This window comes from Equus asinus, chromosome 27, assembly GCF_041296235.1.
Source record: "Equus asinus isolate D_3611 breed Donkey chromosome 27, EquAss-T2T_v2, whole genome shotgun sequence".
Lineage (NCBI taxonomy): Eukaryota > Metazoa > Chordata > Mammalia > Perissodactyla > Equidae > Equus > Equus asinus.
Genome location: NC_091816.1, coordinates 30503036 through 30647214, shown reverse-complemented (window position 1 = coordinate 30647214; position 144179 = coordinate 30503036). Strand labels below are relative to the sequence as shown.

The following is a 144179-nucleotide window of genomic DNA, read 5'->3' as shown; positions in this document are numbered from 1 at the left end:
GAACTACAATAATAACTCCTATTTAATGAGCACTTACCCTGTGCAAGGCAGTGTACTGAGCACTTTTTATTCTTTTCTGTAAGAAACTCTAAGAAAGGGGCAGAGTTGGATCTTGATGCTAGCCTGGCTGACAGTGACATCTGTACTATTAGAATCCCTGGGGCAATGTCAGCCGTCCCTGTCCTGCCCCTATCTTGGGAAGAGGATGCCTAGTGTGGCCATAAGGAGTTCTAATGAATATTTACCACTTCCTTCTTTTTTTTTTTTGCTACCTGACATCTAACCTTTGTTTCTATGCTTGGGATATCCCTCTAGTATGTGTCTTGATTGGAGGCCCAGACAGTCTAAGGCCCCCACCAGACTTGGAATCCAGAGCTAAGGAAGCAGAGAAGCAGAAGCAGGAGAGATGCTGTTCTGGCTGCAGAGCAGGTAGCACATGGAGTTTTAAGGGATCTCAGGGTTGCAGGTATGCTGTTCATCCAAGGACTAATGCCAGCTGTTGCCACAGGTGGCATAATTCCGCTCACCAAGTTCCCTAGCATGGCTTTGATACAGCCTTACTTTATTCCTGTTCATTTTCTGACTCTGGCTCCCCAGCCTTGCCACGATGCTGTGAGTTAACCAAGAGTCTTTCAATAAAGTCTTTTCTTGCTTCTGTCATAACGCTGACCAACACAAGCATCATGGTCAACATAACTCAAGCAATCTCTGTAGGGATAGTTGAATGGAGCTGTCTTTGCCTCATCCATTAAAGACTTACTCATATAATTCCCTCTCCTTGTTTTCTCACCAAACTTTTCATCATGATTTGGTTTCAGTCAATTGAAAAAGAATGAACTAGTCATGCTGATGTGAGAATTCTCATTCACCGGAATGGTCCTGCTTCTTATGTTAAGTTAATACATTGATCTTCTGGCTTTTTAACAGTGTCAAGAGTTTTGTGAATGTGAATCTACTTTTGAAAGCCAGATTCACTCTAATATGCCAAGAACTCACGTGCCTGAGGACCAAAAGGAAAGGATTTTTGTGAATTCACCAAATGTCTACCAAATGTCCCACCTTATTGGGAAAATATGCCCATATCTCAACATTGCTACTGGCTCAGTCTTGCCTTTCTCCAAACTTTTCCATCATGGAGATAAATGCAAACAGACTAGTATAGAAAAAATATCTGGTAATCTAACTGTCAAAAAAGGATGACAATTGAAAGTTTCAGAATGCATAATTTGCATATTACCCAAGTGTTAGAAATTTACCAAACTGTTAACAGTATCAGAAAATTCCAAGATCAAAACTCAATTTCAAACAACCGAGGTCAAATAAAATGGAGAGGTAACCTCCAAATTCCATCTGAAAGTATAGCAAGCCAGAGGTAGAATATAAAATCCTGTTCGAGAGTGACCACAGTTAGAACTTGAGAGGACTCCCTTAGATTACAAGGCAAGGAGGATCTGAGTTGAGATATTGGGAGACAGAGCTCAGCCTGAAGTTTTCAAAGAGCCATAAATAAAGAGAGGAAGGAACTTCAGCTCACACCAGTGGATAAGGAAGATAATCCAGGGCAAATATCACAGCTAAGCTTTTATCAGTTCCTGGAAATATGTCATGTAGGTGCACAAAATCCAGTGAATGGACCTGACAGTGAGTGGACAGCTGAAATGGAAATTGTGCAGCAGGGCACACTGGAGATGGGGTGCCAGGCTTGGAGCTTTGGACCAAAATTATGAGGCAATGGGTGTTAATTGAAGAGCAAAGAAGGTGAGTTTTATAGCCTCCACCAATCTCAATCACAGTGTTTGTAAAATTTGAATCTGTTTCCTATCATGTGTAGTCCGAGCACCTCAAGTCACTCTTAGAAACGTGTTTTAAAATCCTCCAGTCAGGAATAAGCCCCTTGACATTGGTCTTGGCAATGATTTTACGGATATGACACCAAACAGTACAAGCAACAAAAGCAAAAACAAAAAAGTGGGACTACATCAAATTAAAGAGCTTCTGCACAGCAAGAGAAACGATCAAGAAAATGAAAAGGCAACCTACTGAATAGAGAAAATATTTGTAAAGCACATATCTGACAAGGAATTAACAGCCAAAATATATGAGGAATCCACACAACTCTAAAGCAGAAAAAGCAAATAATTCAATTTTAAAATGGGCAAAGGACCTGAATAGACATTTTCCCAAAAAAGATATACAAATGGTCAACAGGTTCATGAAAAGGTGCTCAGCATCACTAACCATGAGGAAATGCACATCAAAACCACAATGAGATATCACCTCACACATGTCAGAATGGCTATCATCAAAAAGACAAGCGATAACAAGTGTTGAAGAGGATGTGGCAAAAACGGAACCCTTGTACGTTGTTGGTGGGAATGCAAACTGGTACAGTCACCATGGAAAATATTGTGGAGGTTCCTCAAAAAAATTAAAAATAGAACTACCATATGATCCAGCAATTCCACTTCTGGGTATATCTCTGAAGGAAATGAAATCAGTATCCCAAAGAGATATCTGCACCTCCAAGTTCATAGCAGCAGTATTTACAATAGCCAAGACATAGAAACAACCTAAGTGTCCATTGGTGAATGAATAGATACAGAAAATGTGGTGTATATATAAATATATGCTACCATGGATGGACCTTGAGGGCATTATGCTAAGTGAGATAAGTTAGACAGAGAAAAACAAAACTGTATGATCTCACTTATAGGTGGAATCTGAAAAAACTGAACTCATAGAAACAGAGAGCAGACTGGTGGTTGCTAGGGACAGTGAGTAGCCAGGAGAGGGAGAGGTGAAGATAGTCAATGGGTACAAACTTCCAGTCGTAAGATGAATAAATTCTGAGGATGTAATTTACAGCATGGTGACTATAATTAACAATACTGTATTGTATATTTGAAAGTTCCTAAGAGAGTAGATCTTAAGAGTTCTTAACACACACAAAAAAATTGTAACTATGTGAGGTGATGGATGTGTTAACTAACCTTATGGTGACAATCAATTACATATATCAAATAATTACATTGTACACCTTAAACTTACACAATGCTTATACAACAATTATATCTCAATGTTGAAATGCAACAACAAAATAAAGAAATAGAATCTCCCAATATTTTTTTATTCAAATTTACTGAAAAATACATGATATTTTCACTATTTCTGTTTAAACCAGTCTTGAAATTTGAGGTTCATTAAATAATTTCATATATTCATTGCTCAATCTCTAAATGAAAGCAATCGAACTGCACTGTAAATTCTCAGGTCCCCAAATAAAATTTTATGCATTCAACTGTCCAACTGTAAATGCTGATTTAAAACCATTTTTTATAGCTTATCTTTTTTCCATGTTAAAAAGATATCAAGGACTTTAATTTTTGACTGAATTTCTGCTGAGAAATTAGTTATTTTTACCCACCTCAGAATCAGAAAAACTCTTAGATTCAGCCCAAGGCTTACAGTGTCTGTTGTGTTTTGTTATTTAAAACAGTCCACCAAGACAGCCCAATATTTTATATCAATCCCTTTAAAAATGTATGAAGATGTGCTCATATAGTATTGTCACACAATTTTAAGACATCATCCATCTTTAAGAATGATTCTCCTAAATCTGCGCCAATGCTCTCAGGTCATTGTAAAACATACATTCTCAGATTCACAGCATCTTGAAAGCCTCCAATAGTTTAAGCTTTGAAAGCTTTTAAAATGGTTTATTGATCTAAAGTGCCTGTTGGGAAGGTCTAATTTATGTTTCCCAGTTACGACCGCATTGTCTGCAGTAATCTATATTTTTCTGTCTGTAGTAAATCTATATTCTTCTGAAGTCTGACAACTTTATTTTCCACCATACTTAGTATCTTCACTTATTCCATCATTTCAAACATATTCTATCATAGCTAAAAACAAAATAAACAAATAAATAGGGGGGAAGAGGTACATTATATACAAAAGTACAATTATTTCTTTCATTCATTATTTTAACTGAACAAGGTGATATAAATTTCCTATTCAAATATGGAGTCCACAAGAGACTTCTCTGACTACAACTAAACAAGTTTTTCTAAAATCTCAACAGCTAATTGACACTGAGTTTAGCTTCAGATAAAGAACTGAACTAAGTTTGAATAGGTTATTTTATTTCCAAAAAACCCAACAAATGAAAACTAATTGCACTCCATCACTCCTAGGAAGTAAAGAACTGTTGTCAAGATACAACTTAGTGTCAATGAATTCTATCCCAAGGGTAATGTTAGCCCTTATGGTTTTTACTTCACAATGTTTTAATTACACTATACATTATATATGCATTTGAAAATTTATATACATTTTTATGTCACTTAAACAAAACATAACAACACCACATAATACTTCTGGAACTAACTATCCCATCTACATAAGTTAGCTAAAGATAGAAATCTGTGAATACACAGATCTTGCAACACAATAATAAATACGACTTCAAAATTAATTGTTTCTTTATCCAGACTATATTTGTTAGATATTCACTAGAACACTATTTTAGAACCTCTTTCTCACAGTTCTATAACTTAAATAGCATTACGAACTTTATCTTTAAGAGATTTCTTATTTATAACACATACCACAATTTACATTTATTTTATTTATGTTTTTGCAGTGGTTGTTTGTCTTTCATTTCACTGTTAACTTCATGAGGTCACAATTATTTTGCTCACTATTACGGCTCATAATGCCACGTGGTAGCTGACACACAGTGGGCTCCCATTAATACCTTTTGAATGAATAGTAAACAGGAGCAGATGTTTGTCAGACATGTTTCTCATGGGTCTGCTGCAAGGCCAGCCCATTAGAACTTTAACCTCTCTGGGATATAGCAACAAAGAGAAAGTATGAGAAAACAAAGGATTTAGGTTTATTATTTTGTGATGTTACACAGCTCTATGGTAATTTCACTATAAAATTCCTTCAGACCAATGGGTACTATCTCTGCCATTATCACATACAAAGGTGGGGCTCAACAATGGGGATACATTCTAAGAGACGCGCCATTAGGCAATTTCGTCTTTGTACAAACATCATAGTGCACTTACACCAACCTAGATGGTACAGCCTACTACATACCTAGGCCATATGGTGCTAATCTTATGGGACCACCATCGTACATGCGGTTTGTTGTTGACCCAAATGCTGTTATGCGGCTCATGACTGTACCCAAAAAATAAGTAGAGATGGAGATGCTACAAGAGTCACTCCATTATTGATACCAACAATAAAATGAGAAATAGTGACTAGATTACATCCAGAACATGGTCAAGTGGTTTGTTTGATGATAAAAGTGAGTCATTATGTTAAGAAAATGAATTGTTTATCATGCTAACGTCCTCCCCCGAATTAGATTTTAACTACTGTTATTTATCAAAATACTAATTGTTGGCTAGTAATTTCCAATTAAACTCGATGACATTATATCATGCCTGCAGAGCACTATCCCTCTAATGTGGATGTGGCTTCCAAACAATCTTGACCAAAGAAATCCCAGTTGCCACTATTTGACACAGTTAGCACTGCAGTTGAAATCTACTTTTCTTCCGTGTACTGGTCACTCTCCATTTTACTATGTTACTGTCAGAGTTGGGGGGACACGTTCTTCCTACTAAAGTAAAACAGCTGGAGTGATTCACAGATACAATGCAGCAATAAACTAGCATGCATTCAAAACTGTTGGAAAGCATATAGAAAGTGTCAGGAATTTTACAAAAGCAAATTTTAGAACATTTTCATAAAGTGGAAATTGGATCAAAGTGTCAAAGTTTATCATATTTCTAGGCTAATGTATAATGTCTATTAATCCTGAAATGCATAAAGAAATATTTTGGGGAATCATAAAGAAAAGATGCAACAGAAAAGATGTATCTTAGTGGTAATGACTCTTTAGTAAACTAATCTTTTAGGGGAAAAAAATCTAAGTGTGATCACTAAGGAGGTGATTTGTTTACCTGAAATTTTAATAGGATTCCAGGTTAAGTATACAGAAAAAGCACCACAGATGAAATTCATTCATGGCCCAATTCAAAAGAAAGCAACTACAGTCAATTATCTAAAACCCAGAATTTTGGGGATGTCATCCACAGATTATAAGAATATACATTTTCTTATAGGACTGCATAAAACTTTTTAATTTGAGGACAGAAAATACATTCTATAAATTTTTGTTTTTCCTGAGTTAGCACTTATTTTTCAAAAAGTTGCTCAAAATCTAGCCCCCAGTTCTTGGCTTCTAAGTACCGTTCTCCAATAAAAGGAACCAGAACTACCTGGAGAAGTGGTGGATTCCATAGCTGAACAGGGAAAAATACCAGATGAACCTAAACTGTCTTCTGGTATCAGAAGTAAGAAAGTGGGAGGCCTGCCTGGTTGCACAGTGGTTAAGTGTGCACATTCTGCTTCTCGGGGGCCCGGGGTTCACCAGTTTGGATGCCGAATGCAGACCTGGCACCACGTGGCAAGCCATGCTGCAGTAGGTGTCCCACATATAAAGTAGAGGAAGATGGGCACGGATGTTAGCTTAGGGCCAGTCTTCCTCAGCAAAAAGAGGAGGATTGGCAGACGTTAGCTCAGGGCTAACCTTCTTTGAGGAAAAAAAAAGTAAGAAAGTGTTAAAAAAGTATAGAGGCCTGTCAAAAGGAAGAGGAACCCATCAGAAGAAGCTCCCAATGGCCAAGGAAGTAACAATTTGAGTAACAAATAAATGATAGTATTAGATTATTACTTGTAGAATAAAATACATATTCATGAGTCCATATTGAATTAAAAACAAAATTGAGGAAATAAATAAGTGGGGAAAAGGACAACTCCCTCACAGAAAAAAATTCAGTTAATGCATGCAGAAGGAATGAGGGAAGTACAGACTCACCATTAGGCAAACATGACAGTAATAATTGTTGGAGGCAAAATCCACTAATATATGCTAAAAATTAGTCTGAAATTTTCAGGAGAAACTGGATATTACTATAGTTTCAAAGAATCTTTCCCCAAATATTGATCAAGTATGAAGGGAAAATAGCAACTTTATACCGGAGAAACCAGCAGACACTATGTTATTCATGTTATTCATGTAAGCATAGCTAATATCACCACTAATAAACCATATCAAGACCATGAACCCCTGAGAAGGGCCCAGAATCAATTCTGTGTTGTTTTTGGTACAGCAAAAATCTGGTCATGAGAAAACATCAGACAAACCCAAACTGAGAGACATTCCAGAAAAGAACAGATTAGTTCTTATCAAAAGTATCAAAGACATGAAAGACAAGAAAAGAATGAGGGACTATCACAGATCAGAGGAGACAAAGGAAATTTCACGACTAAATGCAAGATAGGATCCTGGATTAAATTCTAGAATAGAAAAAAGAACATTGGGGGGAAACTGGTAAAATTCTAGGGAGATGTGTAGTTTAACAATGCTGTATCCCAGTCAATGTCTTGGTTTTTGATCATCGTACTATGATTTTGTCAGTTGTCAACGTCGTGGGAAGCTGAGTGCGGGGTAGGTGAGAACTCTGAACAATTTGCGATTTTTTGGTAAGTTTAAAACTGTTTCAAGATAAAAAGTTTGAAAAGCACCGTTTTAAAAACAGGTGCTCATCTCTTTAACATTTATAGCTGATCTATATGAAGAGAATCTAGAGTAATGAAAATCAACTTTATTAAGTACCGTGGAGAGAATAGATAAATAAAGATCGTTTCAAACAATGATTGAGCATTGCATTGAATAATGCAAATTGTATATAGAAGCTGACAGCTGAAGTGCTTCTAGAATGATCTCAATAGAAAAATAAATTTTGACCATTTCACTGGAACAGTAGACATGAAACCATCCGTGTGTACGCAAAAATGAAAATAATTAATAAAGATAGTTAATGTTTTATTGAATCTTATTTGCCAGGCACATTAAGTCTCCCAGCAGGCTGATGAGTTAAATATCCCATCCGACCTCTTGAAGCAGTCAAATTGCTTCCACAAGGTTACACAGCTGAGAGGCTAAGCTGTGCTTTTAACGCAGGCTGATGAAGCTCCAAGTCAGTGCACTTGACTACTAGGCTGCTTGAAACACCTTTAATCTCTGAGCTTTGAGTTTAGTCTGTGGCAGAACTGCTATGTTTGCATTTTACCACTTTCTACAACTGCTAATGAAGGGCAGCAGGCATCCATGGCTGGAGAAGGGCCTTCCGTTTATGGTGGCGGAGTTTTTCTCTTAGAGAAGCAGGGAATGATCACAACCTTGAGTTTATGGTCATTATATGCTAATCCACTCAGCTAAATTGGTCAGAGGACTCTGATGTCACAGGTGTGCTATGACATCAACTCAACCATGTGAGCAATGGGATTTCTCCAGAAGTCATCGACTCAATCTCATACTAGAGGGGGCCTTGTTGAACCACATTAATACAAGCAGAGGCTTTTAGTAGCCATTCAGCCAACCGTGTTTTGAGTTTCATGATTGGGTTATTTGGAGCTTTGTTCTATGTATAGAAAAACCTCAACAGCCCTAATTTCCAGGCCCTAGAATTTCTAAAATAGTATGTGAAAGTTTCCATAAATGCAGCCTATAATTGCAGCCTTAGTGTTGTGTTTCAACACAAACTCATTATTCATTAATAAGGGATTTGAGAAAAAGAAATACCTGGTTCTCATCACTACAGGAAACAACATATAAAAATAGAAAAAAAAAGAACAAAGTTTAATATGAAATAATTCTATCTTGTTCTGCTCCTATTAGCTACATTAGCTTTCTTATAGGTAAACTTTGCTGAATAGACCACAACTGGGTTGAATAATCATAGCTTTTTAAATCTAAAATTCTGACATTTGTTTCAAATTGTTTAAAATGAAAAGTGAGAGGGAGTTTCCAGGCCATAAAATCACGGGGGAGGAAGAAATTAACATGAGTACTTAGCCAAAAGCCATCTGAACATTCCTAACCCACTGGACTAGAAAATCTTAAAAGAGCTAACTTCTAAGACAGGCAGTACCTAGTGGTGACGGCCAGCCTGGAGAAGTCATGAGAATATTAAGCCAAATGTTAATTCCCCAATATTCCCGCTATTTAAATCTCTGACTGAGGGAGTGAAAAGGGTCATTTCTGACTATTGAGGGACTTTTTTGGTAGCAGTTTCTGCCAAAGCTTGAAATAACAGTCGCATGATTTCTGGTCAACATAATGAACTTGTGTGAACCTCCAAAAAACGCTGCAAGTTCACTTCAGTTTGGTGATCTAACTGAAAGTGATTTTTAAAAAAGAAAATATTTCAAATTAGTCTGTGGAAATGCACTATACTCATCATCGTTTCCTTTGCTTATCTGAAAAGTATGATACATGAAGAACCGAGAGTCTGAGGTAAGTGGACAATAGCATATTTTCTTCAGCTTTTATTTGATCAGTTCTAAAGGTCACCACCCCCAGGACTCCAGAATCTCTGATTCAATGCTAATTAGCTCAGTGCCTGTGGGCAAGTCATTTAACATCTTTGGCCTTTGGTTTGTTCTCTGCAGAATGAGAGTTTGTGAGTAGATAAATTCTAATGCACAATTCAGTTTGGGGAAAAAAATGATTCAAAATTTAAATTTCATATTTACAGAAAACAGATACTGACATCTTAGAGTTGATGGGAGTGTAGTCTCTTACAATGTTATGTAAATTTTGAACCACAGCTTTGTTTCTCTTTTATCAGAAGTGGTTAAAAAAGAATTCTGCAGATAACTTGAGACTGGTGTTAATCAGTTTACCCACACCAATAATTGCTGAAGAGAAAAATAAGTAGTATCAAGCTGAAAATTGGCAGCTCCAGGTCCTATTGGCTGCTTTATTTGTCTCTGGCTGCTCAGTTTGGTACCATTCTTTATGTACAAAAAGACCTTTTCCTAAAGGTCTTTCTTGGGCACTAGACGTGATTAATGAAGCTTTGTCATAAGACTAACAAGAAAACAGGAGCAGAGGAAGTATTTTAATTGAATCACAAAGTCCTATTCATTAGATATGCCGTCTAAAATTCTGTTTCGCTAACAAGATTTCATCAAACTAGTCCATATATAAACTTGTTACCCTTCCTCCTTATCTAGCTCCGTTGTTTCTACAACCCCCTATTCTAACTGACTATGAAAACACAACCATGTGACTGGGAATAAATCTCAAAATAAAAAGCAATGTCACTGAAACAAGAATGGAGGTTGATGGAGAGCGTATTGGGTTTCCTTTTTGTGACGGCTCCAGCAAGCTTTCCTTTTCCTCCTTTTTTTACAGTGAAGGGTTGGGTCAGGATTCTGAAGTGATTTGGTAAATGTTGTGTCCAGCATACTTAACGCAGGTTTAGATTTCAAGTTTTGTAAGGCGTGTCCATGACCTGATTTATGTGTCTAGGGTTTTCTTTGTCCCGAGCGGTTTTCCCAGTCAGAGTCTCCTGAACAATGGAATCACAGAGCACCACTAAGGCTCAGTCAACACTCTTCACATTTCCTTATGTGAAGCATTCAGGAAACTTCTTGATATTTTTAGCATCGTGTATTTCGATAGAGAGCGGAACTTCACATTCACTGATAGCAATTCTCTTACTTTTAAGTGAGAATGAAGGACTGACTCTGATGAGGATTATTTTAGGCTGGTTACTTTTCAAAACTGCAGACAGGAAGGAGGCTCTGAGGAGTAGAATTTACTTACCCTTTGTTAAGAGACGTTTACATTGTAAAGGAAATCTCCATCTGTAAAGGTCTCTCCCTCTCTGTACCAGAAAGAAGAGGGGATGACCTTATCTCTAGAAACTCTTAATCAATGCCAAAGGAAAGGACTTAAATCTGCATCTTGTTTACTTTACTTGTGTGGTAATCTCCCACGATCCACTCCCCCTCCACCCCCAACATCCTCCTTTGTCTTTAGCTAAAAATAATATTTAAGGTGGTGGCTTCAGCCATTTACTTAATCCGGTTTGATTTTTATCTAAAAGTTATAGGACCACTCAATAACCATACCCCCACCTGCACTGGTACCATTTTAACAACTTTTTTTACATATTCTTTCCTTTGTCTTGCAAAGAGATAACTCACATACCTATGCCTTAAATTTAGCCCTACCCTCAACCCATGTTTGCAGCAGCTCTTTACTGCCCATGGGTCCTGTCCCCATGCTATTCCACACTATTCTCTAAATAAAAGAGCACTACTGCCAGACGTTGAGAGTCCAAGAAATCTTTCTTTCAACTCCTCAGCTTGCCGAGCCTGCATCAATTCCACTATCTGTGAACAGGTGAATAGATCCTGCCAGGGTGGCAGCCACATCAAGGTTCACTGTAGTCATTTTTGGTTCTGCAAATTCTATCAGTGTGATGGCCTTTCCTACTTCAATATCTAAATGGACTCTCAAACTTGATCTATGTAAAACTAAATTTATATTTTCCCTACAAGATAACTCCTGTCTTTTGACTCTCCTAATGACATTGATTCCACTAGTACTCTTGAATCAGTCAGGTGGTTAAGCATGGAGACATCTTTTATGTCCACCTTCTGTAACAGTTTATACTATTGTTCATCAGTCCCTGATGACTTCCTCAAGATGCCTTCAGTTCTTTTCCAGATTTCTCTTCCAGCCACCATGCGTATTCAAAAAGAAATTGCACTGAGATCCTGGCACACCAACTTATTCATCTATCTGTGAAATAGTGCTAGTAAAATTTAACAGAGCTAAGGAGAGGAAAAGGTAAAGAATAAGTCATTTGGCGAGATGTAAAGAGAAAGAAAGAAAAAGATGGAGATAGACATAAAAATAGAGTTAAGGAGAGATTAGAGACACAGGTTTGGTCTAGAAACAGGTCCAGGTAGAGGGTTTTTCGACAACTTGGTACCTAAAAAGTTGTAGCAGTATATCTGATAAAAGAGATCTTTATTCTTTTGAGGAAAGCATTCATAATTAAAGTTTGAAAGTTATTGAGAAAGGTTACTGATAGATTTGAATATGACCCCAAAGCCTTCTGGAAGGGAAGACATGGAAGCTCAACATCGCCTCCCAAAGAGAATTTTTATGTAAGTTGGCATGGACAGAGGAGCCCTCTCCAAGACCTAGCAGTAAAGAAGCAAGAACAGTGAAGGGCAGCATGTTCCTAAGATAAAATCCCAGTGAGAATCAGAGTCAGGACAAGAGTGATGGCCCCTGAACCTAGAATGGGGTCGTGACAGAGGCTGTCTTTCTGGGTTTGTGCTGCAACTGACTTTGACCCCAACTCAGACCTCTGAGCTGTAGCTTTTGAACCACAGAAAGCGGTTGTGCTTGTGAGCAACTCCAATCGCAGTGTGATAAAAAGTGAACACTGGGAACCCCAGTCTACTTGGCATGAAGGGACGACAGCAGCAAATTAACACTGGGAAAGAGGCATCTTTCTTCCTCTGACCCATAGCCACGCCTTCAGTAGAAGAAAGCTCCACTGTCTGCCAGAACATTCAGTTCAGTGGCTATATGAGCCTCACTTGCCACAGGGTCCACATCAGACCGGAGTCCCGGCAGCAGTAACAGGAGCAACAGCATTGAGAGTAAGCCTACTCAGTAGATGGAAATCCTTCCTTCCCTCCTTCCTTCCTTCCTTCCTCCCTCCCTTCCTTCCTCCCTCCCTTCCTTCCTTCCCTCCTCTCTTCCTTCCTTCCTTCCTTTTTCATATGACAATAGTAGTCAGGACTGATTGCTCAAGCACAGAAGAAGCTTTAGGATGGGAAGTTGACAGATTCCCTGTCAATAAAGAGTATGAGATCAGAGAGAACCTCAGCTTTACATTTTAGGATCCCACCTGAGCCCATTTTCAGACTTGGACTGTTAAAATGGGTCATTTTACCTACAAAGAAAATGCTAAAACCTTGCTGGGAAAAACTGTCTCCTGAAACAATTGGCACATTGCAAATACTCTGATTTTTTAAAACTGTAGGAGGGAAAATGTTTATCTAATGGGAGGATCTCATTCTCTTCTTACACAGGACAAACTCTAACAATGGATGGCCTGAAAGTTTTCATCTGAAAGGGAGGGATTTAACCTGTGGCTCTGATTTTTTTTTTTTTAAGTCACTACCAGATAATAAAGAAGACTTTCCTTGTTTTACATCTGCCTGATCAAGAAGAGCTAGATGTTTTCACTGTCTTTGAAACCTCCGAAGAAAAAAGATATTCCCAGCAGTTTACTTGAACAAATGGCTTCTGTTTAGCAAAATGATTTCTTAAACATCACTTTTAAATCCTGTGTTAAACAGAGCAAGTCAGCTTCATTCAAACTTTTCCCGAGCTGTATGGGGCTCCGTTCCTGCTGTTTAAACAAATTCAGAGGCCAGTGTAATTAGTCTGCTGGCACTGTAGGCCACGCAGAGCAATGAACTTGGCAGGCGAAGTTCGCAGGCCAAAAATATTTTCCTCCTTTTTGTACTTTAAAAAAAGTCTGTGTAAAAAATGTTTGGCTCATAATTCTCTCCTGTCCACTTACAATAAACATTTATGATTTTAAATATCTCTTTAAAAAAATTGTAACATTTATTCTATAGATTAATCAAATATGAAATTGAAGCCAACACAGTTCATAGGAGAAACAGCAAGTCAAGCTTTGTAAGTCATGAAAGGAATAAACTAGAGCTAAAAACATTTATCATTTTTGGAAGGATGGAGCGGGAAACAAGAACATCATGCACTCCTCTGAGGGGCACTTCTTTTTCATTACTGTATTTTCTGTGCACAGTTCTTTCTCAGTGTGAATAATGGCAATACCTATTATATGATCATGAAATTGAAGTTATCTCTTTTATAAAATAAAGTCACAAATTGCAACCTCAAAGTTGAATGTGTCACAGGGTGTGTGACAAAATGCATTCAGCAATAACCCGTAAAGCTGGAAACTCCAAAGGATGTGAGTCGTGTTACATGGCACTGAGTCTGGGATTTTGGGGGTTATTTTGTAATTGTTTGTGGTTGGTCTCTGGAGTGTAGATTTCATGTATTTCTTCCTTTTTACCCAGAATGTAATTTTGCTTGGGTGGTGACCATGTGAGAATAATGGCACTGTGGGAAGAGTGCTTTGCAGTTTTCACTGTAATTTGATCAATCTCAGTAAACAGTTTGTCTGAAAGATATTCATATAAAAATAAATGACTATTTAGTAACTGTTCTTCCAATGCTCAGAGAAGTGAACAATTTACACACAAGGAAGAAAGTGTATTGACTACCAAAAGAAAACACATAGACTAATAGCAAATTTTCTCCTAAGAAATTGTCTTTCCAGGATCCCATCACTACCACCACTATATTAAAGCATCAGAAAAAAACTGACAGTGAATCAATTATCCTCAATGGTTTAAATAAAAATAAACACTTGGGTTCATCATGTGGAAAAATGAGGTAAAAATTAAACTAGGACTACACTTGGCTTTAAATTGGCAGATGATCCAGGATGTGATTACCTATCAGTTGTCGATAAGTAGTCCTGTGGTTCTCACTCTGTGCCTGTCCCCTAGATCTTGTTTGTCCCTGGATTCACTTTATCCTTCTCTGTTCTTGATATTAGAAACTGGGAGATCATGTTTGACTCTTGTTTTTTTCTCTTTCCACCTCATTCAGTCATCAGTTCTAACTTTGCTCCCAACTACTTCTCACTTATATTTCTTTTTTTCTGTATCTCCTAGCGCTTTACTGGTTTAGGCCCCCTCATCACTTACCTGAACAACTTCAGTGGTCTTTTTACTTCTATTTCTATCTAGAATCTTGTCCCCCTCCAATTCATCTTCCAAACAGATATCAAATGCCAAATAGAATGCACATGCCACAATGTCTGAGTCCCCTTGCTGAAGACGGTGGAATGGCACATGGTCTATAAAAATGTCCGTGAACTGGCCCAGATCTCTGTCTGTTGCTAATTTGTGACTCATACATCAATCAATTTAAAAATATTTATCACCTACGTGCCAGGCAATGTGCCATTCACTATGGTACCTCCAGAACTTGGCATAGTGCCTTCAACAGAAGAAGAACTTAATAAAAATTTTACCTCCTAAATATTTCTTGAACAGACTGACCTCACTCCATGCCCACTGACACTGTTCAGCCCAAGTCAGGATCTTGCCTGGATGCTGTAACAGCTTCCTACCTCTCCTTCCAATACCCAGCTCGAATCTAATCTCCACCTCCTGCAGCCAGAAGGATCTTTCAAAAATACAAATCTGACCATGTTATTTCCAAATTTAAAATTTAGCAAAGATTTCCCGAAGAATCTAGGATAAAGGGAAAAACTCCTAACCTGCTTCCTAAGGCCTTGCACTCAGGCGGTCCCTTGCTCCCTCTCCACATTCCTGCCGTACAGGATATTCCACTGCTGCACTCATCCCTTCCTCCTTTACTCTGTTAAATGATACTTATCCGTCAGGTCTCAATTTAAACATCACTTTCTTAGTGTAGCAGTCCCTTGCCCTCTTGACTAGGTTAAATTATTTCTCCCTGCATTGCCATGGCATTGCTCCACGGCACTCATCACACTTGTAATTACTTGTTAAATGTCTGGAACTTCCTCAGAGAAACTCTGCCTCATCCCCCTGACAAGGGGAAGTATCGGAGTTAAACATTCTCATAGGTCATCGTACTTTTTAGCATGCAACACGGTTCAATAATTATTTGTTCGAGTTGAATTGAAAATGGATCTCTAGTCCTCAAGGAACTTCAAGGTTTGGCTCTAGCAGTACCCAAATACTCCTAGCCAACTCTTTCTCATTTTTTAAGTCTCAGCTCACCTGTCAGCAACTCTAGGCACCCTCGCTAATCAAGCTTTCCCGTACTCCCAGGCTAGACTAGACCTCCGAGTCCTTACATGATGCCTAGTGCACATTGCCCTCATTGTACTTACTGGAATGTAGTACAGTTACCTATTGATGGGTCTGTCTTATTAGATAGCAGTTTCTTTGAGACTAGGGATGATGCTTTTATATTCCAAGGGTACAGGGACCAACTCACATAAACACTCAATGAATATTTATTGAACGAATGGATGTGTCAGTACTTGTAAAATAGGAATTAGATGACTGCTTCCAAGTAATACACCTTCCCTAATAGGAAGGAGGGACATCTCAGTGGCAAACCTGCAGGGACTCAAGAACTAGGGCTCTCTTGGGCACCCCTCCCATGCACCCTAGTATGGACACAACTCTGACTTGACTGAAATTGCTCTCGAGACCCTTAGAAAATCAATGATCAAAAGATAAGTTAAACTGAATTGTAAAAAATAAATAAAATTATATTTATTTTAATCTTAAATTTGTACACTGAGAGTTATATCCATTAGCTGTATACAGACACACTGTGGCAGGTACGGTAATGGTCTCCCAGGACGTCTGCATCCCAATTTCCCATGAGCATGTTACTTTATATAGCAAAAGAGACTTTGCAGGTATGATTAAGGTAAGGATCTTGAGATGACAAGATGATCCTGGATTATCTGGGCAGGCCCAACGTAATCACAAGGATCCTTATGAAAGAGAGGCAAGAGTGTCAGAATCAGAGAGAGATTTGAAGATAAAGGAAGGGGCCAGGAGCCAAGGAAGGCAAGTGGCCTCTATAAACTTGAAAAGACAAGGAAATAAATTCTTCCTGAGAGCTTCCAGAATGAACATAGCCTTGCTAACATCTTGACTTTAGCCCAGTGAGACTTCTGACCTATAGAAGGCAAATCTGTGTTGTTTTAAGCAGGTAAATTTGTGATAATTAGTTACAGCAGCAATGAGAAATGTACATGTACATGATATGTATTTGTACACATATGGTGAGTATTTGCTGGCACTCCAACACTATTGCCTTTACATTGCTTAAGAGCCGAGAGGAAGAGACAGACAGTAACAGAGAATATGCAAAGCATCACATATTTGCAACTGGGGTAGGTGCTGAGGAGAGGTACAGCCACTGATGCTCTAACACCCATGCTTCCCTCATCAAGAGGACCAGGGCCTGTATTTACACACACACACTTTTCCCGATGGCCCAAAGTTAAAGATACAGAGTTGGTCATCTGTTTATATTTCAAGAGGACTTGAGTTTGTATCTTATACATAAATAGCTGTCTAGAAAAGAAGTAAGTGTGTGAGAATTTTTGAATATGTCACTTTATTTGTAACTATACTTAGGTATGTCTGTATTGTCAATGTAGAACTGGAGAAGATTCAAACTTTTTTTTTTTTTGAGGAAGATTAGCCCTGAGCTAACATCCACTGCCAATCCTCCTCTTTTTGCTGAGGAAGACTGGCCCTGAGCTAACATCCCTGCCCATCTTTCTCTACTTTATATGTGGGACGCCTGCCACAGCATGGCTTGATAAGCAGTGCACAGGTCCACACCCGGGATCAGAACCAGCAAACTCCAGGCCACTGAAGCAGAGTGCACAAACTCAATCACTACACCAACGGGCCAGCCCCTTGAATATGCTTTTTAAAAAATTACTAATAGAGATTTTAAAAGTAAATTTTCTGGATCTGGTAGAATCTTATGAGATTTTAGCAATTTGGAATATTTCAATATCTAATGTGAAACATCCCCCAAATCCCCATATATTGCCCCCTAAGTCAGAATACTATGCTAATGAATATCATCCAGCTCCTTTCCATTTACAATATTTTATTTTAAAATAGTCAAAATATTTGTGATCATATCTTTTATAACACTGAAAAATAGACTTCTTTACCACCGTCACTCATTTTAAGCTAGCATTGCTTCAAAAACAACAATAATTACATTTGTAGGTATTTCCCCACTATATCTAAACTATCATGATTGTCGTTCTTGTCAGAAAAAAGACCATCCCTCTCACTGACAGCCAGGCACATTCTTCCAGGAAAAGATTATCCCGAATTCTTCATAATTACATAGTGCATATTAAGGATAACAAAGATAATTAACTCAGAATATTTTCATAGTAGTTAGCTGGCATGCTCAAATAAAAACTAAACTATACTTAAAATCACAAACAATCTGCACAACTTAATCATGGGTTGTAGGTTATTGTCATTTTTACTGGCATAATTGATTCATTGTTGTGTAACAAGAAATGTGCAGAAAATTTCTATGAACCATTTTTCATAACTTGCACCACATATTAGTTTTTGATATGCTCTTTCAGGAGGAATGTGGTGAAGGCCACAGAAAACAAATACTAGAAGTGGGTTTTTTCTTAGTTTGCTCAAAAATGAAATTAGTATTTGAAATATTAGTCGCTTGAAATATGTTAGTATTTTAGGTCAGAAAGTGTAGTTTATCTTATTTTTTCCCCAAGAGTTTATGATAAAAAGAGAGATAACTATCTCAGTAATTTTTCTGGTTTTACAAGAATTGGATTTATATTCCCAAGTTATATTAAGGAAAAAACAGCCTTTAAAGTATTTAATCTAGAGAAATGAGTGAAAGAACTGAAATTCAGCTTAAATAGTTGATTTAATTTGAGATATCTAGGTCTAATCTTCTTTCTAGTGTGAGTCTCTTAAGGACAGGACCACATAAATAATTCTCAGATGTTATACAATATTCTTTTGTAATGACTATGTTCAGTAAGATTATTAAGATTTAAGATAACCCTGTGGTATTCTAAGCAAATTATAAAAAATATTCCATAGATGAAAAATATATCAGCATTCCCTAAAAGTGTTATAGCCTATTAAATAGTTTCATTAAATATTAATAGATAATATGAAATGTATTCTGTCAAATATGCCTGAGAAATTCTCGATATAACATATTGATTAGGTATTTTTACTACAGGACTTACCAGAGCCTTAAAATGTTAATGAGTGTAGTGAATTTCCAAAAAGAGAAAAGACAGAATATGCAGTGTTTCATCAGCTAGGAAAAGCAGTCCTAGTTCTTTTCACTATAATCCTGACCTTCTGCCTCAGGTAAGTGGTTCTAAGTTGACAGGATATTACTCCCAAGTCTATCCAAATTCTCTAGGAAGATCTGTTAGCTTTGTTTTCTCTTCTGTTCAGGAGTTCTAGGTGTAGAGAATATCCATTGCGTTGAATTGTGGATCTAAATTGAAATCAACTTTAGTGATTTACGGCTCTACTAGCATTCATTCATCCTTCTGTGGAATTAACCCCTGATTTTTAGAGGTATCCTCCTGTTTTAATTGCCTCTTATTCACCCCACTGGTGAGGGAGGATTCCCACCCTCAAGTTATGAGGATGGTCAAACACAAGACAATGAAACTGACAGAAGAGATGGACAACAGTTTCACAGTCACACATACTCACAGCCGGTGGAAGAGGACACTGCACGCCACACAGGCCACATGGAGGTGGCACCTGGGGACAGAGTGAACACCAGGGACTATGGGAGGCAGGCTTTGTAGTATCAGGAGGATACTCGTTCCCACAGGAGGATGTGATTAGTTTGAATAATTCCGCAGGCTGGAAGGGAACTGAAATCCATTACTCAAGGATAAACAGGAACTGTACCTGGTCTCTTGACAAGGAGGGTTATTTGGCTGAGGGACCTTATCCACGGGGCAGAGTGGGGATGGGGCTTTGTGGTTCAGCTGTCCAACGCCTGGGTGGTTTCTGATGTGATGTCAAGGCAACACATAACATTGGGTATAATTTAGCCCTTGCACCACACCCCTTTCATCCACACTCATTGCATACGGTTTAGGTAAGGCCTATCTGACCCCTCGCACCAGACAAGGGTATGCGACCCAGGTTTAAACTGATCACAGCCCCCATCCATAGAAATTAATTCAGGAATGAGTTTACCAGACAATTGGGGCCAATGAAAGTCAAGCTAAGGATTTTTAATGGGACTTTGAGGATAGAGAAGTGCTATTTTTAATGCAAATGATAGCAGTAAGAGTGATGGGAGCCTGGCGCTCCCAGGGACCATGACGCAAAGCCTGTGAATGAAGCCAACACAGACAAAGCAGGGCCTAGAAATGGAAATAGAATCGTATGCTGACCTCACCTGATCTGCGTCCAGTCACGCCTGGCGCCGGTCCACCTCTGGACTTCGTAGGCATGTGAAGCATTCCTTTTCCATTTTTGATTAAGCTGATTAGAGCTGAATTTTGTCACTTATAATTGCAATAGTTCTGTTTGATATATGAACTAAATTGAATTAATGCCTGTACAGCCATACTGGATGGTTTTGATAAGGACCGCTTCGCTGTTACCTCTGGCGATATTTTAGAACTTTGCAGTCTCCTCATTTATGACCTCAACTAAATTATGGCTCCCTTTCAAAGTCACCTCCTTGGATAGCTCTTCATGCAATGTTATGCTTATACAAGATTGATCAGCATTTCCACTACTACACAACAAATGATCTTCATGGCCACACGCACAAAAATAAGAACACAATGAAAAAGAAGTGGAGGATAATTATTAGCATGGCATGAGTCTATTTTAGAAAACAGAAATTGATTTGGCCAACTCAGAGTCAATTAATACATCTCAATCTATTTATAATTCGAACAAACATTACAAAACCTTTTTAAAAAACCCTCATCTCAATAATATGAAATTAGCAATTAATTTTTAAACTCTGAGCAAACAGTTGGCACTTTTTGTTAATTAAGAAGAAGGACCTGTAAAAGTGGAAAGCAAGTAAATGTGAATGCTATTATTGCTCAGCGAATAACTTTGAAACATAAGTATATCAAATGTGAGAAGTTGTGGTTCTAACTCTTAATATCTTCTTAAAGAAAACATTAGGGGAAATATCAACAACATTTACACACTCTTTGATATTTTCAACCAGATGAATCCTGCAACTCAGAGCCACTCAGCAGTGATTGAAGAAGCAGAGCTGCTCTTAACATTTACACTGGCTTGATGAGAAATGTTGAAATACTCACAAGTACACTTATTAAGTAAAAGAAATGGCAGGGCACACTGGCTGTCTCCAAATGTTGACAAGACACACAAAGGTAAAGGAGGCAAACGCTTTCAAAATGTGAAGTCGCGCAGGAAAAGAAAATGAAGCCAGTTTCTAGTGTTTCTTGATACATCCTAACCTACATTTGTTTATCTATCACAAAGATATTTTATAAATATGAAAGGAAAAACCTGCTATCAGAAAGCAATTGAGATTAATTTCACTTTAGAGATCACACTATCCGTTTTTGTGGGAGACGAGAAGCTGCACAGCAGGAATTAGTCATTCTTGACCATTTGCTTCTGATGACTACAGGCAGTAAATGTGTAATGTATTTATCTGCTAATTTAGTCGTTTACTTGATGGCTATGAGAGAATTTCAAAGGAAGGTTATAAAGGTACTCGCATATACTTTTTCGATGTACCAGAAGATTTGCAATAAATACAGCATACAAAAATTTTTAAATACATTTAAAGAATTAGAAGCCTAGTTCATTAATAGCGTTATAAAAGTGTATCAAGCAGGAGAGAAGTGCAATTTCTGGAAAATGCTAGCTGTAGGTGCAAGTAGTGTACTTAATGGAATCCCAAGAGCTGTTGCGAAGGAGAGATGGCTGTGAAATATTCAGAATGTGCTTCTCTGGGGCCTCCATCTCCACTCCCTTTACCTCATGCATTTGAGCCCCAGAAAGGAGGTTAAACAGGCTGAGAATGAAAAGCTGCAATGGTTGGAATTCCTTGCTGATACCCTATAAAATCCATTTACAATCAACCAATCTTTGAACAGTTTTTTCTTCCTCTACAGAATGAGAGTTTCATAAAACATACAAGCCCTTTTCTTCTTTTTCTTTAAATAAAAATGTTAGCCTACAGTGTAATACTCACTAGGCATGTTTTTAAAAATCTTTTGGTTTCATGAGCTTTTAAACCAGTATTTATAAGATAATATGCAAGTAAAGATGCACCTGCTGTATGAAGGTTAACTGGATTGTCTCAAGGACAGAGCTGATGGGAAGGTCCTGTTTATTGGTTGGGTTGCTATATTTTATTAAAACACGTATACAGTGTAAAACAGTCAGCCTTTTAATAGCAACACTGCATTTCTTCAATTGCTCTGAAAACAATTTAACTTTATATTTTTGTTATGGATAAGATTTGCACATAAAATTTTTTATGTCAGCATTTCTCTTGGATTAACTATTATATTTTTCTCAAGTAAGACTATTGTCAATCTGAAATCAGAGCCAAGAGTCTTTCTGTATTTAAACGTAGAACAGTGCTGCTAGGGTACAAATGATGGCTTCTACTCAGCTTAATTATGTTCAAGCTGCAAATAAATGCATATGCTGTGTCTACGGATTTGCAAATGCAAAGCAGGGGCTCCCTCTGCATAGCCATCTGTGCATTGCTTTTGTCCTTTAGATTTTATAATACAGATAATAAAGCCAAATTCTCTTTAAAATAAAAAGTAGATAATTGGAACATGAGGCTAATTACACGTAATACCGTATTTCCTAACCACTCAATAAATTTGAAATAATAGTGGTATTGGAAGTGGTGAATATATTTTTAAGAAGATAATCTAGTTAGGCCACAAGAAAAAGTTATATGACAATTTTAAATATTGTAATTGTAAATGAAAAAATACAGCAAAGTTACTAAGCTGAAGACGCATTAAAAATATCACTAGTTTTTCCTTCCTCAAAATCTTCATGATACATTTTGGGTCATCAAAGAGATAAAACGCAAAAAGATTCTGAATGTGTTCTAAGAATGAGAAAGTTACATTTATTACATCACATACCTAGTGTCACCACCAAATGGGTGACTGTGGATGAATCCCAACAGTGTAGCTCTCCACGTGCTCATCGTCAACTCCAAAGGAAGATTTTTTTTTTTCCACTTCTACAATCTATCTCTGAATTCTGTTTCTAGACTACAGCATCCTGTCCTGCTTGAGCTTCTAGCCTGCCTCCCTGCCCTATGGATTTCAAACTTAAAACTGTGACATCAACTCTTGCCTTAGTTTCTAGTCTGCTTGCCTGCCCTACATAGTTCAGACTTTCAAGACCCCACCATCAAATGAACCAATTCCTTAATCTCTCCTTCTCTCTTCTGGGGCCACCATAACAAAACACCATAGACTGGGAGGTTTAAATGACAGATGTTTATTTCTCACAGTTCTGGAGGCTGGGAAGTCCAAGATGGAGGTTCTAGCAGGGTTGGGTTCCCAGTGAAGACTCTTCCTGGCTTATTCACTGTGCCCTCACACGTGGAGAGGAAGAGAGCAAGTGCTCTGTGTCTCCTCTTCTGAAGGCATGAATCCCATCGTGAGGAGCCTACCATCATGACCTCATCCAACCTAATTACCTTCCAAAAGCCCAGTCTCCAAATATCATCACATTGAGGGTTAGTGCTTCAACGTATGAATTTAGCGGGGGGACAGAATTAAGTCCATAGTGTTTTCTCTCTTCCTCTCTCTCTTTCTTTGTCCACTGATATATACCCTATTGGTTATGTTTCTCTGGAGAACACTGACTAATACATCTTATCATCCCTGAAATCTAAATCCCAAAATGGTTCCCTCTGACCAAATCGTATTTCCAGATCACTCATTTTCTAACTGCTTGCTGTTCTTCATCTACACTGATATTTCCAATCCCTGGGCCACTTGATTCTTGCAAAACATCAACTGCCTTCTAGCTTCAGTTTTAACTCTCATCTGAGCACTCAATGCTGCCACAGTAATTTCCTCAGAAGTTATTGATTTCACCTCATTCATTAAATCACAAACGTTATCAATGGCTTTCATTTCACCCAACCAATCAACACTTTAGTGTTCTCACTTTACTTAAGATCTTTGTATTTTTGACACTATTGAGTCTATTGATTGCTCTGTGTCCCTAGACATTGTTTGCTGCAATATAATGTAAAGCTTTGTGAGGATTACGTTTAGTACAAGATGTATTCTATGTGACAGTCATGGATCTCTCCATTTTATTTTATTTGGTACTCCAGTGCCTAGAACAGTTTCTAGTCCGTAGAAGAGGCTTAATAAAATCTCACTGAATGAATAGGCCCTCTCATGAAGAAAAAGTCTGGGGCTGGCCCAGTGGCATCGTGGTTAAGTTCGTTTGTTCTGCTTTAGCAGCCTGGGGTTCGCAGGTTCCCATCCTGGGCACAACCTACACACCACTCATCAAGCCATGTTGAGGTGGCATCCCACATACAAAATAGAGGAAGATTGGCACAGATGTTAGCTCAGCAACAGTCTTCCTCAAGCAAAAGAGGAGGATTGGCAACATACGGTTAGCTCAGGGCCAATCTTCCAAACCAAAAAAAAAGAAAAGGAAGACAAATTCTACACTAGGTGATGATCACATTTGAATGATAGAGAGAAACGGGTTATTATCATTAAAGTAGAAAAGTGGGGGAAATGTTGAGGCCAAGGTATTTAGTTAATGATAATACTTCCTTCTTTTATCTTTGATAAGTGGCAGTAAAGAGTTCATTTAGCCCACATAAATGATGACGCAGAGATGCTGGATCTCCATTCTATCCTACAAATTAAGTAAAAGATACATGAACTCTCCTGTAGATTGAAGCTTGTAGTAAAAGTACCATCTCATATTCTTTAAAATACATTCTTGCAAAACGTGATGTCTATAGACACAGCCCAGGTTGGAGGAAAGCATATGTGACAGGGAACAGCAGACCTCAATTGTAGTTCTGATTCTGGCTAATTTGCTGTGTTTTCTAAGAGAAGTTAGTTAACTTCCTTAAGATTCAGTGTCATTAGTTTGAAGAGATTAGATTTGATTATTTCTAAGGTCTCTTTGAGCTCTAAACTTCTATTCTAGTCTAACAGGATTTAAATTTTTAAAGCCTTTACTTCCTGCTCACTTTTTAAATAATGTAAAAATTACCATGCAACACTTTTCCTTCCCAAGAAAAAGTTTCTTTGTCAGCATTTCAGGATGCTTAGGCGTAACCTTTATACACTCTAACACAAAAAATGCTAGTTTTTCAGTCATTTTCATGTTTTTAGTCTTCATAAAGTCTATGTCATGTTATTCATTATTTTAGTGGAACTAGTAATGAATAATATAAACTAAATCTTAAGAGTTGGAATGTATTTTGCCTGTTTTTTCCTCTTAAATTGGATGTTATAGTATTTTACATCAGTTTATCATATCAAACTAAAACAATGCAAGTGCAGCTATATAACATCTATTAATACCTGTGTTTACAAGAGCACTTTAAACTTAGTTTAAGAATGATATCCAGTCTATTTTAATATTCTTAAATAAGGATTAACATATTACTACCATTAATATATGGTACATTTCAGCACTTCCTTTCAGTTTTACAGAATAGCATCCTATAAAAAAATTCTCAATACCAAAGAGAATATTTCTAATCCTTAATCAACAGCCAGTTATTACAAGCAATATTTAATGTAGCCGTATTATACAAGTATGTTGAAATTAACTTTTTAAAAGTCAGTAACCAGGACAGAATATGAAATGTCACATAAAACTAATTAAATTTAATAATCCTGACTTAGCTCTTAGTCTCTTTTTCCCCATCTGTCAAATAAAGGGCTTAGATTAGATTATTTGAGATAGAATATTTTGTGACTCCATGAAGAAAGGAGGGTAATTAATGAATGATAATAGGGTTTAAGGTAGACCCTAAAACATGTAGGATTGTCATAGGAGAAGAGAGAGACAGGACTCCCAGGCAGAAAGTACAGCTTAAATATATTCTGACTCACCTCTTGTTTAAATGATAGAAAATGAAAATTAAAACTCTACCTGCACAGTCCTGTATTTTAGCTACTAACCAAATGTGGCTATTAAAATTTAATTTTAAATTAATTTAAATTAAATTAAATTAAAAATTAATTTCCTCAGTTGCACTAAACACATTTCAAGTGCTCAGTAGCCATATGTGGCTACCACACTGGATACAGAACATTTCTATCATAATAGAAAGTGTTATTGGTCAGTAATGAGTCTAGATAATAATAAAAAATTGAGGACAAGGGAATTAAATGCCTATTTGACTATAATATAGTCTATATCTTGCTTAAGAGAAGAGAGAAATAACTTTAGACTTTAGTTTAAAATATATAATTATGTTTGCTGAACAAATAAGAATAAGATCTATATTTTTCTCCATGCCTGCAGAGAAAAAGAAGGGAGGATAGAAAATTATCAATGCAACAGAAGTCACAGAGGAAAAGTTATGGGGGGAAAGGTGTATTTGTTAAGACTAGATTCAGCTACAAGAAACACACACACATATTGATTTAAATAAAGAAGGTGTTTGCTTTGTGCTCACATTAATCACATACAGGTTAAGCTAAGAAGTCCAGAGCTGATATGGTCACTCAGTTCAATGCTATCCTGAGACACTATCCAACTCATCATTCAGCCATCCCTGGGGTGTGGTCCTTGTCCTCATAGTCTAAGGAAGCATCCATAGACCAGGCACAATAATGCTGGAAGAGAGAAAGAAGAAGGAAGAAATGGCATCCCGCATTGTCTCCTAATGAAGCCCCTGGAAGGCTGGTATTATATCCCATTAACCAAAATTTAGTCACATACTCACACTGAACTACAGGATGGGTGGGACATGTAATAGTTATTGCAGTAGGCTATGTGCCCAGCTAAGAAGTCTGTTCATTCAGAAGAAAGGGAAAATATATATTAAAGAATACTGCTGTAGATAATAAAAACTAGATAAAATATTTTTGAAAAAGCTAAGATGTATCAGTAATTATAATAAATATTAATGGATTAAACTTTTACATGAAAAGATAAAAATCATGACTGTATTTTCTATTCCATCTTTACGATCCTTGCAAGAAATACATGTAAAACAAAAACATACAGAAGGGGAGAAAACAAAAGAATGGAATAGGTACACTGTGCAAATAATAATTAAAAGAAAGATATCATGGTAATTCTAAAGTTAGACAAAATAACCTTAAAAGCAAAAGGCTTTAATAGGGATAAAAGGAATCCTCCAAGAAATAGAAAAACAATGAGCTTGTATGCACCTAACCACACAGCTTCAAAATATATAAAGCAAAAACAGAAAGAATTATTAATAGAAACTGAATAACTCCACAATCATAGTGGAAAATTTTAATATGACTGTAACAGAAACTGACTAAACCAAATAATTAAAGATTTAATATTCAAAAATAAATGTCCTAGTACATATATGGAAATTCTGCATACAAGGAACATAAACCATGTGTTCTTTTTGCTAAATTTTCATCTTCAAATAACTTTAAACTTACAGAAATATTGCAGAAATAGCACAAAAATTTCCATATACCCTCCACCAAGCTTCCTTTTATGTTAACATCTTACATAAACCTAGTAGTATTACAACTATACGTAATTATAATTATTACACTAAGGAAGTGGCATTGGTACAACGCAATTAAAGACTTTATTTGGGTTTCACCAGTTTTCCTACTAATGTCCTTTTTTCTGCTTCAGGATCGAATCCAGGATTCCACACTGCATTCCAGTCATCGTGTCTCCTTAGTCTTTTCCTATCTGTGACAGTTTCTTGGAGAGTACTGCTTAGTTACTTCATAGAATGTCTCTCAATTGGGGTTTGTCTTATGTTTTCTCATGCTTAGATATGCATTTTTGGCAAGAATACCAGTTATTCTGTGTCCCTTTCAGTACATCCTATCATGGAGTACATAATACTCATATGTCTTATTACTGGGGATGTTAACTCTAACTACTTGCTTAAGCTGGTGTTTGCCAGGTTTTTTCACTATAAAGTTTTAATTTTCTCCTTTTTAGTCAAATATCTTCAGGGAGATATTTTGAGACTAGGCAAATATCCTGTTTCTCCTCAAATTTTTTGCCTAGTAATTTAAGCATGCACTGGTGAATCTCCTAATGGTGATCTGCTATTTCCTTCTCTTATGTATTTATTAATTGGAATTTTTCTGTAAGAGAGACCCGTTCTTTCTCCCCCACACACCTATTTATCTATTTGTTTGTATTAGTATGGACTCATGGATATTTCTTTATTCTGTAGGTTAAATTGCAACACGATCATTATTTATTTTGTTTCTCAAATTGCTACACCTTTGGTCATTGGGACCTCTTCAGGTTGTGTCCTTTGCCCTTTCAACATGCCCTATCTTTTTCTTGAAAACTTCCCTACCTTTTGACTACAAACTATGCTCCAGGCTCATCTTTTATCCCTGCTCCAGCTCTGGAATCAACCACTTCTCCAAGAGACCCTGAGAATGGTTTTAAGAAAATTCTTTCCAAGTATACATGTAATGTTTGATCTCATAAGGTCACAAAAAAGTCTCAACAGATTTCAAAGAATCAATGTCAAAGAGAAAATTTTCTCTGATGACAATCAATAAAGCCAATATCAGGACTTTTGAAAGATTAAAAAGTTTTTTCTAGCACCACTTATTACAGAAGGAGAGAGAAACTGAATTATTATTAGGAATAAAAGGAAATATAACTACAGATACATTAGGATTTTTTTAATTGTAAGGAAATACTAGGAGCTTTATGGGAATAGATTTGAAAACAAATAATAGCAATAATTTTCTTATATATTGATCATTTTTTTCTATATGAAATTGAAGAGGTGAATGAACAATAGTCACTAACAACACTGAAAGTAACCAAAAATTTTGCTTTGTCCCCCATAAAAAACACAAGCAAAAGAAAAAATCTAGACAATTTTACAGGAAACTTTTCCCAGGCCTTCAAAAGACGAATAACTTGTAATTATACCTACTGCTTCAGGGAATCAAAAAAGTGAAAGATCTTCTACAAATGCAGTTAGGCCAATATTAACTTGACATTCAAAGTGGACAAAGCCAATACAAAAATAGGGAATGTTTTAGACAAAGCCCCTTCATGAACATAGATGGAGAAATTCTAAATAAAATATTATTCAACTGAATTCAGTACAGTATGTATTTTTAACACATGATCACTAATAAGCTATTTCTAAAAATTTCAACATAAAACAATAAGTTAATTGAATAAACCATCTTAATCAATTAAAGGAGAGATCTATCTGCTTCAGTGGATACTCAAAAAGCATTCACTAAAATCAACACTCATTCGTGACAAATACAAACAAAAATTTAGCAAACTAGGAATAGAAGAATAGTCTACCTAAGCTGATAAAAGGCATTATCTCAAAACTGCACAGTAAACATCCTATTTTGTGGGCAAAAAAATTTTAAATTCTCATAAGGATAGGAACAAGGTGAAGATGTCCTCTACTGCCATTTCTACAATTAGATATGGAAAATAAGCCACGTATATAAGACCTAAAAAGAAAGACACAAATCAGTCTTCAATTGTAGGCAATGTTATTTTTCACACAAAAAAATCAAGAGAATCTTTATACTATTTCAATTAATAAGTTCCGCAAATTTTCTAGATAAAAGATCAAATGACTCCATAATAGCCTAATAATAAACTATTAGAAATGAAATTGAGAGAAATAAGATTATATTAACCATTCCAGTCCATACATCTAGTATCTAGCAGCTACTGCTACACACTATTTCTAGGATGTTGCAGAGGCTCATTAAATGCATATTTTGGTTAAAGACCAAGTGCTCTAATGTTAATATCAATATATGACCCCAGATGAGATAAAGCCAGATATGACTACCATAAATGAACTTCTAGAATACAAGAATAAATTTGAAACTTCATAAGAAAATATAAATTCTATTATTTTAAAGATTTGTTGTCAAAATTATTTTTTAAATTTCATGATGCAGAAAATATTATTTCTGCATAATTTCAGCTGCTAGGCTGTTTGCACAGACCCTGCACAGGATGTTCATACCATTAAATGGGCATTCATTTTCAATTATGGTTGTTTAAGGAGACAAACTTCTTAAAGGAAGTTAAATATCTAAAAATTAGCGTTCTTAGTTTCTTTTATTTGAATCTTTGGATACCATACACTGAACAATTTCACAAAGATCAGAATTATCACATAAGCTCTAATATACTGCCTTCTATTATTTAAATTGTATAAACGTTTATTGTTTCAAAGAGTACTGAGTATTTTTTCTGAAGTAGCTAATGCATTTGTTAATATTCTAATTTCATTCTCAAATTCAAATTTAATCCTCAAAATTGTTGTCCCACATATTTAACTATTTGAAAGTTTATAATAATTTTTTCATAATGTTAACATTTTACAGTCATTGTTAGTTACTACGACATTGTGGCTTTGCAATAACAAACATTTTTATTTCAAAATAACAGCTTTTCACCACAAAAACAACACAAGGAGAATTTTCGCTCTGAGTAATATCTAATATATTTACATGTATTTTTAAATGAACATTCAAATATTCACAATAAATCCAAATAACGTCTTGTTTGTAATACTGATGTTGTAACTGTTTAAATATGAAATAAACCTTTGAGATCACAGAATTATTGATCACACTCAAGTTCAGGAATGCCAGAAATTATATTGAAGTTGGCTTGCAGCCATTTCATCTTGTAAATACCAAGATTGAAGCCACACTGAATAGCTGGTTTTGGCCAAATATCAAAGCCAAACAAAATCTCCATGCAGCTCTAATAATTATGAATACATCTAACAGAAATTATAATACCGTGTTGAATAATATGAATAAGGACTTGCATAAATGGAAATAAATCATGCTCATGGTTGAAAAGTCACAATACCATAAAAAAATAATTCTCTCCAAATTAATTATTAATTTCAACTCAATTCCAAGCAAAATTCCAGTGGGGCTTTTCATAGAACTTGACAATCTTATCCTAAAACTCACATGGGAGAGCGAGACGAAATAAGTTAAAAAGAAATAAGAGGGGCTGGCCCCATGGCTGGGTGGTTAGGTTCGCCTGCTCCACTTCAGTGGCCCAGGGTTTCTCTGGTTTGGATCCTGGGCACAGACATGGCACTACTCATAAAGCCGTGCTGAGGCTGTGTCCCACATAGCCCAACTAGAAGGACCTACAACTAGAATGTACAACTATGTACTGGGGGCTTTGGGGAGAAGAAGGGAAAAAAAAGAAGAAGAAGATTGGCAACAGACATTAGCTCAGGTGCCAATCTTTAAAAAAAAGAAAAAAAAGGAAGAAGAAAGAATAAGGTGGGGAGTCTCCATGGCCATCTTGAGGAAGAGGAACCATTTCTAATTTGAACAATGGTGCTTCATGAGTTTGCCATGGCTTGTCCTAACGAATACCAAGCCTCAGTATAAAGATATAAATTAGGTCAGTGCAATAGAATTGAGAGGACAAAAACAGAGCTATGAACATTTAGAAATGTGATACATAACAGAAGGGCATTAAAAATAAGTGAAGCATGTGTTTTTCAATAAACATTACTGTGAGAACAGATTTTGTTATACCCAAAAAAAATAAAATTAGAAATACACCTTACAATCCATTCTAAGTGAATGAAAGACCTAATCTGCAAAGAAAGAAAGAAAACATAGTAGAATATCTTTACGGCTACAAGGTAGAGAAACATTTCTTAAATGTGATTTAAAAGCTCAAAACATAAAAGAGAAGATTGATGAATTTGAATATATTAAATTTTTAACTCTTCAACTAGAGACCATGCACAAGTGAAAAGACCAGCTATCAATTGGGAAAGGCTATTTGCAATTCATGTAACTGACAAAGGAATAGTTATAAGAATATATAAAGAGCTCCTACTAATTAATAAGAAAATAAACAAAAAGTGAGACAAGGATATAAATAGGTAATCCAATGCCAAACCAATGTCCAATAAATGTATGAAATGATACTCAAGCTCATTTCTAAATAGTGAAAAAAATAGTAAAATATTATTTCATATCCATCAGATTGACAATATTGAAAATATTTTATATGAACCATTGATAAGGTTGTGGAAAAATAGGGAACTTTTATAAAATGCCAAAAGTGTAAGGTTATGCAAATACCCTGGAGGGCAATTGGTACTATCCTGGCAAAGTTGTAGAAATGCTCAACATTGAACTTTTAAGTATATGATCTTCTAGAGAAACTCTAGCACGTGGCAAGCAGACATATGGTGGGACATTCATGTTTATTATAGTGAAAAATTAGACACAAGCCTAACTCCTCATTGAGTAAATTGTGGTGTGCTTCATCAATAGCATCATATAGAGTACTAAAAATGAATCAACCAGACAGATATGCATTAAAATGGTCAAAACTCAAAAACAGAATACTGATAAATAAAGGCAAGTTAAATAATGATATTCATAGTTTAGACTATTTGCATAAAGACTGAAAATATACAAAACACTGCATGCTGTTTATGGATAAATCCATGAATGCATCCCTGAAACTTATAAGCGTTCTAATGAACAGGACATGAATGGGGGGGAGGGGGCAGTCTGGCAAGAGAAGCTCAGTATTGCAATTCTTTCTGTATTCTTTTAAAAAAAATCTGAATCTACCAAACTGTTAAAGATTTGATAATGCTTAGTAGTGTTTTCCTGTGTCATGATTATATTGTTTCCATACTTTTCTGTAGGCTTGAAAAAATATGCTGATAAAAATGGAGGTTTCACCATGTTTGTTGAATAAAGAATGATAATAGAAGCAGAGCTAACGTAACTATGATAGTAAGGACAAAATACTTGTCAAAGAAATCAAATAAAAGGAGTTACAGCAAGCACTGCACAACTTTCCTCCTATATATCTGTAAAATGCCACCTTTGATTAATAAGGAAAGATACATAGGAATGACGTACAGCTGCTTTATCAAGAATCAGATAAAGAAAGTCGTTTCCGTTGTGTGATCAGGAAAGAACTTTCCTATAAAAAATAAAAGCCTCTTGTCCCAAATTAAAATAACATGGGCATAATATGGCTGATGACTTAATGAATCTAACAGCAAAGATGAGACACACCTTCCTTCGAAATTTATAAATTACCAAATTTATGTATGATGATGTAAAGTTACATTTAGGTAGGAAACATAGCCCTTATTTTTTGAGTGAAAATTGAAAGTTAAAAATGAGTTACTATAAGGACCACGATATTTTAAGTAAATAATCTTGAGTCCTCTAAATAGCTAATCACAATGATTTTAATTTACTCAAGTCATTTATTTTACAGGTAACTGTGATTATTTTCCCTAGACTTCCAATTACATTTTCAACTAGATAAGTTCTGACATTAGCTAGTGCCAACATTTTATCTATTTATAAAATCTCATGTACCCTGTTGCCATTTAGCATAGTGAATACCCATTTGTAAACAAAATGGAGATAGATTAGGATAGCCAAAGGGCAGAGCTTACCTGGCCAGAGATTCATCATTTTTTAATGCATCACAGCTTGGTGCTTGTGCTATCATCAAGCACTCTGAAAGGTCCTTGCCAGAGATTGATGACCTAAACAATTACTGAAACTTAATAATAGCATCCACATCTGCAGGTCGATATTGCACACAACAGAAATATTACTTTCACCCTTGTCCATGCTTATTGTTGACCAAGTTGTACCAATGTTTTGACCAGAGGAAATGTTAGAGAAAATTGCAATCTTATATTTTTTATATTAGTATTATGGTATTTTGGTATGGTATGAGCAAGTACTGTATCAAAATAATTCACTTGCATATATACCCAGAAGTGGGATGGCTGGATTGTATGATAGTTATATTTTAAATTTTTGAGGAACCTCCATACTGTTTTTCATAGCAGCTGCAGCATTTTACATTCCCACCAACAGTGCACAAGGGTTCCAATTTCTCTACATCCTCAAATTGAAATCAGGATCTGGAAGCAATATCTGCACTCCCACGTTCATTGCAGCTTTAACAATAGCCAGGATATGTAAACAATCTAAATGTCCATTGACAGATAAATGGATAAAGAAAATGTGGTATAAATGTATACTAGAATATTATTCAGTCTTTAAAAGAAGGAAATCCTGCCATATGCATTCATGCAACATGCATGAACCTGGGGGATATTATGCTAAGTGAATTAAGCCAGTCACAGAGGGACAAATACTGTATGATTCTAATTGTAAGAAATATCTAAAAGAGTCAAACTCATAGAAGCAGAGAGTATTATGGTGGTTGCCAGGGGCTGGCGGGAGGAGGAAGTGGAGAGCTGCTGTGCAACAAGTATGAAGTTTCATTTATGTAAGATAAATAAGTTCTAGAGATCCGCTGTACAACATGTTGCCTATAGTTAACAATACTGTGTTGTACACTTAAAAATTCGTTAAGAGGATAGATCTCATGTTAAGTGTTCTTACCACAATTGAAAAAATTAATTCACTTGCAAATCAATTGTAAAACATTATGCAACAATATATAAATGTGCTTATCAAGATACTATTTTATTGGCTATACGACACATGGGAAGCACCAAGTGGAAATATAGAAAGAAAATAACATGATCCTGGTTATATATGTATCTAATGTCAAACATATCCCAAAACATTCATGATATATTTTATTTATGCCACCAGCAATATATATCAATGAGACAAATGTGTCAAAGAAGATGATTTTCTGGTTTTATTTGTTTCTTTTCCCCAGAAAGTGCTTTATTTCCTATTATATATTTGATAGTTTGATGAAAGTATATTTTGGTGGAAGGTGCCTTCATTTGGACTAAAAAAGATTTTTCTATTTATATACTTTAGCCAATTTCGATAATTTCGCCGAGACGTATTAGAAATGAGGGCTTGATTACTATGAACAAAGCATTATAAGGTAAAGACACAGCTTCTTTAGTCCTCCACAAGTAGCTGAGCTATAACTGTAAACACCATAGTTCCTTCCCACTCATTTCATAACTTGCTACTTATATCCTTTTTAGAGCTCTTCGCACATATATAAAACTTGAGAATACAATTGAATAAGGTACAAATCATGGAATGATTTTTTAATTTAAATTTTGTTGTGAGCATTATCAACAAAGGCAGCCCATCAAGAAGGTTATGTCTTTACTAGTGAATTAATGATAGAAGGACAACCAGGGTAAACGACTGTGCAGACGGGCCAATAATGAAAACACAGTCAAAGCAGCAAAGCCTGCCAACTGCTGATGAGACTCAGGAGAAATTCCTTAACAGATGTTTCCCTGAGCAAATATATACTTTGCCTGCTCTGATTATGATGGTCTGGAGAATTCGTGATTTGATTCAACTTTCAGTTACTCTTCAGCAGGCTCATAAAAATACGATTCTTACAAAGAGTATATTCTAAATTTTCCTCTCTTAAGAACCAATAGAGAACATATTTATGGTACTCAGTCCCATATGGTGAAGCAGTGGTCCAACAGCACTGTTTATAACACTATAATTGAGGTTGTGTCAGCATTTTATTATGAACGAAAGGAGGCAAAGCCTTTGTGTTGTTTTGTTTCTTTCATTTTATAAGCTTCCTTCAGTTGAGTGCCCACCGGCTGCAATAATCTGCTCTGACCTCCCATTTGCCTCCCACCAAGAATTTCTGATGTCTTGCTCTTGGCTGTATGATTTGTGTACAAACAGTTTAAAAGAGCTTTTTTTGAAAACCAGGAGATTGTTCCGGACAGACAGTTCAACCTTTCAGGTTCGTGTCTAATCATTATAATATTCTGAAGACTTCTTTCTGGAATAAGTGTTAGCAGGAAAAAGTTGGTGGTCTATAGCAGCAATTATACAATCTACAGAGAGCAGCGAGGGTCACAGTTATTGAGGGCCATTATGCTGCCTATCACTGGCATCTCTGTGGTTTGCTAATATTTATTTGTGTGTTAAAACCCTACTTATTTTAATTATTTCTTTCTAAAAAATCTTCTATTTTCTAGTTATTTTATTGGGTGAGGAATATCAAAACATGCGCTTACTAGTTGTGTGACCTTGGGAAATTGATTTAATTACACCTCAACCTCCAATCCTTGAGTACTGAATGTGGATAATAAGAATATTTACTTCAACAGTCTTTGTGAGGATCCAACTGGATACTCTATGCCAGTGTTAAACACACACACATCATCTCCACCCTTACTTAGCATGGCGCCATCTAGTTGTTACCACAGGCTCCCTCATTCTGCAGTTGCCTGAAGTAAACTACAAAGATTTAACTTTCTACTCAAAGACAATGCTTTTTAAACATTCTAAACTTTTTTTTTCCTTTGAACACAAGAAACAAATTAACCAAATCAATGGCTGTCTTAAGATTAATAAATTATCCTCTAGGCTCCATGAAGGGGAAAGTCCACATCCACTTTATTAACATAGTGTCTCATTCCTGGCATACAAGCACATGCTCCATAAAATATCAGTCTTTAGAGCTATTAAAAAGTCGTGATACTATGTGCAGTTACACAACTACTTAAGTGAAAATAATTCATTTTTGAGGCTGTGAATTCAATTTCTGATATGGTTGGTAAGTGAAAAAGACTAACTTGCTCTTTCAACAGTTTTTACAGGAATTTGGTATTAGAATATTAACTCTCACTTCCAACAAGAGGTTTTAAGCTAAAACCAGAAAACATGCCATGTTGCTCTCAAGGTACACTAAGCAAGTTGCCCAACACAGCAAGTGGCCAGGAACCAAAAACCCACAGAAATCCTGAGGAAGCAAGGAAGAGTTCAGCACACCCCTTTACATCTCCTTGCCACGGCCTGAAAATATTAATTACTATTCAATGCCTCTTATTGATAAAGCACAATCGTCCCCAACACTCCTAATTTACATTTCCAGAATTTCCAGTAGTTCAAGAGCATCTGTTATCCAACTCCATCTAAAAGAATAATTGCATCTGTGCATAACTAGAAAGATGAGGTATCTGACTAATAATATTTCCCACTTATTTTTTGACTATTACATATTTTCAGGTGATCTTAAAATATGAATGAACAACCTCCTGTACAATTTGGTGAAAGCCCAGTGACAATTTGGCTGTGTCAAAAATTTATCAATGGTATGAGAAGAGGGTGTCAAGATGATGGCAGAGGCAGACTGAGAACTCACCTCCTCTCACAGACACAATGAACTTACAGCTACTCTTTGAACAATTACCCCAAGAAAGAACTGAAAACTAGATGAAAAGGACCTCCACAATAAGGGACAGTGCTGACTGAGGTGGAAGAAGCAGAAATTCCTTTTTGGAGAGGAGAAAAAAGCCATCTTTGAGCTGTGACACCTCACGGCCAGCTGGGAGCAACCTTAAGGTATGAAGCCATCTCTGGAAGAGCAGAAGATCTGGGCAGGGGAGCATTATCAGAATAAGCAGCATTTGGACTCAGCACAACTGAGACAAGCGTCATAATATCTGGCTTTGCTGGCTATTAACTACAACAGGGAATATCTCCAGAAAAGCTATCAGACATAAGGGGGAAAAAACATGCCCTTAAAGGACCCATGAACAAATTCATCTGTTTTGGAAAGCAATCTAAAACCACCAGAAAGAAATGCGTATAGTCCTTTGGTGAAGAGACTCCCCTGATAGGCTCTGGGTGCATCTCAGTGAAAGGTGAGGCAACTCCAGGGAATGAGACATTAGTGGTAGCCACTATTGTGACCTAGTACAGGTGTGCTGACACAGACACTGGCACACACCATTGGAGTTCTTCCCCTGGGCTGTTAGCCAAGGGGTCTGCCCCACCTACTAGAGCACTGATAGAGCAGCTCAACCAGGACAGGCAGTCCACCTAGAGACAGGCCCCACCCAACAGCAAGCCCTCAGGCAACTTGTGAACCAACATAGGTGGGGTGCCTGGAACCTCTGCAACCAGGCAAGTGGGTCTGCCTCAGTGGGGCCTGCATCACTGGAGCATGTGGGGCCTCTGCAGTGGGGTGACTGGGTCCACTTCAGTGGGTCAGGGCACACGCATGGGGCAGGACTGTGTTGATAGGGTGTGTGGCCCTGCAGGTAGTGGGACCTGTCAGCTTCAGGAGACTTGTACTTCTCAAACAGCCACACAGGGGATCAGCCCCACCTTCCAAAGCCTGAAACAATTGGGTACACCCATGCCTAGGGATGGCCCCACTCAGCTGTAACCCTGAGAAAGCTGGCAACAGCTTTGCAGGCAAGAGGCCAACAGTAATTGTAAGCCGCTGAGCCTAGCAACCAGCCGTGCTCGGGACTTGCTCCTTTAACAGAAAAACTGCAACAGGAATGTGCTATTAGACCTTGCAGCCAACTGTACTGGGGCTACCCCATGCCAGATAAAATGACTGAAGGGTCCATAGCAACCACATGCAGCTGAGTATTACAACCAGCTTGCCAGGGTAAAAGCCTAGACTCCCTGGGCACCTACAGTAAGAGCAACCCTGCCATAACAGAAGGACGCACATAGCTCACACAGGAGACACTCCTGGAACATTTGGAATTGGTGACGAGAAGGGAACCACACTGCTGGGCCTCATAAGGTATCTCTTACATAAGGCCAGCTCTCCAAGATTGGGAGATGTAGTTGACTTACCTAATACATAGACATAAACACAGAAAATGAGGAGACAAAGGAATACATTCCAAGTAAGGGAACAGGACAAAACCCCAGAAAAAGAACTAAACAAAAGAGAAATAAAAGAATCTGCCTGACAAAGAGTTCAAATTAAATATCACAAGGATGTTCACTGATCTTGGGAGAAGAATGGGTGAATCCAGTGAGAACTTCAACAAAGACTTGGAAAACATAAAAAAGAACCAATAGAAATGAAGAATACAATACTGGAAATGAAAAATTCACTAGAGGGATTCAATAGCAGAGTAGATGATACAGAAGGATGGATCAGTGAACTGGATGAAAGACTAGAGCAAATCACCCAAGCTGAACAGATAAAAGAAAAAAGAATTAAAAGGAATGAGGACAGTCTAACAACACCAAGCACACTAACAGTTGTGTTATAGGTGTCCCAGAAGAAGAAGAGAGAGACAAAGGGGCAGAGAATCTATTTGAAGAAATAATAGCTGAGAACTTTCCTAACCTAAGAAAGGAAACAGACATCTATGTACAGGAGGCACAGAGAGCACCAAACAAGATAAACCTAAAGAGGCCCATGCCAAGACACATTGTAATTAAAATATCAAGAATTAAAGATCGAGAGAGAATCCTAAAAGTCACAAGAGAAAGGCAACAAGCTACTTGCCAAGGAAACCCCATAGGGCTATCAGCTGACTTCTCAACATAAACCTTACAGGCTATAAGGGAGTGGCACAATATATTTAAAGTGCTGAAAGGAAAAAAGCTACAGTCAAGAATACTCTATCCAGCAAGGTTATCATTCAGAATGGAAGGAAAGATAAAGAGTTTCCCAGACAAGCAAAAGCTAAAGGAGTTTATCACCAAGAAACCAGCTTTACAAGAAATGCTAAAAGGACTTTTACTTAAGTGGAAAAGAGAAGACCACAAATAGGAAAAAGAAAACCATCCAAAAAAAAAAAGGAATAAAATCACTATTAAGGGCAAAGATACAATAAAGGTAGGAAATCAACCACTTATGAAGCTAATATGAAGGTCAAAAGACAAAAAAGTACTAAAATTATCTATTTCCATGGTAAGAGGGTAACAGATACACCTGCACAAAAAAAGAGGTTAGATATGATATCAAAAACATAAAATGCGGGAGGAGGGGGGTAAAAGAGTAAATCTTTTAGCAAGAGGTCAAACTAAAGAGACCATCAACTTAATATAGATTGCTATATATGTAGGTTATTATATATGAACGTCATGGTAATCACAAACCAGAAACCTACAATAAATATACAAAAACCAAGAGTAAGGAACCCAAACATAATACTAAAGACAGTTGTCAAGCCACAAGGGAAGAGAGCAAGAGAAGAAAAGGAACAGAGAACTACTAAAACACCCAGGAAAAAAGTAACAAAATAGCAAAAAGTACATCAATAGCTACTTTAAATGTCAGTGGATGGCTTATTGGATTCAAAAACAAGACCCATACATATGTGGCATACAAGAGACACACTTCAGACCTAAAGACACTCACAAACTGAAAGTGAAGGAATGGAAAAAGATACTCCATGCAAACGGCAATGAAAATAAAGCTTGAGTAGCAATACTTATATCGGACATAGTAGATTTTAGAACAAAAGCTGTAACAAGAGACAAAGAAGGGCACTACATAATGATAAAGGGAACAATCCAACAAGAGCATATAGCCGTTGTAAATATCTATGCACCCAACACAGGAGCACCTAAATATATAAAGCAATTATTAACAGACATAGGAGGAGAAATAGACCACAACACAATAACAATAGAGGACTTTAACACTCCACTTATGCCAATGGATAGACCATCCAAACAGAAGATCAATAAGGAAACACTGGCCTTAAATGACACATTAGACATGTCGGACTCAGTAGTTATATACAGAACATTTCATCCAAAGACTGCAGAATACACATTCTTTTCCAATGCACATGGAACATTCTCCAGGATAGATGACATATTAGGCCACAAAACAAGTCTCAATAAATTTAAGAAAACTGAAATAATACCAAGCACCTTTTCTGACCACAATGGTATGAAACTACAAATCAACTCCAGGAATAAAATCAGAAAAGGCACAAATACGTGGAGTTTAAACAAAATGCTACTGAACAATGATTGGGTCAATGAAGAAATCAAAGGGGAAAGCAAAAAATACCTGGAGACAAATGAAAGTGAAAATCTGACATGCCAAAATTTATGGAATACAGCAAAAGCAGTTCTAGGAGGGAAGTTGATAGTAATATAGGCCTACCTCAACAAAGAAGAAAAATCTCAAATAAACAATCTAACAATGCATCTAAAGGAACTGGAAAAAGAAGAACAAATAAAGCCCAAAATCAGTAGAAGGAAGGAAATAATAAAGATCAGAGCAGAAATAAAAGAAATAGAGACTAAAAAGACAATAGAAAAAATCAGTGAAATGAAGAGCTGGTTCTTTGAAAAGATAAACAAAATTGACAAACCTTTAGCTAGACTAACCGAGAAAAAAGAGAGAAGGCTCAAATAAATAAAATCAGAAATGAAAGAGCAGAAATTACAACAGACACCTCAGAAATACAAAAGATTGTAAAAGAATACTACAAAAAGCTATATGCCCACAAATTAGATAATCTAGAAGAAATGGATACATTCTTAGAATCATGCAACCTTCCAAAACTGAATCAAGAAGAAATAAAGAATTTGAATAGACCAATCACCAGTAAGGAGATCGAAACAATAATCAAAAACCTCCCAAAAAATAAAAGTCCAGGACCAGACAGCTTCCCTGGTGAAGTCCTCCAAACATTCAAAGAAAACTTAATACCCATCCTTCTCAAACTCTTCCAAAAAATTGAAAAGGAAGGGAGGCTTCCTAACTCATTCTATGAAGCCAACATTACCCTGATACCAAAACCAGACATGGACAACACAAAATAAGAAAATTACAGGCCAATATCACTGATGAATATCAATACAAAAATCCTCAACAAAATACTAGCAAGTCAAATATAACAATACATTGGAAAGATCAGTCACCATGATCAAGTGGGATTTATTCTAGGGATGCAGGGACAGTTCAACATCTGCAAATCAATCAATGTGATACAACACATTAACAAAACGAAGAATAAAAATCACACGATCATCTCAATAGATGCAGAAAAAGCATTTGACAAGATACAACATCCATTTATGATAAAAACTCTGAATAAAATGGGTATAGAAGGAAAGTACCTCCACACAATAAAGGCCATTTTTGACAAATCCTCAGCTAATATCACACTCAGTGAAGAAAAACTGAAAGCTATCCCTCTAAGAACAGGAAGCAGACAAGGATGCCCACTTTCACCATATTTATTTAACATAGTATTGGAAGTCCTAGCCAAAGCAATCAGGAAAGAAAAAGAAATGAAACTGTCACTATTTGCAGATGACATGATTTTATATATAGAAAGCCCTAAAGAATCCACCAAAAAAACTTTTAGAAATAATAAATGAATACAGTAAATTTGCAAGATACAAAATCAACATGCAATAATCAGTTGTGTTTATATACACTAACAACAAGGCAGCAGAAAGAGAAAGTAAGAATATAACCCCATTTACAATTGCAACAAAAAGAATGAACTACCTAGGAATAAACTTGACCAAAGAGGTGAAAGACCTGTATACTGAAACCTATGAAACATTGTCAAAAGAAATAGAAGACACAAAGAAATAGAAAAATATTCTGTGCTCTTGGATTTGAAGAATTAACATAATTAAAATGCCCATACTCCCTAAAGCAGTCTACAGATTCAATGCAATCCCTATCAAAGTTCCAACAACATTTTTCACAGAAATAGAACAAAGAATCTTAAAATTTATATGGAACAACAAAAGACCCCGAATAGCCAAAGGAATCCTGAGAAAAAAGAACAAAGCTGGAGGTATTACACTCCCTTACTTCAAAATATACTACTATATTAATCAAAACAGCATGGTCCTGGCACAAAAACAGACACACAGATCAATGGAACAGAACTGATGAGGCCAGAAATAAACCCACACATCTATGGACATCTAATTTTCAACATAGGAGCCAAGAACATACAATGCAGAAAGGAAAGCCTTTTCAATAAATGGTGTTGGAAAAACTGGACAGTCACACGCAAAAGAATGAAAGTATATCATTATCTTACACCATACACAAAAATTAACACAAATGAATTAGACCTGAAACCATGAAACTTCTAGAATAAAACATAGGCAGCAACCTCTTCAACATCAGTTTTAGCAGTATATTTTCAAGCACCATGTCTGAGTAAGCAAGGGAAACAATAGAAAAAATAAGCAAATGGGACTACATCAAACTAAAAAGCTTCTGCACAGCAAAGGAAACCATCAACAAAACCAAAAGACAAGGGGCTAGCCCCATGGCTGAGTGGTTAAGTTCACATGCTCTACTTTGGCGGCCTGGGGTTTGCCAGTTTGGATCCTGGGCACAGACCTATGCACTGCTCATCAAGTAATGCTGTGGCAGCGTTCTGCACAGAAGAACTAGAATGACCTACAACTAGGATATACAATTACGTACTGGGGTTTTGAGGAGGGGGAAAAAAACCCCAAAAATACAACCTGACAATTGAGTGAAGACATTTGCAAACCATATATCTGATAAGGGGTTAATATCCAAAATATATAAGGAATTCATTCATCTCAACAACAAAAAAAACTAACAACCCAATTAAAAGATGGGCAAAAGATCTGAACAGACATTTCTCCAAAGATATACAGATGACCAACCAGTATATGAAAAGATGTTCAACATCACTATTAGGGAAATGCAAATCAAAACTACAATGAGATATCACCTCACACCCATCAGAATGGCTATAATTAACAAGACAAGAAATAATAAGTATTGGAGAGGATGTGGAGAAAAGGAACTCTCAAACACTGCTGGTGAGAGTGCAAACTGGTGCAGTCACTATGGAAAACAGCATGGAGATTACCCCCAAAATTAAGAATAGAACCACCATACGATCTGGCTATTCCAAAGAACATGAAAACAGAAATGCATAAAGATATATGCACCCCTATGTTCATCACAGCATTATTCACATTAGCCATGACTTGGAAACAACCTAGGTGCCCATCAAAGGACAAATGGATAAAGATGTGGTATACATACACAATGGAATACTACTCAGCCCTAAAAAAAGATGAAATCTGGCCAGTGGTGACAACATGGATGGATCTTGAGGGTATTATGCCAAGCGAAATAAATCAGAGGGAGAAAGTCAAATACCGCATGATCTGACTCATAAATAGAAGACAAAAAGAACAACAAACAATCACATAGAGACAGAAATTGGATTGGTGGTTACCAGAGGGGAAGGGGGGGCGGTGAAAAGGGTGATTAGGCACCTGTGTGTGGTGATGGATTGTGATTAGTTTTGGGTGGTGAACATGACGTAATCTAAACAGAAATCAAAATATAATGATGTAAACCTGAAATTCACATAATGTTATAAACCAATGATACTGCAATAAAAAAAATGAAAAGAAAATAAAAAGAAAAACTTATCCATTGTAAATTAACCAAAGGACAGTCTTTCGCCATAACAATGGAAACACTAGCAAGTATTCTAGGCTCTAGTCATAGGCTTCTTTATATTTGCATTCTCACATTTGACAGGTGGCAGATTCAATAACATAGCTTTAAAAAAACTGCATCACTGCTTTATTCTCACAATCTAAATATTTCCGAGAGTCCTGATAGGCAAGAACATTCAAATCTTTGAAGGATTTCCCTGTTATCAAGAGATAATTCACACATGCCACCTTCCCTTACCAATTGTAACATTCTCAGCGGCTGAAAGCTGCTAGAATCATTAACCGACTCTGCATTACGCCATTTCTCTTGCTGTCTAACCTGTCACCTCCACGCGCTCCGCAGTCTTTCCTTGCCTGTGCGACGCCTCAGAAACACGTTTCCTTATAGCTGGTCCCCGGCTTTCCTCCTGCGGCCTGACAGGCTGCTATTTTGCCATCGCCCTCCAGGGAGCGCTGCTGGACCGTGCGCCTGCTCTGGATGTTCAGAGCCGGGTTCCGGCCAATCTCCAGCCCGGGAAGAGAAACATTCTTTGTTAGAGCAGCAGCGCCTGCTTTTAACCAGGGCTACAGACCATGGTTTTTACTCCTGATTCCAGAAGACGCTTGTTTGCATGAATGAGATACAAACATCCAGCACCCTAAAGGTAGCCAAGATTTTCTTCTAGGTGGTGTGTTTGCAAAGAATATGCACTATCAGTGCAAACCTGTTAATCTTAGTAGTTCTTCACAACACAGGCCAGTAGAAGCGTTGTTTTTACTGACTTTCACTAAAATGCTGGCATTTTTTGCCTTTTAATTCATTATATTTAAAATACGAATGAAATAGTAAACCCAAACCAGTTTTGTTAATTCTATTTAGAATTATATATTAATAATTATAATAGTTTACATTATATTTATAACTATATTATTATAATTGCATTATAATTGTATATTGCTGCATCAGTACTCTTTACAGCAAATATTGTCTAAATATCCAAATACACTAACGTTATTTAACATGTACATAAACTACAATGAGCATTATATAGCTTTGGAAAAGTTAGTTAGATGCACTTAGTATCTCTGCTACATATCTTCTCCTTTATTTAATTCATAGTAACGTGCAGGTCTTCCAAATTTGCTTTTTATACATATCATAATTATTTACATAAAAACATCTTAATTCGAAAATAGTTTTAAATATGATGTCTGTATTCAAAAGCATTTTCCACACATGGTAGCTGTATAGAATATATGTGAATATACAATATACAAGTGAACTAGCTGAAATAGTGAAGAAAAACATGTTAAAAGGAATATTCCATTGAAAATGTGCTATTAATCATCATGACTCTTTATTGCTCTAGAAGTATAAAAAGCAGAATGAGTGATATTTATAAAACACAAATAGGATCGTGTCACACCCCTGCTAAAATCTTACAATGCCTTCCCACTGAAATAAAACTGGTGTGCAGAACTTTGTAGAGTCTGCAAGGCCCAATGTGATCTGGCGCCTTCCTCTCCAGCCTGTTCTTCATATGTCCTACCTTCTTTTTCCCTCCCCTGCTCTCAGCTCCTAAACTCACATGGCAAGGCCCTTCTCTCAGCTCTTTAAACAGGAAACAACGTGCTGCCCTGCCTGGGCCCTCGCACGCAGTTCCCCTTAGCTAGACACCTCCCTACTCTGTGCCTGGCTCCCTGCTACTCTCCTCCCAGATATCAGCTTAAATGTCATTTCCTCAGAGTCCTACCCTGACTCTCCCTCCGTTATACTCTCTCATAACACCCTCTGCTGTTCTTCACAGCATTCATCACATTTGTAATTTTTGATAGACTTTGTGTGATTATGTGTCTTTCATTTCCACTAAAGTTGGAGTAGGAAACATAGCTTATTGATTAATAACATGGCTTCTAAAAAATGGCTAATTACCTTTATGATCCCAGTTCTGCCAATTACTGGCTTTGTGGCCTTTGTTTTCTCATATGTAAAATGTGGTGAAGATCCAATAAGTATATATATGCAGCCTTGTAAAAGGCCCATAGTAATTACTGTATAAATGCTTATACAGTATTTTCTTCATTACTATATATCCAATGGCTGCCACACAATAAGCCCTAAAAAAGTATTCACCATCTGAATTAATGAATGAAAATCTTTTCCTTGTCTTCACAGAAAACTGGATACCAAACGAAGGAACTCTTCCAGTTATTGGGACATGGATCTTAATTTTCTTGAGTGTTATGGAATAAGAACGAGGATGAGAAATAAGAGGGACAGGGGACACATATGACAGATCTCTGAAATCACTTTCCATTCTACTTTACCAGTCTCTTCTCCTGTACTCTAGAGTTTAGCAGAAATATGGGATATATTAAGGTTACTATCCATGACAGCTATTTAATTCATTTATTCATCAAGTATGTTGTGAGCACCTACTATGTTCTAGGCATTATTCTAACTGCCAGGGATGTTGGTGAGAACAACACAAACAAAAATTCCTGCCTTTCTGGAACATGCCCTCAGTCACATCGGGAAACCTTTGGCTGAGTTTCAACTCTGTGGATTTCTAAAGTACATGCGATGAAATCTCTTGCCAGAAAATTTCAGACCTATTTGCTCAAGGTTCCCTAAGCAAGTCTGGAACTTCACGGCTGATCTGGGGTCTGGAAGTACAGCCAAAGAGAATGTAACTAAATGAATGAAGCATTTCCCAACGTGTACACTGTAGTAACAGACGTTACTCAAAATGCACAATCCACAGACAAATGTGTATGAAGAACAATGGTTTAAAAAAGTCTTTTTTAATTATCATGACTGTGGCTTTTCTTGCTTTGTTCTGTTTCATCTTATGTCAACTCTGGGACTTTCTCACTAACATATCCATTTAAATACCAGTTTAGACTTTTCCTACTGTGCTCACTGGGCAAATTACTAAACCTTTCTGTGCTTCAGTTTCCAAATCTGTAAAATGGGGAAAATAACAGTTATGGCCTCATAAAATTAGTGAGGATTAAACGGGTCAATACATGTAATTGTATAGTTCAGAACTTGACACATGGGGAGTACTCAATTAATGTTAATTTTATTATAGTTATTCTTATTATATGCCTCCTGATGAACCAACAAAGTCTTTATTATGGGAATTGATTTCTATAGAACACATTTGGGAGATACTGAACTTCATCAGGACATTAAACACGCTGAAAATGCCAATTAAGTTCATTCCAGCAACTTCAAAAGAAGCCCCGGGTCAACAGGCACAGTCAATCAGCTTTTGTAAGGAAGGCAAGTAGGGGGGCCTGCCTGGTGGTGTAGTGGTTAAGTTCACACACTCTGCTTTGGCAGCCCGGGGTTCACAGGTTCGGATCCCGGGTGCAGACCTACACACAGCTCATCAAGCCTTTCTGTGGCAGCATCCCACATACAAGATAGAGGAAAATTGGCACAGATGTTAGCTCAGCGACAATCTTCCTCAAGCAAAAAAGAGGAAGATTGGCAACAGATGTTAGCTCAGGGACAATCTTCCTCACCAAAAAAAAAGACAGGCAAATAGATCAGAATCAGCCATCTACGTTACAAGGGAAATGCGAGGGCCTCGACAGTGACAGGAAAATCCTCCAAATGAACCACCAAATATCATAGTATAAAAACAATCTTGCAGACAGAAACTATGTAAAGTTTTATGTCTTTCACCTTCTTATCATCTCTACCAAATCATCACACTAAGCTGATAGCCAGCACTTATAGAAAAAAGTCAAGGGAGTAAATGAATTTGAGAATAGAAGTCAGATGAGGAAAAAGACAGATATTTGGGGAATCAAGACAAGTAAGAATTCAAAAATGGCCAGGTGGGCACTTGGTTATGTATGTTTATAGAGTTTGCAAAGCTGGCACAGATTCATAGTTTGTACCTGGTTTAACTGGTTTTCCAGCCTGGCTTTACCTGTAGGAAGTGGGATTATAAAAGTCCCCTGGTAAAGTTGAGCTTGGACTCCCCTGACACTGACATACCTCATACCTATCTTGGTAGTTCCTATCCAAAGATGAAGTACATCCTATGTGACTGAGGAAGGACAACAAAGGACTGTGTCTGGAAATATTCGGAGTCTCTATGATTGATGGTTGCCTGTGATTTCTCTCTCCTGCTCTGCCACACCCTCTACGTTTATTAAAGCCGTATATGAGTATATCCTCTGGATACTTGTCGTCCTTTCAAATATGCAACCCGACATGATCATTGCATAACTTAGCTGATGGGTTTCTTTTCATTGCTAATTTCAGGAGTCAGATATGATTTTAGTTCTGTTAGTCCTCTAGCTCTTTCACACTAGAAATGCAATTTATAGTGTGTACTCTGTAGATCTAAATTCTACCATGACAGAAACTAGATACCTCTTCTGGTTCATTATAATGGTGTTTTGTATATGTCTTATTCTGATTTGGGGGATCTTGCTCAAAATACTTTCAGTAAATTAGAAAATGCATGTGAAATAATGTTTAAAATTTTTTACCATATATCTATTAAGGTTATTTCTTCCAAAGGTTAATCTATAGCATGCAGAGAGATTTGGAGAATGGAGTGAATCTTCTAGACGTTCAATCAGAAGTAAAGATGTTTTTCCCTGTGATACCATTGGTATTCGCAACCAATGTGGACTGATTGTTTAAAAGCAGTCAGAGGAACTTGCCTTCGAAAGGTGTTCTTAAGTGTCAATTACTGCTGTACAAAAGGCTGGAAAATAATTGAAAACTTGACTCTAATAGGTAGCCACCTTATTTTCTTTATTATCCTAATAGAGGAGATTCTTCTTTCATCAAAGCTTAGGGAATAAATATTCTTAGGCAAGAATTACAAAGGTTAATGTATTAACTAGTAAAAGTTTGCAGGTATAAGTTAAAATGTAAAATGCCATAAAATAATTTACCACGAAATAAAAACTTTCAAATAAGATGTCGGAAAGATACTTTTTAAAAAGAGTTTCTTCTCTTGTCTTAGTCTTGTCTCCCTTTCTTTGAACTCTTTTCAAATAATGAGTAAGTCCTTGCTTAGAAGAGAGAAACAAGTATAAATAAAACAAACACAATGGAAGTTATTTTATGTACGTGCACCTCTGCATCAGACAGCATTGTGAGCCAATTGAGCTTTCTCCTGTGGTTTCCATGTGGTCAATACCTTTCATGCTGTGTATGCGCATTTATCTTTCAGTTGAATCTTCCATAATAAAATAAATTCCCCAAAGCTTCAAAGCCAATTAGCCTACAGTTATATTTTTCATTTTTTCCTATGAATTTCTACTTCAGTTAAAAACACAGTTACCATAAAAACAACATCAACAACATAAAAGATATGCTTACATTAGACCTATATCAACAAATATATCAATTAGCCATCCTATTAGTTAGCGTTCGAGAGTAAGTCACATGGTCAGCACGCTCAGTTTCGCCCAATTGCCTCAGTGAAAAGATAAGACTCTTCCTTATTCTAGGGTGGATTGGGTGTTCCACCATAATTATTAAAAGATCAGCTTGGTCTTGCTGTGTCTGAAATGCAAACATATTAATGCATAATATGCAATTATTGGCTAACTGACTTTAATACATCAAGGCTTTATTACAAAAGAAAGATGAATTACCTTTAAGTATTAAACTAAACATAAGAATCACTTTAGTCATACTGGATGCCATTTATTTCATGATTTAAGAATACTAAACAAAAGGGAAAAATAGACTAGTCATAGACTTCAGTCTTGGGAAGTCGGAATCATTCATTTTATGAGGTGATAAAGTATGGTTTATAAATACGCACCATGAGAATTGAGTCAAGTATTTGCTGCTTACAACTCTCAGTAAAAACAGATAAATAGGTTTGATAGACTCTGAGTCTAGGTATGGCAATTCTCACTGGTGGACCATGTTAAATATTGCGAATGGCTTGTTTCAACCTAGATTCTCCCCTATCTCTGAGATTTAGGAAAACTGAAAACAACATTTATCCACTGCAACTAGGGTTCTTGATACAAAACAGGTCCCTCAGATTAAAGGCACTTGAATGACATTTGGAAAGTGAAAATGAGCCTGAAACCACGCTCTTGTCCCTTTTGATGTCTTCCTGGCTAACAAGATCATGGAAATGTGAAAATTTTCTGCCTCGTTAATTGTCCTTTTTCCTGCTTCTTTTGTTTGATAGGCAGTTGTATCAGAGGCAGTAGTGGCATTAGCCTCCTGATACGGGATCCCTGATTCCTACACCATAGCCACTCTGAGTTCCAGTAGTTGTCTCAGTACATAGGTCCCCTGCAGATCTGTTCTTGATTGTGGAAGCCATTTCTGGTGGCTCAACTAGAATCCATCCTTCCAGTCTACCTCAGTGTAAGGCTATAATTCTCTATGTTTAATCTTTTCTCTTTAAAATATGTAGAGTAGATCCTGCTTTTACAGTGAGTTCTGACTGATACAGTATCTAGTACTAGAAGTAGTTGACAGCAAACATCCTCAACAATGGAAATTTGGGGGTAATGGTGAGACTTGTTTGGGTGTGAAGCAAGGATGATTCCCAATACCATAAAAAAATGGAAAACACACAGCCATAGCATGCAGTTACTCCTATGGCCACATTCAGTCACCTGAAATAGAATGCCTACTGAAGGGAACATTTTGGTAGACCAGGTAGATGACTGCTGTGATAGACACTTACAGAGGGAATGAGGAATACAGAAGTCTAGCTATTTCTCATCACACTGGAGAGTTTAAAGAAGGAAAAAATAAAACAAGCTCTGGGTTTTAAATTCTCAGCTCAAGACATGGTTAGAAGCTCAAGGAACATCTATCATGATCTCTTGCAGCCACAAAACTAACAGCAGAAATCAGACACAGAGTCAGTTCCTATAATTTGCTAAGTCATAACATAAATTGAATGCAAAACCTAGCCACGCCTCTTATGTCAAAGCTTGAGAATTATTAAGAGAAAGTCGAATCCTGATGGAGGACCTTTTGGTGGATTCGGATGAACCTCACCACTCTGCATCCCTGAAGACTGGTCATATCCTTTTGCCGGTGGAAATAGTTCTTCCTGCCCTCTCTGATGAAACAAGCCCTGACTTGTTTGGAGACCTTATCATGGCTTCACCTTTCAGGGGGATGACAATACCCCTCGCCAACTCTGCCTCTACTGCACCTCAGACACTACACCTGTGGCAAGAGCTGGATCCCAGCTTGTCCCAGGGAGACAAATACAGAGTCGAACATGGAAGGAGTTATATTATATATCAAAATAGAGCCGTGATTTGGCCAATATATGGTAGGAGAAAGCTGAGGAATATGTGTGAGAATGGGTTCTAAAAGGGCTAAACAAGGGAAAAAGAAATATCACTATACATCAAGCCCAATATATCAGTATGGGTGTCCCTACCAGAGAGTATGTACTCAGTGTGCCAACTCCAGCTTCCCCGTGTTTTATTCAATGTTGGCTTGATTAGTTGACTAGAATCCAGACTTAGTGGGTGGCCTACAATGGATGAAGGTGAGATGCCTAAAATTATTCATTTAATATGGAAGAAAGAATTTTAAAACTTAGAAAGATAAGAACGGAAAGGATTTATTTGATGAGCCCTTAAGTCACTCAATTTATAAGAATTTCTCCTGAGGGGTTTTAGAGGATGTTCAGTTTACCTAGGCATCTAGACATAAGTTGGAAACAAAATAATTAAACCAGAAACATGTTACAAACCACCGGGGGAAAGAAAAGGGAAACTGTGAGTCCACCATAAAATATATAAATAAATTGTATATATATATTCACCTTCATATATGTATATGTATATATATACTTATTTTTTTTTACTATGGATTTATAGTTACTTAGAAAATATATATAGTTATGTGTATATATATATATATCATGTACTTATATATACAAAATACAGAAAGAAGAGGACAGGGGCTCTTGCTTTAGGAGAATGCCAAGTGTTGACTGGTAAATGCAAGAGGAGTACCAGAGTTGGAAAAAATTATCATTTTGCAATCATTATAGTAAACATTGGTACAGGCAAGAATCATCAACTGATGCTAAAACTAGGGGGATAAATTTTGATAAAGAGCAAATATTTGTATGATCTTAACTTGTCCTTCTATAGACTGTTTATTAATTGCAAGGCAAAAATTAGTAATTACACGGTGGAGAAATCAGACAACACCTTTCCAGGGTGATAAAGATGTAGATGGGCACCGTGTGCCTCTTGATTTGATACCCTGAGAGGGATACAAAATCACAGTATCCTTTATGCAGTGTTCTGGCTGGGAATTCATAACCTAAACCTAATCATGAGCAAACAACAAACAAATTTAAAATGAGGAACATTCTATCCTATTGTGTGGAAGGCGGGGATTGTATTCTGCGTAAATGCTAATGTAATAAAAGACAAAGAAAAGCTTTAGAAGTATTCCAAATTAAATGAGTCTAGAAACACATGACAACTAAGTGCAATGCCTAACCCTAGACTGCACTTTATACTGGAGGATGAATAAATTCAACAAAGGACATTACTGGGTCAATTGAAAAAATTGGAATATAGACGATAGGTAAAAAACAAAGGTGTTGAATTACTGTTAAATTTACAGAATATGATAACTGCACAGCTGTTACATGAGAATATATCTTTTTTCTTAGGAAATAAGTATTTAGTGGTAAAGGACCAAGAGGTATGCAACTGACACCCAAATATTGAAAGAGAGTCCAAATGATAAAGGAAATGGAGCAAACCATTAAGAATAAATGAACCTGGGTAAAGGGTGTATTGTTGTTCTTTGTAGATGCTTATTTTTGCAACTTTGCTGTAAGTTTGAAATTATTTCCAAATTTAAAAATTTTTTTAATTCATTTTTGAAAAAAGATACTCACAACACCTTGAAAGTTCCCTGGTAGGCCAAGTAGGAAGGCGGAAAATGCTGCCGTTGACATAGGCTCACTGATGTCAGTGAGCATGACTGGATCCCAGGGTGGAAAAGACTAAGTAGCAGCACTTAACTGCTAGAAACAAGGTGCTCATGACTGCAAAAGTAGGCAGCAGTGACGGAAAGATAATCAGGATAATTTACCCCATAGGGCTCTCTCATAGTTGCTAATTAACCATGGCATCTCTTAGACTAAAATACTTGGGCAGACTACTAGGGTCCAACATGATCTGAATAAACAAACAAACAAAATTCTAGTGTTGTAAGCAGAAGCCTGACTTTGACATCATAAAGGAGTAGAAGACCAGCTCATCTAATTCTCAGATATAAATCGCTTCTCAAGACCAAGAGTGTCTTAAATAAAGAGTTAGACAGACCCCCTTAAGAAAGGACCCTGTGACACTGCTAAATCTTCTTTCCAGTCTTTCCCAAAAGGACATAGGGCCACTTACTGTGGGACTGAAATAGGAAATTCCCAGACCTTTCAAGTCTGAGTTTAGAGTAATTACTGAGCTTGGACTAACATATGGGGTTTTAAGGACACCAACATCCTGCACCTCTATCTTCCCTAGCTGGGTTCAGAATCATTTGAGATTTAAACAAAGGAGATTAAAATATATTTTTAATACTGATAAATATATTGGAGAATTTTTGTCAGATATGATCACATAGATTTGGTAATACGTCAGTCACCTCAGGTCCCTAACCACGGACCTAATCAGTTCCCTATTTTGGAGTACAACCTAACCTCCACTCTAACACATAGGTCATGACATTACAGTGGTCTAATTAAGAGCCTCATTGGAGGCTATTGTACTTCCATTGTCTAAAAGTTTGAGACTAAACTGAATTGACTATTTTTTGACCTCCTTGGCCATTGGACCCTTTGTCTAGGAATCACTGAGCGGATAAATTGTCAAGACATGGAACATTAAACATTTGAATAGTTCAGTGAATTAAAAAACAAACAACAGAATTGATATTAAGGCAACAACTAAGCAACCTTTACCTATGGAAGTTTTCAAATTCTATTTCATTTTTAGACCAGGGAATATATGAGCCACTATGAATCATGTCAAAGATATAAATGGATTACTGATAATACAAAATTATTTTCAACCTAACAGCTGTGCAGAAAAATTTTCATAATAATGATTGCATTTAATTACACGAAGAGTGGTAAAGTCTCTTTCATTTTATCTCAATAATGAAGCCTTGATTTTTAAGATAATCCTCGCCTTTCTCTGTCAAAGCCAGCATGCAAGTAACACTGAATGCAATTCCCAGTACTTGCTATCCTTGGAGGATAAAACAAGAGTAATTTTTCACATACCCTGTGAAGATGAAAAATATTACCTTAGGGCATATTTTCTTTAATGTACTCTAAAATATATATATTGATAGACAGATGTACAAAAAGAAAAAGAATTAGCCCCTGAGTCATTTCTAGAGTTAACTGAAACACCCTTCAACAAAAATTAAATAATATGGAAGAGAGTCTTTTTTTTAAAAAAACAGTAGTTATATTTTCTGATACCCATGCTTATTTGTACGAGATTTTGCAATGGCTCTGATGGCTTACATCTTCTCTCACCCTTCGTTTCTAGGCAGATCTCTAGTTTCATGAACATAATTGGGGAGCCCAGCTCTGCCACATAAACTAGAGTCTTGAGGTTAATTAAAATGGAACAAATGCTACACATTCGTGGACCACCAATGAAACCTGAAAGACAGCTACACAGAATTCTGTCATCTGCTGAGAATACAAGCAAAGAAAGATAGCATCGTGAATCAGCTGGGACCTTCATGTTTAGACTTTATTACAATCTTCAGTTGATATTGACATCTGACACATCACGCCAATAGAATTTGTGGTTGTATACTACACTGATTTTATACACAGTATTCAGGCATTTCCAAAAGATTTCTATGTATTCCTAATATGTTGTGAAGACTTTTCCTATACGTTTTTGAAAGAGAAATTGATGGAAACATTTTTAAATACGCTCAGTAATTTCAGTGAAAATGTCAGATGGCAGCAGCTAATTCATTGGCCACATTTGAAAAAAATTCTATTTCAATAATTAATTATTTCCAAAAGTCATTCAAAAAGATGATGGCAATACCAAAAAGTAAAACTAAACAATTCAAATGGCCTACTTCTGGTAGAAATTAGAATTCAGAGACTCGAGTCTAGAGCCAGAATCTGTTTCTTCAAAGGAGAGTGTCTTGAGCAAGTCTCTTAAACTTTCTGAGCCTCTGTTTTTTAAATATGGAATGGATACAAAAAGCAAAACCTTGTTGACATTATGGAGTTTTTATGAAGATAAAATAAGAAATGTGAATGCACTTTATACTGTAAAGCACCAAGTACCTGTTAGAATTTCATTATAGGAAATGTACCCTCTTTTTCCTTTAGATATAGAAGTTTTCCATTCTGAATTTGTTATGTGAAAGTAGCTTAGGCGTTGTCTCTTCACAAATTCAGGAAGTATGAACCGCTGCCAGGTAGTTAAAAGTTTGCAATAATGGACAGAAATAGGATAATGCATGAAACTTCATTGGCCATCTAACCAATAATAGGAGGTAATACAAGTCAGAGATGGATGAGCGTATGGAATTTCCATCTGAGGTATTACTTATGCCATACGTTGATAAGTGAGATATGCACACAACTGAGAAAAATATCATCTCAATCATAAAATGATGTGAAAAGTTCCAGAAAATATGCAATCAAGCTAAACAAATCATAGTTTGTAGCAAGTTGCAATAGTTAACAAAGCTAATGTAGAGTCAATAGAAGTCTGAAGAGTGTTATTCTGCACTTGTGAGCTCTGGGAAGTTTCCTAGGTGGCAGTGAAAATGTAATTTACCAAATTGGGATGTTAAGATAAAGAAATAGGGTAAAATAGTATCACAATAATACTGCTTTTTCTGTGTGTGTGTGTGGGCATGTGTGTGTGTGTGTGTCTGTGTGTGTGAGGGAGATTGGCCCTGAGCTAACATCTGTTGCAAATCTTCCACTTTTTGCTTGAGGAAGATTGTCACTAAGCTAACATCTGTGCCAATCTCCCTCTATTTTATGTGGGATGCCACCACAGTGTGGCTTGACAAGTGATGCTAGGTCCACACCTGGGATCCAAACCTGCAAACCCTGGGCCCTGTAAAGTGGAGTGCATGAACTTAACCACAATGCCATCGGGCCAGCTCCAATAATGTTGCATTTTTATCCATTCTGAAACAAGCATTGAGGGAGGAACTTGGGGATTCTTAATGAAATTCAAAAGCATGAGGTGTAGAGTGTGGATTTATAACATCTTTATTGAGAGGTCAAAGGCATTTCCCCTTTAATTCCTAATCTCTTATATTCTGAACAATATCTAGTTAAGTGTAGTGCATGCATTCTGTATTCATACTGGACATGCACATAAACACACACACACAATTATCTCTTATACAGATAGGAAAATTCAATTGATTTTTCTTGGTTGAATCCACTCTTCTCTCCAAGTGGTTACCTTCCTCATACAAATTTAAGCCCAAATGGTTTTTTCCAAGATTATGCAATGTCAGGTTACATTAATCCTTGTCTGGATAATACTATAATTTCACTCGTGACTCTAAGTCATTTGAGAAAGCTCCTTATTCCAAACAAAGTTTTGACAACGTAATCTAGCTCATTAGTAGAACAGATTTAAAACCTAAATAAATCAGTTAGGATACTTTGGCAGCAAGTACCAGAATACACACTTAACAAGGGCTAAACCATAAAGCCATGATGTTTTACCATCTAAGAGGAAGACTGGAGGAGGTGGTTCTAAAGTCAGTCCAGCATCCCAACAGTGAGAGAATGTTAGGCCAGCATCATTGTGAATTGTTCAGTCTTTCCTTCATGATCAAAAGACAACTGCTGAAGATCTAAAACATGTCAGCACTTAACTAAGTCTCAAGGAAAAAAGAATGGAGTAGAGCAAGCATGTATGTTCCGTTCTATATGTTTGCTTTTAAAAGAAGAGTAAAATCCTTCCCAGATAGCTGCCCAGACACTTCCCCTTCTGTTTCATCTTCCAGGACCGAGTCACATGTCTATCCCAGACAAATCACTTATCAAGACCAAAGGGATGGCCAAGACTGGCTTTGACCCACCACATTTCATCCCTGGAGGTAGGTACACTAAAAACCAAACAACATAGGAGTTCTGTTAATAGGGGGAGAAGGACTTTGAATAGGCAATTACTAGGGTCTACCACCCTGGATGACCTCACTCCACAAACTGGTCCCAGTTCTCACTAAAGTAGGTATAAAAATTAGGCACATATTTAAGAATAAAGATGGTTCTGCCAACATTTTTCTGTGAAGGGCCAGATAGGAAATATTTTAGGATTTGTGGGCCATCTAGTCTCTGCCATATATTCTTCTTTGTTATTTTCACCACCCTTTAAAAATGTAAAAAAATGTTCTTAGCTGGCAAGGCATACAAAAACAGGCTGTGGGCCAGGTTTGACCCTAGTGTGCCAACCTCTGGATAGACACATGATATGTATCATTTAATTGTCTCTCATTCAGTTGGTTAACAAAACTTTACTAAATGTTAAATATGGTCAGTCATCCTGATGCGGGGTCGGTGAGCCGAGGAGTCGAAAGAAAGATTTCTTAGACTCTCAAGATCTGGCAGTAGTGCTCTTTTATTTAGAGAATAGTATAGAATAGCATGGGGACAGGACCCATGGGCAGTCAGAGCTTCTGCTGCCGCTGCTTCTGCTGCCCCCACTGGCATGGGGACAGAGCCCATGGGCAGGCAGAGCCGCTGCTGCTGCCCCCGCTGGCATGGGGACAGGACCCATGGGCAGGCAGAGCTGGTGCATGGGGACAGGACCCACAGGCAGTCAGAGCTCCTGCTGCTGCCCCGAGTTGAGGGTTAGGGCTAAATTTAAGGCATAGGTATGTGAGTCATCTCTTTACGAAGACAAAGGAAAGAACATGAAAAAAAGTTAAAATGGTATCAGTGCAGGTGGGGTCTGGTCATTGGGTGATCCCATGACTTGTAGACAAGAATCAAATCGGATTAAGTAAAGGTCAGAAGCCACCACCCTAAATCAGTTACATGAGATTGCCAGACAGCAACCAACTTAAGTTCTTGCCTTCCCCATTAAGAGCCTCTAGGGACAAGGTCATCTCTCCTCTTCTTCCTGGTACAGAGAGGGAGGCACCTTTTACAGATAGAGATTTACCTTACAAATGTAAATGTGTCCCAACGAGGGCAAGTTCCACTCCCCAGAGCCTCCTTGCCTGTCCCAGTTTATCAAAAGCAATCAGCCCCAAACAATCCCGATGCCAAAGAGACATATCCTGGGGTGGCCAATTTCAGGTCCCTACAAGGTCATCCCCCCTTCCTTCACAAGTGCAAATGTCTCTCAAAAGGGCAAGCAAAATTCCAGTCCTTGGAGCCTGCTTCTCATCTGTAGTTTTAAAAGTAACCAGCCTAAAATCCTCATCATAAACCATTTTAAAATTAAGCAGCCTAAAAATCCTAATCAATCCAACTAAGTGTTGGGGACACAGCCATGAGTGATATAGAGCATATTCCCTGGAAAAGCTCATAATCTAGCAGGATGCTCAAAAATAAACAAATCTCAAATTCAAGCCCACCCTTCATTTTCCCTAAGTAATAACCTGAAAAGATGTTTTGCAATTTTAGAATATAAATTTTACCAATGTACATAAAAATAGTCATAAAGTTAATTATAAATTTATATTTATCTATAATATATATTTATATTAAAGTAAATCATACAGTTTCTAAGGAATGACACACATTGGAAGCATTTATGTCCTACCTACAAGGACTATATGAAAGATGCAAAGCAAATAAAGGATAGCAGAATATGCCCTCCAAAATATGTCACTTTGGTTTATTGATTATTTTGAGCTGTAGACACTTGAAAAACAGCAAATGCAGGGAGAGCCTTCTCTGAACTCCCCTTATCTGTCACAAGACAACCACAAAAAGGAACCAATTGTCATAAATCTACTTCCCATTGGTTTCATCAACCAGGGAAGATTGACTCTTGTCACATGAGAAGAGACTAGAAATCAATGACACTCCCAGACACACTTTCTCAAACACTCATACCTCCCCTCTATTCTTCTAATGTCCCATTCATCTTTCCTAAAAATCATTTCCTCTCTACCAAGAGGCCTCTGTGGTGAACTGGAATTGGCCACCCCAAGATATGTGTCTTTGGCATGAGGATTATTTTGGGCTGGTTACTTTTGAAAACCGCAGACAGGAAAGAAACTCTGAAAAACAGAGTATACTTACCCTTTGTTAAGAAACATTTACATTGTAAAGGAAATCTCCATCTGTAAAGGTGTCTCCCTCTCTGAACCAGGAAGGGAGATGACCTTATCTCTAGAAACTCTTAATCAATGCCAAAGGCAAGGACTTAAATCTGCATCTTGTTTACTGTACTTGTGTGGTAGTCTCCCATAACTGACTCCTCCCACCCCCAACATCCTCCTTTGTCTTTAGCTGAGGATATTTAAGGTGGTGGCTTCAGCCATTTTGGCAAGTTGCTCAGGTTGCCTGAGCCTCTCCCATGTATACATGTTATAAAGCTTTGTTTAATTTTCTCCTGTTATTCTATCTCATGTGAATTTAATTCGTTCTCCACCCAGAAGAACCCACATCGGGTAGAGGAAATGTCTTCCTCCCCACACCTACATCCCCCTTTCCCTATTAAGATGGTATTTACACCTGAATTCTGAGCCACTTCAGGGAGTTGGTCATTTTTCCCTGGGCGTCTCCCACGTATTCATGAGGTGCACATGTTAATCAAATGTCTGTTTGTTTTACTCTTGTTAATCTGTCTTTTATTACAGGAGTCTCAGCTAAGAACTCAGAAGGGTAGAGGACAAATTATTTTTTCTTCCCTATGTAGTCAAAATAGTATGCAAATATCCTAAAATATTAATGCAATTGCTGGTCCTGGAGCTAAATTCCTATTAGTGTTCTCTCTTAAAAAATAAATAAATACTCACAGACACACACACATATGTATATATACTAATGCCTAATAGCACAAATTTAGAAAGCATAGTCAGGGGCCGGCCCAGTGGCGCAGTGGTTAAATGTGCACATTCCACTTCAGTGGCCCGGGGCTCACTGGTTCGGATCCCGGGTGCGGATGTGGCACCGCCTGGCATGCCATGCTGTGGCAGGCGTCCCACATAGAAAGTAGAGGAAGATGGGCATGGATGTTAGATCAGGGACAGTCTCCCTCAGCAAAAAGAGGAGGATTGGCGGCAGATGTTAGCTCAGGGCTAGTCTTTCTCAAAAACACAAAACAAAAAGAAAGCGTAGTCAGTAATCTTAACAGCAGTTGTCAAAAGAAAAAAATACATATGCTAAAGGTAACAGAACCCAAATTGGCCATGGCAAGTAAATGTAATCCAACTCTTAATGTAAGAAGTTAATATCTTACTAATGGGACCTCAGGATCTCTTTCAAAGGGATTTCTTAAAAACACTATGGAAAATACACATTCTCTAAGAAGAAAAAGAAAACATTTAATCTAAATCAACCTGACTGAGTCAGTGTTTGAAAAGTATTTTAGCCTGATTTAAAAAGTCTTTACCAGCCTCACCTAAAGTACCTGTTTGTATTTAAGAGCCATCCTCGAGCCACTGCCTGAGGCCATCAGAGGGTCATTCCTGTTCTTTTCTTTCTTTTTCATGTTGACTAAAGAGGCACTCTAAGCAGCTCTTCTAAGCAAAACAAAACAAAACAAGGAAAAATAATCACCACGGCATTTCTGAAAAAAATTGAAACTGTCCTCTGGAAAACTGAAATTGCATTTGGGAACCGTGTGTTCTGGCTTTAAATGTAGTCAACAAAATTGCTGCTCTCTTAGAAAGGGTTTGTTTGGGATAAGTGAGCTTGCTGTCTGTAGACGGGGCCCCCAGAGAGTTTCCATCACCAACATTGTCTTTTCCTGGACCTCAGAAATTAGAGCCTGCGGTCCCATCCTTGCAGAAGCAGCACAAAAGTGTTCCTAACTTCGTGGGGCTTCTGAGCAGCTTTGGGAGACAGTATCCCACAAAACTCCTTGGGGAGCACCCTGGAATGTTTCGGGGAACCCTAACACAGAGACAGGCGCACATTAGAAGTTCATGGCAAGTTTCCCAATTGGCCTTCCTGGTGCTTTTGTGCTGAGGAAGTTCAAGGCGGTTTGATGATTCTAAACATTGTAAGTGTTAGAGACAAAGTGTGAAGTATTCATAACGCAATCTTCTGATAATAATGTGAATTGATAGGTCGGCTCTAAAAACTTGTGCAGCTTTAATGATTTGCCAGGAGAAGCAGCCTGGAGTCACTGAAAAGATAACGCCTCTCAGAGTCAGAAGATCTGGTTTAAGTCTTAGCGCTATCATTTATCATCTCTGTGACCTTGTAAGATATTCCTTAGTTAACCTGCTGGATCCTTTCCTTCCTCATCTGTCTAATGGGGATAATGTCATGAGCACCACACATGATAATGCTTTCTTTCATTCTCTGATTCTGTGGGCATTTTTTTTGAGCCAGGCATTATATGTCAGGCTCTAAGCAAAGGCTGGGAACACAATAGGAAGCAGGCAGTCACAGTCCTGCCTTATGAAAGTAGACATGCTTAGGAAACTGTGAAGCAATCTACGCACGCTGGTTACTGTGTAAGAAGAAGGATGAAATGTGCTGGAGGTGGATAGCGATAACTGATGAGGATTTTAGGCTGGTTAATTTTAAAACTTCAGATGAGAAGCAGGCTCCGAGGAGTGGAATTTGCTTGCCCTTTGATCAGAGACAGTTGCATTTGTGAAGGAAATCTCCATGCCTCCCTCTCTGCGCCAGGAGGAAGGGGGGATAGCCTTATCTCTGGAAACTCTTAATGGGGAAGGCAAGAACTTAAGTTGTTTACTGTCTGGCAACCTCATGTAATTGACCCCCCACCCCAAAATCCTCCTTTGTCTTTAGTTGAAGATAATATTTGAGCGGTGACTTCTGCCATTTACTCAATCTGGTTTGATTCTTATCTAAAAGTTGTGGGAGCACCCAATGGTCGGACCCTACCGGCACTGGTACCATTTTAACTTTTTTTTCTTTATCTCGTAAAGAGATGACTCAAATACCCATGCCTTAAATTTAGCCTTACTCTCCACCCAACTTTGCAGCAGAAGCAGCAGCAGCAGGAGCTCTGACTGCCCGTGGGTCCTGTCCCCACGCACCAGCTCTGCCTGCCCATGGGTCCTGTCCCCATGCCAGCGGGGGCAGCAGCAGCAGCTCTGCCTGCCCATAGGCCCTGTCCTCATGCTATTCTATACTATTCTCTAAATAAAAGAGCACTACTGCCAGATCTTAAGAGTCTAAGAAATCTTTCTTTTGACTCCTTGGCTCACCGACCCCGCATCAATAACCAATTCCGTTTCTGGTAATAAATAACAAAAATCATTATTCAACACTGAGCTGATTAAAAGGAAAACACATATGCATGCCAGATTAAGTTTTTCTCTATTATATCAGGTCCCTCAGATAAAACAAATTTCTAGGAGGTGATAGAGAAATTAACCTGGTTCCTCCAGCCAGAGTCTGATCAGTGTAAAGCCACAGATAAGACGCTAGTCTTATTGGCAGTGAGATTTGAATATGGTTCAAAAAGCCCAATGCTGAATTTCACTTATGCATCAAGTTAATTATTGATGGGATACATAAAAAAAAAAACCTCAAGGAAACAGTTCAACAAAACTTAGTAATTATATGCCAAATATGTTTTTTAAGTATTCCTATCAAAAAATAAAAGGACACTGTTCATCTTGTAAAGCAATGTAGTGTCAAGATATTTTTAAGTCCTAATTTAAATCTTATAAACAATTTTTCGAAAAATTTAAATAACAGAATCTATTATCAAAACTAAACTTTATGCTTTAAAAAATATCAGAACTTCAGCATTGAATTTGATCTTAAAGATAACTTTCAGATAAGGAAATAAAATAACGAGAAGTAAAAATTTTACATAAGTTCACAAAGCCTTTTAATGGCAAACTAGGGATATGAACATGAACACATGTTAATCTAGGCGTTCCCTCTATAAAAGCTTCCTTTTACTTCATAAATTAATAATATAATACAAAAAAAGAATACGAAAATAGTGATTGCAATGAAATAAATGACTGAAGAGCACTGTCATTAGTGAGGAATAATAATAAAACACTATTTCATTTATATAACAATCTTCACTCATTCATTACTTGACAAGACTTTTTTTCTTAATAACCACTCAGTAGTCATTTCTGTACATGCAAAAATTAATAAGACACAGCCCTGACTCTTTGGGATCACCCAGTGTGGAAAGAGAGAGGCTCACAATCAGGTCATATGAAAGGTCATAAAGAAGGATTTCACTACCTTTAAAGGAAGTTTCAAGGTCTGAGGAAGAGCAAAACCCATGAATCAGGCTCTGCCGTCGGCCAGTAGATATTCTGTAGAAAGGACGGTCTGGGGTGGGCCGGGGAACCACTGCACACAAGTGGAGAAGGGGGTTAGTTTAGCGTGGGTGCAGGAGACGACGGACAGGGTCAATTCGAGTCTGGCAGCCTTGCTTTCCTTGTCGATGACTTGGCATTAATGCTTGTCTCATAGGTGGTTATCAAGAATAAAAAAGGGAGTGTCATGATGACAATATTAATAAAACACTTATAGAAAATCTAATACAGTCAAATCCCTCAACAAGAATAATTCAGACAGAAGGCGACTGGTGATTGGCACATACCCTCCACGGCAGGCATACCCAAGGTCATCTCATTAGCTTTTCTGTGATAAGAACAACTCCACTCCTCGCCTCCCTGCCTCATTTTACATGGTTGAATTTTTTGATCCATTTGTAGCATAATGCTGGATTTTTAATGTACCACTAAAAACTATTTACTAATTTTTTTTTTTTTTAAGATTTTATTTTTCCTTTTTCTCCCAAAGTCCCCTGGTACATAGTTGTGCATTTTTAGTTGTGGGTCCCTCTAGTTGTGGCATGTGGGATGCCGCGCCAGCATGGCTTGACGAGCAGTGCCATGTACGCGCCCAGGATTCGAACTGGCGAAACCCTGGGCCTCTGAAGCAGAGCGCAGGAACCCAACCACTGGGCCACGGGCCCGGCCCCTACTAATTGTTTATATTATTCCATGCACTCCTTTCATTTAATTCTTACAACTCGAGGAGGAAGAGAACTCTTATCCTCTCTTAGAGAGTTTAGAGAGGGTAAGTAATTCGCTCAAAGTCACAAGGCACAGAAGTGAGTGAGGCCAGAATTCGAAGCTAGGGCGTCTGACTCCTGAGGCTCTGTCGGTCTAATTAAGAGGTTGGCAAACCGAGGCCCACAGACCCATCCTGCCCGCTGCCTGTTTCTGTGCAGCCCACAGCCAAGAACGGCTTTTACATTTTTAAGTGGTTGGAAGTACTGCACTCCACTGTCATCAAACGCTGAATGGTTGGAAATTAGCTTGTAGTGTCGACTTGATAATGTTTCTTAATGAATTCAACATAAAATTACAAGATAAAAGAGTGCTTATAGGCAAAATTTATATTGCAGTAAAGTCATTACTATGACAATTAATGCTGTTTAAAACAAAGTAATGTAAAGCTCCTTTATACATGTCGTGTACTATTAAAAGTTAAAACATAAAACAAATCTCCATTCCCACACAAATGTACAGGAGACAATATTTTCCAACAGCATTTTTCAGACCTTAATCAAAATGCAAGGGAGAAAAAACCCTCCATATTTCAAAATTCAATTAACCGTGCAATTGAGGCGCTTTTGTCTAATCTTCCTTTGGAAGTTACTAATATGCAATGTAATGACATGCTAAAATCAAATATAAAGAGAAAAATAGAACAGAATTCTATATGCCTTCCAACCAATAAATATGCTCAATTAAAATTATATGTTCCCATATTGACATCAGTGTTTGGCAATACTGTGTGAAAAAATATTTTCAAAGATGAAATACTTAAAATCTCATTATGGATCAACATCAGATGAATTTGAACTTGATTTTGATGATAGTGAAAACTAAGTTTGAATCTCAATTAAACAAATTCTTGCCCCCCCAAAAGAAAATTCCATTCTTCTCATTAGTAGCCCTGTATTTTTAAAAATGAACTTAATTATCATCATTATATTTTGAATTTCATCAATAAAAAATTTGTGGAAATTTTTCTTTCATATAAATACCTACATAATATCCTCAATTTTCACCTCATGGCCTGCAAAGCCTAAAATGTTTACTATCTGATCCTTTACAGGAAAAGTTTGCAGGCCCCTATTCCAATGCAAACAAGAGCTGGTTTCATGAAATTTCTCTTCCAAAGTTGTCTGCTAAATAGCTTTACCTAAACAGCAATTCCCAGTGTCACTTCAGTTGTCTCCAAAAGATTTAGGTAAAAATTGCAAGGTGTAAAAGATTTTGTTTTCATAGACTTTCTGTCTCCTTCTAAAACCCCTGCCTGTTGCTGACCAGTCCCCTTCCATCCCCTGCCCCACGTCACCTCTACAGATACAGGTAGTATTTTCATGCTCCCTACTCATTAGTCATTCTCCTCCTCATCACCAAAGGCTTTCCTTGGACTCCAAATTTTTGCTTCTCTTTTCCTGACTCTGTCACATTTCTTAGCTTTGAATGCTTAGCTGTCCTCAAGTCTACACCATTTGGTGTGGGCAGGGTTTTGGATCCCCAGGGAGTGAGGGTCCTGGCTCCCCCTAACTATTCTGTTCTCTAAAGGAAGCTCTCAGCCTACGTGAGTGAACCCACTGATATCATACCACATTTTCTTCAAGATCTAAGAAACAACTATTCACGAGTTGTTCAAGACCCATGAAGAACTAGTTCCCAAGTTTTGAGGAGAGGAGGCCTTCGATGGAGGCAACATATAAGGCAAAGATTATGAAAAGGATCAACAAAACACATTCCAACACCAATAACCAAGGCAAGCTGTTTAAACCCAGCAATGGGGTCCCCAGGAGAATGGAGAGTACTGAGGCTATTTCGCTCAGAATGACTTCTGAAATGATTTTACTCAGGCTAGCTTCAGAGGATCTTTATCCCTGCAGGTCACCCGGTGTCACGACCAGGAGAATAACAGGAAGAAAATGGTGGGAGAAGGCAGAACCAGTAATATTCTCATAAAAGGAATTTACACCACATGCAAAACTAATCTAATCTTTCTGGAGTTATTTTCTTTTTAAAAGGGAAATATTAGTGCACAAATGGCTTTCTAATTGGTAACCTATGTGAGGGATATAATTCTGAACCGGTGTTCTACTCACTTGAGTATTTCATACTTAGAGTGTGGGGAGCACTTCACACAGCTATTATTTGACATGTAAAATCCTTGTCTATGGAGAGACTTTCCTTTTTTTTTTTTTAGAAGATACTAAAAGGGGACTTAGGGAAAGAAAATATGAAAGGAGCCGGAAATGTAATTGCCATTAAGTGTTTAAATGTAGTAGAATGAAAAGTGACTAGATGTTCGTGTTAATGGAGAAATAGTACAAAAATAAACAAGCTTAAATCCCCGAAGAAATTGACATGACATAGAAAAATACACATTCCAAATGCCAGGGCAAGGATTTCCAAAATTGTGAAGTAATATAGATTGTCTTTACTTTCCTGCTTTGATTCGTAAACTATCTTCTTTGCAACCCACCATTAGTGTATGAATTACACATATGTCGACTGATAATAACAGCATGAGATATAATGTAGTTTCCAATGACGTACTTTATTAATTACATTCCCATGATGAGAATCAATGGTAAATAGAACAGGTCTGCTTTAGCCCGGACTATCTTAAACAGCCGTGCTCAATTTACATATTTATTCCCAAGCTAAGCCCTTCATTGTGTCCTCTTTTCACTCAAAAGGTTTCCTCACCCGGTCAAGGCCACCAATGCTGCCTTCTTCCAGGTCTAACCCAGACTTGCACATCTGGATCCCTGTCTTACCTGTCATTCTGACTTGGGCAGGTTGAACACCTTAGGCCACCTTGCTCAGTAGCTACTCAGTCCTTTATTGTGGATAATTCTAATGCGTGCTGATGCTCTTTCAAATGGGTAAAAATCATATCACAATTCCGTGATAAAAAATATGCAAAGAACCTGACATTTAATTTCCATGTGTTTTATAGACAGCTATTGCTATTTTACTATTCCTTGACATTTAGTTCCATGTTTTCTTTTCTCTTTTTTTTCCATGCAAGCCTTCACTTGGTCCATTTATTTCAAAAGTAGGGTTAGATTTGCTTTTATATTTTATTTTAGTCTCTATCAGATTATATTACAGAACAGATTATTATTTTTTCTACTAACCATATAATTCTAGGGAAGTGCATGTGCCAAAATATTCCATTATTAAATAATCGTCTTTGCCAAAGTCAATGCCTGAATATCAAGACGGTATGAGGTTAATGAAAAATGCTTTGAAAACCCATAAACATGTGGTGTATCTCATGTTACCAGGTGGGAAATGTGGGTTAAAGGCCAGAGAAAGATGGATAAGAAACAGGAGAGATGATTGTCACATCTTTGGGTTTTAGTTTCTAATCTAAACGCTTTCCATTACTGAGAATAGTTCAAGAGCAGCCCCTTTAAGCTAAATTCTGTAAAGAAGGGAACATGCAAAGCAAATCTACAAGATTCCTTTTTAAGGTTTAAAACCATTACAGACGGAATTATTAGAAATAAGGAAAATGGTGGCACCTATGAAATGGAAGGCACAATTAGATTCAACAGCAATGACAATCTACAAACGTTCAGGCTCTCGCTGAATCGTTATTTAAGTGAGCGCGAACATCAAGCTGTAACAAGTATAGACTTTGAGAAAATCAGCATGCTACAGAAAAGCCATCTGCAATTGTAAAAGACAGAGGGGAGATGAAGGATTCTAAAACATACTCGGGAAATAAATGTGCGGTTAGTACCACTCAGAAATAATGCAAGAGGAGAATGAGGCTGATGTGAATGAGTAGGAAAATTATGAAAGTCCTTGAACGGAAGTAAGAAAGCATGTGTCAAACATAGCGTCGCACTAGAAATTGCTACTAAAACAAAGCAGAGTTAAGAGCAAGGATAAACTATTAGAAAAACCATCATTATGATGGACTTACTTGTAAAGTAAGCAAGCAGAAGAAAGATGTAAATATGTATAGCGGAAATAAACCACATTAAGCAAGCATATAGTGCAATTTTAGTTCCAGTGCATTATAAGAGCATAGTTCATAATATCTCTTGAAAACAATAATATACCCTATTCCTGAATTCTGTTAGACTTCTTAAATACCTTCATTTACCTTGTCAAAGCAGCTTTTCTTCCTTATGCACAGTAACCACCGATGTCAACAAGAGGGGTGGTTAAACTGAATTCACTAATGAGGGTTGGGTTTTGTGACCTCTCGGTGAAACATTATGACACTCCTTAAAGGACAACAGATTGTAGTTGAAAGATAATTAAATCAGGACCCAGGTTCCAGTTCAGTTATGTGACATTGGACAGCAAAGCTAAACTCTTCCAGCATCAGCTGCTTCATCTACAAAATGTGTGTACTAATTACTCCTTCAGAGGGATCACTTAAGAAGGAAATATCAAGCACCTAATACTGTTCCCAGGAGTGATCAATATTAACTCTCTTTTTCCTCCAAATCCTGAAGGTTCTGGCAAACCTTGAATTCTGCGATGTCACGGCTGAGCTCACTAATGAAGAAAATAGTACCTATGAATAGGCATGAAGAGGAAATCCATTAATGATGAAAAAACTTGGCTGAAAAGTGGTACTGTCACTTTTTCATCAGATTCCTTCAGGGAATGTCCACCATATAAAAAGCTGTAGCTTTAGGTAGCTGACAGCAGTGGACAGTTTTGCTTGGAATCAGAGATAAGCTCAGCATGAACAAAATGTCTAACCATTCGGAAGCAGAAATAGGACAGCAAACATTATGCACAGTACAGTGCCATGCCCCCTGTGGGCACTCAAAATATAATCCATGGTGATTATGACAATGATGAAGAGGACCAGACCCCACAATCAGTTTCAAGAGCCATTAGTGAAAAGCTGCGCACTTATGAGGGAGCGGTTGCCTCCTCTGTGGCCTTGACTGAGTCCGTTTTCACCCACTGGGTTACAGGGCAGTGATGTAAGCAGCACGGGGCTTTGAGAAGACAGGAAATGGTCTGTTTTGTGACCCAAATAAAATGCTGACTGCCTGTCATGAAACCATTTTCCATTTCTGCCCTGAAACCTTATTTACATTTTTTCTTAAACGTTCTATCTTAGGGATACTAAATTCTTCTAGGAAAAAATATTTCCTGCAAGTTATTTGTATCCGAAAGCTATCAACTTAAGGCTATAGCTTTGAAGTTGCTTTAACTGTCCAACGTAAAGCCAAGAAAATCTCTATTTTCAAATAAGGCGATGATCAGGAGAAAGCCTAAATAAATGAATAAATATATAGAACGAAAAGAATTGAGAAATGCTTTTCTGTTTTTTCTAATTTTTCTACAGTAGGCACGTGGCAGAAACTGCTTGTCACTTGCCACTATCTATCTTCCCCTTCCTCCTTGCTAACAGAACTCCAATTTTATTGGAGATGATCATCAATGTCCTCAGTAATATATAAATATCTTCACTTCTCCAAATAACTTTGCAGCTAGGAAAAGCCACATTACCCAGTTCTGGCCAGTAAGATAGAGGCAGACATATCTGGGGAAAGCATCCCTTCTGAACACAAGACAAAGCCGGATGGGAAAGGCTTCTGGACCTTTCCCTTTCTTGCCTGGAAAAGGAATGTGATGCCTGGAGGGGCAGCAGCCCTCTTGAGATATGAGTGCAAAGGCCACACACACTGAGGAGGGCAGAGCGGGGAAGCAGGAGTTTGAATCCTTGATGACCTTGCGGTGCTTCAGCTACAGCAGCCCTGGACTACCTGTCTCCACACCACCTTGTATGAGAGAAAAATAATCCCTTTCTGTGTTTAAGGCACTGTTTTTCAGGTTTTCTATAGCTCAGAGCTGAACATGATGTTATGTAGAGCATGTGCTGTTGGCACAATTTTTTTTTTTTTGAGGAAGATTAGCCCTGAGCTAACAGCCACTGCCAATCCTCCTCTTTCTGCTGAGGAAGATTGGCTGTTAGCTAACATCTGTGCTCATTTTCCTCTATTTTATATGTGGGATGCCTGCCACAGCATGGCTTGATAAGCCATGCTGTGTACATAGGTCCATGCCTGGGATTCAAACCAGCAAACCCCGGGCCGCCAAAGCAGAGCGTGGGAACTTAACCACTATGCTGCCAGGCTGGCCCCAGCAAAATTGTTTTTAACTCTAAAACATATGAGGCTTGGAAACCTAATGGGACTGGATAAGCTCTAACGGGGGCTTTTCTTTGTCAAGGTTCTGGTAGAAGGAGCCTGTCCAGGAGGAAAAAGATGAAGAAAAGTTCATGGATCTGAGCAATCAGCCCTTATCCATCCTACGGGTGACTCTGAGTCCAAAATCCACCTAAAGGATAGAGTGTTGCCCTCTCATGCAAATTGCCTTGAAAACCTTTGTCCTTTAAAGCCAAGAAGAGACTGGCCGCTGTAACCAGGGAAAAACAATCTGAGACGCCAGAGACAGAAAATGAAGAGGCATTTGTTTCAGGTGCCAGACAGAGGGTTAAGACTCAGTTCCTCCCTAGGGTTGGGGTCCTGAGACCCGATGCTCCACGAGACTATATTATCTGCAATTCCGATCCTATTTAACCAAGCCCCCGTGCTGCCTCATCTCCTCATCTTGCCTTGACTTTGTTCCTGGAAGAGTCTGCACCGACTGCTAGCTTCACTGCCAGCCTCGATCCTGCCAGTTTCTTGTCCTGTCTACATGCCTGCCTCCTGAAGCCCTTCAACCTGGCTGTGCACCACACCTTGTATTCTGTTCAAGTCCCCGTTAAGTAGGTCCAGGCTCCTCTTTCCCATATCCTTAATTTCTCCCTCTCTTATTTAGCTGAATGAGAAGGCAACCAGATCTCTTAGCTGAAAAATATGGGAAAAGGGCAAATTAAGAGCTTCTTTTAATGAGGCGGACTTTTTGCAAACTCTGTAAAATAATCACAAGGCTTAGTGCTGAAGAATCCCAAATAGCACTTCCAAGGTGTATTTCTTAGGATGCTTTTCAAGGTCAAACGGATTTGGGAAAAGAGTGTTCCATACTTCCCGTTCAGAGATCCACAATGAACAATTAAGACCTGTAGAAGTCCACAAAAAGAAACCATCTTTACCTTCTTTTTTTTTAATCCAATGCTTCCCCAAACTCCATTTTTCTTGAAACACTTTTTTCAAATAACAGCCCATGGAACAGAATTTGGGAAAGGCTAACCTAGAGCATGAAGTCAAATTTTTAAAATAAGTGAGAGGGAGAACATCTGTTGACTTCAGGCAGGAGACAAGACAACTTAACTTCACAGTATATTCAATAAATAATGTCTTTTATTTTCTTTTTTTTAAGGTATGCTTTTTGGTGAGGAAGATTGGCCCTGAGCTAACATCTGTTGCCGAGCTTCCTCTTTTTTTTTTCTTCCCAAAGCCCCAGTACACAGTTGCATATCCTGGTTGTAAGTCATTTTAGTTCCTCTATGTGAGACACCACCACAGCATGGCCTGATGAGCGGTGCCATGTCCGCACCCAGGATCCCAACTGGCGAACCCTGGGCTGCCGAAGTAGAGCACGTAAACTTAACCTCTCAGCCACGGGGCCGGCCCCATAAATAATGTCTTAAGTACTAGACCAAACAAGTTCAAAACTAGTAAGAAAGATCTTGAGTTTGACAATAAGCATTTGTTTCCTTGAACTTTACTCTAAAACTTGGTTTCAACACAAAGTATGTGTTTGATGCCATTGAATCCTAGGTAGTTTGATATCACTTTTTATTTTCAAAGTTTAGAAAATCTCATGGTTAAAAATTTGAATTTTAGAAGAAACACAAACAGTGACTAGTAGTTTGGTGCATATGACCAATGTTCCTCTGTAAACTTGTGATACTTTTCTCAAAGCAGCAAAAGTAGATAGAAAGAAAATGTTAGCTTTTTAAGGACTGAAGCTATGCTTTATGACTATAAAAAAAGTTATATTATTGCACCAGTATTATTTATTAATGTGTACAGAGATATGCACATTTATATATGTATTCCCACATACATATATGTATGTACTCTATATCTAGATGTTTGATATGCAGTTCATACACATATCAACACCTAGGTATATTTATTTGATTTGTTCTCACCATCAAGAGATAGTTAAAATGGATATGAAAAGAATACTATATTACGAGCAGTACAAGTCAGAAGTGTTAAATACAAATGTCAGGAAGTTATAGATCCCTAGATAATGTATGAATCATAGGGTGAGGGAATTGCTATTTTCAAGCTAACATTTGACCAAAGGAGTTCACCATGTCTTTAACTTTATGCTCTTAATTCCATTACATAAAATTATTTAGGGCTACATTTTTCAAACCTGTTTAATTCATGGACATAGACACTTGAAATCATAGAGTTGGAAGGGAACTGAGAAATCACCATGTCCAGATCCTCTGATTTTATGGATAATGAAGCTGAGATCCCAAAACACAGGTGATCTAACTCGTGCTGGGAATATGTCAATAGCTGAGCTAAAACCAAAACTATTTTTCCTGATTTTCAATCAGGGCTCTGTGTCAGCAGACGAACACAAGTTGGTGGATCTCCAGACTCAGGATTCCTCTCCTACAATGCAGTTCACTGCATGTGGAGCCATCCATTTGGCCCTTTGAGTCACTTCTGTGAGACTTGAGAAAAAGGGGAACAGACACAAACATGATGATGCTCATGTTGCTTGCCCTCTGTGAGTAATAAAGTCATTTGTCTCTGATCCAAGAGTCTCATGTCTTCTGCCAAAATCTATGAAACAGTAATAGGCTAATTTATTAGCTTGTAAGTAGAATAAAATCAAATGCCAGGCCTGTGATAAGCCTCATAGAAAAGTTGGGAATTATTACCTCCTATTCTATTTTATGGGAAGCTAACTGTAGGATTTGCATTCTTTCTTTCTTAAATGTTTGATAGACTTCACCAATAAAGCCATTTGAGACTCAAGGTTTACTTGCGGGGGGATTTTGACAATAAATTCAACTCCATTATTATGGAGCTACTCAGATTTTCCATTATATCAGCTTTGATAATGTGTTTTTCAAGGCATTTGTTCTTTCATCTAAATTGTCATATACATTGGCACACAGATATTCATAAAATTCCTTTATTATCCCTTTAATATCCATAACATATGAAAAAAAGCAAAACTCTCATTTATTCCTGAAAGTAGTAGTTTTGGTTTTCTTTCTAACTTTTTTGGTCCTTATCAATCTAGCTATAGTTTGATCAATTTTATTAATCTTTTCAGAGAACTTACTTTTGATTTTATTGATTTTCTCCATTGTTTGTTTTATATTTCTTGATTTCCACTCTTATATTTATTACTTTAGTCCTTTTATATAGTTGGGTTTATACTGTTTGTCTTTTTCTAGCTTCTTAGGGTGGAAATTTAGAGTGATCTTAAATCTTTTTTTCTCTCCTAATTTAAGAATTTTCCTTTAAGTACTGCTCTACAACATTCCACAAATTTTCATAGGCTATATTTTTGTTATAATTTTACTCAAATTAAGTTTTCCTTTTCTTTGTGATTTTTTTTCCTTGACCCCTCTGAGAGTTATTTAATTTTCAAATGTCTGGGCTTTTCAAGATATCTTACATTTTTGATTTCTAATTTAAGTGTCATTATCAGTTAACATGATTTAAAACCTCAAGCCTTTTTTAAATTTATTGAATACGCTTCATTTCCCAACATATGTTTTATCTTGGAGATTTCACTATATGCACTTCATAAGGGATGTTAAAATCTCGGTTGGATTTGTCTATTTCTCCTATTAATTCTACCAGTGTTTGCTTTGGGTTTTTTGACATCAGCATAGTTTATCCTTTAGGTTTCAACTCCCAGGGTCACCATATGAAGGATGTCAGATTTGCTTTTGATTTTGTATCCAATGCTGCCAATCGATCATACCTTCCTAGTCTTTCTGCATGTATGAATAATTGTGTGGGGAGGTTGTTGTTTCAGAGCACTGTGGATGAATTCTTGAACAACAAGCTCTCAGGATGCCATTATTCCCTGAGAACATCAACTCTGTGCACTAATGCTATGTTGAACAAAATCTACTTCTAATCAAGCAAAATCAGGACAAGAAGGCATGGTGTACAAAATAATAGAATGTCACAGGCATTGCCCAATCAGAATGGACAATGGTAAATATCTTGAAGCAATACGTGGTAGAACATGCTGCTTGCCTAGCCAATATCCATTCTCTCTTTTGTTTTTACCAAAAGAACCCTCATTTAATTTTTATTGGCAATACAGCCAAAAAAATCCCCCTACCACTTCCCAGACTCTATTATAGCAATGGCTGACCATATAACATGGTTTGGTCAATGAGATTAGCTGAAACCTACCAGGAATTCCTACGTAGTTTTGCTTTCCTTGCATAGGTGCCAGCCCTTCCTCCTCAAAGCTTTCTTATTCTTCCTGCCTGGAATACAAAGGGAGGTAGAGGTGGAGAACACTATCTTGCACCGTGAAGTACCTGTGAGGATAAAGGAACAAAAATACAAAATAAGTCCAAGATGTTGATGATATCATGATGCCACTCCACCAACCTCACTTTCCTATGTCCAGGAGACATAATATGTGAGAAGAAAAAACCCCTATTTGGTTAAGCTACCATAATTGTGTTTCTGTTATCTGCAGCTGAATGTAATCCCTAATTAATACCAAAAGACAAAGTCCTAAGAAATTCATGACTATATCAGAAGCCAAAGGCAAACTTCTACCTGAGAGTTACACTTTCCCATTTTCTACTCTTCTAGAGTAGTTTCTATAGAGAATAAACTTGAAAACTTTCTATGTTATCATGCAAAGAACTCAGTGTGGACTTTGCCCCATTATGCATCATTTTGGTAATCGAAAGTCCTCCAAGCAGTGTTTTCCTCCCTTTGAAATAGCCCTACTTTTTCTAAAATGAAACATTAAGCCCAGGTTGTACCAAGAAGACTGTTGATTGCCCTTCAGTAAAACAATTCAAATTCCTACACAGTTTGAAAGACATTGCAAGGTGAAATTTGTACAAAATTATTTTCCTATCTGGCATCTCTGCGAATGTGTTTCTGTAACTGCCTTTTCTGTCTGAGCTGATGTTGTGCTTAACTCGTTTCTTTTGGGGAGTTTCAAATTCCCAATGTGTAGGCCTAATCCCTTTTGCATTAGCAGTCACCTCAGAAGCAAGTTCTAACATGCATGTGCCGAGGAATTAATCAAAACCACTTATAATCATGCTGTCACATCAATGTCTACTGAAGCAAATTTCCACAGCTAAAATCGACAGTAATTCCAGTCGGCATTTAGGATAGGCCCTAGTCAAGAGTTAATACACGAATAGAATGCAGCGTTTCTCAGCTTTGCTAATCTAACCTAAAATATTTTGTAAAGGTGAGCGCTCATCCCTGAAAGATTGTAAAACATGTACATGTGTATGCACGTGAGGGTACGAGTGCATGGGCACACACACACACACACACACTCCTTAGCATCTTCCAATTTCTTCACAAATGAACACAGTGGAACAGAAAAACCCAGGTGTCAGTATTTAGCAAGTAAGCAAAAAGTCCAGAGCTTTAAACATCTAATAGCATTGAGTCTGACAAACTTTTCAAGTCCAAGAAATTAATAATGGAAAATAGAGCCTATTGTGGCTTAATTGCTAGTTCAAATTGGGTCCAAACCCATAATCATTAGGTCAGAAATGCCAAAGAATCCTTCTTGAGGCTTAACAGATAAACTCTGAACCCTGCCTGCATAAAATGAACATCAAAATATTGTTCTTGTTTTTTTTTTTTAACGGGTTTCAAGACATCTACAAATTACATAAGACAGAATTTTTCTGTTCACTTAGGTAACTGATTAAAATTATATGCTGGAACTTTGGGCAAGAAATGATCTTACATTTGGCTACTGAAATGGACCCTTCTGTTCTGTTAGGAATACGTATCCATTTTACTATATTATAACCATTATGTTCTCATTAAGACATCAAATACAATAGACTGGGCTCAATCACCTCCTGAGATTCCTATTTGTCCTATTACGCAGGTAGAGATGGATATACATAGAGCTGACAAGTTATCTTCCAGCCGTATAAATGTGATTGAGAATTCTAGGACATGCCCACCTGTCTTAAACAAGCTTACTGTATTTATATGTGACCTTTAGTTAATGATATAACCTGCTTCTATATGGTCTGTCAAGCTCAGGATTGAGTATTTTTCCTTAAACTTTGCACACCTTTGATGGCTTCATGCTAGCCAGGTCCATCTGCTGCTGTCATTTCACAGCTATCAATTTCAGTGTTGCCTTACTTCAAATCATGCCTCAACACAATCCAGCTGAGCTTGGAATGTCCGCAAAGTAGATAACATGGCATAACGAGATAATTCAAGCATTTCTGTTTTAAACTCCGGGTCCATTCTCAGTTCAAGACCTTTCCTGTGGGCTCTTTTTCTTCTTTGTAGCGGCCAGAAAGAGTTGGCTTAGTCTCTGCTCTTGTTATCAGCTGAGATCTCCCACTCTGTCCATTGCTTCCACTTCTCCAAATGCCTTGTTGTCCCTTAAAACAAGCACACGGGTTGTTAATGTCTTCAGAGTTTTGCAGTTACACATTATGTGAAACCAGCAATCATTAAAAACAACAACAATGAATCTGCAAGTGAAAGATTTCAAATCTCTTACACTCTTGGTCTGTGGTCTAAAACGACTAAGTCCTGAGCCAGCCCTGATGGCCTAGTGGTTAAAGTTCAGTGTGCTCTGCTTCGGAGGCCCAGTTTCCTTTCACGGACACAGAACCATACTACCTGTCTGTCAGTTGCCATGCTGTGGTGGCAGCTCACATAGAAGAACAGAAAGACTTACAGTATGATGTACAACCACGTACTGGGGCTTTGGGGAGGGGAAAAAAAGGAAGATTGCCAACAGATGTTAGCTCAGGGCGAAACTTTCCCTGTAATCAATCAATCAATCAATCAATAAAATGTCTAAGTCCCTCCCTGAGATGCTGGCTGAAAGATAGGAAGATTTCTGCTCTCAGCTTTTATGTCTTAAGAGGAGCTCCTCACTGAACCCTTCATCCACATTCTGAACCAATTGAGACAGATAATAGTTGCCTCTTTGCCTCAAGTAGGAATTCTGCATTTTTGAAGAACGATTACCCTGATTATCTGCTCGCTGGAACCAATGTGGTCCCCACCAGAAGTCTCATGTTTATAGTAATTGCCTTCTGAGATCTGATTCCTTTTTGTCTTTCAATTTGCCCAGTAAAACATAATTTATGTTGACAAAGTTGTTTTAATTCTTTGCATTAATAATCATACAGGAATTGTGGAGGAAACTATCTTCAAAAATGGTTGGCAACCAAGATGACAATGCTACATGAAGCAAATATACAAAAGCGCTAATGTTCTTAATCCTTTCCAAAATTGCCAAATACTACGAATTTCAAAATTCTGCTGTGAAGGTTTAAAGCTCACTCATCTTATGATGAATTATAGAAAATACTTAACTGACTAAATCAGCTTCCTCTAGAAAATGTTATTACACAGCTTTAGTATCCCTGCCTTTCTTTCTTGCTAACTACCTCGGAGTTAGATGAAATAGGGTCCTTTAGAGGTTGATAAGTGAAACTTTAAAAAGTAGATAATTTTATCTTATAAAAGCTTTTCCAGAAAAAAACAAAAACTGCACAAGTTAGTTTATGAGCTTAATATCTTGATATTAAAATTGAGTACGAACAATATAAAAGAAAAAGAAATATAGTCTTAGTCCACTTCTGAATACAAATGAGAAAATACTAAACAAAATATTAGCCAAATAAATTCAAAACTCTATTAAGAATAATACAGTGTGAACTGGCAGAGACTGTCTCAGGAAGCCCACAATGGTTTACTGATCAAAACTCTATCAATGTAATTCATCACAATAGTGGATGAAAAAAGAAAGATAAATAATCATCTCAGTAGATATAGAAAAAGCATTTAATAAATTTTACACTTATTTAATGAACATGAAGCAAATATGAAGTCTTTAACTTGATAAAATTTTATGACTACTACTATTCAATATAGAAGTGAAAGTCCTGGCCAACACAATAAGACAAAGAAAATAATTAGCAATGATAAGAATTGGAAAAGAAGAGAGAAAAACTGTCATTATTTATAAATGATAAGATTATCTACGTAGAATACCCAAGAGAATGAACAAATGAGAGTATCTAATAAAAGCATTATGTGAAATTGCCAGGTAGAAGGTAAACTTTAAAGATTAATAGCATTTTTCTACCACTAGTCTCAACATATTGGTTCCTCTAAAAGTTGATAAATAAAGCTTTAAAACAGATATAATCCTTATCTTTAAAAAGCAGGCAAACTCATTTTACGAGCCTAGTATGACCCCAATATTTACTCGTAAATTCCAGTTACGCACTTCACATATGTCACAGCGTAGAGACTAAGAGCAAGATTGCCTTGGGTTCAAATCTTGGCTCTGTCACTTACTACGTATGTGAACTTAGGCAAGTTACATAACCGCTTTCTGCCTCATTTTTCTTGTCTATAAAATGAGAATAATAATGATGATGATGATGACAACACCATTTAGGATATTGTGAGGATTAAGTGACTTAATACTTGGAAAACACTTGAATAATACCTACCACAAAGTTGATGTCTCATAAAATTTAGCTATTCTTCTTATTATAGAACTAACATATTCATACATTAGGTATTATTTGCCTAAAAAATAAAAATGTTTAAATAAAATTAAAAATAAACATATATAGAAGTATTAATATTTTCTTCTCTTCCCCATTTGGGTGTACACATTTCACATTGGAATTCGACACCTTACACAGTAAAAACCAACTAAAAATATGATAGAAGACAATATGCCACTCAAAATATTAACCCAAACTATGAAATAACTAGGAATTAAACCAATAAAGAAAGCACAACATCCTCATAGAGAAACGTATAAAATTTCTAAAGCTAATCAAATAAGACCTTAATAAAAGAAGGTATGTGAACATTGTAAAGCTATTAATGGTTTCCCAAGTTTATCTATAAATTCAGTGGCTTTATAATCAATATCTCAGCAGAATTTGGGAGAGAACATGAAATGTTTATCCTAAATATAACTGGAAAGTGTGAACCTTCATACAAAGCTAATATAATTTTGAGAAGGAAGACGACAAGTGGGAGCTCACAAGATATAAGACACATTATAATATCAGTCATAAAAATAGTATAGAATTGGTGCAGGAACAAGTAGATCAATGAAACAGCATACAGAGACCAAACAGATTTATATATAAAGGATAACTTTGCATATAGCATATAACAATGATGGCATCATAGATAAAAGTCCTAAATGTAAACACAAATGTTTTAGTCCAATTTCCCCAGGTTAGGCTGCATAAAAAACCACCCCAAAGTCTCAGTGGTATCCAACAACAAACAATTTATTTCTCCCTCACAAGTTTATGATCAGATGAGAGAACTCACATTCAATTGACCAAAGGTGGTCCAATGGCCAGTCCTGACTATGGTGTGGCGGCATCTATTCCTCTATGGGAACACATGGCAAGGGTGGGGTTAATGATACTGCTGTGAGGAAGAGAGTGAATAATTGGGAATAACAATCAATCTATCATAATAAAACTATAAATAAAGCTAATAGAAAAAAACGTAGGGAGATATTTTATGAAATTGAGATGACCTTGGATTTGGGGGGAAAGTACAAATCATAATGTACTTTTAAATTTGAATAAATGAAAAGTAAAACTTTCTATTCAAGGTAGAAAAAGCTAGCTGATGTATGACGGATTGGGAAAGGAAATTAGCATCATATGGGGGTTATTTTCTGGAATATAACAAGATTTGTAATCATACAAATCACTGCATTATAAGCTTCAAGAGAGCAGGAATTTTCTGCCTGGATGACTGCGATATCTCCAGTGCTCTGGTAAGTGCCTCTCCATATTGATACTCCCTTACTGTTTAATCTGCATCAAGGTTTGCTTTCCATCTATGCCATCCTCCAAAACAGACATTAATTTCCCATTGCTGCTGTAACAAATTACCACACACTTAGTGGAGTAAAATAACACAAAATTATTCTCTAACTGTTCTGAAGGTCTAGAGTCCAAAATCAGTCCTACTGGCCTGAAGTCAAGCTGTCAGCAGAGCTGGCTCTAGGTGAGAATCCCTTTCCTTGTCCCTTCTAGCTTTTGGAGGCTGCCTACATTCCTTGGCTCCTGGCTCCTTCTTCCGTCATCTTCAAAGGCATCAGTGCAGCATCATCCCATCTCCTTCATTGACTGTGCTCCTCTCCTCACGTTATCTTTTCTGTCTCTGACCCTCCTCCCTCCCTCTTGTCAAGACCATTGTGATTACATTGGGCTCACCCAGATAATCCAGGTATGATCCCCTCATCTCACAATCCTTAATTTAATCACCTGCAAAGTCTCTTTCCCGTGTAAGGTGACGTATTCACGAGTTCCAGGGATCAGAGGTGAACACATTGCGGGGCCATTATTCAGCCTACCGCACCAGGGTTTCTAACATTTGCACTATTGATACTTTTGGCTGGGCAATTCTTTGTTGTGGTGGCTTGTCCTAGGCATTATAAGATATTTAGTAGCATCCCTGCCCTCTGCCCGTTAGATACCAGTATCACCCCTTCCCCCTGTTTGTGAGCAAATGTCACTAGAAGGGCAACATTGCCCTGGTTGAGAACCACTGCTTCACATCGTTCTAGGGACCATTTAATAAAGCAAATCTAATCATGTCACTCTCCTGCATAGACTTCATTATTTGTTGTCCCATTACTTTCAACACAATATCCATACTTCTTAGCATATCATCTCAGATTTTTCATGTTGTGGCTTTGCTGACTTCTCTTGGCCCCATCTGCCCTTACTTCCTATCCCCTTGCCCTCCAGATATCCTTGTAGTTCCCCAGAATGTGAACTTCTCTCAAACCTCCTGGCTTTATCAATATTTTTTCCTCCATCTGCCTGGAAACCTGCTTCTCCTATTCTTCATCTGATGAACTTTTACTTATTCCTTTTCAAAATTTAGCTCAGATGTCTGGGAATCCAGGTCTCCTCCCGGCATCTGCTCCTAGCACATGGAGAGGTACCTCTGTCAGAGTGCTGGGGTTTATTTATTTCAGCACTAGTCTGTGAGCTGCTTAGATCTCCAACTTTTATCTATATCCATGAATCTAGCACTCTTCCTACAATATATCAGCTGCTCAATAATTTTTTTTTTTTGAGGAAGATTGGCCCTGAGCTACCATCTGTGTCTCTCTTCTTCTATTTTATGTGAGAAGCCTGCCACAGCATGGCTTGATAAGCAGTGTGTACATCCGCACCCAGGATCCGAACCAGTGAACCCCAGCCGCCAAAGCGAATCACATGAACTTAATTGCTGTGCCACTGGACTGCCCCCCCAATAACTGTTTTTGGAATGAATGAGTAAATGGTGGATTTCATGCCTCAACCTGAATGAAACTAATGAAAAGTATTGCTCCAAAATATTAACACAAAATAACTTGCTTTTCTATTTCAAAATAGAAAAGAAACTAATTCTCCCATCCCCTCTCATGAAGAGCAGCCCTCACAAAGAGATTATTTTGGCTCTTTTGTGAGTCTTTAGTAACTATTTAGTTATTATTGTCTCCAAAATTAAGTTCATGCTCAGAAACTACCTTTGCTTACTTAACATGCAAAAATTAAAAAATAAATTAGCAAAATTCCTTCCACAGAGAAACTGGCAATACAAAGCTAAAATTGAAGCATTATAATGTTAGATTTTCCAACACTATGAAAAGCCCAGGTATGTCAGAGCAGTTTCACATGTCACCTAGGAGGCCACAGTTGATTCTGCAATCTAGATTGTGACTTTGAGGCAGAAAACTGTTACCTGGCACTTCCAGCCTTCGCAGTGGAACTAAATCCACCACTTTGCGAAGTCCCAACATTTGGTACAGGCTTCAAACAATAAAAGTACCGACATGGTTTCTGTTGCTGTGCATTTTATTATTCTTCTGGTAGTCTCATGTTAAAAGTTTCTCTTAATGGGTAGAAACTGGAGACTGTTTAGTAAATACCAGCAAAAACACCTGCACATAATGTTCACTAATGACTGTTTTTTCTATCCAGAGCTCAAATTAAGAGGATGTTGAGAGAGGATGGATGTTATTTCCCTACTTGTTAAGTATATTCAGTTAATTTATGTAAAACACAGAAATTAAAGAAATTTCCCCCATGCCACATTCTTATCACTCCAGCCAAAAATTCTGCCCACAGGCCTTGTAAGGAAAAGAGTAAAAACAAAGCTTCATTATCCAAAATATGTCAAAACTTAATATGCCAAAAGAAGCTTTTGAAACTGCCTTTAATTCCCATATAAGGCTGAGGAAAAGGTTGCTTTTCCTCTAAACCACCATTTCTTAAGCTGTTGCTAAAAATATTTGGTTGAGGGCCAGTGTAATATAATTGATGTTGCTGAAAATATTTGGCTAAGACCACGACTTGCCTGGTTGAATCCCAACTCTGTGACCTTGAGCATGTTACCTAACTGCTCTGTGCCCCAGTTCCTTCATTTGTAAAATGAAGATAAGAATAGTACTAACCTCAGGGGGTTGTTGTGAGGATTAAGAGTCTGTATTTGCAAAACACTTTGAACACTGCCTGGCAAACACAAGCACTAAATAAGTATCTGTGATTATTTTAGTGAAAACAGAGGAATTTTGAACTAAGGACTCTTCAAAATATTATGAACTCAGCCTTGTGTAAGAAACTCTATCCACCTCCTATTAGCAACTGGGATCCATCTATTTATTAACAAATAATAAGCAAATAAGGGATCCAGATTGCAGAGCAGATTCCTCTCCATAGTTTGAATGCAGTTCCGGATTTCAGTTTTAGTAAGTATCATGAATTTGTGGACTTGGGGTCCCCATACCTGCTCAAAAATGTCATTGGCTGCCTATTATCCTAGAAAAATAAATTCTAACCTTCCTTATCCTGGGTTCTCCACAATATGGTCCCTAGGAATCGCTCCAATGTTAGCTACAGCTACCACTACCCTCCTGCCTGACACTTCTGCTTTAACCACTGTGTCTCAAATACATCAGATATTTTCCTGCATTCATCTTGCTTACAATTCCCTTAAGTGACCTTCCTATTGCTTAGGGCCCCCACTTATTAAAGGATCGGCTCAGTTCCCATCTTTTCTCCGAGCATGCCCTAGACTCTACTGATTCTGAGCGACATGTTCCTTCAATGAATTCCCGTAGTATCTATATCCTTTTTTCCTGCATAGTATGCAATCTTTTTTACTTCTACTACATTTTTTTAATGCCAGTCTCTTTAACTACATTGTAATTTTTTGTGTGCAAAGGCTCCTCTATGTCCCTTTGTACCCCAGAGCTTGGCTCTCTGCCTCACACAGAGCAAGCATTAAGCATGTTTTTATTAATGAAAATCTTCAGAAGTAAAATTCACGTTTATTTTTAGCTCCCATTCAGCTCCTTTTGGCAATTTCTTACCCCTTTCAACACTTTCTGCTACTGCTATGTACCTATATGCTATATATTGGCTACCTGAGGTCCTGAGAAAAGCCATCTTTTCCAATGTTTGAGACACCTTTATTTCATCCACACTTACTTGTGTTGTTAGTGAAAAAAATACTGGTCCTTTTCTTTGTCTTTGTTGGTCCCTACATGTAATCATGGAAAATACCAACTGGTCTGAAACTGAATTTCATCATCTACAAAATAGTGATGATATTTTCTCTCCTGACTTATTGTGAAGATAAACACATATAGACTAATGGACACAAATGACCGCACATGTAGTTGGTCTGATTTCCTCAAGAACACATCAAGGCGACTGGCTTATTGATCTAATAAAGAAGTATGCCACATTGCAACTTACTGCATGACCTATTTTTAACATTTATTTTAGAAGGGACTTGAGAAAACATAAAATCTCGACTTATGAGAATGACACTAAAAAGATGAGATAAGGTATTTGGGGACAAAAAGATCCAGTTTTTTCAATCTTAATAATCATAATTCAATTCAAAAAATATTTGTTGAATGTCTATTATGTGCAAAATAGCATCCTAGGTGCTATGGAAAGTATAAAGATGAGCAGGATAGTCAGTCTTCTGTCTTCAAGGAATGAGAGTCAAGTCTAGCGGGAGACCGGGATGTACCCAATTAATTCTAATACGAGGGAGGTTTGGTAAATTTATGGAAGAAACAACTTCAGAAGATCAGAGATTAATTGAGACTGTATCTGGAAGGTTTCTTAGAGGCTATGCATTCAATTAGGACTTAAAAGTTGGGAGAATTTCAATAAATAGGATGAAGAGGAGGTTAAAAAAAGGTGAGAATAGCAGCATGAGCTTAGACACAAAAAGAAAGGGTATATTCTGGGATAGCAAATGGAATTTATCTTAATTCTGAATTTGTAGCGTGTTTTATAGCTTTCAAAGTGCTTTCACATATGTTACATTATTTGGGAATTAGAGCAATCATGTGTAGTTCTATAGGAAAGGCATACTTTATTTTATGGATGATTTTTATAAAGTCATCAATTAATCAATAGCACTTAAGAATAAATTATGCTTAAGAAGATTATTCTGACAACAGTGTGAAGGGGACAGTGCAGGGAAGATGGCACTTTAGGAGGTTACCAACGTAGTTTAGATGAAAAGTACCAAGAGTCTGCACCAGAGTGGGTTTGCTTGCAATGGTGAGGCAACTCTTTTTATAGATACTGAAGATGTACAATGCATGTGATTTTGCTCTTAACTGGATGTTCAAATCCAATTTGAAGGATCAAAAGACTAAGAGGCTAGTCATATATAAACAAAATCTGGCTTGGCCTTTCCAGACACATCAATGAAGTCACTTAATGTCTTCAGTATTACTCCCCAACTCTTCCCCAGCTCTCTGGGGAATGGTAAATCTAATTCTAATCAAAGATTATCTTTGGTCCAGTTGTGTACCAGCACACAACACCTAACGAGAAACGAGAAATCCATGATGTCTCAGATTAATGAGGACTGTGATGGTTATAAAATATGTTCACAAATTATTTGATATGCCTCCCTTCAAGGGATAAAGCTTAACTCCCCACCCCTACTCTCTTATGGCCTGTACTTATGGATTCTGACGAATCCACATAGTGAAGGTGTGGGTGTGTCACTTCAGAGACTAGGTAATAAATGGCATTATAGCTTTCTCCTTGCCTTCTCTCTTGGATTACCAACTCTGGGGGAAGCCTTCTGCCATGTCATGACAACAGCCAAGCAACTCTATGGAGAGACCCATAAGATAAGAACCCGAGCCCTCCTGCCAACAGCTATGCAAGTAAGCCATCTCAGAAGCGGATCCTCTAGCTATAATCAGCCTTTAGCTGAGACTGCAGCCCTGGCCAACATCCTGACTGCAACCGCTGGAGAAATGCTGACCAACAAGCACCCAGCTGGACCACTGCCAAATGTGTGACCTGCAGAAACTTTGAAATAACAAATGGCATACCTTGTTAGGTAGCAATAAATAATTAATAAAAAGGTAGAAGTGAATAAGGTGTATAGACCCTTCTTCCATCAAAGGGCAGAGATTATGACTGAATTTGGGTTATCTGGGACAGGATTCTTTCTTGAACATGTAGTAACTCGACCCAGAAGAGTAAACAACAATTAAACAAGAAAAGTACAAAGTACTTTGTAAAGTAGAAGGAATCCTGAATCTGATCCAGCTAACTTTTGACCACTAATCTCTCCCCACAAAGAGAAAGATTTCATACTTTTCAAATCTTTGAATTCATGTCTTTACTATATTCTAATTTGTCTCCAGTATATATATTCTTCTGATTTGACTACAGCACAGTGTAGTTAAGCTTATTAAATCACTTATAAATTGACGTATTTTTAATGTGCTATATTTTTTCAAAAAGGAATAGATTTTTCATTATTTACAAAATTATATGGAATCACTAGCTTCATATATTTATATATATTGACAAATTGAAATGGCAAACAATAGGATATATTGGAGTATATGAGGAAGCCATTTGGTGTAAACCTAATTTGGCCTGACTTTGCTTTTTCCAAAAGGGCCTGACTGTGGCCGTTGAGCACGCACTGTATATCTGCTTTAAAACATTTCCCATGGCAAGAACAAATGGCCTTAAGATAAAGGTGCAACTTCCCCCCATATTGGCATTTCCTTAGGGATAAGCATCTTTCCTTAGGCTAGGAACTGATTGCTGCACTCGCCTTTGACCACCCAGCTCACCTGTGACCACCCAGCTCCAGACAACAGACCTGCCACCCTGCTGTGTCCACCGAGACAGCAGACCTACCTGCTGTTTCCATCAATCCCTGTGCCGACAGAGCAGTCTATTGTAAAAGGGACATTTCAATCGCATGTGAAACATCCTGTTTGGGGCTATATAACCTCACTTCTTTGGTGCCCTTTCTTCCTTCAGGAAGAAAGGCCCCAGGCCATGGTCCTCAGATTTTTGCCCAGAATAAACTCTCCCAAATTTTCATTTATAGATTGGTTATGGATTATTTTCGTCAACAATATGCATCTTTGTGTAAATTTGAAAAGCTAGGCATTGCCCTCAAATTTACGTAGCTCCCTGCCTTCTACAAAGCAATTTCAAACAGCATTCATCTCAGGGCATCCCATAACAGAACGGATGCAGGAACTCGGGTGGGGCCCACTTAGTTCAGCTATCTAAAAATAAAGGGGTTTTTAATATAGACTCTAAAATATATTTGGCATCTCAAGCCACATTTTCTGACATGCTAAACCTATGAGAGAAAAAATAAAAGCTGCTTCTTCTAAAAACTCTCCTCGGTCCCTCTCCTCTCACCCCTGTCCAAATAGGACATACAGAAACCAGGGGCCAGCCAGACTGCCTGCGACAACCTGGGATTTTAGGACAGAATAAGAGGACAAGGTCACAAGATGTACTGAGTAGGTCAAGGACAAGTGCAAAACCTGAAAGCCAAGGAGAGAAGGTTGGAGCTTCTCAGGTCCCAGTTGCCTCTGGTCTTACAGACGAGCCCGGTTGAGGGGCTCTGCTCGCCCTGCGCTGGCATTGAGTCCATTACAACCCCGCATCCGGACCCTGAGGTGTGAGTCACTGCGCTTGCGCCGCGGGGGCCTGGCCCGCACCAGCGAGGGGGGCCGACTGGGCGGGGCGTGGGCGGAGAGTGGGCGGGGAGTGGGCGGGGCAGGACGCGCGGGAGATTTGAAAGTCCTGCGCGCGGAGTTCCGTCCCCGCGCGGTGAGATGGCGCAGAAGTAGTGGGCCACAGTGCCGGCTCCGGAGATGGTGGAAGGACCAGGCTGTACTCTAAATGGAGAGAAAATTCGGGCGCGCGTGCGCCCGGGCCAGGCGGTGACGGCCGTGCGGGGGAGCGCTCTGCAGAGCCTGGGGGGCCCTGCCTGGGGGGCAGCTGCGGGAGCTGTGGTCCCTGCCCAGGTGAGCCGTTCCTTTCATTTTTTATGGGGCCAGCAAGGGAAAATGGAATAAAGACCCCATCCGGATGCCCTGGCCACTATCCCGGGGACCCCGCGTTTCGTAAGGTTTATCTTGACTTGGCTGAAGGGAGAAGGCCGTGCTAGCGCGCCTGCGTGGTAAACTGCTGGAGCGCTGGGCTAAGGGTGCCGGAGAGATGCCCAGGCAGGAATTGATCGGAGGTGTTTTATTCCATGTCACCTTGCTTAACTTCTTTACAACCCAGCAAAAGATGGTTTCCTTATGTCTGTAGCTGCATTTTCTGCTGTTAATATTACCAGATCTCTGCAACCTCTGACTTTTTTCCTTCACATTTTTAAAGCATTAAGCTTTTAGCATAGAATTCTAGCTTCTCGCGTGCTTGATATTCTGCAATTGATAAGTGTATCACAACTAATGTATAATTCTTAAATTGCACGTAGAAAATGTAGCGCTAACCTTCCCACTCAACTTAATGTTGCCGTCTAATGAAGGGGCCGTGAAACCCACTTCTGGTTTCCTTAAATGAATTTATTTCTTTTTAAAGTAAGTTGTAACACAGCTTCTTGCCACTCAGGCATTCATTGCAGATGGTGTGATAATTCATTTGGTAAGAATTTAGAACTTGTACTAAAAATATTCTGATTAAGCTATCGTGCTTTAAAAGCCCTTTAGAAGTATGAATGATTGTATTTCATGGGTGCGTGCGATATTGTGCTGTGCTTTAATTTCTCCTGCAAAGCTTCCTCATAGCCTTTGGTCCTGGAAGAAATTGTTGCCTGCTATGAAATTAGCATATGCATACAGCTTGAAAGAAATGAGGTTCTAAGTCTGAGAAAATACATTTTCAAACTTGGAAAAAGAATAAGTTTTGCATCTCCTTCCAATTGCCCTTGTATTTTATTTATTTTGACTTTATATGCCAATAAGTACTCTGCACCTATTCTTTTGTTATAGTGTTTCTCAAAATTGGTTCAGGGTACCGCAGAGACGGATCTTGAGTGATCTCTAAAGAATATTAATGTTTATAAGAATCACTCATTCAACAAAATTTTGAGTACTCAAGACACCTGGGGAACAAAAACTAATGCTTCCCCTTGTGGAGCATATACTTAAGTTGGGAAGATACACAGACATTCATTAAATAAGAACATAAAGAAATGGTAAGTTCTTTGAAGGTGAGACACATGGTTCTAGAAGGACTTGTAGGAAGGTCAGGGAAGGCCTTGCTGGGAAAGCAAAAATTAAGCTGAGATGTTAAGGATGAGGAAGTATGCAGCACCTGGGGAGAAGGTTAGCAGTCAGAACACTTTAGGCAGAAAGATAGCAAAGGAAGAGAGATTCGAATATATGAGGGGTTGAAAGAAAATCAGTGTGCCTGGAAAACGAAGAATGAGATAGAAGGAAGGCGGGTTGAAATAAGACGGGATTGGGCTTGGCGGGTAGGAGGCAGACCATGGACATCTTTGTAGGCCTGGTTAGGGACTTTGTATTTATTGTAGGAGAGGTGGGGGTGTTTGAAGTGTGCTAAGATCTGTTTACGCTTGGAAAAGATCAGTCGACCTTGAAAAGGAAAAATAAAAGACTGGAGGAAAGCCAGAGTAGACACTGTTCCCTCAGTTAGGAGAGGACTATAGTGAGTGTGTCTGGAGCTTGGACCACAGTGCTGGTGGTGGAGACGAAGAGAGGAGAACAGAATTGCTATTTTGGAAGTAAAGGCACCAGGACTTGGCAATGGATATGACATGAATATGTTTATGGACATCACAATTTACATCAGTCAACAATAATGTATTCTGTGTTAGGTTTTATGCCAGCTCCTGGGGATACCAAGATGAATAAGATAAAGTTCTTGCTGTGAGAATCCAACTTAATGTTTTAAATAGATACACCTCACTGGTATTGAGGCCAAAATAGCATGAACATTTCCTTTAAGTTTGTGGCGATTATCTCTAGTGGCAAAGCATAAAATACCTGTGAAGAAGCTTTACATTTCATTTAGTTATAAGAAATAATCACGCCATGATAAAGGATTAACCTGATTCTGCAAATGGGGAATGTGAGGCTCAGAGCAAGTTTCAATAAGTTGCCCAAGATCCCATGACTAGTAAGGGGTTGAATCTCCCTTCTGTCAGACTCCAGAGCCGTCACTCCTAACCATACCTCCTCTCAGTTATAAAAGGTTCGGTAGGAAAGTGGCTCATTCAATGGCAGGAACACCATATTACTCAGAATGTAGTAGTGATTATTTATTAACTAGAGAACTGAGACCTTGGGTTTTTGGCTGTTTGCCACCATTATTAGTTTAGTTCAATTTAGTCAATTCTCTTACCTACTCTGATAATTCTCTTCTAATGGCTTCCATTCCCAAATTCAGATTGCTCAAAAGAGTGCAGCCTGATAATATAATACAAATGCTTTATTCATGGCTAGGGAGTTATTATTCCCATCACCTGGAAGCGATACTAAACAAGCTATACTCTTTCAATAAAAAGGCTTGGATTAAAGTTATTATGTTTGCTACCTGGACAGAAAGAGGTATTAAAAATTGGAATAGGTCTTTGTGATTAGGATCAGGAATCTGGTTCTATGGGAACTGGGTTTGAAAATCAATATGGAATTAATTATCTCTTTCTGGTTATTGGGGAAGTTCTAAATATTTTTGCCATGATTTCACTTTCTGGGCCTTTGATCCAAAAAAAAAAAAAAATCTTGGTAAACATGAAGGGTCTTTTGCATTTTAGAGGGTTGTTGGATCCGTAGTAAATTTCATCAAAGCATGGTAGGTTGTCACAGACCTCTGGCATGATCATCACTGTAACAGATGTTCCCATGTTTCCTCGGCGTTTATGCCAGAGAGTTAAAGCTATTTAAATGGTTCTGCTACTGGCTTGAAATCATTAGTTTGCACAAGGCAGCCTTTAAAAATAATGTAATAACTTCATACTATATTTTTTACACTGCAGTAAACGTGAAGAAATACAAAGATGAGTTAAGGAAATCTTAATTGGGCATTAAATAAATGACTTAAAATTCAGATAATCATTGTATGAAAAACCAACCAAAAAACCCTCACCTATGTAGTATTGCCCTAATGAACCAGTTACTCTGTCATACGGTGTTCCTCTTTGCTCCAGTTTGAAGTTCATTGAGAACATACCTTAATGTCTTCTTATGACAACTGACCCTCATTTTGAAGAAGAAAGCCTAGCCATAGAAGATTCCAGCATCTGCTAGTCATGTATGCACTTATATTATTTCTCTGAGTTTTGATCCACTGTCTTGTCAGCATAAAATTATGCAACTGTGTAAGCACATTGCATAAAACTGCAGGAGCTTGTGGAACCTTATGGTAAGAAACAATATTGGAATATAAATGAACAAGTCTGGTTAATGAGCTGTGAAGAGTCAATCCTCTGATTTTAATTGTTGGGTGGATACAATATTTTAGTGAAATCGATATGTAATCTGCATCTGTTTTCAATCTCCTTTCACAAAACAAGATATGAAACAGTTTATTTATAAGCATTCATTTCACTTGAAACATGATCCTCTGGTTATTCCATCACTCCTTAAGATTTGATACATGTGTTTAATTTCCTAGCTACTCTTATTCATCTTCATACGTCCTTCACAGGGTCATGAACAGAATAGGCATTTAATAAACGTTTGAATGGATGGAGAAGAGCAAAGTTTTGAAATAGTGCAGAATTATTAAGGATTTAAAAAAGAATTCAGTTCAGAATCTTTCATTACAAGTATGTGTATTTTGTTATGTATGTTATATGGAAATTCCTACCTCTAGAAAATAATGAAGCCACAAAGTAAGTTTCCTCCTTCCTTCCCCTTCTTCATAGTGGGGGCAAGGGGGTGAGAGGGAACCAGAACTCATTTTGTTGCCATTATATGGTGGAATGGGCTATCTCCAGAGATTCATTTTCCAGCTAAGTGTAATATTCATTTAAATCCAAAGGGGCTTTAAAATTGTATAGAACATGCGTTATATACATCCTCACCTTCTTAAATGGATACTGATAATGGTTTCACCTTAATGACCCAGGATCATTGTTATCAGCATTCAGCATTATGCGGAATCATGGACCAAGGGATGACAGAACAGGTAACAGTCTTACAGATGAGGAAACTAAGGGAGATGATTTTCCATGGCTGTTGTGATACTGAGCCTCTTTATTTCAGGTCTGTGCCCCAAGCACACTAGGAACCAATCACTGAGACACCAATGCTTGGAGGTAGATAAAGTTTTATTCAAATTGGCCAAAATGAGAAGGCGGGAGAACAGGTTCTCTCAGATCTGCCTTAACAAAAGGAGAAAACAGGGGATCTTTATAGGGCTGAGGGCCTTGGGACATGGAGTTTCAGGGAAATGAAGGGGAAATCTATGTTTCTTTCACTTCAGATAAGACCTTGAGCAAGTAGACTTGTTGGGGTCAGTGGCAGCTTGGGTGGGGTCATCCAGTGGTCGTAACTTCCTTAAAGGCATTCTTCTACAAAACAACCTCGTAAATCCTTGTGACCATTGAGTCACCCCTCTGGTTAGACAAGAAGATAGCAAATTAGCAAGCTATAATTATGCCTGGGCTGTGAAGGAAGCATCTGGGCTCAACAAATACGTCTTATGGGGATTGAGGTTATTTATCTAGAGTTTACATGGGTAGTAACTTCTTTACCTCCGTGGCTGTGTTGGGAACAAGGTCAAAGGGTAACTATGTTCTTATGGAATATTTACGGTAACCCCCAGGTACCTGGTTTCAATTGTAGCTTTTAATCCAACACTGAAGTATTTGGTGTGATGTAGAGAAAAGAACATCTGATCATCTTGATTTTGAGTTCAAGCTCCTTTGTTACTTCCTCATCTGGAGATGCTTGTACTTAACGTCTGTGCTTATTAGGTCAGGATTAGAATAGAGGACAGTACAGAGAGGACATAAAACTCTTAGCTTCATGCCCAGCAAAGTAAAACTCCTGGTAATTGCTCCTTTTTCTCCCAGATCAGAGGTTTCTCACCACACCAATTTTTCTGAGGAATGCCCCATTCCCTCATGAAAGGTGTGTCATCATTTGGGGCCCTCAAATTATATACAAAACATTTAGTCTCTGGGTAAGTGCTTGAAGGCTCTGCTCTTACAAAATCGTAGAATATGTTTTGATGTGTGGACCTAAAGATCTCTATTTTGGTGCTTAGAGACCATTTTAAAATTAGGTTCTTTGATGGTTTAAGTTGGTAGATAAGTGACCTCTGATTAAGAAAAATATTGTAGGGCTGGCCCCGTGGCCGAGTGGTAAAGTTCGCGCGCTCCGCTGCAGGCGGCCCAGTGTTTCGTTAGTTCGAATCCTGGGCGCGGACATGGCACTGCTCATCAGACCACGCTGAGGCAGCATCCCACATGCCACAACTAGAAGAACCCACAACGAAGAACACACAACTATGTACCGGGAGGGCTTTGGGGAGAAAAAGGAAAAAATAAAATCTTTAAAAAAAAAAAAAAAAAAAAAGAAAAATATTGTATTGGGGGCAAAAAATGTGGGAACAAAAGAGGAGAGACTGTGAAAGCAAGTATGGTATTTTCTTTCTTTGTAGGGAAATATGTAATTGCACTAGAGTTGAAATATTTATCTATGGAAAAGTCTTATTCTGTTCTGAAAAGTTCATCTTCCTGTTCACCCATGGAGAGGCGGAATAAATGGTAATCGGCACAATAAATCATGAGCTGTCTCTGAGGATATATGTTGTTTTGATGATTTCATATTATTAAGCCACTTGAAAATGGGAAGGTGAACCCTTCTCAATCATACTTAAAATTGTGGCAAAGGAGATTTTCGTCTCTATTTCAGGGAAAAAAAGAATGAAATGTTCAAATCATAAAGTAACAGGATTATAAGGGTCAACAGGAGAAAGTCAAGTATCTATCAGGCAACTGTGTATAGTTATAGCAAAGATAATAGGCTTGTGGAATTAACTTTTGAATTTGTCCAGGCACTTGAAGCTTATATCAAGAGGTGATGACCCCACATTCTACTGTAGGACAAATGAATATCTTGTAAATCTTAGGTTTACTGCAAAAGCCTTGCCCAGTTGGTACACAATAGCTCTCAAAATAAGTGGAACAAACCATCTTTGGTATACCAGAATTTCCCCCTGAAATGGAGTTTTAAAAAACAGTTGAGGGGCCAGCCCAGTGGTGCAGTGGTCAAGTTTGCACGTTTGGCTTCGGTGGCCCAGGGTTCGCTGGTTTGGATCCGGGGTGCAGACATGGCACCTCTTGGCACGCCATGCTGTGGTAGGTGTCCCACATAGAAAGTAGAGGAAGATGGGCACGGATATTAGCTCAGGGCCAGTCTTCCTCAGCAAAAAGAGGAAGATTGGCAGCCGATGTTAGCTCAGGGCTAAGCTTCCTCAAAAAAAAAAAAAATGCAACAGTTGAAAATATATGCAAGTGCTTGAGGTGGTCAATCATAAGTTGAAAATTTCATTTTGTCTTGAGTATATTATCCAGAGCTGATTATTTTAGAAATGATCGTGTATTAGGAATCAGGTGACTTGGGTCAAGTGCCCGCATGATAGACAACTGAATAAAAGATCTTTATGTATCGTTTCCCTCAAAACCCAATTGAAGTGTTGGGGTAGATGTTTTTAAAGCAACCAATTTTTAAATGGCTAAGTAAACAACTCAGATAAAAACCAGGGCACGCTAGCACTGGTTGCTGAAAATTTACAGTCCCTTCCCATAATTTTTTTTTCCTTTCTGGGAAAGTCTCTGGGGAGTAAACACAGTATTTCCCTCCATGTAGCTTTTGGTCCTCATGAGAATGTGGTCCTCTTAGATTTAAACCTCACTCCATTGCAGATAATAGCTAATAAGAGACTGGGAGTTAATAATTTTAAAAGGAGTTGAAACAGATGGTAGGGTGGAAGTTTTTGCGAGGACATCTTGAGAAAGGTAAAGCAAGATGGAGATGGTGGGTGGGAGACAGTGCGCCTGTAGCTTAAAGCCACTCAGAGATTAATCCCACAGGTGTTACTGAACTCCAGGCATTATGGGAGGCTCTCAGGGGTGTTAGTTAAACACCCTGGGCACTGTCCCCAAGGAGCTTATAAACAAATAGGGACAAACACAAGTCACAGACGACCATCAGTAAGGTACGTACCCTGACAGTGGCTGTACTGTGACTTTGACTATGCCTTGGCAGGTAGAGAGCCTCACTATTGTTCTGTTTCCCAGGTGGGGAAGTTCTAGTACCAGAAAGAATTACAAACCATCTATGTGAGCAAGGAAGAGGTTATACGTCCGTTTCATTTTAATTCCCAAACACCTCGTCAAGTATTAAAAAACCAATTCTTAAACATATTGCAGCCAAGGTCACACAGCGTCTGAAGCTGGAACGGTTTCTGTAGCCCTGAAGTCATTGAACGGTGTCAGGTCTGTAGGTTTCCACAGTGGCTGTTTCTCTGCCTACGGTCATTCTCCACTTGCCCTGCTGCCGACATCCATGTTGTAATATTCACCTTCGTCAGGCCAGAAACATCTTTTTACAATATTTGCAGAGCCTTTAATGTCATGATTGTTTCAACGTTTCTTTTTTTTTGGTGTCATATTGTGTGTTATTTTTAATTATGGAGAAAAGGGTAAAACATCAATAAAATAAGTGAGATCTATTACACCTTCATGGGTTGGGTTTGTGGTTCTCTCGGCCAGGACAATATATTTCACTTTTCATTGACAGCTGTGTGAAGAGATTTAATGGTCTCATGCATTTTAAGTATCTTGGCCTTTATATTTCTGAATTCATCCTCCCATGCTCCCGTGCACAGAATTTATTTACAAGGACACACACTCCTCTTTGTCTCGTTAGTAAGTGGTCCAGAAACCATAAAGTTTAGGAGGGCCATCCACTGAGACTTTGCTAAATAGCCAAATTTCCCATGGTTAGATCTATTCCACTTTCTAAAATCTCTGATAGGTGACTATAATTTGGAGAGCATACAGGTGTCTTCTCCAGGACAACCTTGGATGTCTTGAGGGATTAATCTTGGATATAACAACTTTTTTTTAACCTACCCCCTCAGCATTGGTTAGAGAGGCCTTTTCAGCTCAGCTGTCCATAAGCTGTCTATGGAACCAGATCCCCTCGGTGTGGATTCTACACAGTCCTGAGGCAGGACCTAGAGACCCATTTAGTACATAGTTAGGAATTCCCTGGGGGAAAATCTAGGCTAGAAATCAGGATAAGCTAGGTTCGAGTTTCTTCCTAATAGACATTGTTTGGAGCCCTGGACAGTTAACTATTTGGGCAAAAAGGTAGAGGTTTTCATTAAGAACCCATATTTTTTACTAGGTTTTTACTGTTTCTTTCAAGTGATCTTTTCTGAAATGTACGTCATAGAGTGGTTTAAAAATGAGTGGCACACAAAATTTGTTATGAATTGTGCTCGTGAATGTTTTATTTAGCCAATTACAACAAAACCCAATAATGTATTACTGCTGAATTCAATTTGGGTGTTTTGATAATGGGGCAGCTTGAACAGTGAGCGCTAGCCCTTACTGAGTGGAAAACTTCCCCAGAAAATGATCTGGCTTTTCAGAACACTTAGAATAAAGTAAAAAATCAGGGAAAATTATGATCCTAGTAAGCACAAGATCATATAGGCAGATACAAAGAGGGGAACTTCCTTTCAATAAGATTAACACCATCAGCTGATGAGCATTTAGTTGATGTAAGTAATTAAGGATACCTAGTGTGGTCCCATGCAGTGAGATTTCATGAAATTTTTTGCTAGATATCTCTAGGATGGAACCAGTGACACCATTTGCATCAGGCCATAGACTTCTACTTTTGAATGATGAGATTGGAGGTTTCATGTTAAAATCTGGCAAAATTGAATGATATTATTATATGCTACATGTAATCTTAGAGGACCCAGGGTCATGCCATCTAGGCCTACCTTTCTCTCAGTTGATGACCTTGATTCCTATTTTAGTGAGAAAATGTAATCAACCACAAGAGAATTTACACAACCGTATCTACCTACCTACTAGTCTCTGTACCTGTGTGATCTCCCTTCCTTCCTGATACTATAGATGAGCCATCCATGTTCCTACCAAGACCAACAGACCACAGGCGTCCTGTATCCATCTCTTCTTGCCTATTAAAGTCATTGCTTCAGCTGTTCTGTCTCCTGGGTGATTACTGTTTTCCTCTCCACTGAATCTTTCCCATCGAACAAACATATCCCATCTTAAAACAAATGAAAACACTCTTGACACTACTTCCCCTCAGCTCTCACCCCATTTCTGTGTTGCCCTTTGTAGCGTTGTATGTTCATATCACCTCACTGCTTCTAATTCCTCTCCTCTTGTGGCCTCTTAACCCACTCCAGCCAGGCTTTTGCCTCATATCACTTCTCCAGACCTCTTGTCACTAATCACTTCTCCATTGCTACATCCATTGGTCGGGTCTCAGTCGTCATCTTCCTTGATTCGTTAGCAGTACTTGACATGTCTCTTCCTTGAAATATGTTTTTCCCTTGGCTTCTGGGACTCCGCCCACGCGTGGTTTTGCTCCTACGTTGCTGGATTACCTCATTCTCCTTTGCTGATTCCTCCCCCTCTTCTCCCTGACATCATACCGTCCCTTTGCTGGTTCCTCCTCTTACCCCCGACATCATAACATTAGAGGCTCCTAGACCTCAATTCTTGGGTCCCTGCTCTTTATCTGTACTCACTCTCTTGCTGATCTCATCCAGTTTCAAAGCTTTAGAAGTCATTTGAATGCTGATCACTAAACAAATTCATATCTCCAGCCCAGACCTCTGTCCTGAACTCCAGACTCATATCCAACTGCCTAGTCGACATCTCCCTTTACATGTCTAATAGACATCTCAACCTTAACTTGTTTAAGACAAGTTAACCCCCGATGTTCCTCTCCATCCTGTTCTATCCAGACCTTTTTCATCTCAGTTGACAGCACGACTCTCTTTCCAACTGTTCAGGCTAAAACCCTCCAATGCACCAGCAAATCCCCTTTGTTCCACTTTCAGAACACGTCCCAAAATCTGACCACTTCTCATCACCTCTCCTGCTATGATTCTGGCCCAGAACTCCTTCATCTCATATGGATCCTTGCAGTACTTTTCTGAGTACTTTCCCTCCTTCCACCCCTACTCCCCTTAGCCAGAATAGCAGCCAGAGAGAGCATTTTAAAAAGTGATGTAAATACTATCTTTCCTCTACCTCATTTCTGTCAGAGAAAAGACCAGTCCTGAGAGTGGACCTTGTGGGCCACATGATCTGATTCTTATCTTGTCAGACTTCATCTTTCTACCATCTTCCCCTGTTCTTTGTGCTCTAGTCACCCTGTTTGTCAACTGTCCCTCCATGTACCAGAACACTTGTCCATAGGGCCTTTGCACTGCTGTTTCTTTTGCCTGGATCCTGGCTCACTTGCAGTTCCTTTAAGACTTGCTCCTATCATTTTCCCAATGAGATTATGACGGCGCCATTTAAAATTGCAACCTGTGGCTCCCTCGCCTAATCTTGATCTCTTTCTCATCTCAATTTCCTTTCAAAATTTTCTAATATACTGTTATTCTGTTTATTGTTTACTCTCTCCCCCCAGTAGAATATAAACTCCATGAAGACAGGAGGGTTTTTATTATTTTTTTCACTGATAAATCCCCAGCATCTAGATCAAGGCCTAATACATAGTGGAAGGTCAATAAACTTCTCTAAAATGAATGAATCCAAGTAGACAGCCATGAATGGTGCATTTTTAATGGAGAGGACTGTCTTTCCACATGTCACATACCACCTTTGTCATCAGAGGATGTCAAAGTTTTAGACACAGCCAAGTGAATAACATGAACTGTGCTAGCTGTTGAGTATGAGAGTTTTCAACTGAATGGTGTAAGTTCTTGTCAAAGCTGTTAATTTAGCAATGTGAGCAGACTGCACATGAGACAATTGGGACTCATTTACTGTTTTATTAGGTGTTGTGACAACACTGTCTATTTCAAGGTTACCTTGTCTGCCTCTTTGCCAGGAGCCATTATAAAACATGGAAAAGTCAGAATTAAGTAGAGGAAAGGAGGGCTGGTCAGAGAACAGGAGTAGCTGAGTGAGAGCAACTCAGTCATGTGGTTTCCCATTTTGGAAAGTAACAAATTAGGGCAATTAGATTTGGGGCAGTGCAGTGAGAAACGGTGAGGGGGCAGCAGAGAGAAGAATTTTTCAGTTGGCTGATCAGATACTGTGTTTCAGCATTCACTGGGTGCTCAGGCTGTGCCAAAGGGTAGAATATAACATGAGTGGCCAAGGGTAAAAGGCAGATAAGTGCCACTGGAAGAAACCAGCGCCTGGCTCCAAGTTGCTGAGAAAAGACAGCATGCACAGCATGTTCAAGTGGTATAGCATCTACTTACAGCAAGAGGAGAGGGTGTGCACAAGGTCTAGCCCCTTGCAGTGCATCCGTCTCCAGTGACCGGTGGATCTGATGTGTCATGTGACACCCACCCCACTTTGTGCTGCACTGAAAGGACCCCAAACCCTCCCTCTTGGATCTGAAATACAGAAAGCTGCAGTGTGCCTAAGGGCCATTGATGAACATGGGTGCTTAATCACAATAGGAATATACAGGAAGCCTGGAACAGGGACAGATATTCCCTCCCAAGGCAATAAACCCAGTGCAGGCTGCAAGGGCTCTTTATTTCCCAGAAAAGAAATGTTCCAGGCCCAAGTCCTATTCTTATGCAGCCAACAGGATAGAGGGGACTGTGCGTGTGTACCTTTCCCGACATAGTGGGTAAATGTTGAGTTGTAGATTTCCTAGGCTGGCGATGGCAGCAAATTCCCTCCTAACCAAGTAGCAGGGAAAACTGTTATGGTGTCCAGGGCTGTAGATGTGTGACAGGGTCGGAATCATCACCCAGCCTCTGCCGGGAACCCTAACAGAAGCCAGAGGACTTCAGATGGCAGGTTTAAAAGCCATTGCTAGTAAAGAATATTGGGAGAGGATAAGAGATTGTTGACTTTGGAGTGGTGGTGAAACAGGCTTTGAACTATTAATTTAGGAATGAAGATTCATAACATCACTAAGACGTTAAATCCAAGATCCTAAAAATGTAAAACCTAATCTATGTTGAGGCAAAGGTTACTCATAACAGATCTGTATCTGCTCCGTATATCATTATCTTAAAAGTGTCCTGGCGAGTTTGTAAGAATTTTTTGCCTACTGATTGGTTGTCATGGAAACCTACTATCTTAATCTACACTTGGCCTGAAGTGTATGTAAGTGGCAACATAAAGTCTTCAGGCAGAAAAACATCAAGATTCTTGGTGCTTCTCATTTCAGGGCTCTAACAGACTCCGCTGTAGAAACAAGGCCAATTGAAAGTGTGTTTACCCTCACTGAGTCCTCGAGCCTGCGGGGCCAGTGCTTGTAATCACTGATCGGCCCTCGAGTTCAGCCGAGAGAGAGAAGGGAAAAGCCGAGGCAGATGTTCTGAGGGCATGTGTATCCGTGATTCCTGATGCTGGCATCTCCCACAGGTTCTGTCTGTGATTTGTGCAGAACTGGAAAGCCGTCACGTTTAATGACTCCTGTGCATTTGTTGCTTGGTCACTCTAAGCCTGGGGTTGATTCCCCAGTTCTTATTATGCAAAGGAGGGATGTAAAGGCAGTTTCCTGAACTTCAGGCCCTTGGGAGGTTCTAGCCTTGGCTGAGGCCACAACGGTGACTGGGTTTAGTGGAAGAATAGTATCTGTTCTTCGTCTGCTCGGACTGCCATAACAAAAATACCGTAAACAACAGAAATTTATTTTCGCGCAGTTCTGGAGGCTGGAAGTCCAAGATCCAGGTTCCAGCCAATTTGGGTTCTGGTGGGAGCTCTTTTCCTGGCTTGCAGAAGTCCGCTTTCTTCTCACGTGGCCTTTCCTCTGAGCATACGGGAGGGAGAGAGCCAGCTGTCCCTTGGTGTCTCTTCCTATAAGGTTACTAATCCTTTTGGATCAGGGCCCTACCCTTATGACCTCATTAAACCTTAATTTCCTCAGTTGTGTCTTTTTCAACAAGGGCCAATTTAGTAAAATAAAGAATAGAGTGAGCATATCATCTGAAATATTGAGAATGACAGATGTCAGTAAACCAAAAGTTTGAGAGTCACTTAACAGTATCGTTCTCCTGTGAGTGGAGGGGAAGTTGTGATTTGCTCCTGGACTATATCTAAAGCGGTTTTATAATCATCTCCAGACAACTCCCTCCTTCACCACCCCATCCCCCACCAAGATTTCATCCTGCATCTTCTTGAAAATCCTTAGGTCCATTTGAGAAACAGGAAAGAAAAGTTGGAAGTATGTGAGGGTGTTACCTTAGATGAAGAGTTCATGTGGAAATAGAATTATAGGTACTGTGTGTCTTATATAATAGTTATGCATTTGTAATAGTTTTACATTTATTACATTTTGAGTGCAAATTAAATAATGTTTATAAAACATATCTGAAGAATAAAAAATAATGTTACAGGGGCCGGCCTGGTGGCACGGCGGTTAAGTTCTCACGTTCTGCTTTGGTCGCCCGGGGTTCACTAGGTTCGGATCCCAGGTGTGGACCTATATACCACTTATCAAGCCATGCTGTGGCAGGCATCCCACATATAAAGTAGAGGAAAATGGGCACAGATGTGAGCTCAGGGCCAGTCTTCCTCAGTGAAAAAAAGGGGAGGATTGGAGGCAGATGTTAGCTCAGGGCTAATCTTCCTCAAAAAAAAAATAATAATTATGATACAAAGAACACCTGTATACAAAATGCCCAGCTTGAGAAAGAGTGTTACCAATGTCTGAACCCAACCCCATTCCTTTCCCTCATGCACAGAAGGACTGATGTTCTGTCTTTATAATTTCCTTGATCTTCTTTACAGCGTTCAGTACCTTTATTGTAATCCTAACAATATATTGTTTGGTTTTACGTGGTGATGGGCAAGGAGTAGTGGGTTTCTTTTTCCTTTATTGTTAACAGTGTCGTTGGGGAGAAAGGGAGGAGCAAGCCTTGTAATAGATTCTCCTGCTCAGGGGACCCCAGGCTTTATCTCTGATCCCCGACTCCCCACAGGACCATGAAAACTGAAGCCCTCATTCTTTAGGGCCAGGAAATGTCTTTCTGATAAAAGCTGGCTTCAGGGTGCTGCTTATCTTGGGGGTTCCCTCCCACTTTTGCTTGTTCTGTTATTTTTTTAATTGAAGTATAATTGACATACAATATTATAGTGGTTTCATGTGTACAACTTCAAGATTTGACGTTTATATACATTGTGCAAGAGTCCCCCCGATGAGTCTAGCAGCCCTCAGTCACCATACAAAGTTAATACAGTATTATTGACCGTCGTCCCCATGCGGTCCATTACCTCCCCATGACTTATTTTAAAACTGGAAGTTTGTGCCTCTTGATCCACTTCGGCTGTTTCGCCCACCCCCCCAACTCCGCTCTCTTCTGGCAACTACCAGCCTATTCTCTGTATCTGAGTCTGGTTTTGTTTTGTTTCATTTTTTTATTTTTTAGATTCACATGTAAGTGAAATTATACAGTATTTGTCTTTCTCTGTCTGGCTTGTTTCACTGAGCATAATACCCCCAGGATCCATCCATGTTGTCACAAATGGCACAGGTCTCTGACCTCTTGTTATTCCTTACTGGTTACGCGTTCATCACTGCAGGTCTGAATGTGTCATTTTCATGTTATACCCACCGTTTTTAGCTGTTTTGATCTGAATGCTCTTTCGGGGACCTTGGCTGTACGTCTGGAAATGGAGGACTGTAGCCTAGTTTTTAGTTTTAAAACATTCTCATCGTCTTGCTGTGCTTTCTTTTCAATGTGTCGAGCTATATGGTCCTGGAAGAAACTCATTTTGATGGTGTGCCAATTACTTTTTTTCGCTTAATTTTTTTGGCCTCTCTCTTTCTAAATGACTGCATAGTAATTTGACAAAATGTATGTAAACAGCTGATTACGTTGCTTGACTTGCTGGAGATTATTCTTCTCATTGGAATGCACCTGGGCATGAAGTACTATAAATACGTTTAAGAATTAAATTATAATTTGTTTAGAGTTTGCCTGTGTGCTTACATGAGTGTATGTATTTTCTACTAGGCTGCTGCACTGAATAATAAGGAAGATTCCAGCCAGAGTGTCTTGAGACTGTTTGATGGATATGTTTACAGTGGCGTGGAAACTTTGGGGAAGGAGCTCTTTATGTACTTTGGGCCAAAAGCTCTACGGTAAGATAAAGCTGTACGATACATCTTCTCTCTCTTATGTTTAAAGATGTGTAGAAGGCTCTTCGTACAGTTTCTCGTGTCACACTTAATCATGTAGAAAGTACTCTGTTTTTAAGAGAGCTCTAATAGAAGAGGTTGAGAGTCTATCAAAAGCAATATTCAGAAGAATAAATTGTGATGTCGTCGTTACTTGGAGGCCTGGTCAGTTTATTTCTTTTAAAATGTTGATAGGCCAGCGGTACTTCCCAAGACATATTAGAGCAACACAGCTCAGTTTTGCTCTTCCCCGAACTCCTACGCTGCTGTCCTTCTGTCTTGTTTTCACCAAATGTTTATTGCTTTTCTTTCTCTGAAGCTTTGCACAGAATTGGAAACTTATTTATAACATTCAAAAGCTGTCCGCAGAAGTAACGGGCTCTCCATTCTTTCACAGTTACTTACAGAAATTCATTGCTAATACGTTGACAAAGAAGGACACACAATCTCCTTAATGATAAAAATGTTGTGATGTATGTAGCTGCCAGAGCATGATCATCTGGTTAATTTTCGCAGAAAAATGAAAAATTCCTATAGATTAATACGTCTATCAAATCTCTGTCTTCTCTGAGTTCAGCCTAAGCTATTGCAAACTGTAAAGACTGGGTCTGCTTCCTTGAATCTCTTTAAAATGTGGAACAGTTTCACCTTCTTAAAAGAAAAGGCCTGTTACTGGACCCTGTGCTTCTAACCCAAGGTGAATAATGGTCCCAAAGAAATAATATGCCTCTATGATTGTTATGTATTGCATCTCATCTACTGCATGTTTAGAGTACTTTAGAGTTTCTGTAATGGCTTTTTCTTTGAGGTGTTCTCTCCATTGTCAGCAGCTGCTGTCCTTGGGCAGCATTGTCACTTCACGGTTGTTCTGAGTCTGAAATTGATAACATCAGCATATGCCTACCGGTTCATGGAGTAATGATCTACTGCAGGTCACGTTATTGTCATAGTAGATTGATGTGATTGAAAACTCTTCGCTCTGAACAGAGTAGGACACAATGGAATCCACGTGAGAGAGTTGAGCACGTTGATATGTTATTGACTCTCTGGTGTGAAGTGCAGATTTATTTCTGTAGGATGAGAGAGGTTTTTATCAAGTGTTCTCCACCAGACTGATAAGAGGGGAATCATTTCTCAGTGCAGGGCTGTCAGTAAATGTTCCATGAAGTTCTAAACAAGGACAATCGCTTCTTCAGACTCAGTGAACTAGTGCCATCCCTGGGGAGTACGTATCTCGGTGTAGGAATGGGGATATGTGCAGTGGCTCACTTCCTTTCAATTCCTACAGCCTTAAGGACGATTTGATATAACAATTCAAGGTCAGAGGCTGATCAGCTGTTTGAAAATGAGCTGAGCAACCTAAGATCAGCTGTATCCCCTTTCACAGTTTAACATAAGTTAAAAAAATGCACTTCCAACCTATGCTTCTTAGAAGAATGGGTGAGTTTGTCAAAGAAAGGGGATCCCTGTGTTAGGCTACAGGTCTGGGAGCATGAGGTTGAAATGTAGTCTTCATTTTAGACATCTGTTTTCTTCCCACCAGGCTGGTCTGCATTTTAGAGACCATATAGCAGGAAACATGCTTAAAGATCACTTACAATTTTCCCTTAATACATAGCTTTTCACAGCTAGAATTGCCCATGGAGTTTAGTGCATCTTATGGGGCGGGCCACGGATCTTCTGGGATTCACTTGTTATGAAAGTAGAATATAAGCATAGCCCCCTGTCAGAAACTCCACCATGTAAAAATCCATGAATCCAAAAATCAGAAAGATGCAAATTAGACAGCAACTATTTCTGTTACAAAAAGACGTATTGAAGTGCGCGAGTGCTTAGAATAATACCATAGAAGACTAACAATTATTTGATGCTATTTTAGGAGCACAGTTGTGGTATTATGTGTGATTAATACATGTATTCTACTTCTGAACACTTTACAGAAGCTCAACATCTATAACAAAACCAAAATCATTTTTAATTTTTTTGTTGTGTCTGTAACAAATACTCATTTGAGCCAACTGAGAAATAATGAACAAACAAGACTAAATTTATGTGCTCACAATCCCCTACCAAATATCATCCGTATTGACTGGATGCATGTATTGCCAGGACTGTGTGTGCACACGTCTGTAAGTGTCTTCACCCAGACACACCTACCCTACGAGAGGCCATTTTCAATCAAAAGGAACACAGCTGTTACTTCTTGGACTAACATTTAAAAGACATATTTTTTTTTAATGAATATCTCTTTCCAAAACACTTGGCTATATCCAATTTGTGATTTATATGACTCTGTTTGCAATTATCATACATACATACATTCTGATCTCTAAGAGACCAGAAACTATATCTGGGCTATTTCAGATGCTTTGCCATTTGAGAGAAGCTTTCTACGTTATCGATTGTGTAATTTATTGGAGTTAAGTGATATGATCCTCTAAACAGATATGCAAGAGATAATGCGACAGTTCTTTTCAGTTTGCTAAAAATTCTTTATGGAAACTATTATATGCTACTTATAAAAGGATTTTACAGCTTAGACATGGTTTTTGTAATCTATCACATACGTTAGGAAAAGCTGGAGTCTGAGAAACATTCTAAACTAAATTATATACTTTAAGAGTAGCAAATACCTACTGCTTGTCTGTCAGACATGCCCCCTTGTCTTTTGGGAACGGCATTTCTTCTGGAAACTGGCCACCTGGCCACAATAATCACAGGGTTGTTGAATTTAATATCATCTTACTTAACCTTCTCTCTCATACACAGTCCACTGGGTCAGTCTGAGTTCTTCAGTGGGACTTTCTCACCCAGAGCTGAGGAGTGTTGGGCCCCGTGTCATGGAGGGAGGCTGGAGATGTGAGGCCTTCGAACATGCAGGTGGCCATGTTACTTGGCTTGTCAGGAAAGACAGTGTGAGGTGATGGAAAATAAATCCAACCTACCGAAAGCAGAGAGAGAATCCCAGAGATGTTTTAGTCCCTTATTCCATCCGTTCCTGAGGTCCAGCCGCATTGCTGCTTTGATATTCAACCCTTCCTAAGATTCCACGAGCTACTCAAATTACTTTGCCTTGTTGAGGTGGATCTCTGTCACTTGCAATTTAAGAATACTGGCCGTTAAAGTAATAAACAGGCAGAAAATTAAACATTTTCAGTTTTCAAAATGATAACTTTTATTTTCCGTTTCAGTTGCCGTAGTGCTTTCTTGTATAACTTGAGAAAATACGGGAATGTACCTCATTCATTTGCTTTCCCTCCTGCACCTGACAGCCGGCAGGACCTCTAGCTCTGCCGCTTTCCCTTTCTTGTTTCTTTGCATAATACATGTCATTTTATTGCAATTTTTTCCTTATTTTAAAAGTAATATTTGAGCCAATTGTAAAACATTAAGATAGTTCCAGAAAGTCTAAAGGAACAAGTAAATGCCACCCATAATTACTGTTACCAGAAAAAAAGCACTCGTAACAATGTTTTAAATATCATAAATAAAATAAAAATTGTATGTATACCATATATTCATACATAGTTTATATTACATGTGCGTGAATTATAATGATATATAATTTTTGTGTAAATGGGAATTTTAATTTATATTTGGCCTTTTAACATAATATGCATATTGCATTGGTCAATGTCAAAATATACATATACATGATTGTTTATAATGTGTGCAGAGTGTTCCACTATATGTATCATCATTTTTTAATCAACCACCTACCGATTAGCATCTTCCCCCATTTTTCACTCTAACAAATAACCCTGCAGTTAACATCCTTGAGCACATATCTTTTACTGTTTTGATGTTTTCTTAAGATAAATTCCTAGATGTGGATTTGCTGGATCTTGGTTGCTGGTGCTTTTTTATATCCATTTCAAAGGCATATAGAAAGTCTATTATGCATAGAAAGCAAAGGCATCTGCAACTGGTTGCACAATAGAGAATGAGCTGTGCGTGGCCTGCCTTGACTGTGATTATGTAGCATTTATCCAACCTCTATGCAAGGTTATAAAAACCCTAGAAACATGTTAACAGAAAACCCATGTGCAACACTGTAATACCTGTGGAAGGTTGGGGACCTTATCACAGCAGACTCACCTGGCATGGTCTTCTCAATTAATCCTTTTAATTTTAATTTTTGAATTCATTTTAAATTACCTGCCTCATAGTTCTAACACCTGGGACATCTTTGGGTCTGGCTCTGTGACTGCTTTATCTCTTGGCATTGGGTATTTTTGTTTTATCTTTATCTTATTTTTTCATGTGTCATAATTTTTTTTTAATCCCAGATATTGTGTTTAGAAGAACAATAAAGACTGAGCTAAATAATATTTAAGCCCAGAAATAGTAATGCCCCTTCTATCAGGTTATTAGTGTGGCAGATTGAGTAAGTCTAGTTGGTAGTTGAGCTTGGTTTGGGTTTTGCTGTGTTGTGGCACCTTCATTGCACCAATGACTTCAGAAAGTCCAGCCTCTCTGCTACGTTACGCCTTGAGTGTGGCCTGCAGTGGCTGGGGTTGGTTTCTCTATATTTCTGCTCCACTCTCAGCTTTCAGCAGACCTTGCATATTCATGTCATAAGGGAGTCTCTCCACACTCTTGCCCACCTCTCCCCACTCTGTGGTAGATTGCTCTACTGCTGTTGGCCTGTTACTCACTGAGAGGTTCATGACAGGGAAAATGGAGGTTCTTGTTTCTTCTGGACCAGGCTGTATCTTAGGCAGGCCCTTTGTGTGTGGACCTCAGGGCTGCATTTTTCTTAGAGCTACTGTCCTTCTCTTTGCCAAGGCAGTCAAACTCTTCCTTCGATGTGTGGGTGGTCTCAGGTCAGAGTTTCCTTCCTCTCTCCCAGTGGGAACGGGTGCTCCTCATATCACTGCAGGATTCTGTGCCAAACCTAAGTCCCTGCCTCCCCCCCAGGGACAGGTGGTATTTGCTTCTGCTTATCCTCAACAGCAGTGCCTTTGGCCTGGGCCTGGTGGCAAAGGGTTTCCTGCCCTCCCCAATGGCAGACTGCTGTGTGCAAGACTTACTGTGCAGGCAGGAGGTTTCCTGTTGCTCCTTCAGGCAGAGATGGCTTTTCATTTGTGCCTCTCCCTTGGCTCCAGCAGCTTAAGATTTTTTAAGACTTATGCTTCATGTGAGAGAAGTGTTCGAGAAGCACACGGTTTCATGCAGACGAGTGCCCTGCCACCACGTGTGGCTCTTGCAGGTCCCCTGCCATGACTCTCATGTTTCTCGTGTGCACCTAACTGGTGGACACCCGTGGAAAAGAGCTGACAAGACTCCTCTCCTCGTGTCTGGGGCTCCAGGAATTCTAAGCTGTCATACCAGCAACACGCAGTATTTAAAGCTTGTTGAAAATTATAGCTGTTTTCTCTTACCCATTTTTGTGGTAGCCGTCTCGTCCTCCCATGCTCTGCCACAGGTGGAACAATTGGCATGTCTGTCTTTCCATGGAAGGGCTTGTCACTCTTTGGAACTTAGCTCACCTGGTGTCCTGCAGCCTCATGTCTCTGATGGGCTCAAGAAGATTTGTGATTTTGTAAATACTGTGATTTTTCCCCCCTCGTTAGGGTGGGAGTTATGTTCACTTTTAAGTTCTATATCCTAAGTAGGAGCAGAACTTCCTTTTAAAACCATATCTTTTTATAATCTCTTTCTTTGAATTCCTAGCATCAGTTTTACAGTCATTATATTCAACTGTTTTCTACTCTTTATTATCCTTAGGACACTGTTGACCACTTGACAGTTGTCATAAGCAATTGCCTCCTTAGCAATGTGTAATTGTCATTAACGTGAACCTGTGACAATATCAGTGTTTACGCTATTTAAGCTTGCTTAAGGACGTTCGGATTATTCTGATAGCCTAGAAGAATGTGGCTGTTTAAAATAGTATCAGATCTTATTTATCGATTTGTTTTAGGAAGTTCTGTCTAACGAGAGGAATTTTCTTAAGATGTTTGGACATAATTTTTATATTAGAACTTTGGTTACAAGTGACAGAAGCTCAACTCAAATGAGTTCAATAATTATTTATTATTCTAAGAATACAAGGTGTCTTGTCATCCCTGAAGATAATGCAGTTGGGCTTCTGGGGCACCTGGAAGCAAAGACTAAAAGCTATGAGGACTCTGCACTTCTTAACGCTGCTCCTCACTGAAACTGCCATAGTCTTCCTCTCTTCAGAGAGGCCTCTCAGCTTCCCTGGTGCCTGTGTTGGGAAACGTTCCCATAGACGGTTCCCATAGTAACCTCCCAACACTAACAGGAAACTGACTCTCTGTGTCCCAAATCTGTAAATTCATCAGGAGAACTCTGATGAATCCAGCTTGGATACTGATGGATCCTGCTTGATTCAGGTGTCCATTCCTCCATTAAGTGTGTCAAAGGCACAGGATCTAAGGAAGGGACATCGACCACTCCAGGTTGGGTCTGATGCCCACTATTGGCAGGCAGAGTCATATTTTGCAGAGTGAATGATCTCAGATAACCAATTGGGTTGAGGGAGGAGGGAGCTTGAGAGGATCAAGAGGTAACAATAAGGGTCTAATAAAATTTCCCTGAACTAGGTTGATTATAATGAGGAATCTTGAAAAGTAAATCTAACTCTTGAATGTCAGTGTAATATGGGCCTGTGTCCTGGTCTATAAAAGATCAGCGTGGCAATTGTTATAACATACAAGGTTTTACTGTGCCTCAGAAATGTTCATGATACTGATATATTTTTCTTAGTTTAAGATAAAGGGTATACTTAATAAACACAAAATTGGTTGGTTTGTTGAGGCTCAGTTGTCATAACATTTTGCTATTTAGTAAAAATAAAATAAATGAAAATAAAATTAAAAAGTTATTTTTATGTACATTTTACCCTAAATTGAACAGATTTTTAAGACCAAAAAAAGTCATACTTATTTGATTCAAGGTTCTTATTGGGGCTACTCCTGCATTTGAATCAGGTCTTAACCTTTGAGATTTTTTATGTGGATGCAGTTTCATTATAGAAAGTGATTTAGAATCTGCTTTATGAGCCATGCAGCTGAAAAGATTTTAGATATGATGGCTTCTGGGCATGACAGTTGTGCACCTTTCACTGGGGTTGAACCTCCATAAGCTAAATTATGGAGTACTTACAGGCACACATTTTTCCTGTCAAGAAGTGTGGGGCATGTAAAATGCATTTATGATTGATATTAGGGCACACAGAGTTTAAAACCCACATTTTTAAAGTTAGACTGGTTAACCTTGTACAATACTGTAACATGGTGCTCTGGAATTAGAAGCACAGAGCAGTAACATTTGCTGCCAAAAAAGCCATATTTATTAACTCAACAAAGCTATAAGGAGAAGGATTTGAAAGGCAGAACACAGTATTTCATCTTGAGAATCATTTTTGATCATCATCAGAGGTCTCACAAAACCACTTTTTTTCTTTTTTTTTTTACTGGACATACTAATCAATCCTATAAAAACTGAAAGGTTATGAATTTTTCATCACCGCATTGTGGCTTTCAAGTTAACTGTAAATATTTATAAATTTCCCTTCCCAATACATTTAGAGGTAGAAGAAAACAAAAAGAATTGAAGACAATAGCATTTTGACTTGTTCTCTTTTCTTTTGATATGTAAGGTTTTGCAAAAAACTTGTTTCATAGTGTATCCCAGAGCAGGGGAGAAGAAGAGTAAGTGCCTTAAACTGTAGATGTCATTTTGGAATAAGTAAACGTTTCCAATCCATCGTGGCTAGAAATAGGGAATTTGAACGTTAGGAGCTTTGTAGAGCTTATACAAACACACTATAGGCAATTTAAATTTAGCGTTATCTCATCCCAAGCCTTTGAATCTGAGAAAAAGCCGAGAGATGCTAGACTGTTCTGTAAATAAAAGATACTTCATCTGACAAGAAAAGAAGTGCAGCAGGATGTTTTCTTGGGCTTTTTGTTGGGGCCTTATTATTTCTCTAGGAATTTATTTTATTTGTGGGTTGAAAACTGATTCTTGCATCTTCTGGTTTTATAAGGAGACAAAGCCATAACAGAAAAACATATAATATTAGCTACCATTTTTTGCCCTTTAAAAGTGCCTATTCTGACTAATATTTGTTTGCATGTAATCCAGAAAGTGAAGGAATACAAATTTGATACGTGATATACTTTTTGCCACGCAAAAATGGGTTTGATTTTGTTTCAGGATTCATTTTGGAATGAAAGGCTCCATCATAATTAATCCACCTGAGGATAAAAAGAAAGATGGAGTTTCTCCTGTTTTTGAAGTGCAGCTCACCAAAGATCTGATTCGTTTCTTTGACTCATCGGTGGAACTCAGGTAAAAGATAAAAATAAAAGTACTTTAGGTGCAAAACTGTGGAGTTGGAGCTAAAATTTGGTTTGGGATGTCACATGTGGAAGTAAATAATAAGTAAAATTTTTAAAAGTGGTTTATAATTGATAAAACCTCATTTTAAAGGAGGCTTCAAATAATATAGTTTGTTAGGTTGTTCATCGTTCGGCTTTATAACTCTTATACTCTGATTAACCTAAAGTGTTTATATTTAGCAAAGCTCATGTTAAATGACACTTGGTGAAATTGTAACTAGATTCACGATTAATGTGTTTTGTATTCCTTTCTATAGAAACTCAACGGAAAGCCAACAGAGAATAAGAATCATGGGAGAATTAGATATATGTTCACCTAAATTTAGTTTCTCAAGAGCAGAAAGTGAAGTGAAAAAGCAGAAAGGACGGATGCTCTGTGATGTGTTAATGGACCAGAAAGTGTTGCCGGGGGTAGGGAACATCATCAAAAATGAAGCTCTCTTTGACAGTGGTCTCCACCCAGCTGTTAAAGTAGGCCATAGATATTTTCAAAATGATTTCTGTATTTTTAAATATGTTATGGGACCAACATGGAGTACTTAAGTCTGCATTACAGTAACGCAGTCTCCCGAAACAAACTTCAGGGGTCTTTGCTCACGTCAACTTCGCAACGAGGCCAACCCTGACCGCTTAAAATTGCTGTGTGCGTCCCCTCCCCCCACTTCACACTCCCAGTTTTCCACAACTTCCTTTGCTTTTTATTTTCTCCATACCACCGATCACTTTCAAATATACCTAATATTTACTTTTCAAGTCTGTCTCCTCCTGCTAGATTGTGACCTCTTATGAGGATGGTGTCTGTTTTGGTCGTTGCTGTAGGCAGGCGTCTAGAATACAGTGTCTGGCACATGGTAGGCATCAAAGAAATATTTGTTGAATGTATGAATGAATGAAGTTCACAACTCTCTTTTTGTAGCTGGCATATTAAATTCACACTCGACACACACTCATATATTCCTATTTATAGCTCTTTGTGACGTTAGAAAAGGCTGTTTCAGTAGAATGATAAGCATAGAAGTCAGGGAGTGGGGACTAAGGAAGAAGTGATCAGTGAGGAAATGGAAACAAAGTTTAGAGTGCTTGTTAAAAGAGCTTAGATGGGGCAAAGGGAAAATATTTGGCGGCTAGAGGGAGATATCAGGACAAGGACTCAGTTTTGTTGTTGTTTTCTTGTTCTTCTACTGGAGAGACACAAACTCATTTATATATTGAGAAAAAAAAAAAACTCGTGCTGAGGGAGAAGTTAAAATTGTAGAAAAGAGAATGGTGATTAATAGGACAAAGTTGTGAGAAGGTCAAACCCAGGTAGAAGGATACATATATTTTAGTTTCCAGGGAAGAAATCTACATTAGGGCTTTTATCTAGACCCAGATATTCTCTGTTAACTACATTGTTTTTTCCATGAATCCAAAGATACTTTTTTATTTTGTGTAGTTATTTCCTAGCTACTTTTCGTAAAATCCAAATCAGTGGGAAAGAAGTTTTAAAAGAAAACAGTTAATAGTAGTTCTAGATTAGGTTGGGCTTTTTGACTCTTGGAACAAGTTAGTCAAATTTCTGTAATATGGGAATATTGAAACAGAATTTTAACGAGAATGAGCTTTTTAAAATCACCTAAACCTCCATGGAACAGGTTTTTTAAAGAAAACTTGACAGAAAGAACTCAGAGAATTGTTACCCAGAGTATTGTTACCATTATCTGTGATAAGCTGAGAATTTACTTTGTATCTGTACATCCAGCCAGCCACTCATCTAGTAAAAGATCGTTTGCCCATAGTATCTGGGGTTTAAATAAAGACATTTCTGAAGCTTAGCTATGAACCCCCTAAAAGCACATGTACAGTTATTGAAAAAGTACAGTTTAACATTTCAAGGTGTGACTTGATATAAGATGTGGTAAGAAATAAATGAGTTTTAGAAGTACACATGTTTTAAACTTTAAATAATTGAAAAAATATATAATACTTTTATAAAGATTATGTTGATTAAGTGATTTTAGATTTTACGGTCACTGATAAATTAGTTTCTATTGTATATAGATATATACATGCAACAAAACTTAATTCATCAGACAGAATTTCTTCTGGAATTACCATGGAAACCACATGCACCAAATGATAATTAATTCTGTAAGGGTAGAATTACGAGATTTATGCCAGGCTGTGTCACAGAAAAATTCTTTCAGTAAGGTCTGTTTCTTTCTTCTTCCATGTCTTAACAAGTACTTTGATATTAATACATGTGTATAAATGCACATCTTTTTAAAGTGTGATAGTGACCTTGATAGTCATCTACTTCTCTGCCCACTTTTTCCTCCCTTCCTTCTTTCTGTTTTTTTTTTTTCTTTCTTTCCTTTTCTTTTTTTGCAAATCCAGCAAGACTTTTCTAGGTGGCTGATAAACAACGCTGGGACTTTGAAGATGTCTGATAAAGAATAGATATTCAATAAATACTTGAACTTAGAATTAAAATTTATAAATAAGAATGGTATTTTTTATGTGTAGTACTATCTCTTAAAAATAAAACCACTGTTGGGGTGGACCCAGTGGCTTAGCAGTTAAAGTTGCATGCTGCACTTCAGTGGCCTGGGATTCACTGGTTCAGATCCCAGGCGCGGACCTACACACCGCTTATCGAGCCATGCTGTGGCAGGCGTCCCACATAGGAAGTAGAGGAAGATGGGCACAGATGTTAGCTTAGGACCAATCTTCCTCAAAAAAATAAAATAAAATAAAACCACCGTTTAATGACACTGAATAGGTGTATGAGAAATTGAGTTCTAGAAGACTGGCATTATTTAAATCTATTTACAGTTTTCTTATAACTGGCAAGTGGTATTATTTTTCTACAGTAATGAACAAATTATCAGACTGTCCTCAGTTGTTTTTCTATTTTAAGGTTTGCCAGTTAACAAATGAACAGACCCATCACCTTGTGAAAATGATACGTGATTTCAGCATTCTTTTTTACAAGGTAAGAGCAAAAATTTTTCAGCTATGTAAAATTGTCACTTGTTTCCCTTTCCATTGCACCAGAAATATGAAGGCTGTATATGGCCATCTAGTGGTGAGAGTGCAGAGGTACAATGAGAGAGCGACATGTCATGGGCATAATGAACATCTTGAAGTTGTAGGTCGTAGATCAAACCAAACTTGTCTGACTATAATTATCTTTATACTAAGTTGGGGAACAACTATGTTAACGTTTTGCTTAAACTATTGTCCTATTTTTGGACATATAAAGGTAAAATATGGAAAGCCTGGAGAGAGACTCAATACTTTGGGATAGACTGGATTCAATCAGATTTTGCCACTTACTATCCTCGTGGTTTAGATTATTTAGAAAACTTAATTTACTTTCTTCAGCTGTAAAATGGGATAATAATATTTCTCTATCTACCACAAAGACTGTTTTGAGAATGAAATAAGTACTTGCTAAACTGTAAGTTTCGAAAGTTGTATATATGCATATACATATATATGCATAAATAGAGTTCAGTAAGCACATTTTATCTTTTAAACAAGGCATCATAAATATGTCTGTTTTTTTCTCTGCAGTCCATTTTCTTTATTTAAAATGTTTATTTTTACTATGTTCATAAAGGCAGATATTGTAGAATTCTTCATTAATGGGTGCAAAGTGTTAATGGACCTCTTGCTTTATATATGCCCAGAGTATCTGTGGCATTTCAATATTACATATGCTCACTATTCTTCCAGGGAAAGATGGTTATAAACAGCTACCCATTTTCTGCCCAGATTAAGTTGGGTATTTCAATACTTTACTTAAATTAATATAAATTGTTTGTGTGATTTTCAACTTATATATGGTGAGCCATATTTCTGGGCTTTTAAATTTTCACACTGCTGATATAAACCCAAGATATTCTCTTTCTTTAAATGTATGTGAGCTTTAAATGTATGTGCTTTAAATGTATATGAGTAGAATAAAACTGTGACAGAGAATATCAAAATGTCTTTTGAAATAGAACTTTTATAGCAAAAATGGAACATGTTCTCTCTTAGGATGGCATTTGAATTTTTATTTTCTTTTTTAGTGAATCTCTAAGATTAAAAAGAAAAAACTGTCCTTTGTCAGGTCAACAAAGAAAATGATCTTGTTAAATTTTTCCCCCAGAAATAAATTTCTTGGCTGTTGAAACAAAGCAGGCAGCTTCAGTGTTCTAAAAATAATCAAATTTAAAGCTAATCTAGTCATTTTCTTATAAGCACATAATTATGTTAATTTAAAAAAACTTAAAAGCATGAAAGACATTTTAAATTATAGAACTTTTATATCCCATTTAGATAAGAGGGTAAAGCTATGCAAAGAACAATTTTAAATACTAATAAGTTAATAAATAATGAGAATTATTTCACACAAATCTTACTTGACAAATACTGCTGAATCTTGTCAATACCCTTTTCTCAGATGAAAGAAAAGATTATATGGACATATGTACAAACATAAATTTTTAGCAAATTATTTTCAGAAATGACTTTTAAGAATTTGTCTGGCTCCTTAGCAACACTGTTTTATAGATAACATTATAACGCTCTTTGTTTGTTTCTTTGTTTTTAGTGCCGTAAAGCAGGATGTGCCATCTCTAGACACTATAAGGTTTACAAGCGTCCTAATTGTGGTCAGTGCTGCTGCAAAATAACAGTGTGTCGCTTAGGGGAGAATCACAGAATGACATATTTCTGTCCTCACTGTCAAAAAGAAAATCCTCAACATGTTGACATATGGTGAGATATCTAATTCAAAGGTATACTATTTGCCCTAATTCTCTAACTAAAAGCCTATTAATAAGAGGACATAACTGAATAATTATCAGGCTATTAAAGGGAGGACGTAACTCAAAAGTATTTGAACCCTTGGAAGGAAATAGTAAATAACATCATCAAAGAACCAGAATGAGCCAAAGATGATTTATGACCCAGTTCTGAATTCAGGAGAAAATCTGTAGCTCAGGTGTGAATATCCAGCCTTTGGCTTTAATCTTGTTTGTCAAGTGATTACCAGGAGGTGTAGGTATGTCAATAATTGGAAAAATGCAACTATCTTCATAAGTTTTTCCTTCATCTAGAAATAATATTATAAAACACGAGCAAGGTCTCTTTATAGAATTTATGTCTTGTTAGTAAAACAACTGACTGCCTTAAACGCATATGTGGTGATTCTGCTAGTGACTGAATATGTCTGTTCCAATTGTGCATTCCAGAATTGGGGACACAACCACAGCATGGGTTCAGGGACCCACTGGACCCACTGTGAGATCAACTTGAGCTAAACCTCCGTGGATCACGTGACCTCCCTAAGCCCCTACTCTGGGGGAGCACAGGGATGTTTTGGGTCTGCTGGGATTAGTGTCAGTTCGGAACCAGTGACCAATAGTCCCCGAAAGGCTTGATTATTTCCTTTTCCCCAGTGTACACTTACCCTGGTAAAAGGCCACGGGTCCCTTTGGGGAAGCCTGGGAGAAATATTAACAATATAAAGGAGCTGTGTTAGAAGCCAAATAACCAGTACAGACAGAAGAAGCACGTTGAATGCTACAAGAGTTCAGCAATGTTAGAGGTTTATATGTACACAAAAGGATGGGAAGATCTCATAGAAAAAGTGTGATCTGAAGTTTACTTTAAAAAGATAGACTTTTGGTTAAGTAAATGATAAAACAGACCTTATTTAACCAGAAGGAAGGAGCATGGCCACAAACCTTGAGTCGTTGATAAACATGGCGTGCTGGAGGGATGATGGGAACACTGGGCAAGGCAAGCTGTTGAACAGTAAAAGCTAGTTTTACACATGGGATGGGATAAACTAGTAGGAATCGTTAGTTCTTCCAGGAATGGTTAATGTCCTGCCTAAATCAGTGGCTTAGGGACTTTTAGTTGCTTGTAGCATAGTTAGGATGGAAAATGAAGAGACTTAACAACACATGTGAAGAAGGTAGTGCAGTGGGATGGGTGAGAGATGGTTACCAGGCCTGTGGGCAGGACACTGGAAATGGAGAAGGACCTAGGTACTTTAATTAAAAATTCTAAACAGTCAACAAGAATTGTGGCAGGTTTCGTATGTAGGACAATGCAAAAAGTTTCAGACTCAAATAATAGAAATTTTCCCTTTATGGATCTGGGAAAGTTGGGATAGAGTGGAAAAGATAAGTAGAATTTTGATAGGTGAAGTAAAATCGGGTATCTGGAAGAGATGTCTTGTGGGCCACATTACGTGGTGAGAGATAGTGGCTTGAGGTTTATCAGCACAGTGTTGTTTGTTGAAGTATTAAAACAAGATCAGGTTGTTGAGAAAGGAGCTTCAGGGAATATCCATTCCTACAGAGGAGGAGGAAGAGTAAACAAAGGAAACAAAATGAGGGGCCAGCCCGGTGGTGCAGCAGTTAAGTGTGCACGTTCCTGCTTCGGCGGCCTGGGGTTCCCTGGTTCGGATCCGGGGTGTGGACCTATGCACCGCTTATCAAGCCATGCTGTAGGAGGCGTCTCACATATAAAGTAGAGGAAGATGGGCACAGATGTTAGCTCAGGGCCAGTCTTCCTCAGCAAAAAGAGGAGGATTGGAAGCAGATGTTAGCTCAGGGATAAACTTCCTCAAAAAAAAAAAAAATATATGTTGGAAGTGGAGGACAAGCAGGGAAGTACCTGGCTGTGTGGGATCTTGGGAGAAGGGAGGCGCCGTTTTGTCTGTGGAGCGGTCAGGACCGTGGGATGAAGATGATGTGTGGTGAGGATCCCTATTTATGTCTCCATAAATGTATCTGCAGCTGTCTCTTTTTCCCTCCCTGCCCCTTGTGTTTCATTTCCTTCATCACTCATCTTGTTCTCAATGCTTTTCTCTAACCCACTCCATATCCGCTTCTCTCAGCTTCTTCACCTGATCTTGCTATTGTAGAGACCTGAAATATGTTTGGATAACTTGTTATATTTATTCTACATATTTATGGTTTCCTTATTTTTGATATTATAGGTGTACATTTGTATGACCAAATGTGTATAATACAGTATCTGGCAGATAGAAGACATTCAATATATACTGTCTACTGAATAAATGATTAATAATGCTCTATATTTGTTTTCTATGAATTGATAGTTTTGGAGACTAAAAAAAAATCCTTATTCTTCCAAATCATTCAAATAAATATGTTATTTATCATATAAATAAGATAATAGTCAATTCCAAAGGGTTTTTGGGAACTAAGGTTTTAGAAACTATGGCTCCCTGGAGGAGACTTGGGGGTCCCCCATGATTGGGGAGCCCGTGGAGTCCCTCCTCCCCTCCAACCTTGTTCTGTTTTGTATGTTGGCATTCAGCTTAAGACTTTGGAAAAACAACTATATGTCACAAAATAAATGTATGTATAATAAAATATTTGAAAACCAGTAAATTTGCCCTATTTTTATAGATTTCTGTGACTAAGTATATTCCATTCATTTTCTGCATGAGTATTTGAACACTTTTTGTGTTGACTAAATGTTCTCATTTTAATTTAAAGTCATTTCAAATTAAGTTATAATGAAAAGCCCATTAGCCATGACCTAAAGCCTCACGTTCCTTCAATTGCTAAAAGTGCACTTAACTTCTTCACGAAGTCCTGCCCCAATTTGCCTGTTTTTATTGATCACACCACACTTTGAATAACCATACCGTTTATTGTTGGCTCTTCATTATATACTAGCTAGCATAATTTATGTATGTGAGTATTGTTTCCTTGAGGGGAAACTTTTGTATTATTCTTTCTTTTCCTTTACTAGAGTCTTTATTTTATGAGAAGAATTTTAATTTTTAATGTATTTGTTATTTACTTTCTTTATTAGAGTGTACTGTATGTCAGGTACTGGGAATACCAAGGCAAAATAGAATACAGCCACTCACAGCACTCAAAGGTCTAATGTGGGGAGTAAATGAGTAAATAGATCATTAAACCCCATGATGGAAGTGCTGTAAATGGGTCCATTTGTGCTAATGACAATGGAAGTGTATCTAAAAGAGGCAGCACTTAAATCTACCTGGGAAGAACAAGGAAGTCTTTCTGAAGGGACATGACAGTTGAGCTTAGTGTGGAAGGAAATAGGAGTTCGTCAAAGACAAGAGGCAGGACAGGGATTTCCCGGGAGGGAAGATGGCAGCTGACTAAGTGCATGGAGGAAGCGCCTCGTGCGTTTGGGAACTGCACGAAGGGGAGGGTGTTTGGTTCCCATGTGTACAAAGACATATTCGGTTCTCTAAACACCTTGGAGTTTGGAAATGTGTTGAGACTTTGTTGCTAGTTAATGAGAATTTGGTGTTGTTTGAAAACTAATTCTTAGGGCTGGTCTGACCTGGCGGAGACTTTTGAGGGGGGTTGGATCAATTACAGGGCACTTGGGAGACCCGAGGAAAATCTGTGGTGGGTTAATCCTGATAGAATAGCCTTGTTTGGGGAACAGAGTTTGCTTACGTAGTTGTCCATGTTTGAAAGCGTCACTTAAAAGGGATTCTTTTGCCTACAATGAAAGAAACCCAACTCAACTCATCTTAAACTAAAATATAAATTTATGGGTCCTTTAGCCAAAATGAATATTGGGGTAACTCACAGAATTAATGGGAAAGCTATAAATACCCAAGTCTCAGGGGCTGAAAGCCATGAAGGCGACCTTGCCTGGGCTCTCAATGGATAGACCAACTGGAAAGAATAAAGGCAGGTGTAAGCTGCTTCCTGCCTAGGCCTCTCATTTCAAGCCTCACGGTAGTAAATTCTTTCTGGTGTCAATAGAAGACCACTTTCTGGAGGGCTTCTGGGAAGTGCCAGTGCCCCGTGAATGAGGAAGGGATCAGAGCAGACGGGATAGCAGTTGATTCAGTTGAAATAGAAGTTGGACAGCAGCTGGGAAGTTCTTTTTACTCAAACCTTCCTTTAAATGCTACTTTATTTTGCATAACTTTCATTTCATTTCATTAACATTTACAGTGGTGTGTTAAAAAAAATAATCTGTTTTGTTTAGACAAAGAAAAATCAGTCGCTTCTCATGCTAGTAACTGGTCTCCATTGAGAAATGCAAAGATTCCTTAGAGACACTGCCATCCCCGACCTGTTCTGATACCTTTGGTTTCTGAGCCGAAAGCCGCTTCCCATTACCCACCTTGAGGTGCTGTGCAATTGTATTTGAATCTGGTGGTGTTTGCAATCACTGAGGGTGTGCATGGAGAGAAGCAAGGAAGGTCCAGGAGAGAGCCCGGAGATGACCTTAACTTTGGTGAACCAAAGAAGAAATGGAGCCCATGGAAGAGAGGTGGGAAGTGGGTGAGAGAGTGAAATTGAGGGAGTTAAACAGGGTGGGGCTTGAGGAATGGCCACTGCATTTGACAACTGAGAAATCATGGTGATCTTCCAGAAGGCAGTTTCAATCGATATGTAGGGGCAAAATTCATTCGTTAAACTGATATTTATAGAATATTCATAGAATTCTTTATTCCAGGGGGAGATCTTTTTAAAGAAAACCTATGTGTACATGTATGTCCAAGGTATCGGACACTGATAAGCAGTGCTCTGAAGAAACATCAACCACAGTGGGGGGACAGAGAGTGACAGGGAAGTTCACCTTCAACAGGTGGGTCAGATAAAGTCCCTGAGGAGACTTTTGAAAAGATCAGATGACTTGGAAAGATTTGCGGATGGGGAGAAGACACGAAGCCTGGGAAGCATGACGCCTCTGATGCGTTCCAGGAAGAGAAAGAAGGCAAGAGGGACTGTGACCAGAGCAGAATGACCAGGGAGCAGAGAGAGCTGCTCAGCTGGGCAGGGACCAGAACGGGTGGAGCCTGGTTGGCCATGACAAGAAGTTTTGATTTTATCCAAGTGCGATGGGATGCCTTTGGAGGGTTATGAACAGGAGAGAAATCACTGACTTAGATATGAAAAGATCATTCTGGCTACTGTGGGGCTTATTGATGTTGAGTGTGCTGGGAAGCCATCGGAAGGTTTGGAGCAGAGTAGTGACGTAAACTAACCTGTGTTTTCTGAGGATCATTGGGGCTGCAGTGCGGGCAAGTGACTGTAGTGTAACAGAATGAAGGAATGACATCTGGTACCCTCAACAGTAGTGCCAGTAGTGTGGATGGTGACATGAAAGAGAGTGAGGTGGTAAAAAAATGATTGACTTTAGGATATTTTTAGGAGCTAAGATAGGGCTAAGGACTGAAACGTATACAATTTATGGGGCTTTCTTGGTGAAAGAGGATAAAAAATTATGAAGACAAAGTTTGGTCCCATTGTGAATATTTAGAATGAGAAATCACAACAAATTATAATTTTTAAATACACAGACATCAGAAAAAAATAAGATATTAGTTAACTACCTGACCCAACTATGTAATGGCTTTCTTCCATGTTTTGGCTGCATACTCCTTGCCTTGTCATATGGCCACCAACAATATTATTATATTATTACTGATAGATTAGAAAATTGCCTTTTAGCTTCAGTTAGCTGTTGATAATGGCACATTTCTCACTTCCCCAAAGTATTTGGCTCAAGCACTGCTTCTTTGTAAGGAAGCCCTCAGAGAAGTGCTTCTTAAACACCAGAGTGCACCAGAATCTCCTGGAGGGCTTGTTAAAACACACATCGCTGGGCCTCACTCCCAGAGTTGCTGATTGAAAGGTCTAAGGAGGGGCTGAGAATCTGCATGTCTAACAGGTTTCCACGTGGTGCTGATGCTGCTGGTCTGAGGACCTTACTCTGAGAACCGCAGCCCCTGGCCCTCCCTCCGCTGCTGGACCTCCCTCAGCCACCTCTGACTTTCCATCTCTACCACGCTGTTCATGGATTGGTGACAAAAGGGTGCACGTGTTGAAGGGCCTTACAGCCTGGGTCATAATAGCCCCTGAGCAAAGAATCGAGCAGCATCTTATTCAGATCCTTCTCCAGGAAGTTGAAGACAGTCCAGCTGCTCCTTAACCCCACCAGGGCACACTGTCCCTGGGCACTAAGTAGATGCAAGGGGATGCTGGTGGTGCATGAGCCTTGCCTAGAAAGAACCCCAGGACTGACTCTACCAACAGTGCTCTCAACCGCCAGCGTGCAGCAGGAGTTACTGCTTCTATTTTCCACCCTCCCCACCCCGGTCCCTAGCGGAGAACACACCAAACCATGGAAGCTTCATTAGTGTCTGGTAAATTTGCCTCCTCAGCAGAGCCTACAGGGTTTGCTGATGGATTGGATGTGGGATGTGAGGGTAGGGAGTGTTAAGGACGCCTCATAGTTTTATGACCTGATCAGTGGAGTGCATGGTGGTGCCATTTACTGACATAAGACAAACTAGTAGAGTTGCCGATTCGGGGGAAGGGCGATAATATTATTTGTACTAGTTTCCTGTGGATGCCATAATAAATTACCTCGAACCTGATAGCTTAAAGTAACAGAAATTTATTCTCTTGCAGTTCTGGATGCCAGAAGCTCAGCATTGGTTTGAGTGGGCCACAGTTAAGGTGTGGGCGGGCAGCGCTCCCTCCAGCAGCTCTAAGGGAGAATCCATTCCTTACCTTTTCCAGCTTCTGGTGGCCACCAGTGTTCCTTCATTTGTGGCCCCATCATTCCAGTCTCTGCCTCTGTGGTCACATTGCCTTATCTTCTTCCTTGTTTATCAAGTCTCTCTCTGCCTTTCTCTTGTGAGGACACTTGTGTTTGGGTTAAGGGAACATCCAGAAAACCCAGGATAATCTCCCTATGTCAAGATCCTTAATTCCATCTGCAGAGATCCTTTTTCTCTATAAATTAATGTGTATGAGTTCCTAGGATTATGACCTGGTATCTTTGGGAGGCCAATATTTAGTCCACTACCCGCATGTTGAGTTTGAAATTCCTGTTGCACATCCAAATGGAGATTGGAAAGAATTTATTAGTAGGTAATTAAGAAATTGGACAGTAAGGAAAAAATATTTCCAAAGCTTCTATATGTAACAATAAATATCCCCTAATGGTTAGTGACATCTATAGGATAGAAGATGGAAATAGTGAAAAGTTGGAGCACATTGAAAATCTGAAGGTCCTTTCAATTGTATTTACTTAATAATGAATAAACACATCATGCTGCCTTTTAGAGTAAGCAGAGGGCAGGAATTAGGTCCATTAAACAAATCTACAGAATGTCTGGTGTTCCGTAGGAATGGGAAGCATTGAGTGGCATTAAAAGTCAAGGTAAGGAAAGATAAGAGAAGCATAATGAGATGTGTCTCACTTTCAGACTTTCTGATCTATTTATTATTTAACCAGACAAGCCCGAATTTAAAACTGGTCTAATTATATGTAAGGAGCAAAATGTTACAGAGACAGTCTACCTTTGAAAGTCAAAGAACTCACGTTCTGAAATGTGAGTTACCCACCTTTTACCTAAAGAGCTTTTTTCAACGTTAGTGTTTGGAGTCATGAAAGGAATTCATGACATCAACATAGTTGCCTAACCTCGTGATACACTCTACAGACCAGAGCTGCACATTAAAGAGTAGGACTTTATCAGAGCTTTATAAAGGCCTTTTGTGTAACAATAAAGAATTCAATTAAGAATTCCAGGTAGAGAATCATGATTTACGTTCGTGGCCAAAAATCGGGTTTGGTTTTCTTGTTTGCTTACTAATCTATTAATTAGATATCGAACGTGAAACAGTTTTACCTGAAGGGAAATTACACGAGGATAGATATCTTTTTCATTATTGTAGATCAACTAATCGATCTAGTGCTTAGTAGATAACTGTTGAGAAATTCTGGAAGCACATGGAGTTTTCAGGGCACATGTAGTAAATAGAACTTTTCTCATTTTACTTTCAGTGTTCTAATTTCTGCATAACTCTTTTCTCCCCCCTAATCTGGTTGAACAGAGACAGTTTAGTTTTGCTTTGGGAAGAGTACCGCTTACTTAAAACATTATTTGAGAAATGCTTCCTAGTGGTCATGTCAAATATTTTTAGTTGATTTGGAAAAAAAAACCAACTCTTTGACTCTAAATAAAAACTTTTATTTGTTACTTCTGTCTTTAATAGCAGTCAGCAGGGCCCAAGTGAAAACATTTTATTCTGGGATAGAACTTCCAAGCAATAATAAACATGTAGTATTTGGATATTAATCGTTCTGTAATTGTTTCTAAAATACCCAGAATGTGTAAGAACAAGGCAATAATAACAGTGTTAATGATTAACTTTAAAAATCCTTTTCTAGCAAGCTGCCAACAAGAAACACTACAATCTGCTGGACATCTAGCAGAGACGATCATCTTATGGACCACGTGGCTCGGAAATCTGAAGAGCAGTGGACATGTGTGGTCTGTACGCTAATAAATAAGCCTTCTTCTAAGGCCTGTGATGCTTGCCTGACTTCAAGGCCTGTTGGTAAGACTGGATTTTGATTCTGAGTCCATTTCTTTTCAAAGAGAGTTAATTCTACAATGTCAGGTAGATATCTTGTTCCATCTTGATATTTTATAACTAAGTAAAACGACTTCCTTTCTGAAAGGTTTAAAGGAATTGCCAGCCTTTGCCTGTAAACCATGCTAATATACTGTGACTACTTCTTTTTTAAATAGGGAGAAGAAGCATACTTGTGTTGAAAGAATATGTGCCTTTGTATCTCAAAAAACTGAGATGATCACATCTGTTCTCTACTGTTTCTAATGAATTATTCAATAAAGCTTTGTTTTATGCAGATTTCAGCAACTTTTGAGTTTGTTATTCAGTCCAAGTGTTTCATAAATTGAAAGCGAGGATTTCTGTAAGAATATCTTTGCAGGTGGAATAGAAAAATGCTGAACTTTTTCTCTTCTTTATCCTTCCTACCCCTTGTTATTAAAATCCTTACTCAGACAATTGTACTGATTTCATTGAAATCCTTCAAAATAACTCTTTATAGCTCGCAATTTCGTGCGTTCAGAGAATGTAAAACGTCGGAGGAAACCTGTGATTAAGAACCATCTCATTGATGCGGCTTCTATTGTGTTCTCAAAGGGTTCTTTCTTTCTTCAATTAGAGATGAGAAAGTTCAGTCTTGACTTATGGACCCCCGCACTGTGTTCGCTGTCATATTGTGTTTTGTTCTCTGGGCCAGAAAAGCAGGCATTGCCCTCTGCACAGCTTTGCTGGTAACAGAAGGACTCTACCTCCTGTTTCTCTCTCTCCCTCTTGAGTGTCATTCAAAAAAGAGCCCTCCGAAAACCACAGTCTGAGTTTCCACATTTATCGCAACATTCTGAAATGCCTTCACACATCTCATTAACTATTTTTTTGTTATTTTTTCTGCGTATGAAAGACATGTATCTTAACTACAATTGAGAATATATTCCAGTACAGATTCCAAAATCCTAAGATACTTGGTTGAAATGTAGCTAATAAATGTCAAGTCTTTGTAATTCTTCTTTACCTATTTTAAATAAGCCTGTCACTTGGTCTTGTCATTCATAGAACATTCCTGATGATCTAGATATAGGCCTCTGACTACTGATCCGAAGCATTATGGAATATTACCTCTTAATTACCACTGCTTTAATACTTTACCTAATAATAACAAAACTGATAGCTGAATAAGCTTCAAATGCTTAAACATATTATGAAGCAAATGTAAATCTTTGTTAAACCCACCTCTGGTTCCCTATAATTTGTTGAAATTTTGCGCTTTCTATAATACTTCATTTTTAACTGGAGGGTGGTTAATTCCCAAGCTGAATGGCCCAAGCTAACTTTGTGTCATTAGTTCTATGTATTAGTTCAGTGTAATAAGTGAACTAAATGTTCTAATCAAATAAAAAGATGTTTCAAATAGTCAATATATTATATTCCTAAGAATACTGCAGAATTTACTTCTCTCTCCTTCCAGATTCAATACTCAAGAATGAAGACAGTCCTATTGCCTATAGCCACTTAGTGAAGTACCCTTGCAATAGCTTCGGAAAGCCAAATACAGAAGTGAAGATCAGCAGGAAAACTGCCTTTGGAACTACAACCCTTGTCTTGACTGATTTTAGCAATAAATCCAGCGCTTTGGAAAGGAAAACGAGCCAAAACCAGACGCTAGATGGGGAGTTTCAAAACTCTTCTACCAACGTCTGTCTTCGTGATACACCACACCCCTCCAAGGAGAGAAAGAACTGTGTAACTCAGCTATCTAATGAAGTCAGCGTAACACCTGCAGTCTGCTCTCCATCCAAATTATTTAGTCCAGCATATAAAAAACTGAAAAGAGCGCCCTCCTCATCACCAGATCTCAAAAGTCACAACCGTGGATTTCCCAACAGGTATGCTGTTTCTAACCTTAATCTTTAAGGTATTTGCGTTAAGTTTTAACACAGCAAAAAAATCATCAATTGCTGAGAAAGTTGAATTGATTTTGATCATGTAAACCAAACCCTGAAAGTCTATTATGGTAATTTGCTTCCCTTGCCTTCTCTAGCTTATAGTGTTAGAGAAGGGAAGGAAAAACACAATTTCCAACAGCTATAAAAAATTATTTTTTTTCTCACTATAACCATATTACATGCTCAATAAAGAATATTTGGAAAATATTGGAAAGTATAAAGAATAATCTTACTGGTTGTCAATCACCACTTTTGGCATTTTTTTGTATTTCCTTCCAACGTAAGATGCTTCTAAAAGGGAAATTATCATTCATAATAGTTTAGTAAGTGTCTTCTAAAGAGAGGGATGTAGGTTACTCTTGGTGACATTTCTGCTAAAGAAGGTGGCCATATCTCAAACAGCCATGTGGGATGGTGTTCTTTGTTTCAACCAGAAAGGCCCAAGAAGCATGCATGCTCCTTTTGTATCTGAAATAACAAGTTGTAATTCCAATTCAGAAACACTACCAGACCAGATATATTTTATGGGACTACCAACTACACATTCAGAAGAATCTACACATTTAGGAGACTACCAGCTACATAGTCACATGACATCTGCTATCACCAGGGATGCAGAAATTTTAATTCACAGTGTCATCCCTTGTTCCTTAATGATTATTGGCAGCTCCTGAAACTGTCTGTCCACACTCCTTCCTCCTCGTTGTTGAGTCCCTTTAACTGGGCTTCCAGCTGTCACAACCTGATATTATACCTCCATCAGGGAGAGCCATTGCTCCACAATTTTCTTTCCAACCTGTTTTTTTTTTTTTCCTTCAGAAAGCAGGTGTTGTATATCCAGCATTTTTAAATGCAATGAAGAATATTTTAAAAGAAGTGAAAGTGAAGGGTCTTCTTCCCTTGCGTCTTTTCTTGCCGATGGGAGACCAGCACAGTAACTCTTTCTTTCTGGAATCTGAAGTAATCTCAGGAGGGATTCTGATTTCCAGCTTCTCCTCTGATTGGCTGTGCCTTTGCTGAGGGAAGGATTCTTCCTTTGGGCAGCAAGATGAAGCATCGCTTGGTGGACACTCCCAGACCAACCTCTGGGAATCCTTAAAGCTTGTTTCATAACAGAATTCTGAGACGGTTTTGGGTCATTCGATGCTTTTATCTCAAGTTTCCTATCCTATCTCTAAATTTACCATCAGTTAATTTTGATGATATTTCCTTGACTGATTTTTTAAAAAAATTTGTTCATAATCGTTTGTAATAACTCGTCTAACTTTTGTCTATCATGCAAATAATAGACATTTGAATTCAGCTATGGGGGCCAAACTTTTAGCTGACTGGATCAGCACACCACCTTTACACCTTAACCCTAATAAATGCCTGTGATGAAACTTTATGAAAGAGCATCTGAATTGGGAGGTTACCCTGTAAGAAAATCATTTTTGAACGGCCTTTTCTGTTCTGTAGCTTAAGTGGAAAGAAGCAGATGTGATCGTTTTAAAATATTGTGGCATTCGCTGCACCCCGATGACATATCTAGGCATATTTTCATTTCCTTAGTGCTTTGTAGAAAAATCTCAGACGATTTAACTAATGAATTAGGGATTTAAAAAGACATTAATGTAACCTTAATTTGAAGTGATTTCTTCATAAGCCATTAGTAATAGGGTCATATGATCAATCACAACACACAACATCACTTAGAAACTCAGCGGCTTGTGTAGGTGTTGAATGTAAGAACCCCAGGACTGCGACTCGCAAATCAATCAAGATCAACCAGCAGAATAAATGTCAAGTGATGAAATATGTTCACCCAGCAGCCCTTCTGCACCCAGCTACTTTACAAGGAATAAATTGCAAATTACTGTCATTTATTTCATTTTTCTCCTGGTCTGGCAGCTACCGTGTTCATCTCGTGGACACGATGCTGAGCAGAAGCCCACAACATAATACAATGAAAGCAGGTGGTCCACTCGGAGAATTTATAGGCAGTTTATTTTTTTTTAATAATTATATGGTAATTAATTCGCCTTTTGTTCTCTTAATTACTGATCTCATCACCACATGATACATGCTGTGTCAATGAGGCATATTTTTGGATTGGTCTTTAGACATACTTGAATTTCATCCAGCTACTGGATTATAAATTCGATGGTTGAACCAGTTTTTAAGCAGTTAAGAGTAACTGGTAGGAACAGTTTTTTTTTTTTTTTTAAAGATTTTATTTTTTCCTTTTTCTCCCCAAAGCCCCCCGGTAGATAGTTGTGTATTCTTCGTTGTGGGTTCCTCTAGTTGTGGCATGTGGGACGCTGCCTCAGCGTGGTCTGACAAGCAGTGCCATGTCCGCACCCAGGATTCGAACCGACGAAACACTGGGCCGCCTGCAGCGGAGCGCGCGAACTTAACCACTCGGCCACGGGGCCAGCCCCTGGTAGGAACAGTTTTAAGTCTTTAATCCAATTATTGCAAATACAGAGGAAAACACAGTGATTCATTTTCAAAGAATATGTATATTTTAGATTAAAGTTTTTCCTGAGCTGTTGCAAAAGCTCATGTAGATGAATGAAATGAAACTAACAAAATCACTGACATTTTGCGGCCGGCCTGGCAGCGCAGCGGTTAAGTTCACCCACTCCACTTCGGTGGCCTGGGGTTCTCTGGTTCAGCTCCCAGGTGTGGACCTATGCACTGCTTATCAAGCCATGCTATGGCAGGTGTGCCACATATAAAATAGAGGAAGATGGGCACAGATGTTAGCTCAGGGCCCATCTTCCTCAGCAAAAAGAGAGGAGGATTGGCAGTGGGTGTTAGTTCAGGGCTAATCTTCCTTAAAAAAAACAAAACCCTGGTATTTTCCCATGTCTGCTGCCATCAGGGTCACCAAAGTTTTCTCTCTCATCACCAGTGAAGCACTGACCCCTGGTATTCACTTCTTCAGAATCACCTGGGACCATCTAGGATGAGTCATTTAACCTGTTTGTTTGTTTGTTTTAATCCTCAAAACACTGCTGAGCTACAAAATCTACCTTCAATGAGACTGATTAGTTCAAAAAAATTTTAGACAATATTTTTATTATAATGAATCACCCTATCTCTAAAATAAGAGAAACCATGATAAATTGATCACTGAAAAAATAATTTCATTTTAAAATTACAAACCTGTGCTTGGTAATGCCCTCCTTCTTGATAATAGTTTTAATCTGATCTCTGTCCAATGTTATTTGTTTATTTATTAATTAATAAATACTTACTGAGGACCTATCATGCATCAAGCATTGCTCTTGGTTCTAGTGAGCTCTGCCTCAGCAAACTACAGCCACCAGGGCCAAATCCAGTCAGCCATCATGTTTTGTAAATAAAGTTTTATTGCAACATATCCCATTCCCATTGGTCTACATATTGTCCGTGGTTGCTTTTCATGCTACAACAGCAGAGTTGAGTAGTTGCAACAGAGACCATAAGACCCGTTAGCCTAAAATATGTGCTATCTGAAAAGATTTGCCAATCCTTGATCTATTATGTTAATAGAGCATTTATAATCCGGAATTAATATTCAAAATGATGGTCCTAGTTAAACTATCCCGTATGCTACGTTTACTTGAGAAAATACTCTGCTACGTTTTAGAAAGTTTTTAAATAATGATTGAAACGAAGAGGAATCAAGATGGCCTCCATTAATCAGAACATTTAATTATCCTGGATAATGTTTTTTATCATAAAATTAAGATTAGTTGTGCGTATTTAGAGTCGGTCGATGCGATCACAGGTGGCATCAGTAGCTTCACCGCATTAGCTCAGTGCTTTCCAACTTACTGTGCATATGAATCGCCTGGGAATCATGTTAACATGCAGATTCCAATTCTGCCAGTGATCTGGGGGAGGGGCAGATAATTCTGTATTTCTGAGCAGCTCCCAGCTTCTGGTCAGGGGACCACACTCTTGAGTACCAGGGATAAGATACCATATGGCTATTTTTTTCTTTAAGTTTATACTAAGGAAGAAATGGAATGCAAGACAGAGATGAGGAATCAGAGGGAAGATGTGGGGCCTTTCCTTTCCTCCTTAATCCTACTTTCCACCTATGCTCCTACCCAGAAAAGCTTTACCAGTCAGAGAGTCTAAACCTCTCCTGGGGTATGTGGAACCCTGGAGATTTCTAGGTTGAAGCAATGGGTTAGAAAATGTTTAACTAATTGTTATATAAGACAGCCACCTTCAAAATACATAAGACATAAAACTGTTGGCATGTGTGTTCTTCTTCTAATAAGAAAGCATCACTGGGGCCTGGCCCTGTGGCAAAGTTCATGCGCTCGGCTTTGGCGGCGTGGGGCTTTGCCATTTGGGATCCTGGGCTCGGACAGGGCACCGCTCATCAAGCCATGCTGAGGTGGCGTCCCACAAAGCACAACCAGAAGGACCTACTACTAGAATATACAACTATGCACTGGGGGGCTTTGGGGAGAAGAAGAAGGAAAAAAAAAGATTGGCAATAGATGTTAGCTTAGGTGCCAATCTTTAAAAAAAAGAAAAAAGCATCATTGCATTGTTAATATTCTTAACCTCATTATTTCTCCTTTAAAAGCTTTTCTAAAAGCACTGTTTATGACCCACTTGCTTCCATTTTGAAATCAGTTGACTCTTCTACAACCATCAAAATATTTAGCTTCTCTTGAAGTTAAAGTTTTAGTATTGTTTCTTTTCGTGGGGTCTGGGCCTGGTGAAATGGAGGGGGGTTGTGGAAAAGAGAAGCCTGTTGTCCCTCAGCTCCCCTATTCCTGGCTGGTATTACCATGGTTCTAAGATACAAGCCACCACCCCAAAACAGTTGCTGGTGAAATATGTAATTATAGTGATTTCCTTGGCCATGCCTACAGCTGCTTCCATTTTACAAATGCCTGCTGTGATGACAGCTTCAGAAACTACCCTCAGAATGTTTGAGTCCATTTAAAGCAATATATTTAAGCCTCTTTTATAAAGGAGTTTAAGCAAATTTCATCACAAATAAAAGATCTCTTATATGTCAGTTATATCTCCATAAAACCCAGTGGCACAGCAGTTAAGTGCACACATTCCGCTTTGGCAGCCCAGGGTTCACCAGTTTGGATCGCAGGTGCAGACGTGGCACCGCTTGTCAAGCCATGCTTTGGCAGGGGTCCCTCATATAAAGCAGAGAAAAATGGGCATGGATGTTAGCTCAGGGCCAGTCTTCCTCAGCAAAAAAAGAGGAGGATTGGCTCAGGGCTAATAGTCCTCAAAAAACAAAGAAAACAAAAACCAATAAAACTGAGTGAAAAAGATCTCCTACTCTGAACATTTCAATTAGATCTGATGCCTTGAGGCATCATTATAGCAACAAGTATGTAAAGAATATAGTTTACCAACAAAGAAAAGGGGAACTACCTCTGATTTTTAAGTATTTTTAAAAATTAAGAATGATGTTTTGTCCCTTAGAAATTAATTTTTAAAAATGAGAAAGGATGAACTTTTTATCATTAAAAAGTGTTAAAATAGGATATTAGAGGGAAGGACTTCTGGTTATAATTAACTTGAGTTCTTTTTCTCTTCAACTGGTTTATTAAAAAGACTAACTCTTATAAAGGCATTATTAAAAATATGCAAAATATAAAAATTAAAGATAATCATGAAGCCCGTTTTCAAAGAGAAAATTCTGCGTTTACAGACACAGTAGAAGGCCAGCTCCCGACCTTTATACCCTGTTTGCAGGAATAACCTCCAGACACTCTTGATCCTAATCATGGGGGGAATAAAGCTCCCCTACCAGCTTTACAAAAATGCGCATTTCTGCTCTGCCAGCAGCCTGGCTGAAATATGATTGCAACTATTATAGTAGCCTTGATCAAAAAAAGCATAGAAAATTGTCTTGAAAGTGGACAGTAGAGAGAGTGATCTCTTTGGCCTTGTCAGAGCCATTGATGCGAGCTTGCTACTGATGAGAAAATAATTAGAGAAGATTGTGACTCTAGTTACTTTGGGGGCCGGAGGGGCAGCTGGACTTGAGAATATTTTAGAGGAAATAAAAGTGGCCACACTGTAATGTTGACTAAGAAGAACTGAATATTAGAGACAAAAACTAAGAAAATTGGATGTGTTGGATGCACAATTCAGCTGTGTTTTTATTCTTAAGAAATTTAAATTACGTGGTTTAGGTACTACATAGGTAGCTGTGGAAGTAAATTAGAATTACCTGGGCAAAGCAAGAGTTAAAAAGACTTTGTGTGTGTAGTTACCTAAAGTTGACCGTGGTCCACTTAAGAAGTGTGGTAACTTCTTAAGGAATTTACCAGGGAAACTGTGATAATGAGTTTAGATTGTCACCTCTGCACATTATGTGACTCCATCCTACTAAACTTACACGTTTCCTCCTCAAGAAGCTTATAGATGCAATGGAGAAAATATCATTAGCAATATTAGCAATATTTTCAGTACAATTTCTTTGTAGAAGCAGAATTCCAACATGAGGGTAAGATAGTGTAAATGACTCCTTTAGCACTATTGTGCTGTAGTTATTTTGTAACCTGTCATTACAGGGAACTTCAAATTAAGATGACAGATGGCCCCTGTGCAGGGAATGCCAGCAGTCCACGCTGCAGTCAACACCACCGCCTCTGCGCGCTCCGAGTTGTGAGGAAGGATGGCGAAAACAAAGGCAGGCAGTTCTATGCTTGTCCGCTACCTAGAGAAGCACAATGTGGATTTTTCCAAGTATGTGTGAGATTTATCGAGCTTACCATAGCATAATTGACTACTTCAGTTATTAAAATGTAACAGAGCAATCCTTTTCCAGGTTTACCTTTAAATTTTAAATGGCCATATTGATATTCAGGCTAAAGCCTGAATGTTGAATAAATTTAGATTCAAAGAGGTTCATTAAAAAAAGGAAAAATTAATCCTATAATAGCTATCAGATTATTGGAGTATGCCCTATTTATAACCACACGTGTAGAAGCGTTGCCCTTGGTTTATAAAGATAGAAAGGTTTTGAGTAACTTTCCGAGGTGGCTAATAATCCAAGATACAAATTTGCTGTTTCTAACTTCAGTGTGACATCAAAACCTTTGGCTTATGTGTTGGCTAGAGAGACACGAGAAAAATAATTTACATGCCTTGCATTTATGATAAACTTAGTGAATCCTACGATACAGCTTGACCAAAAAAAAAAGTGATGGCCTGGTAACAATTTAGATATAGGCGATTTCTCACTCCTTTCCAGTCTCTGAGTGTGTCCCTGAAAATGAATGTGAGGTAGAAGACAAGAATCTGGGTCTTTTTAGTCGGTCTCACTTTCTGCATTCCTCAGAGTGTGAGCATTTCACGATGCTGAGTGTGATTCTAACGTTTAAAGATACATATTTTTCCAATTGCTTCATCTGATGCGTAACTGAGAAAAGAAAATATTGATCTGTTTCAGTGCTGGAGCAAAAATTTTGTGCTTGGGCTTATTGAGAGAGAAAACATCTGTCTTCAGTGTGGTAACTTCTTAAGGAATTTACCAGGGAAACTGATAATGAGTTGAGATTGTCACCTCTGCACATTACGTGACTCCATCCTGCTAAACTGACATGTTTCCTCCTCAAGAAGCTTATAGATGCAATGGAGAAAATATCATTAGCAATGTTAATAATGTTGCAGCCTGCCTTATACCTCTCTTGAGGACAAAATTAATAAGAATGAGAATAATACAGTGGAATCTGCCTAAATTAGTCCAAGTAATTCTATATTGGGTTTTTTCTCTTCCTAAGAGACTAAGGAAGTTTAGTGTTAGAATCATGACAAATCTTTGATCTTCATAGTTTTAACTAAAACAGATCTATTGCAGGAACATTCGTGAGCACTTTACACAAGATTTTGATAGTTTTCAATTGTTCTCAATAAAGTGAAGAAACCTCTGAAAATACACCTTTAGACAAAGAGAAGCTCAGAATTAGGGCGATTTGCTTTGTGGTTCAAATGAATTTGTAAGAGATGCTTCTTACAGGATATAACCTTTTATAAGGGCCACAACTAATGATTTATGTCTATTTACAATGTCAGATTAATAGTAACAGCAGGGAAGACAATATGTCACCAATCAGACACATCCAGGTTTAGCCTGCACGTCATTCTAACCTCCATCTAAACCTTACAATCTTCCCGTTTTCCCCCCACAGTGGGCAGATTTGTCCTTCCCATCCTGCGACCACGGCAAACGCTCCATCATGAGAACAGTGCTGAAGATCGGACCTAATAATGGAAGGAATTTTTTTGTGTGTCCTCTCGGGAAGGAAAAACAGTGCAGTTTTTTCCAGTGGGCAGAAAATGGGCCAGGAATAAAAATTCTCCCAGGATGCTGATATTTTCTCCTTTTGTAGAATAGCTGTATTTAATCTCCTCAGACTGTGGATCATGTTTTGTCCCCTTTTCTTCAATAGAAAGGTTGTGGAACATCTATGGTACATTGTAAAGTTATTCCAATATTTGAGAACTTTTTTATTTGTGTCACCTTTCCATTCTATGGCTGTTTTTTTTTTTCCCTTAATGACTGCTGTATGTGTTTCATTGAATGGACAGTATATTCCACTTAGAATGTATATTTAATGCATTTAGTAAAGACAATAAAGTATTTTTAGTATGCTCTTGGTCTCTTGTAACTTCTTTGGGGAAACTGTTTTTAGGAGAGGATTACGCAGTACAATAGAATAATGTATTGTGTCTGTAATGAATAATTTTCTCAGGTATTGCTATTCAATGTATGATTGAAGGTACTTGTTTTCTTAAATGAAATCTCCTTTATGGAAAATAATATTTTGTTTTTTTAACTCTGTTTAACAAGTATCAAGCTCCTGTTGGATGCTAGAAATGTGCCAATCACTTGTATAACTTTAAATGTATTTTCATGGAAAGCTATGGGGATTCAGAATGTAAAAAGTAACATTTAAGAACAGAAGAAGTTTGCATGTCTTTAAAGAAGTTGATTTAAATTTTTCTAATCTTGATCCTAATATCTGTTAATTTTTTAGAAGAAGGCAATTTTAAAAGTATAATAATGTACTATTATTTTTTTATTTCTAGTTTTATTTTAACTCCCTTTTCCCCCCCCCCCAAATTTAGTTCAGGTAACTATTTTATTTCCCCAAAGAAAAGAAAACCTCAATCTTAAAGTTTTTCTGCATGTTTGTGGAGAATTCCATGCAGGGCTGGTTCAATCTGTTAAAAAACAAAAGACAGCTTGGAAGATGGCTTGAGCCCCTTTGCATTCTCTCACTCAATTGTCCGTGCAGGGCTGTGGGAGTTAACAGCATATGAAATTACCATCAAGGACAGAGCTTATTTCATAGTCTTAGATATGCTGGAACTCTACACTGAAGAGACAGACTTAGAACCAACTTCAGATCAGTGATCTTAACTGGGCAATGACTACCGGGCTGACCAGGACCTGGACTGGACCATTGATGATCTTAGTGACCCCATGTGAACTACACAAGCTGTGCCTGCAGAAGGCCACTGCAAATTAATTGAGCAAGAAGTAGGGAAAAGACCCATTGCAAATCAGGCCTCCAGAAATTCCCATCGCTAAAAAGTAGCAAATAAATTACGAGGAAATACAGGCCAATTAAACACAACAGATTTCAATGATAAGTTCAGATATTTATCTAATAAATGTGCAGGATTTATATGAAGAAAATTTTACTGACGCATCAAAAAACCAGATGGACAGAAAACAGGATCTTGTTTGAAAAGGATGGATGTTTAACAATGGCATTCTTCCAAACTTAATTTTGAGTTTAAATAATTTCCCAGTAAAACCTCTAGGAGGTTTCCACCTCCATTCTGGAGTAAACTCTGAACCCAACCTGGATCCTGGACAACTGGATAAGTAGGTTCTGGACAAAATCAAAAACAATACTGGAGACTGAACAAAAGCAGGCAGATTCTGAAGGGATTTAAAATTTGGGAGAAGGGACCACCTGGAGGTGATTTCCTATTTTTTACAGTTTTTTTGTCTTGAGGGCAAAACAAAGTATCAGGCAGCCTGGCTGAAAAAATCCATTCTTTGTGGCCTGAAGAGCCAGCACACAGTTTGGACAACTACAGCCAGTGGAAAGAGGGAAAATCTCAGGAGAGGTTCCAAGAGGGGGAGCCCAAGTTCTGTGTTTAACCCTGCCTGTGTCGTTGACTGACCACTGAACCACACACACGCCCATGGGGCAGAGTGAACACAAAGCAGCCAAAGGTGAAAGAACTGAACCAAGGTTTAATCCGCCGCCCAAGAGAATTTGCAGTTTGAATCCAACCAAATTAGTTGCCCGAGAGAAAAACATCTCTAGAGAAACAACACTCTCTAGAGGAATATACCACATCCAGAGTCTCCACCAGGTAGTATTCACAATATTCAGGATTCCGTCCGAATTATGCAGAGAATCAGAATAATATGGCCGAGGTTCAGAGAAAAGACAACCAAGACTGACTCCAAGGTGACCAAGATGTTGGAATTAACAAACATGGATTTTAACTGGATTTTAACTATCATAACTGTGCTCATTGAGGCAAATGCTAAAGGGAAACGATACTAGATGGAAATGCAAATCTTTAAAAAGCAATACAGAAAATCTGAAATGGCAAGTATATAAATAAATATAAAATATTGTTTTTACTTCAGTTTTTAAAAATAGGACTGTTTCAAGCAAAAAATTATAACATTGTCTTAGGAGACGTATAATGTTTGGAAATACAACATGATAACTACAGCATAAGGACAGAGGCTGAAGGAGCTATACGATTGCAAGTTTTCTACGTTTTATGTGCAGTGGTACCATATTAACTCTAATTGCAGAAGGTTCAGTATGTGTGTGTAATACCCATTCCCGGATTTGGGAAGTTTTCTACCACTATTTCTTCGAATATTGTCTCAGTCGCACACTCTTCCCCCTCTCCTGAGATTCCAATGATACAAATAATAGATTGTTATTGTTCCACAAATCCCTGGGTTCTGTTTATCTTTCCCAGTCTATTTTTCTCTCTCTTGTTCAAACTGAGTAAATGTTATTGATCTGTCTTCAGGTTCACTGACTCTATTCTCTTTCATGGTCACTCTGCTATTGAGACTATCCAGCCAGTTTTTTTTTCCGATGCTTGTGTTTTTTAGCCCTGTCGTTTCCACCTCATTCTTTTTTATAACTTCTGTTTCTTTGCTGAGATTTGCCATTTTTTTCATTGGTTTCCAGAAAATGTAGAATCGATTCTGAAAACATGACCACATTAAAATCCTTGTCGGTAATTCTAAATATCTAATTTATCTCAGTATTGTTGTGAGTTGAATGTCTTTTCTCCTTCGTGTTGTGCCTTTCCTGCTTTGGGCATGACAGGTGAGTTTTGGTTGTATCCTGGATGTGTGGTTATTATGTTAGGAGACTCTAGGTCCTATTTAAATCTTCTGTCTTCTCATGTTGTCATCTGTTTAGGTTGAGTGTGTAGGTTCTGACTTACACTGTGGGCTTTGGTCCCAATGACAGTTTGGTTTTCAGAGCCCTTGCAATGCATTCTGGTCTGCTTCATTCTGGTCTTCCTGGGGGTCCTCATCAATCCCTCTGGTGCTGTCTTGCAGGCACGGAAGGTGATTTCCTGGGCTGCCTGGTGCTCCCAGGCCACCTTTTGCAGGTGAGTATGGACAGAAGCCTCTGTGCCTGTGTCTCTTTATGCCACCGGCTGGAGGGAGGCAGCTATTGTTATTGTCCCACATCAACAACATTGATTCCCACAGCAGGAGGACCAGGACTATCAACTTTCAGAGCCTGCATCTGTGCATCATTGTGCTGAACTTTTCGAAGATGCTCTGTGGTCTGTTGCTATTCATCTTTGTGGAGTTTATCTGCCTATTTCCTGGTATTTCAAATCAATAGCATATGAATATAAAGGGTTTTCATGATGAGGATAGGAAAACCGAGAATAAGATAGAAGGTAAAAAAATGGGAAAGATGAGGATCTTAAAAGCCACTGTTACTTTGTGACAGCTGCTGTCACTTTTCATAGATTATTTCATTTAATCCTCTTGACCGCCTATGAAGTAGGCTTTATTATTGTTGTTGCTGTTTCTAATTTTTCGGTTTAGGAAACCTGGCTTGATGTAGATTAAGTAAGAAATGTGTGTGTACACAGGCTATGGTTTGAATGAAGTTCGCATAGCACTAAAGCCCACACTTTGCATAAGCCATTCTCCTGTCCATGTACTAAAGGAAAGTGACTGTCCTCAGAGTCACATAGCTTTAACATTTACAAATATCTGACATACAAATGAAAATAAATACAAATGATGATAAGATCATGGTAATTTTTTCTCTAAAATTTGTCATGTTAAAATTTCTATAAATTTATTTTAAATTTCTGTTGTTTTCCATTGCTTTTATTTATTTAGCTTCCAATTAAAAAAAATTTGTTTTTTAGAGGCCAGCCTGGTGGCATAGTGGTTGAGTTCACCCACCCACTTCACCGGCCCAGGGTTCGCAGGTTCAGATCCTGGGAGCAGACCTAGCACTGCTCTTCAAGCCACACAGTGGAAAAAGAATGCTGCCTTAATGCTACACCGTAATTCATAACAGAGAGAGAGAAAAAAAATGTAAGTACTCTTCACAATGCCCACGGGTTTAACCTCTTCATTTTACAGGAAACCAAGTCAACGGCTTTAAATAACTTCTTAGTTTTTAATTACTCTCTCTTCAGCACCTACTATGTGAAAAATTCAGTGATAGGTATTTTAAAGAAGATCTTGCCAATACATAAATGAGGTAGAAAATGAGAAGGGATAATAGCCTTATAAGCAAAGTGTGGAAGGGAACAGGGAAGGGGAGCTCATAGCTGATTCATGAGCTAGAGGAGCTTCGGGAAAGAGACCACAGTGGGAACTTCCCCTTTTTGAAGATCTGCTTATGTAGAAGGGCATTTCAGGCAGTAGGTGCAGTGTAAGCAAAGGGGTCTAAGAGCATCAGCCCAGGGAATGTGTGGGCAATAGCAAATAGTCCTGTTTGGCTCCATCGTAGGGCATGTGTAGGAAAATACAGGAAGAAAATTCTGTAAAGGAAGAACTAATCCCATTTCGCTACTACAAATGGAGTTCCTAAGATGGGCCAGCTCTTTGTCTGAGGATATAAAAATAAATAAGTTTCTCTCTCACCTTAAGGAGCCCATGGGCAGAGAAGCAAGCCAATGCTCACTGGGGCTTGTGCTACATCAATGATGAAAACAAAGGAGCTTTTGAACAAATGAGAAAAGGAATCTATTCTGCCAGTGTTATGGGAGACAGTGTGCATAGTGTTTAATTACTCAGATTCTGGAATAAGACTGAGTTCTGAAGTCAGACTGCTAGTTCAAAGACCTGCTCTCCCTTTACCTTGACCTGGACCATGAGACCTTGAACACGATGTTTTATTCAGCTCTGGCTACTGGATGCCAAGGCTTAGTTACTTTATCGGTTGGATGGTGATAATGATGGTACCATCTCACAGCACTGTCTTGAGGATAAAGTACTATTTCCTTTTAAAGGGCTTAGCACAGTCCCTGGCGGTTATAACACTCATAGTGTTTCCGGGAAAGCAGGTCTTGGACTTGCACAGTTTCACCCAGAGTGATGGCCCCAAGCAGTCCACGGGTCCCATTCATTGAAATCTGTTTTAAGCCCAGTGCTCAGAAAGGCAGAGCAAGGCCTGGGGAAGACCCCTATTGTTCTTGGAAGCTGCAGAATGAAAACCAAGGGGTTTGGGGTTGAAATACTTCCTAGTTCTTCTTTGAATCCTACTTGCTTCTCTAGTAAAAGAATAGAGAGGGCAGATAAAGACAGGCAGTTTACAAGAGATGAAAAGTGAAAAAGTGATGATAGAAAAAAGAAAAAGGCCTTGTGAACAGAAAGACAAAGAAGAAGACAAATGCCTAAAACATCTATCCAGACACTTTGCCTCCATTTTTGGCAATTGGAAACACAGATATACGAATAGTCAACGAAAGAACCGTCTTCTAAATTTTTTAAAGTACATACTAGCTTTTTGGACTAAATGCTACCATAAAATGCAAAACTGCAAAGCGAATTAGCAGTCTCATTACAACAATTCCATATCCACCTTCCATGTTAATATCTCTGTGTCACTCCCAATTGCCAGTGTTGGCATCTTGGTTTACATATTAATAAATACGTGTTCTCCTTTTAATATGCATACATTTTTCTCATTATTATGTTATTACATTCAGCGTCTTTGGCAGCATTTATAAAGAATTTATTTTGCTGTCAATGGCAGAAAACAATTTAGGAAACTGAACAGAGCAGGAAAAATGTTAAATCTAAGTATTTGAGTTGGTTATTGACTCATTAGTTTAATAACTCATTTTCTCCAAACTTGAATAATTTAAATGCATTAGAAATGATACAGTATTAAAAAGTGCATTCTTAAAATGGTAAGCACTGGATGTAGGATCTGAGTTTGTAGTTATTACTTATTTAAAATAAACAAGCAAATTCCGTTGAGATATGGTCTCATTTTCAGGAATGGTCTATTAGCAGGCAGCAGTGAGCACAACAATTAACCATATCAGCACATTAAAGTCGAAGTGTAAACTCAACGTCGCAGCAAATACACATCCTACCATGGCCTATTAAGTAATCAGAAATGATTGCAGATAATTAGCTCATGAACAGCTGCATAAACTCAAGTATTCCATTTTTTATCAGGCATGGAGACTTCAAGTGGAAGGGAGGTTTATCAGCTATGTCTTGAACTGGGTGGGTATGTCATCATGAAACAAAATTTGGGACATATTCTAACGTTTGAGGGCATATTGCCATTTTAAATTTTCTTCTGATAATACTCCTAATGCTCACATGAGTATAGTTCCATGAGTGAAAACTATGGAAACAAGGATATTACCAGTGACCAAAAAGCTCTTGTAAAATTGGAAATTGAATAGGACAATACAGAAATCAATTATTAAGAATCTTTTAATGAGTATGTGTCCTTCATACTTGTTTGTATTTTTAGTTCAAATTTGATTTACACATTCCCATATATCCCTTCTGAACGAGATTATGTTCAAATATCTGAGTGATATATACAGTAACTATATAGTTGCATTTAAATTAATAAATGTACTTGATATGTATTTCTTAAAAAAATGTAGTTTCCTTTTTTTCTATCCCCTTTTTTACTAAAGAAAATATGCTGGACAGAACCTGATAACTCTCTTTAGAAATCTGAGGGACTGATATGAAAAACAATTATGTTTATTTCATACAGGCCCAGAAAAACAGAATTAAGAAACATAGGTTTAATAAAAAGGACAAAACTCCAAAAATTAGAGTTCTTAGAACTGAATTAGGTACACTGTGAGGTGCTTAGGTCCTGCCTTAGGGATGTTATCCAATAAATTCAGTGAGCACCCTCCTTCAACGGTGGATATGGTTACGAGGGACCTCAAGTTCTGTCAAAGCTTCCTTCCCATTGTAAAATTCTGGGAACTAAACCCTTACAGGAGATGCTTCAGCATCAAATGCATGTGTTGTCATCAACAGTGCTCAGCTTTTGAGTGGTACTTTGTGAATACTTGCGTTAAAGATTTTACGTGAAATTACATTTAGCACGTTTATTGTTTTTTGACAGAAGCTAGTTTTCATTTTATTTGTAGACTTGCCAAGGATAAAACGGATAGATAGAGAGATAGATAGATAGATAGATAGATAGATAGATAGATAGATAGATGATAAAGGGTAATAAACATAAGGTTGAGAAGCATGAATTTCTCTCACAGAGAATTAGTTCTATTACACGTATTTTATATTTGTTTTCTCTCTAGTTGTCCTCATTTTTATAAGCATTCACTCAACAAATATTTACATGCCTGTTGCTGTGCTCGGCTGAAAGTATAGATGAAGAACAGTGTGTCCCAAGGAGCTTAAAGTTTGTGGAGAAATAAGCATTCAGAGCAACAATGGAGTTACAGTTCAATGTGACAAGAGCCATGGTGGAGAGGCACAGGTGCACAGAGAAATCCAGAAAAAGAAGTTCCCTGGCACCCAGAAGGAGACCTAGAAGCCTACCTAGGAGGTAAGGCTGGAGTTTAGGAGGAGGCTGTAGGCAAAGAGAAGAGTTTGTTAAAGACTATTTGGCATAGAAAGAGGCTATTGGCTTTTGCCTGTGAAAGATAACGGGAGCTCCAATCAACCAGCTCTTCTACTGGTAATTATTCTCAGGTTGTTCATTCACTGCAAATTATTAATTGCTCTCGCTCAAATTTCCAAGAGTGAGCTTACTATAACTGCGTTTCCTAGAGCAGTGCTAGGAAAGGTGCTCATAAAAATGGGGACCGGCAACATCAGCATCACTTTAGGGCTTGGTAGACCCTCCAGGGTTAAGGCCCCTGATTTTGCTGTAGCACGGCCTCCAGGTGAGCCTTCTGCACGCTCAAGTTGGCGAACCGCCGTTCTGGAGCAGAGTATTTGCATGTGTTTTAGAAAACATTTTAATCTACTGTACTGGAATGAGCATGCCATACTTCTCTCTTCTTTTTAAATGTGTTGTGATATTAGGTAAATTAATTTGAAATGGAATGCGAATGTGCGGTTGAGAAAAGAGCAATGAATGGACTGGGAGGCGGCTGACCTGGTTTCTAATTCCAGCCCTGCCACTAAATCATAATAATAATTGCCACTAAATAATGTGTAACTCTGCCAAGATACGGAACTTCTCTTGGACCTCTGAGTCTGCAGCCATAAAACAAGGAGGTTGTCTTAAAGATTTCTAAAACTCTTTTCCAAGTCTAAAATATTTTGATTTTGAACGGATTTTTAATACTAATTATTTTCATAATTAAATAATTTAATCATGCCAGTCTCTTTGCAGATTACCTTCCATTGTTCTCTCTTCTTGTGTCTTTTGAAATCAGTCCGTCCTGCCCTTGCTGGCTGCTATGCTTCCTCTCCATCACTTTTAAATGTGCTTTCATTCTGCCTTCCGTCTCTTGGGTCAGTGGTTGCTTCACTACACAATTGTTTAAAATGAGATTCTCTTGGGGCCAACCCATGGCCAAGTGGCTAAGTTTGTGCACTCAGCATCGACGGCCCAGGGTTTCACTGGTTTGGATCCTGGGTGTGGACATGGTATCGCTCATCAGGCCATGCTGAGGTGGCGTCCCACATAGCACAACCAGAAGGACCTACAACTAGAATATACAACTATGTCCTGGGGGGCTTTGGGGGGAAGAAGAAGAAGGAAAAAAAGTGGCAACAGATGTTAGCACAGGTGCCAATCTTAAAAAAAATAGTAAAATAAAATGAGATACTCTTACTTTCATACATGTTCACTCTCATGAAGACTCCTTGATTCAAACTCCCTAGTAGACTTTCAGAGGAAAACAAAACCAGCAGCACTCATCTCAGCGTGTGAAACATCCTGTCTTGCATGTCAACAGAACCACTCACAGGGGATGGGAACTAAGAGGAAAACAAC

At 38.3% G+C, this 144179-nt stretch overlaps 1 protein-coding gene and 1 long non-coding RNA gene across 3 annotated transcripts; one reads left to right on the top strand and one right to left on the bottom strand.

Moving 5' to 3' along the window:
* Positions 1–73713: 73713 nt before the first annotated feature.
* Positions 73714–87317, bottom strand: LOC123281483 (uncharacterized). The gene is made up of 3 exons (XR_006521008.2): positions 87181–87317; positions 76384–76705; positions 73714–74629 (listed from the first exon to the last, which is right to left on the bottom strand). It is a non-coding gene; the product is annotated as an uncharacterized lncRNA (long non-coding RNA).
* Positions 87318–87414: 97 nt separating this feature from the next.
* On the top strand, positions 87415–135334 carry NEIL3 (nei like DNA glycosylase 3). Of its 2 annotated transcripts, none has more exons than XM_014860655.3 (10): positions 87415–87666; positions 102839–102966; positions 111193–111327; positions 111635–111848; positions 114277–114351; positions 115960–116126; positions 124584–124753; positions 126231–126648; positions 133248–133422; positions 134868–135332. In XM_014860655.3, the coding sequence occupies exons 1-10, from the start codon at positions 87514–87516 to the stop codon at positions 135048–135050; spliced, it is 1818 nt and encodes a 605-aa protein (XP_014716141.3). In that variant the 5' UTR covers positions 87415–87513; the 3' UTR covers positions 135051–135332. The 2 variants fall into 2 exon arrangements, with proteins under 2 accessions (XP_014716141.3, XP_044616556.2); XM_044760621.2 differs by having other exon boundaries at positions 87432–87666; positions 111635–111788; positions 134868–135334.
* The last annotated feature ends 8845 nt before the right edge of the window (positions 135335–144179 follow it).

Excerpts from the sequence above, each read along its gene's own strand:
- NEIL3 (XM_014860655.3), top strand. The coding sequence starts at position 87,514 with ATGGTGGAAGGACCAGGCTGTACTCTAAATGGAGAGAAAATTCGGGCG. Across the intron at positions 102,967-111,192 it reads TTTGGGCCAAAAGCTCTACG|GATTCATTTTGGAATGAAAG; the intron begins GTAAGATAAAGC and ends ATTTTGTTTCAG. Across the intron at positions 116,127-124,583 it reads CCTCAACATGTTGACATATG|CAAGCTGCCAACAAGAAACA; the intron begins GTGAGATATCTA and ends ATCCTTTTCTAG.